The sequence below is a fragment of the Thalia democratica genome, chromosome 6 (assembly GCF_965202585.1).
Source record: "Thalia democratica chromosome 6, ktThaDemo2.hap1.1, whole genome shotgun sequence".
NCBI classification, from domain to species: domain Eukaryota; kingdom Metazoa; phylum Chordata; class Thaliacea; order Salpida; family Salpidae; genus Thalia; species Thalia democratica.
Window position 1 is genome coordinate 5298721 of NC_139170.1, and position 144179 is coordinate 5442899.

The 144179-nt window shown below is 27.7% G+C and overlaps 6 protein-coding genes across 6 annotated transcripts in view; 5 read left to right on the forward strand and 1 right to left on the reverse strand.

The window, feature by feature from the left end:
- Positions 1–795: 795 nt before the first annotated feature.
- On the forward strand, positions 796–2190 carry LOC145838312 (zinc finger HIT domain-containing protein 2-like). Its single transcript, XM_082945882.1, has one exon. The coding sequence runs from the start codon at positions 805–807 to the stop codon at positions 2026–2028; it is 1224 nt and encodes a 407-aa protein (XP_082802008.1). The 5' UTR covers positions 796–804; the 3' UTR covers positions 2029–2190.
- A 668-nt stretch (positions 2191–2858) lies between these two features.
- Positions 2859–21851, forward strand: LOC145838056 (ATP-dependent RNA helicase DDX24-like). The gene is made up of 13 exons (XM_082945585.1): positions 2859–2991; positions 6354–6707; positions 8714–8860; positions 10917–11069; positions 11138–11334; positions 12059–12158; positions 12976–13149; positions 15034–15141; positions 16107–16281; positions 19630–19725; positions 20107–20294; positions 20735–20909; positions 21488–21851. The coding sequence occupies exons 1-13, from the start codon at positions 2872–2874 to the stop codon at positions 21535–21537; spliced, it is 2037 nt and encodes a 678-aa protein (XP_082801711.1). The 5' UTR covers positions 2859–2871; the 3' UTR covers positions 21538–21851.
- Positions 21852–31813: 9962 nt separating this feature from the next.
- LOC145838116 (uncharacterized) lies at positions 31814–40726 on the reverse strand. Its single transcript, XM_082945661.1, has 8 exons — positions 40279–40726; positions 40042–40171; positions 39478–39846; positions 38982–39180; positions 37954–38819; positions 37612–37751; positions 36458–36658; positions 31814–32350 (listed from the first exon to the last, which is right to left on the reverse strand). The coding sequence occupies exons 1-8, from the start codon at positions 40699–40701 to the stop codon at positions 32159–32161; spliced, it is 2520 nt and encodes an 839-aa protein (XP_082801787.1). The 5' UTR covers positions 40702–40726; the 3' UTR covers positions 31814–32158.
- A 23896-nt stretch (positions 40727–64622) lies between these two features.
- On the forward strand, positions 64623–79691 carry LOC145838304 (transforming growth factor beta activator LRRC33-like). Its single transcript, XM_082945874.1, has 10 exons — positions 64623–64706; positions 65128–65277; positions 65921–66066; positions 67328–67530; positions 73314–73506; positions 74530–75246; positions 75820–76054; positions 76870–77103; positions 78430–78636; positions 78951–79691. Exons 1-10 carry the CDS (start codon positions 64659–64661, stop codon positions 79584–79586), a joined length of 2769 nt encoding a protein of 922 aa, XP_082802000.1. The 5' UTR covers positions 64623–64658; the 3' UTR covers positions 79587–79691.
- Positions 79692–88917: 9226 nt separating this feature from the next.
- On the forward strand, positions 88918–111317 carry LOC145837973 (GTP:AMP phosphotransferase AK3, mitochondrial-like). The gene is made up of 6 exons (XM_082945479.1): positions 88918–89000; positions 101352–101447; positions 102379–102501; positions 104773–104945; positions 109481–109599; positions 111060–111317. The coding sequence occupies exons 1-6, from the start codon at positions 88940–88942 to the stop codon at positions 111151–111153; spliced, it is 666 nt and encodes a 221-aa protein (XP_082801605.1). The 5' UTR covers positions 88918–88939; the 3' UTR covers positions 111154–111317.
- Positions 111318–133427: 22110 nt separating this feature from the next.
- Positions 133428–144179, forward strand: part of LOC145837927 (RNA-binding protein 5-like) — an 11104-nt gene continuing 352 nt past the window's right edge. Inside the window, exons 1-22 of the mRNA XM_082945419.1 lie at positions 133428–133495; positions 134131–134242; positions 135083–135246; positions 135682–135799; positions 136017–136080; positions 136364–136449; positions 136930–137004; positions 137140–137173; positions 137489–137646; positions 138158–138322; positions 138704–138751; positions 139012–139042; positions 139253–139326; positions 139688–139813; positions 140264–140413; positions 140578–140707; positions 141073–141215; positions 141486–141595; positions 141864–141941; positions 142304–142462; positions 143636–143765; positions 143926–144179. The exon at positions 143926–144179 is cut by the window's right edge and continues 352 nt beyond it. Of these exons, the coding sequence (XP_082801545.1) occupies positions 133449–133495; positions 134131–134242; positions 135083–135246; positions 135682–135799; positions 136017–136080; positions 136364–136449; positions 136930–137004; positions 137140–137173; positions 137489–137646; positions 138158–138322; positions 138704–138751; positions 139012–139042; positions 139253–139326; positions 139688–139813; positions 140264–140413; positions 140578–140707; positions 141073–141215; positions 141486–141595; positions 141864–141941; positions 142304–142462; positions 143636–143765; positions 143926–144054 (2331 nt within the window). The 5' untranslated portion in view covers positions 133428–133448 and the 3' untranslated portion in view covers positions 144055–144179. The remainder of the gene's footprint in view (positions 133496–134130; positions 134243–135082; positions 135247–135681; positions 135800–136016; positions 136081–136363; positions 136450–136929; positions 137005–137139; positions 137174–137488; positions 137647–138157; positions 138323–138703; positions 138752–139011; positions 139043–139252; positions 139327–139687; positions 139814–140263; positions 140414–140577; positions 140708–141072; positions 141216–141485; positions 141596–141863; positions 141942–142303; positions 142463–143635; positions 143766–143925) is intronic.

The window sequence follows — 144179 nt, forward strand, 5'->3', positions numbered from 1 at the left end:
CTTTTAAATTACTTTACTAAGACTAAATTAATTTCTAAAAGTTTAATTTATAAACTTTTTGAAAATGCATTTGGGTTGTAATGTTGAATTTTTGATTTTAATTTTAAGTTCTGTTTATTAGAACAATTTTAATATTTTAAGCTAAAGTTTTCCTAAAATACATGAATAATGTTGTAAAATACCAGTATTTCACAATTTTTTAGAAGTGTGCATAAAATTTTAGTTCTATAGATTTTGGAAATTATTTTAAATGATTTCAGCTAAAATAAAAATTTTTTTTTGCATGTTTTAAACTAAAAAAGTTTCTTAACTTGCTATGTAAAGTAGCCTATAGTATTCTATAACAAAAAAATAATTAGCTTAAAATATATAAATTATGTACTTTATCTAAACATTACCTCATTTAGTTTATTGACCATTCATATAAAAAAACTCAACAAATTTGCATAGAAATATTTATACATTTATAATATAAAAAGCATGTTATTTTAACTTTTAAATAGACTTCTGAAAGCTAGGATTGAATGTATCAAATTAAAACACTTGTAAGTTTGTAGTATTTTTCATATTTATTTAAACAAAGTAATATAAATATTAAGACAGTTTTATATTATGATTCATTGCTCATTTTTTCTTTAATAAATGTTTTCAACTTGAATTTTGTAACATATAAAACTTAATTGAAATTTAAAACTTTACTCTTAGTATTAGTTACTACAATTTTAAGTTATTTGTATTTTAAAACTAAACACTCAATGTATGCTTTTTCTAATTTTAATTTATTTTTAAGATTTGTAAAGTACAATGATAAAATTTAAGGAAACTTCACATAATGAGGACACTGATGCTTTCCAACCAAGAAAATGTTTCTTCTGTGGGAAATCACCAGCTGCAAACAGGTGTCCCAGGTGCGATGCGGTTTACTGCGGTCTGGCTTGCTACAAAAGCGAGAGACACATGGACTGCTCTGAGAACTTTTACAAGGAAAGTTTTGTGAAGGAGCTCAAGCTTCAAAGCCAAGTTGACCAAGATGAGAAGTCCAAAATTTTGGAAATGATTGAAAGGACATACGAAGACAATCCGCTCTATGAGGGCCTGGGTTCAGACAATGAAAGCATGGATGACGTTGACACTCTTGCTGACAGGTTGAAAGAAATTGATGTGGAGAACCTCCAAGATGAAGACGTTGATTTGGTTCTTAAGCAAATGACCAAGAAGGAAAGAGAAGAGTTTCACAAAATGATAGACACTGGTGAGATATTCAACATATACCACAGCCAGACTGGCACCAGGCAAGAGTGGGAGCCTTATTGGTTCTCGCACAACTGCAGTGTGGTGAGAAATTTTGAAGAGAAGAAATCAAACTCAAAAAGCACAATTGATAAGTCCGTGGCCAACTCATCAAGTAAAGTAGCTTTCAATCTAATAAACGTCATCTTTCCTTACAGCTGCATGCAGACAATTTTCAATGGCTGCGGCCACGTCGATTTGCCTTTGGAGTTCAGTGATTCAATAATTTCATGCTCAGTCTTTCTGGCAAAAAATCAAGTGCTCGAATCTGTGGAGGAAGCCGTCATTGATTCAAGCATCAAGTGCTCACTGTGCTGCAAAGAAAGGAACTTGTCTGCGAGCCAGCGGTATCTCATTGAATGCATCAGGTTCACCAGCCACATCTTGATAGGCCCGAATCCTGATGAGTGTTTTGAGTATGTCAAGAGGGCCTTGAATGAGTTTAAAGCTTCTTGCCAAGCTTCCAGAAAGTTGTTGAAAAATTCTACCGTGTACAGTAGTTCTGAACTGGTTAAAAAGAGAAAACTTTTGTTTGGTATCATCAAAAAAGTTGAGTTTCTTTTAGTCTGGGTTGATCAGAATAAAGAACAGCTTTCTTTGTTGTCTATTGAAGTTGTTGAAATTTTCAAAAAGAAAGTTTCTGAGTATAACACTAATAAGAGAGATAACCAAAATATAGAGAAGTTTAACAAAAAAGCTAATAGTGGTAGTACCCCAAAAATTGTGGAGATTTGCTAAGATTATTTTCTTAGATATAAATGAAAGAAAAATAGCCTTGTAATTACTTAGATTAAAATTTATAATGTTTTTTTTGATATGTAAATTTTATATTATGAACTTTAACTTCCAGACCTAGTTTGTTAGGGTTTTTTTAAAGTATTTAAATTTTTAATAATTGTATAAAGCATTTTTAATTTTAGAAAATTGTCAAAAATAGATAATACATTTTTTTCTAAAACACTTTTTAAAGATTAAAATACTAAAAGCTGATAGTTTAAATGGTACCATGAAGTTATTTATCTTAAGATTGTTATTGATGCATTTTTGCACGAGGTAATAAGAATTGAGTTAAATATTTACATTAATTATAATTTAATTTGTATAAATTTGGCCATTTGTAATTTATATATTATGAAGCATCTACAGAGAAAATGAAAGTTTCTAAAAGTAAAACTTTAAGCTGTTTAATAAACTTTACATATTAGGAATTGTATAGTAGATGTTTTGTACATATAATCAAATAAATTTAAGGTAAGTAATTTATTTGCTTTTTTAATATAAATCTTAATTTTACGAAAAAAAAATGTTGAAGTAAATTTATATGTACATATATTCTTGTCTTACAGTAGTTAAAATTACTTAATTTTTTTTTTACTTTTTGTTTAAGTTTTGTTAAAATTTAATTTTTTTGATGCCAAAACATTTATTCCTTCATATTGCAGTCTTTAAGTTTAATAAATACCTATCTTTTTAAATTCATAGATATAAATTTTAATATCAAATTTAATAAATTTTATGTTATATTTTATTGTTACTACTAACCAAATAAAATTTTAGTTTAAACATTAGAAATAATTTAAAATGCATTGTGCCAAACTGAAAGCAAATAAAGAGTGGGATACGGTTCCGATTGCAATAGGAGAAAATGCTCCCAGAGACTTCAGCTTAATTTCATTTGAAACGTTAGACGACTATTCTTTAGTAAGTTTTCATTTTATATATGACTAAACCTCATCAAAAATAGTTTTTGAGTAACACCTGCAATTTAAGTAAGTAAATTTCTTCCACTATTCATTTTACAAAATTTCAAAATTATTGCCACTCTCTCAAACTATTAAAAAATTCACATTGATTTGAAATCGCCAAAAGATTATGATAACTCTGACTAATCTAGTCAAGGCTAGTTTGAACTTTGAAAAACTTTAGCCCTCATCAGACCAATTTGTAAATTGTAAAGCTCAGACTGATTTTCTTTACGTTATCAATCTTGTCTAATTTTTTTTACTTTTTTCATTTTTATTGTTTTAAAGTAGTATTAGAGTAGTAGGTAGTTTTAAAGCAGTCATTTTTATGGTACTAGTACAGGGTTGCCACTTTACCTGGAAACCTGGAATTCAACAATTAAGGCAAAACTGGAATTTCAACAAATTTCACTTAATTTTAATATGTTCAGTAGTAGAACTTTGATTTAATCAAAAAAATCTATCATGTAAATAAAAAAATTTTGTCATCACCAAAAATTTAAAAAAACATATTTAAAGTAGCTTTACAGTATCTTTTCAATGTTTTCATACTAATTAACACAGTCTCATATCTTAAACTTAACTCTAAACTAAAAGTAGACCAAAAATGTTTACTTTTGAAAACCTAGAAAAAATTTGGAAAAGCTGGAAAAATTAAAAAAAAGCGAGTGGCAACCCTGTAGTAATATAACTCATAGATTTAATTTTACATTTTGGCTAGTAGTACTTAAAAATTAGGTTTCACAAGGTTTATAAAAACTGTTGCCATAAACTCAGCTGTTTTTCAAGATTTACAAATGTAGTAGTACGTAAATAAAATTTCAGTATTAGCCAGGGACGTAGCTAGCTCAAAAAAGTTACGAATCTGCAAAAATTAAAACATCTGAAATAACTCGTGATAACGTCCTAGCGGAACACAGCAATTTAAACTACCTCTAATGTTATTGAATTTAATCTGAAAAATTGCAGTTATGTTAATACATCAAAAATGGAATGTTGAGGTACAAGTGATAACTGTATACAAGGCAATTTAATTTGCTCCACACCCCCTATGGCTCTTTATGTCTTGCCACTTGTGTAAACCAAGAAAACATTCATTAACAGTAGGAATTTTTATAGGTAGTTTTAATTATTGGGTACTTTCAATTGCAGCAAATTTGCAAAAAAAAAGTACCAAACATTTTGATGAAGTCATTAACTTTACTTTGGGTAGTTTTGAAGCTTAAACTTGTAAAAAAACAAAATTGCTTTCTAAGTCTATGACAAATTCACTTTTTTAATTTTCTAAAACATGAAAATAATCATATCTGAAATAAAACAATAGAATAATACTAAACATTTCCCTATGTTAACAAAATTATAGAAATATTTTTTGTTAACATAAAGTTACAATTTTAAATTCAAACACAAATTAAAAAATGATTAAAATTTTTATTTTTATAGTTTATTGATGAATTTAATTCATAAAAAATTTTCAACTAATTGTACATGAGTTATGTACTTCAATAAAAGCTACCTTTTTATAGTTTGAAATAAAGTTAATAGGTTGGCCATCAAACCTAAATGCTTATGGGAATCTTGGAATGTTATATAAAATCCTAGAATGAATTGAAATTCCGATCACTTATTTTGTCTAGAAAATTAAATAAGACTTGAATTTAAAAAAATATATTGAATTTTGAAAATTGAAAGAAGTTTCAAAAAAACTTTAGGAGCCACCTTGGGTACAGGGAGGGTGTAGATCACTTTTGTTACAAGTTGATGTCACTTTATGAAATTAAATCTAAACTACAAGTATCTTTATACAGATTTTTTATACCAAAACAAATTTTTGATATAAAACATTAAAATAGGAGAGTACAGTAGATTTTAATTGTCATCTTTTACTATTTTTTAAATATTAAAAGGAATACTTCCTTAAAATTTGAGCAGGTTACCAAAACACCTGGAATCCAGGAACTTGACAGTTTAAACAAAAACTGGAAAAACCTTGAACTTTTGAAATTAAAAAATTTGAAAAAATTTAGTGTTCAAAAAAAAAATCATCAAAATATCTGTAATTTTTAAACTACTTCTACATGTAAAATCATGAAATTTTTATAAAATATTATAACTTAAAGTCATCAATAATCTATAAAAGAAAAATTTTACAAGTCAATAGCTTAATTTGTGGTTGAATTTAAAACTGTAACTTACACAAAAAAAATCAAGGTTGAAAATTATATTTCCTTAATTTTGTTAACACAGTGAAATGTTTAGTATTGTTTTATTTCAAATACAATTATTTTTATATTTAGAAAAATAAACAAAGCGACAACAAAAGCCTAGACAGCAATTTTTTTTTTACAAAGTTTAACCTTAATAACTACCCAAAGTAAAGTTAATAACATCATCAAAATATTGGGTACTTTTTTTGCAAAATTGAGGCAATTAAAAGTACCCAATACTTAAAACTACCCATAAAAAGTTAAAAAGTCCTACCCTTCATTAAAAATAAGTATAAAAAATCACCATTTAAATCAAAAAAACTTATACTGTTTTGAAAATCAAACATTTAACGTAGTCAATAGTAACAACAAGTTATGCAGATTTTTGTAACATAAAATTGTATGATTTTGATTTTTGAAGCTATAGCTTCCTTTAGAATCAATTTTGCATTATAGCTTTTTGACAAAATAAAGCTTTAACGCCCTAAATGTTACAATTTGGATGTATTTAATTCGTTCAATTTTTTTACGACACTAAAAATGCTAAAGAGCACATATATGTCAAAATTATCTCTCAGGAGTGCAAAATTAAGTACTAAAAGCTAAGACAGCAGAGTCTTTTTTCAAGCTGAAATAAAAGCAAGTTTTTCGCACATAAGTATACGTTTCTGTAGATTTGCAGAAACCTACCTAGCTACGTCCCTGGTATTAGCTGTCATTTAAAATTAAAGTAAGTGTTTAAAAGTTTGTTCTTTGTAATTAAATATTTACCTAAGTTGATGGTTTATTTAAGTTGAAGTAATTTTTAACTATCTTAGTATAATATTTTTTTTGTTTGTCTAAAATATATTGTAGAAAGTTAAATTTACTTTTTTGAGCAAATTATTAATTTCTATTTCTAATCTTTTAATTTATTAAATAGATAACTAAAAAAACAAGTATAGTTTTAAACATGTTGTTACACCTTTTTAATAATTTATTTAAATTTCTATAGATTGTAAAAATGGTTAAAATAAATGTAATGCCATGCCTATAATGTCAAACTTTATTTCTAAAATTTAAACTTTAATTTGTTTGTGAGGAATTCTATTAAAAAATGTTAAAACCATATTAGATACCGCAAGAAGATTTAAAGGGATCAATCAAGCCCACATCAGACACAAAAAAAGAAGAAGCCAGTTCCGACCAAGGCTCTAAAAAACAAAACAACAAAGACGGCAAAAAGAAAAAGCGGGTGAGAAAAAAGAAGAAGGAACAGCAGAAGGGCAAGAAGCAGCAGAAGAGAAAGAACAACGATGACGGTGGTTCGAGTGAGGAGAAGAGGCTGAAAACTGAGGAGGTTGCAAAGATGAGCGACGAGCAATTGGTCGCTGAAATGTGCCAGTGGAGCCAGTTCAACCTGCCCATCGAAGTGCTGAGGGGTTTGAAGGAACAAGGATTTGAAGAACCCATGCCGATTCAAAAGCAGGTACGTTTTATCAACTAAAAGTTTTGATTTATAATTTTATTCACAAAATGATTTCATCTACCCATTTGTGCTATTATTTTAAGTGTAAATTTAGGTTTTGATAGGCTCATGCCAATTCAAAAGCAGGTACGTTTTATCAATTAAAAGTTTTGATTTATAAAGTGATTTCATCTACCTCTTTGTGCTATTATTTTTAGTGTAAATTGAGGTTTTGATAGGCTCATGCCAAATTAAAAGCAGGTACGTTTTATCAATTAAAAGTTTTGTAAAACGATTTATAATTGTATTCACGAAATGATTTCATCTACCTCTTTGTGCTATTATTTTAAGTGTAAATTTAGGTTTTGATAGGCTCATGCCAAATTAAAAGCAGGCACATTTGTTTATCAATTTAATAGTGTGTAAATTTATCTATAAGCCTATGTTATCAATCTAAAATATGTTTACAGACTACTTTTGTGTTCTTTTAGTTAGTGTCAGGTTTTAATAAACCTATGCGAATTAAAAAACATGCATGTTTGAAAAACTTGTTAAATATTTTTTAAACTATTTAAATGTATGTTAACTTATATAAATTTAAATGTTTTGTTCCTTATTTCATTTAACAATATTTGTGTGGCTTATTTTGAAATGCTATTTTTAAAATTTAGTCATTTCATAACCTGGATATAAGTACTTTCAGTCACATAGTATTGCGATTTTTTAATTAGTAATTCTATAGCTTTAAATTTATAAATTATAACTGATCAACAAACTTCAACTGGGTTCTGTAAAAAAATAATAACTGTAATGAAAGAATAGAAGCATATAATAAAGTAAGTGTATGCATGTATTATTTTAATGAAAACTTTTATACACCTACTTTATTTATTCTATGCTTCTATTTTTAAATTACAGTAATTATTTTTTACAGAACCCAGTTGAAGTGTGTTGATTTGTTAACACACAGAAACATATGTTGGTACAATAAAGGAAAATTACTGTACTATTTGTTTTTAATTATATTATTTATGAAGTTATTTCACTAGGATCTTTTGTTAGCAAACGATTAAATTTATATTTTTGAACAGTTAAAATATAACTGCTAGTTTTATAACTTTACTAGTTTAATTCACTTGTTCACACTAGTGAAAATAAAGGGCTAAGTACTACAGTTACTTGATTAAGAATAAAGTGTACAGGTACTGAAGTTACAAATAAATTTTAGAGTTAAATAAAAGAATAAAAAACTTTGAAATTAAACACAGTTAGAAAAAGAAGTTTGGAAAACTATAATAGTTAAAATTTATTTACAGGCTGCTTTTGTGTACTTATAATTAGTGTCAGGTTTTCATAAACCTATGCGAATTAAATAACATGCATGTTTGAAAAACTTGTTAAATATTTTTTAAACTATTTAAATGTATGTTAACTTATATAAATTTATATGTTTTGTTCCTTATTTCATTTAATAATATTTGTGTGGCTTATTTTGAAATGCTAAATTTAAAAGTTAGCCATTTCGTAACCTATAAGTACTTTCTGTCTCGTAGTATTGCGATTTTTTTAATTAGTACTTCTATAATTTTCAATTGCTAAATTATAACTGCTAATTTTTAAAGTTTACTAGTTTGTATTACATGTTCACATTATTGAAAAATACAGGACTAAGTACTACAGTTACTTGATAATGAATAAAGTGTACAGGTACTGAAGTTACAAATAAAGATTAGGGTTAAATAAAAGAATAAAAAACTTTGAAATTAAACACAGTTAGAAAATGAAGTTTTGAAAAACTATGATAGTTTGAAAAAATATTTTGAAACCCTTACTGTAAAAAAATGATTTAAAAAAACTTTCACTAAAATTGATCACCAAAAATATAATGTAAAATGCTTCGTTAACCATGACACCAAGTTCCAATAATTTTTTATAAAGTATGATAAATTCAGAAAACTTAGCTAGTCAAGTTTCAAAATACTTAATATTCCTGTTGCGTATTTTTTATGTTCTACCGCAAACCACAGGTCCTCTCACTGGCAATACACCAGCGCAAGGACATATTGGGAGCTGCGGAGACGGGCAGTGGAAAGACGCTCGCTTTCGGAATCCCGTTAATCTGCCACCTCATTGAAGACAAAGCGAGGAACTTCATTCTCAACCAGCCCAAGCCAGTTAGTTCAAACTTTTGTTTGTATTTTTGAAAAACAAACTTTTATGTTACAGTTAATTTTGATTTCATACTTAATATTTAAATTAACTGTACCTTGAAGTTTTGAAAAATTAAACAGTTTTTTAAATCATTTTTTTTCTGAATGTTTTAAGAGACACAATATTTTGTTTGAGTAGTTTTATTGAACATTTTTACTTTTATTTAATTGGTATTAAAGTAAGATTTTTTATAAGTTAACAACAAAATGCTTTTTGAAATAACTTAATGTTGTGTGGTTATCAACTTAATGAGTTAAATTTTACGTTTACACTTTTTGATAAATTTTGCCCACAGACTAGAAAATCACCTCTAGCTTGAAATCTATAGTGTTCAATATTTAAAGTACTAAAAAGATACATTTTTAACCAGTTTTTTACTTTTACAAAGTAATATAAATCTTATTATTTAGTTTAACGGCATAGGAGGGGTCCACCTTGATTTTTACAAGTTTATCTTATTTTGTAGAGTTTTATCTGAGCTATCAGACATTTTTAACCGCTTGAAAAAATTTGAAGTAATTTTTGAGATATGACCGATCAAAGTCGGTGACCTCAATAGGTTCCTAATGGAAGGCGCAAACTAAAAACGCAAAAAAAGACCATTTCACTGAAAATCTGTCTCCTCCTTCATTTTTTAAGCAATCTTCTTCAAATTTTCACAGAAAGTGTACTATTATATTTACAAAAAATTGAATGCAGGAAATTTTTTAATTTATAAAAGTAAATTTTTATTAAAAAAATACTACCAATTTTTATTGTTTTTTTTGTCTTAAATTTTTATTTTTTAATATTTTTAAAATTGCAACATTCAATGTCTTTTAAATTATAAAAGAAATATTGGGAACGTTTCCTGAAAGGTCTCTAGCTCAAAAAATGAAGGAGAAGATAGATTCTTAGTGATTTTTTAAATTTTCGAGAATATTGACCTTAAAAAATTTGCGGTCCATACGTTTGTATCGGAAATGTTTGATAAAAATTACATTATCTCAAAAGTTAAATAATATTTTTTTATTCTATAAAAATTGGTTTGTAGTTTGTACTTTAAGCTTTCATATAAGATCCAATGTTATTTTTAGTAAATAAAATGTCGGACCCCCTATGCCCTTAAAACTTTTCAAACTAAGTATAAAATTTTAAATCCTTTCTTAATAGTATTGTTCAAGTCTTTTACTAGGGTAAAAAAAATATGAGTTTTAATGCATCCATTTTGTTAGAAATTTTATAGATTTCAATCATTTCTTTGGTAATGTTTCCAAGTTAAGCAATTCAAAGTTTTATTGTTTAAGTTTAAAAGTTTGATTGAAAGTAAAGAAATTTAAAAATTTACTGGTGCTCATGCTGTGACGGTTAAAAGTATGAGCTTAACTTTCATGTTATATATATATAAATCAAAATAATAAGTATGTTAAGTATTAAAGGTAAAATTTATTTCTAAAATGTTGCAGCAGCAAATTTTTATGTTAATTTCGTGTAAAAACCTTTCTGTTTCAGTTGTAACATTTATAGTTATACAATATTTTTTTTAATTAATAGAAAAAGTTGCAAAGTAACAAATTTTTCTGTTAGAAATTTAGTTGAGAGTTTAAAATGCAGCTTGCACAAAATCTGAAAACAAACGTGAGTAAATTTCTCACATGAAAATCTTAATTATTTTTTTCAAGTATGGTACAGTTTACAACAATACAAAAAAAAAAGTTTCAAACTTTAATGAGTTAAATAATTGAGTTTTAAACTTTTATAAAAAAGTTTAACAAAATTATTGTAAAAAATACATTATTGCTTCTACTGTCTTGAATGAACAAATAACACGCTTTTGATTCACTAGTACTTTCGTTTATTGAAACACTATCAAGCGATAAACTTTTTCAAGACAGTAGAAGCAATATTGTATTTTTACAGTAATTTGTTAAACTTGTCTATTATTATTTATTGTCTAAACAAAGAAGTTTTAATTATCTTGGACACTGGAAATAAAAAAAAGGTTTAAAACTTTCATAAATAAAATAAATTTAACAACAGAAGGAAGTGGCAAAGAAGGAGGATTTGAAGCTGGAGGACGCGGGTGAGCTGGCTGAAGATTTCGACGATGCCGAGATGCAGACGGACTACACGGAGCAGCAGTCAGGACTTCCCGCGCTCATACTCACCCCAACCAGGGAACTCGCTATGCAGGTGTGTGGTTGTTGAAATTGAAAAAACCCAAACACGTCGAAAAACAAATCAATTAAAAATGTTTACAGGTGAAGGACCACCTGGTGGCGATAACGAAGCACGTGAGGGGCATGCACGTGGTGGCGGTGTGCGGGGGTCTGGACGCCAACAAGCAGATCAGGTTGCTGAACAGGAGACCCGACGTCGTCATAGCGACGCCGGGAAGGTTGTGGGAGCTGGTCGACAGGTACGAGGTCGATCACGTGAGCAGACTGCAAACGTTGAGGTAATTAAAAAATATTATTATTTTTCAATAATATATAATTATATATATATATATATTAATAATGTTTGTATATTTATGATTAAATGTGACATTTTGTGAATTGGTATATATATATGTTTGTATTTTATAGGTATATGTTTCTATGTGATGTATTTGGTAATTGATATATATTCGTATATAATGTTTTTATTATCATTAAAAATCTTTGTGATATTTATTTATCGGTATTAAACATCAAGGTGTTTGGTAATTATTGGTTTTATTATCTGTTTATATATTATTTTAAAACATCGAGATATTTGATGGACTTTCATCTTTATTTATTTATTAACATCAAGGTACTAGTGATTTTTATTGTTGTTTTATGTAAAAGTACATGTATTTGTTTTTTAACATTAAGGTACTTGGTAACAAAAGAAGCTGATATATATACTTATATGTATAATACACTTATTCTTAATATTGTAGATACTTGGTCTTTGTTGAATCTTATATATATATTTATATGTATAATATACTTATTCTTAATATTGAAGGTACTTTGTCATTGATGAAGCTTATATATTTATATTTATAATACACTTTTAATATTGTAGATACTTGATCATTGATGAAGCTTATATATTTATATGTATAATACACTTTTAATATTGTAGGTACTTGGTAACAAATGAAGCTGATATATATACTTATATGTATAATACACTTGTTCTTAATATTGTAGGTACTTGGTAATAGATGAAGCTGACAGGATGTTGCAGAGGGGACATTTCGAAGATTTGGAAAAGCTGATGAAGATCATTAACGCTGAAGATTGCTATAAAGTTTGTTGTTGATTATTAGATTAAATTCTCATAGTTAAAAATTTTGGGTTAAATATAATGTATAATTATTGTTCTGATAACTGATAAGTTTTAGTACTGTTTTCTGAAAAAAAAGTGTCTACAGTTCTTCAATAAATGTTAAAAAAAAAATTTTGATAAGTACATTATACAGGTTGCCACTTTACCTGGAAAGCTGGAAAAACCTGGAATTTGAGCAATTTTGAAAAAAATCTTGAAAAACCTGGAATTTTGAACAAAAGTCACTAAAGAACCTGGAGTTTTAACAATTTTCACATGTTCAGTCGTAAAATTTCGATTTGACCCAAAAAATCTATCATATAATTAAAAAAAAATTGTCATCATCAAAAATTTTTTTATTGAAAAACATATTTAAAGTAGCTTTACAGTATCTTTGCAATGTTTTTATACTATTTAACACAGTTTATTATATAGTATTTAACTTAAAACTAAAAATAGACCTAAAAATGTGTACTTTTAAAAACCTGGAAGAAATTTGGAAAACCTGAAAAAATTTGGAAAAAACAAATGGCAACCTTGATTATAGTTTAAAGAGTACTTACCAACTTTTTGGAGATTTTCGTTTCAATACTTATCATATAAACTTATTATTTCATAAAATGTAACTCAATCTCTACCATCAACCAAATTTTTCTCAGAAACGCCAGAACCTGTTTTCCAAACAAAAAAAAAAAAATTTTTAAGTAAAATTTAGTCTTAAGAATATTTTTTGCAGACTTTTAATTTAATACTTTGCCTAAATTTGTCGTTATTTCATGTTTACATCAATTGTTCTCAGAAACGTCAGAACCTGCTGTTCTCCGCCACCCTCACCACGAAGAGGCAGGTGAGCGCCAGGGTGAAGAACAAGGCCGGCTACAAGGCGGAAACGGTGGAGGCCAAGCTGGAGGACTTGTCGCGGAAGGTCGTCGGCGCCGACAAGCCCAAGCCCCACAAAGTCGACCTCACCACAGTACGTTATTCTTACTGTTTATACAAAAATATTAAGTTCGGCATGCATGTTAATATATGTTGGAGTTTTACTGTGTGATGTTTAAATTAGCAGTCGTTTTAATAGAAAATAATGAAGTTATGTAAAATATTATACGTAACTTTGGTGGTTCATCAAACAAAGTCGACCTCACCACCGTTTGTTTGAATTTAAACAAAAATATTAGTATGTTGATTTTTAGAAAACAAATAAAGAGATCTCAGCTGCTAGAGGAGAAATAACGAATTTGTTTGTAAATTAAAGGCTTGAAATAATAAATTCATTTAAACCACCGTATGTAGTTATTTAAACAAAAATATTATGTTGTGTATATACAATATGCATAAAGTTAAAAAATAAAATTTGTTAGTTTAATCAGAACAATAATTGTTATATAAGAACCTATGAAAACTTTAATTCAACTGGCTCATAGGTTGGAGTTATATTTTAAATTAAGTTTGAATTTTTTTGTTAGTGTGGCTCTTTGCTGTCTGATGTTGAAATTAGCAGTCGTTTTAAGAAAAATAAATTAAAATTCATATAAAGTCTTATACGTAACTTTGATGGTTCATCCTGTTTTATTCATATATATCAAATTTATTTTATAAACTTTAGTATCTGTTACTTCACATTGTTTATTAAATGTAGGAACATTGCCCTAAAAAACGCTTTTTTCCTAATCACTTTACGTTGGATTTTTGTTAATTTATTTTGTTAAAAAATATTTTCTTCATCCAAAACTTGTAGATTATAACCCAAATGAATTTTTTTAAATGTATCATTTATCGTCAAATACACATAGGTTATTTTTTTAAAGGTTATGGTGTGATAATCAATTGCCTCGTTCAATTTTTTTTGTGCTTCTTTTTTAATTGTTTTTTGCTAAAATAGTCATGTCTCAATTATAAATTAGTTAAGCTGTGTTTAAGATCAGTATGTAAAATTTTTGCTTAGCGATTAAAATTTATATGCTCAACTCAAGCGTGTGCATTGAACTAAGGACTCTTCTGCTGAGAAAAGACATTAGTTTTTAAAAAGTCAAATGTAAAGTTTTCAGTGAGCTAATTTAATAAGATTTTGAATTAGATATGTTTGTAACAGCTAGTGACCTCTTGTACAATAGTATAAGAGTAAAACATTGTTTTGTTGATAATAAACTGTAAAATAAAATATATACTGCTAATATTACAATAAATGGGATTCAATTAATTTACTCTGCGATCCAAAATTACGGAACAGACCAGCTATAGCCTGTTTAGCTTGGATGAGGTAAGCAGATCTTTATGCAATTATTTTGTTTAAGCTTACAAAGAAAAAAGTTGAATAAGCATTTGTAGTACATACAACTTGCACTTTTTAGTGAACATACTGATAGTTAGTCGTTGACTTTAGATTTGCTAATTGAGGAACTTAAATTTTGTTTTAAGTCAAAAGAGTAAAATTGTTTTTGTAAAACAATCATGCTGGGACTTAAGTCAGGGTTGCCACTTTACTTGGAATTTGACAATATAAGCAAAAAAACACCTGAGAAAACCTGGAATTTGAGAAATTTTGAAAAAACCTGGAAAAATCTGGAATTTTATCAATTTTCACATGTTCAGTAGTAAAATTTTGATTTGACTTAAAAATTCTATCATATAAATTAAAAAAAATTGTCATCATAAAAATTTTTTTCATTAAAAAACATATTTAAAGTAGCTTTACTGTACGTTTTCAATGTTTTTATACTATTTAACACAGTTTCTGGAAAAAATTTTGAAAAAACGAATGGCAACCCTGTTAAGTATTACTCAACGGTCTTTACAAAATTTGTCTAATTAATAAATAGTTTTTTAGTATCTTAATTATACGTTTTTCTTATTTCAGGTTAAAATGACGGCAGAAAACTTGCAGGAAGCAATGATAAGGTGCAGCAGAGAGGAAAAAGATTATTATCTTTACTATTTCATTAAATCTCATCCTGGTAGGACTATTGTGAGTTTCATTGATTATTTAAAATAAAAAGATTATTATCTTTACTATTTCATTAAATAACATCCAGGTAGGACAATTGTAAGTTTGACGTTTTATTGGTTGTTTAGAAACTATTTTTTCATATATTTTTGATAACCAATGCAGATTTTGTATTTAAAGAGTAGTTTGTTAATTAAAATACTAGGCATTGTTGGAGCTGATTAAAAGAGTTTAGTATTTGTTGTTTTTTTGGAAAACTTAAAAATCGATCTTTTTTCTTCTATCTGTTTCAGTTGAACACCCTAAAGACATATATTTGAATATTTTAGCAGTAAATAAATTTTTGATAAATGATAGTTAAGCTGAAGATACTTCAAGTGAGATATCTGTAAAAGTTTATTGTCATAATTTCAAACTTAGATGTTTTTCAATGTGATATCTTCTCAGCTTTAAATCTAGACCATTTTTCAATCATAAATTGCATTGTACTAGACTCGGTGTATTTAAATAGGTTAATGTTACAACTTACAAAAAGGTTAAATGGTTGTAAATGATGCATAAAAGGTTTACTTTTCCCTAAAAGCTTATTTTTGTGCAAGTGCCTTTTTTACGGACAATATGATGCAGAGATTTTACTTGTTGTCTTATTTTATATTTCCTACATGAGTTTGCGGCATTATCAGTCTTTTGAGCCATGTACATTTTACTTTAACGTTGTTCTATACCAGGGGTCGGCAAACTGCGGCCCGCGGGCCACATTAACATTTTTATTCAACTAGTTTAATATACTAACATTTTCGAAAACACAAAAATAAAATTTTAGTGTTATATTTAAATGATATTCTATCGCCTAAATTTTTTTTGTTCAAAAAAAGTATCTTTAAATATGATTTCAAAGATCATAAAAAACGTTCCTTTATGACCTGCCGAACCTTGTTCCATACTTATTTCATCTCTCACACGTCAAAATACTTACTTTCTCACAGGTGTTTGTTAACAGCATCGCTAGCGTGTTGAGGTTGGGAGGCTTACTGGACGTACTGGACTGCAGCCCAATGAGAATGCACTCCAAGATGCAGCAGAGACAGCGTTTGAAGAACTTGGACAGGTTCACCGCGAGCGAAAACTCGCTGATGATCGCCAGTGATGTGCTGGCAAGAGGTTGGTGTTCGTTACAATAAGTCTTTTTAAATTATAAATAAAACATTTTAAATAATGCAATTATAATTTATATTTGTCTGTAGTAGCCTGTAAAAATTTGTTCTTAAAACTTTCTAATTGTTTTGATTTCTACTACTACAACTGTTATTATAAAATGTGTTTAATCATTTAATTTCACATTAAATTCTTAAAATAAACATCATCTTATGCTGAGTAATATTTGTTTTTATGTTAGTACAAAATTTGCTACAAGTCTTTTGCTATTGCTGTTAAGAACTTATTACTGTAAGACTGTTCACACTTATATCAGTTTTTTCAAATAGCTCTTCATATTATAAATATAGTATACAATTTATATGAACTTGTTGAACAAAAATAAGAGTTAAATACGTATATAGAAATCTTTATTATAATTAATCAAAGGAATGGACATTAAGAATGTGAAGCATGTAGTACATTATCACGTATATATAGTACAATATATAATAAATTAATACATAATTAAGGAATGGATATAAAGAATGTGAAACATGTGGTTCATTATCACGTATATATAGTGCAATATATAATAAATTAATATATAATTAAGGAATGGATATTAAGAATGTGAAACATGTAGTAAACATTATCACGTATATATAGTACAATATATATTAAATTAAAACATATATAATTAAGGAATAGATATTAAGAATGTGAAACATGTGGTACATTATCACGTATATATAGTGCAATATATAATAAATTAATATATAATTAAGGAATGGATATTAAGAATGTGAAACATGTGGTACATTATCACGTATATATAGTGCAATATATAATAAATTAATACATAATTAAGGAATGGACATTAAGAATGTGAAACATGTAGTACATTATCACGTATATATAATACAATATATTATAAATTAATACATATATTATTAAGGAATGGAAATTAAGAATGTGAAACATGTGGTTCATTATCACGTATATATAGTACAATATATAATAAATTAATACATATATAATTAAGGAATGGACATTAAGAATGTGAAGCATGTTGTACATTATCACGTATATATAGTACAATATATAATAAATTATTACATATATAATTAAGGAATGGACATTAAGAATGTGAAACATGTGGTTCATTATCACGTATATATAGTACAATATATAATAAATTAATACATATATAATTAAGGAATATTAAGAATGTGAAGCATGTGGTTCATTATCACGTATATATAGTACAATATATAATAAATTAATACATATATAATTAAGGAATGGACATTAAGAATGTGAAACATGTGGTTCATTATCACGTATATATAGTACAATATATAATAAATTAATACATATATAATTAAGGAATGGATATTAAGAATGTGAAGCATGTAGTTCATTATCACGTATATATAGTACAATATATAATAAATTAATACATAATTAAGGAATGGATATTAAGAATGTGAAACATGTGGTACATTATCACGTATATATAGTACAATATATAATAAATTAAAACATATATAATTAAGGAATGGATATTAAGAATGTGAAACATGTGGTACATTATCACGTATATATAATACAATATATAATAAATTAATACATATATAATTAAGGAATGGACATTAAGAATGTGAAACATGTAGTAAACATTATCACGTATATATATAGTACAACATATAATAAATTAATACATATATGATTAAGGAATGGACATTAAGAATGTGAAACATGTGGTTCATTATCACGTATATATAGTACAATATATAATAAATTAATACATATATAATTAAGGAATGGGTATAAAGAATGTGAAACATGTATTTCATAATCACGTATATATAGTATAATATATAATAAATTAATATATAATTAAGGAATGGTCATTAAGAATGTGAAGCATGTGGTACATTATCACGTATATATAGTACAATATATAATAATTTAATACATATATAATTAAGGAATGGACATTAAGAATGTGAAACATGTTGTACATTATCACGTATATATAGTACAATATATAATAAATTAATACATATATAATTAAGGAATGGTCATTAAGAATGTGAAACATGTAGTTCATTATCACGTATATATAGTACAATATATAATAAATTAATACATATATAATTAAGGAATGGACATTAAGAATGTGAAACATGTAGTAAACATTATCACGTATATATATAGTACAACATATAATAAATTAATACATATATGATTAAGGAATGGACATTAAGAATGTGAAACATGTGGTTCATTATCACGTATATATAGTACAATATATAATAAATTAATACATATATAATTAAGGAATGGGTATAAAGAATGTGAAACATGTATTTCATAATCACGTATATATAGTATAATATATAATAAATTAATATATAATTAAGGAATGGTCATTAAGAATGTGAAGCATGTGGTACATTATCACGTATATATAGTACAATATATAATAATTTAATACATATATAATTAAGGAATGGACATTAAGAATGTGAAACATGTTGTACATTATCACGTATATATAGTGCAATATATAATAAATTAATATATAATTAAGGAATGGATATTAAGAATGTGAAACATGTGGTACATTATCACGTATATATAGTACAATATATAATAATTTAATACATATATAATTAAGGAATGGTCATTAAGAATGTGAAACATGTAGTTCATTATCACGTATATATAGTACAATATATAATAAATTAATACATATATAATTAAGGAATGGATATTAAGAATGTGAAACATGTAGTACATTATCACGTATATATAGTACAATATATAATAAATTAATATATAATTAAGGAATGGACATTAAGAATGTGAAACATGTAGTAAACATTATCACGTATATAAAGTGCAATATATAATAAATTAATACATATATAATTAAGGAATGGACATTAAGAATGTGAAGCATGTAGTTCATTATCACGTATATATAGTACAATAAAAATTAATACATGTATAATTAAGGAATGGACATTAAGAATGTGAAACACGTGATACATTATGACGTATATATAGTACAATATATAATAAATTAATACATATATTATTAAGGAATGGATATTAAGAATGTGAAACATGTAGTAAAAATTATCACGTATATATAATACAATATATAATAAATTAATATATAATTAAGGAATGGATATTAAGAATGTGAAGCATGTAGTGCGTTATCACGTATATATAGTACAATATATAATAAATTAATACATATACATAATTAAGGAATGGATATTAAGAATGTGAAACATGTGGTACATTATCACGTATATATAGTACAATATATAATAAATTAATACATATATAATTAAGGAATGGACATTAAGAATGTGAAACATGTGGTTCATTATCACGTTCCTCGAAGTGTTGAAGGTTTCATTCACAGAAGTGGAAGATCTGCCAGATCCGGTACGTCATTTTTTTTGTTGTTTTTGTTGTTAAAATATATCAAATCAAAAAATAAAATGTGAAAACTGTACATGCTAAAAAAAAAAGTAATAAAAACTTTTTCTGTCAAAATCCAAAGAAGATCATAACATACAACTATAAATACGTCAGGTGTACAAGTTATATCTGAAAAAAGGACAAAAAGTTCCAGCCATTTAATTTAAATCATGTTTGCAAATTATTATTTATACAATATTTGTATTTAGCAAATATGTTCTATTTCTTCGATTCAATACCCAATATGCGCCAATGATTAAACTTCAAAATAACAAAAATACAACTTTTTTAGTTTCTTTATAATTATTTAAAACACTCCAATAAAAAAACTTTATATGCTACCAGGCGAACAGGGGTTGAGCCTGATGTTTGTCGGTCCGGACGAATCCAAGCTGTACACGAAGATCTGCATGGGGACCAACAAACTGAACGGGCTGGACTACTACCAGATCCAGCAGAATTTGATGCGCGAAGTCAAGATGAGAGTGAAGAAGGCGGTTGAATTGGACAAACTGCTGCACAAAACCAAAAAAGTCAGTTTGTCTCGGAAGCGTCCAGCGCAGGGGTCGGCAAACTGCGGCCCGTGGGCCACATTAAAATTTTTATTCAACTAGTTTAATATACTAATGTTTTTGAAAACACAAAAATAAAATTCTAGTGTTATATTTAAAGGATATTTTATTCTTTAAAATTTTTTTTGTTCAAAAAAAATTGTCTTTAAATATGTTGTTTAAAGCACATAAAAAAACGTTCATTTTTGACCTGCCAACCCCTTTTAACCTTCGTTATACGTTTTTTAACCTTGTCTTGAAAGCGCTTTCATTTTTAAGTGCTTGTAAAAAAACCTTTGTTACACTTTCTTAAAGTAGCCTGAAATTAAGTTGAGTCTAGTTTTGGAAATATACCCTTCTAACTATATATATCATAAAAAATCTTCTCAAATAAAAGGCTTTACAGCGTTTAATCTGCGCAGGTGCGAACGAACAACGATTGGATGGTGAAAAACGCGAAGCTGGCCGGAATCGATTTGGACGACGACCAGCTCATGAGCGCCCCGGGCGGTGGAAGCGACGACAAGCAGTTGAAAATGATGAAGTCGGAGCTGGAAGCCATGCTGAAGAGACCCATATTCCCCAAGGGAACTTCCAGTACGTTTTGCTGTTTTTAAATAGGAATTTTAAGTAGTATTTAAAAAAAAATTTAGTTGTTAAAAAAAATCTCATAGTTAAGATATTTCCCAAGAGAGGACTCTCAATATGTCTTGTAGTTTTAAAGTTAAAATTTTAAATCATATGTTTCGGTCTTACTTGCGCAAACATTTTTTTTATAAAAATATTTGTTTTATGATGGAAATATTTTTCAATAACATCAATAACAATATCAGTGCTTGGTTGTGAATGACTAACGGAGTTTCGTGTGTTAATTAGATTATACGAAAACAATGACAATTGTGTTAACTAGTTGCGTGCTTACTTGAGCTTTTATTGTAACAAAATTTACTTTGAAACTGTCATGACCTAAATATAAAGTAAATTAAAACTTGTATGCCACTCTTATTTCTAAATATTAACAAGTAATATTGAACTTTAACAACAGTTATTTAAATTTGAAATTAAACTATACTCGGAAAGTTAACATGCTGATTTGTATTAAATATTTTCTGTTTAAATGTGATGTTTTTTAGTATATTTTAAAAACTAAACAATTACTCAACACAATTTTTCAGGAAACTACATCACCATGAGTGGAAATCTGCAGCAACCCTTGTTTTTGTGAGAAAACTAACTAATTCGCTTAGGTTGTAATTTTTAGAAAATTTATTTTAGAGTTTTTGCTTTTATCGCGGTGTTTTAAGTCTTCATGAACACTAAAAGTTTATTATATAGTAACATCTAATCTAAACTTTTTAATTAAAAAATAGTAAAAAAATATTGTACCGCATGATCCTAACCTACGGGTTTAGAAAATATGAGTAAAGATTTTCACCTAATAAAAAAAAAACTGTTATACTAAATAATGAAATTTGTAATATTTATCTTTTTTTATTTCACCCTTAACGTGCGCTTGTTTTTTATGTTAAACTTTTAGGACACTTACATAGGCAAAGTAAAACTAGTTATAGTGATGGAATGACACCTTTATTATTTTTATTGTTTTTAACATTCTTAATGAATTGTTAATAGCTTTAAACATGTTTTTGTTACTTAATAAATAAAATAATAACAATGAATAAAATAAGTAAGTTAACTAGCAACGGGTACCTGTCTTGGATCAGAGGTTGGCAAAATGCGGTCCGCAGCTCAAAATGCGGCCCTCAAAGTCTAAATCTGCGGCCCGCGAGCTCCTTTTCAGCAAAAAACATACATTTTAAAAACAATAAAAATTAAAGATTTTGTGATAAAAACTTCCAGTTAGGCTCTTAAATCAATGAATACTCTTTATTAGTGCTCTAATGTTGCTTAATTTATTATATTTTTGATCTTAAATAATGTTTTTCCTGGTTACTAGAATTTTTCATAAATAAATGCGGCCCTCAAAGGTTTTTCTAAATATTTTTCTAGGAAAATTGGGCTGCGAATTACGTAAGGCTACCGACCCCTGGCTTTGATAGTGTTTTTAAAATTAATAAAACCAAGATGAGTTTAAAACAAATATTAAGTAATCACGTATGTAAGTGTTTTTTACTAGATTAACTTGGCGTTACAAAAAAAAATCATCCATATTTTTTTTTACTTAAAAAAGTTTTTAAAGTAAGTGGTGTCACTCAAGCAAACAGGTAAATGCCTAATATAAATGTCTAATCAATTTTATTTAACTTGAAGTTAAGATTTGATAAACAAAAATTTCCTATACTTTTCAACCAATGACCAGTTAGATAGACTAAAAGTCCTATAAGAGAGTGCTTACTTATTCTTTAAAAAAAGTTTTAGACCAACAGCTGAAAACTTCACGTTTGTTCATTTAAAAACTCAAGTTACAAATACACCATAATTAAAAACAGTTTTCATGTTTCAAAGTAGTTAAAGATTTAACATTCATTGGAAGTTAGTTATGTTTTTATAAAGGATTGGTATCAATAGTGAAAAGTTTTAAAAAAATTGAACTATAAGAAGTCAAATCACGGCGATTTAAATTCTTATATAAATACCGCTCTTAAAAAAAATAAGTAGAAAGAAAAAATGCACAAAAGTAAAATGATGCTAAAAACTATTTGAAAAAAAAAACAATTTTGATAATGAAAAAGTCATTATTACCAAAATAACCATATTTTAATAAGTTTTAAAACTTCATTAGCCATGTCACAGGAAATAATTTAAGTTGTAAATGCTCATGTAGGACTATTTAAAAATTATAATTGGTAAAAGTATGTTTTAAAAAACACTGGTTAATGGAAACTAAGAAATTTTAGAGTTTAATTGTCTGAATTTGATTTGTCGTGCACCTTTAAAAGTAGTATGCAAATCTAAAAAGGTATTAGTTTTCAGCTCTGCAGCAGTATATAATAAAATCTTTATTTAACACCAGTATAGGTTTTGCTTAAAGTAAATTATAACAGTTTTAATGATCTCTATGGTCTTATTTACACTCCTATTTTTGCAGAATTTGCTGTATTTTCTAAGTAAGAAAAAAATAATAATCTAACACTTGAAACTATATAAAATACTGTATATGTATAAACGATCCTAACAAATTATTTTTTTAAATCTTCTGAATAGTTAAGAATACTATAGAATTTTGCACCAATATAATGTAAATATTTCTTTTAATATTTGACATAGTTTTTTCTTCAAAGATTTCATAAGGTTAATCTTACGTTTAACCTTGTACTGTTTTGTAATAGCTAATTCGAAGCTTTAATTCGTCATCTGCGAAACATAGAAACTTAAAATTAGTGTCTTCAAAGCATTTATATATATTTAAAAAACAAAGATTTTAAAGATAAACATTTTAGCATACCTACACCTACTTCCAAAATTTTCAACCTACTTCCTTTCATTTAGATCAGGGTTTCCCAAATTTTATTCAAAAGGCCATCTTTAAAGAAATTAGAAAAGCTTTAAACCCCCTATAATAAGATTACTCAAAAAACTACCATTAAAAACACCTGAGACCCTTTTTTTGGTCTTAATCATCAACTCCAGAATATCTAGTGTAAGTTTAAAATTATGACCTTGTGGCCCCTTTGCTGCTAATAAGCCCCTAAATTTCAGTCATAGCCCTAAGGGGGCCATTTGGCCTACTTTGGGGAACCGTAATTTAGGTGTAACTTCAGCTCTAAATAAATGTAATATTTTTACGATGGTTTACTAAATTGTTTAGCAAGTTTTTCTCTCAAATTTCCAAAAACAATTTTTAGATCATTATAAAATGTAGATATAAAACCTGAAAAGCAGATAAAGCCAAGGTACATCATAAGTTATTGCAGATACCCACTTGTATATAAGTCTTAGAATCTTGCATGCTTTTTTATTGAAAAATGATCCATTAAGTTGCGATGTCATCTTTCCTTAAAAAACAGTATTAAAAAAAATTGTAATCATTAAAACAGTTTAATTATATATCAGGGTTGCCACACACTCAGGGAATCTCAGGGAATTTTCAAACTGTAGAAAATCTCAGGGAAACTCAGGGAATTTCGGCATTTTTCTTTTAACTCAGGGAAGTTTTGATTTTTTCTCTAAATTTCAGGGAAGTTTTTGAAAATCTCAGGGAAATTTTTTTCTAGATCTAGAATGAGGTTTATTTAATCCAGTTTCAATATTTGTTCAAAAGTAGTAATTTTTATTATTTAAGTGGTATTTAGAATAGGATGATGTATTAATAGTTGTGAAATTGAATTTTTTTAGCTTTGTTGCCTCAATTTTGGTTCCATATTTAACAAGGTATCAGGAAAACAGCCAAAGCGTTCCTTTCATGTATGATGATATACAGAAGTTAGTATACAAGTTAATGAATATTGTTTTTACTACTTCTTTCATGGAAGCCCATTCAAATGGAAAAAAGCTACTTAACTAAATAATGAGCATTTTCAAAATAAAAGTTTTCACAAAAAAGATGTAGAGTTAGGATGTGCTGCTTCTACTTTAATTCAAGATTTGCTAAATCAAGGTAAAGTTTCTAACATTTTGTTCAAGTCATTTCACAATGAATGTAAACTTTTTATATTTGCTATAATAAAAAAAATTAAAACAAGAATGACTGTTGGTTTGAACTTTTTAAGAAGGGCTGCTGTTTTAAATCGGCATGTCTAATTGGAATGGGTAAAGACCGTTGTGTCAGAAACTTTACAAGGTTGGTCCATCAACTTGTCAGCATGAAAATACTAAAAGCAAAAGAGGGTGATGACAGCATTAATCAATATATTGATTTGTTAAGTTCTTCTAACACTCAAATACTTTTTGAAAATTTTTGAAAATTTTCTTGAAAAAAGTCACAATTTAGACACCTTTTATTTTGACACACTTGATATCCCAAGCAAGTATAAAGATTTAACAAGAGTCCTTGAGGCTGTTTTTTGTGCTTCACAATGGCCAAGCAAGTGTTGAAAGTGGCTTTAGCTTAAATAAGGAAGTAATATCAACTAATATGGGAGAGATGACAATAAGGTCCCGAAGAATGATCAAAGATCATCTATATGCAAACAGTCTAGAACCAAGCACAGTTGAACTAAGTTCTGAATTGTTAAAATTTGTAAAATCTTCTAGGGCCCAATATTTGGCATATCTTGAGCAACAGCGCTTTGCTAAAAATGTTCCAAATAACGGTGATGCTTTGAGCAAGTTAGGAGAACAAAAAAGTAAACTTACAAAGCAACTCAAATGTTTGAATGAAGACTATGATAAATATACTGCAGATGCCAACAAACAGTCTGATTTAGAAGCAATGAAAGAATTATTAGCAAGAGGAATAGCTGCTAAGCCAACGCAAATAAACTTAAAACTAAAACTATTGATTTAGAAATTGCATACTTAAAAAAACAGTATTAAGATTTTTTTATTAGGTAATGTGAAATTGTTTTAAAATCAAAATTATGTTTTCAGTTATTTAAAATAGATTGTGTATGAACATCTAAAAGACATAAAAAAAAATTTAATTTTAGATTATTTTGTATCAGTTGTTAGGTATTAAGTTGTACTTTGATATGAGATATTTCTTAAGCTATTTCTTTAAACTTTCTTTTTGCAGGTTTTTTTACAATAATGTTAAGCTTTTAAGTTTTATTTACTGCATTCAGAACAGTTGCTAGGAAAGACATACAAGTCATAATGAAGTTATTATGTATGCATTTAAGTGAGTTCTTCATGTGAAATTATTATTATAGTATAATTAAATTTTGTCAATTAAAATGTCAAACAAATTAAACTTTATTCTTTTATGTAGAAAGTTAACTAACAAGTTTACACAAAGTTGTGCAAAAATTTAGTTTTTAATTGGTTTAAACCTTTTAAGATTGAGTTTTTGAAAACAGTTTTTTTCATAAATTTAATGCAGAAGCATACACATACAACCTTCCTTTTATTATTAAAGAAGAAAAATGAGAATAAGGTATTAATAATTTGTGTTAGAAGAGAAAATTTTTTTTTAAGATTTGAAAAATACTCAGGGAAACTCAGGGAAATTTAAGGTTACTCAGGGAATTTTTTGGTCACTCAGGGAAGATTTTTTGGCTCAAAGAGTGGCAACCCTGTATATGCTAGTTAATACAGCCCTATACAAACTTTTGAAAATAAAACAAGATCAAAAGCTACTTTAAGCTATAATCAATTATGTTAAATGAGAACGGTTACTGTTTTTTGTATCCGTTAACACCAGCTCAATTAAAAAAATTATTAATTGAACTCAAGTTAGATTATTTCAAATAACTGGCAACATTAAGCAATTTATTTTGTATTTTACTACTTTTCAAGTTCAACTTGATTAAATTCACAACTATAACATTAAGAAGTAGAATTTTGCTTAATGAAAAAAGAAACAAAGTACTGATTTAAAAACATAACTTATGCAATAAAATCTAACTTTTATATCTAAATTTGTTATTTTTTTTAAAGACAGAACTATTACACTGTATTTTTTTAGCAATTTTATATTTAAATATGTAAAATAGTTCACCTAACATTTAATAAGATGAAGCTTAACTTGTAATTTTGTTTTTCTTTTAAACAAAGACGTAGATAAATAAGTTGAAAATAAAACAATTAAATTTTTTAACGCTGCAGAGCTACAACCCTTAAAATCTTTTTGTTTTATCTATTTTAATGTGTTGCCTTTGTAGCAGAAAAAAAGTCTTAATATTAAAAAAAGCGTAAACAAATTACTATAAATTAAACTAAGAGAATCAAAAACACACAAATGTCATTTATTTGACTTTTTTTTTTCTCTGGCAAGTGATATACTAATTACAGATAATAAATGTTTAGAATAATTTTTCTTAGTACAAATCTATTACAATTTTAAAATAAGCCTCCGTGTTTTTTTAGTGGATACAGTTGTTATTAGTCCTAATAGAACTAAAGAAGAGTTGCCATGTTTATAATCGAATGCTTTTATTTAGCCATGACAGAAAATCTGAGAAAGTTTCTGCTGTTTAAAACACATAAAGTAACTAATTAATATGATTAGAAATAATAATGTGCTTTGTTTAGTTGCAGTGTTACTAGTAAGCTAAAAGTATAAGAAAACTTTCCTGGTTCTAACAATATTTCATTAAAAAACAAGTAACTTTCACAAACTAAATTTCTTTGATAAAAAACTTTTGAATTTAAAAGATTGTTCAGTAACGAACCAGATAAATATGATAGTTACAAAACGTTATGTTTAGTAAACATTATTAGCAAAAATAATATTTTGACAATCTTCATCCAAGATACTATGCGTACTGTACATCTAAAGTACAACTGCCAAATAGATTTCAGCTACTGTAAAAAAAAAATAATTTAAAGGCTCCAGCAAGAAATATTTACAAAATAATGATATATCTTATATAAGATAATACTGTAAATTATCAAATTCATACGGAAAATTGATAACGTATTTTTTCGACTCGTTAAAGCGCTAAGGTTGCAACTAAACAGCATTCAACAACTTTTGAAATTTCGTTTGATGTTTAAAACTTTAAAAAACATTTAACTTAAAGTTTTGTGCTGTAAGTTTCCATTAGATGCATAACAATTTAAATAATAAATAACAATTTTTGATTACTATATATTACTCTAGTTTTGGTTATTATTTTCTACATGTATAACTAGAAAACTATGTTTGTTGCTGCTTTTATTTCAATATACAAAATTTGTTATAAATATTTTTATGGAATAATAAATAGACAAAAAAGGTACTTTTTTTACTTTGTATAGTTTCATTTTAAGCTTTTTTAATGGAAATTTTGTATTGCGTAAAAGATATCAGTTATCAGTGAACATTTAAGTTCGCAGAAAATAAGTCTTCGTAACTTATTATAGGTTTTTACAGCACAGGGTTTAAAAAAACTACAGTAAAACATAAAAATGTTAACAAACATATTGATTAATTATTTTAAAAGTAAATATAGAAACAAAAAACAATCAAACAGGTATTTAAAAAAAATCTTACAACTTTAATGAACTTTTAATCAATGATGTTTAGAACACTGTAAACATAATTTTTTTTACAAGCTTTTTTAACCTGCACATCAAAATAAACTAACACAAGCACATGTTGTAATTGTTTAAAGTTTATATTTTTCAACAAATGACTTAGCCTCAAGTATTTGAAGTCTGGAAAAATCTCTTCCAACTTCACTAATAACTTATTTTTATCTTTTTTATAAAAATCATTGAAGTATTCCATTTTCCTTAACAAAATAAATGACATTTTGTTTCCTTAAACAGAGCACTTTTAAAAAAACATAATTAGAAATACTATACTAAATCAAAAATTACTACACAATGATTATCAACTTTTGTAAATCATTATAAAAGATAAATTCTACGTATACACTTTTTCGCCTTAGATTAGATTATTTAAAGCTTTGTTTGAACTTAAACTAATAATTTAAAAGCAAGGCTACTTGATTGTTAAAAACTCTTGTGACTAAAAAAAACTTTTTGCTATCATTGCAAAAGAAAGTAGAAAATCCAAAACATAAAAAGATTAATATTTTATACCCTAGGTAATTTGTAAAAATATATTTTCGTTACAGCAATATTATATGCTGATTATATGCTTTTATAAAACAATTAGTTTGACCTTGAAATTTAGGTCATATGCTAAAAATAAAAGGAGAGTCATGATAAAACTAACAAAAAAACAAGTTGAAAAACAATCAAAAACAAAGTTAGTAGTAGATTAAGCAAATAATTTTTTTATGTCTAAAATAAAACATTATTAACAATGATTAACAAGGAAGTTAAATTAAATTTTTAAGAAAAGTTTTATTTATACTATAAATGGTCATTAGCTATTATAAAGTTGGATTCCACATTGTAATAAAAATCTTCAATAAGTTTGATATTTTAATTTGAAAATCATAGCAAATAAATAAAAAGTAAAGTAATCTAGTGCTCGAAATATTACGAAAAGTAAACTTCCAACTTAGGTTTTTTTTTAATTTTTACTAGAACTTTAATTTTGAATTTTTTGTTGTTATCTTATTGTGTGCTCTATTATAAAAATTTCCATGTTAGTAAAAATACTATATATGATTTTTGACTTGTTTTTTTTTATTATTTGCGCAACGCGCGTTAAATTGTTTTTTTTTTCAATCACTGATGTACTTGTACACAGTACATTTAATAAAAAATGTTTTTTAAAAGTTGAATTAGTACAACCTGTTAAAAACTTGAAATTTTCTTCACAAGTTTGCTACTTAAAATTAAAAATAGTTTTTTTTATATGCGTATAATAGATTAAAAAAAGTTTGTTATTAAAAGAAAAGTTTAGATTACTTAAAAAGAAACATCTGATAAAACAATTTTAAGTACTTTAAAACATTGATAAGAACATCAAAACCAAAACATAACTTTTTGTTTTCTAACATTATCTTCACTGGTCAAATTAAAGACGGTAAAGATTAAAAAAAATTAAACAAACAACTTAAATCTGATTTTTTTTCAACTAGAATTTAAAAGTCTTTGTTTTCTATCACGCTACCTTAGTACTGTGGAACTTTGTCAAACTAGATTCAATTTTTAACAAGTAGTACTGTTTTGTAGCACAAGTGGAACAGTTTTGAACTAGAAAAAAGTACAACTTTAATTAAAAAATATAATGTACAAAGTAGTCTTTTTTTGTGTTAATTTTTTATATTCAAATTTAAATATAATTCTTATTTATTTAAAAAAATATAACTTTTCTATCAGTTGTTGCAAGTTTTAACAGCTAAGCAAGACTGTTTTTTTCAAGGAAAGTCTTAAGGTTATAAAACAGCAAAATACAAATTTTAATAAATATTTTAAGAGAACTTTACGAAATATCTTACGCCTTTAATAAGTGAACGTTTTGTAATTTGGTTTTTATGACTTTTTTCCAAATAAATTTTTTTAAATTCACAAAAAAAGTTATATCGTCTAAAAAATAGCTTATTTACTGTTTTAAAATCAACGTAATTGTGTAGTTTTTTAGATAAGTTAAACAAAGTATGACAGTTTTATAATCTTTTTTTAACTGAGATGTTTTTTAACTTAATTATTGAAGCTACTTCAGCAATAAATTTTTTAAGGTTAGAAAAAAAATTCCAAGCATTTATAAAAGCTATTTTTTAAAGATATAAAGTCATAGTTGTTTTGCTTTAACCAAACAAAACAACATTAATAAAATTGTTTAATAGGTTTGTTTTCGTAAATTAGGCGACTAAAAATTAGTTTTAACTTGTAAAAAAACAATACTTTTGTATTATATACTTTATTATAACAAATACTGAAGTCAACAATTATTTTATAAACAAAAATTAAAGTTTAATGACATTGAAAGTCTGAAATTGACAACGTATTTAATAAACATATTATTTAACTTTATTGAATGCAAAAAGCGTAATAGTAAGTAAACCTCTGCAATAGTTAAAAAAGTAGTAGTTATTTATAGAAGTGCTACTTACAACAATGCAATTACTTTAAGAAAATTAAAATAATTGTTTGTAGGCTTATTTTAAATACAAATAATGCAACTAGCTAATTTTTTATGAATAATTTTACCAAAATACTAATTATAGCTATAAATACATACAATTTAGCTATTGCTTTTTAAGTTAGAGATTTTGTTACTTATATAAAACCAAATATCTTAAGTCATTCTTTAGTTTTTTAGTTTTTTGAACTGGGTTTTAGTCGAATAGCATGTATAGAGTTTTGTGCAAAGCTTTATAAAAAACAAATAACAAAAACGCCCGCCTAACTTGCGTTCACATTATAACTCAATTGCAACCGAGATTGTAACTAGCTGCTTATAACGAGAAAAAAAAAAACTTTAAAACTTTTTCCTGCGTTATTAACTTCAAAAAATTTATTCTTTTTTTTTATTAGTTTCTTGATAAAAATTTTATGGTTAGTTACTTTTGTTTTTGTAAGTTAGAAATTAACTTTAATAATATTAAGTAATTCATAATTTATGAAATTACTTTCATTATAAAGTAAAAAAACGAAAAAAAACATGTATTGATAAATTTATTTAAAAACTTCAATTTATTTAAAGCTATGTTAACAAAAGTAAAAGCAGAAACTCTAACATAATTCAAAACAGCGAAATATCACCCAAGCAGCTACTTATTTATTGCACTCTAAAAATAAAACTTTTATTTTACTTGTAATTATAAGAAGTGTAATTTTGATAGTACTCCGGTGTAAATTTTGAAAGTTTAAACCAAAAAAGTGTAAATAAATAATAAGTTAATACGTAATTTTAACGTGTAAAAACAAGTTGAAAGAAAGTTTAAAGTATTTACAAAACTATATCACGCAATGAAATGAATTAAGAAACAAATAACCAAAAGAAAGGAAATGGAAGTAATCGATGATCAAAGCTACAGAAGCTATTTTTGTTTAACTTTATTTAAATTTTCACTCAAATGTAAAAAAAAGGTGGAAAACAATTTACAGTAAAGTTTTCAATTTGATTCATTTTTTTTTAATCAGAAAGTTTGCAAAGTTAGAAGCATTTTATTTAATTAATATCTATTAAAACGCGTGACTATAGTCGAATATTTCTGAAAATCAAAGTAACGTTTGTAGTTTGATTTTATCATTTTCAAGACTAAAACTTCAAAAAAGTTCAAAAAACTCGCTTGTTAATTAAAATTTCAAAAACATTAATAAGTGTTCAAAAATATAGATTTAATCGTTTGCTAACAAAAGACCCTAGTGAAGTAACTTCACTGGAATATAGTTTGTTTTTATTCAGTTTAATTGTTAAAAATTTCAAATGTGTAATTTCAATCGACGATTTCCTCCAGACGGTCCAGCACATTGGGCGACTTGAATATCTCGGGGATGTCCTGGTCCAGCTTGCAGATGACCTTGTAGATGACCTTCTTCCACGACGGCTCGTTGTCCTTGCCCTGCTGTATGGCGGCGTAGAACTCGCGCAGCGACGTGTGCGTGATGCTCAGGAAGCGGTCCGGTACCTGAAAAATAATTCAGTTTTAATTGACTTGCTTGTTGGTGTTGTTAATTCAAAGAAGTTTATTTTTAATTTTTTTGATTTAATTTTTAATTTCTTTCATTGTAAAACAAGCAATAACGATGACTAAAACTTATTTTGGAGCTTTTTTGTTACCACACATACACGTTATGTTTAATAAAACATGTAAACCATGTTAGAGTGATTACTTTCACACTTTCAGCTTTCAAGATTTGCATTTTGACTATCAAAAATTTCTGCTGCAACTTCCTCTTTTACTAATTAAAAACTTTTCTGCCGCGAACAAAGGCGGCTGATTCTCCCCAAGCGATCGCTCGCGCTGACGGCCGAGCTTGCCCTCACCGCCAGACGCCGCGCGCATTAGCAGCAGGAAACTTTCAACGAGGCGCGGGTCAGCGCGCGAAACGTCCCACAAGTCAGCGCGAAGTTCTTTGCTTTCAGCGCGCGCGGAAGCCGCAGACTTCGCGCTGAAAGTGCTGTTTTTTTCTGTTCATTAACTTTTCATCGCGTCATCAGGTGACAGGCTGAAGCTGCTCGGTTGCCCTGGTGACAAGCAGCCGAGAAAGGGTCGGCGCTTCGGGCCCGCCTGCCAGATACTTGTCACCGTAATGCGCCGAATCGCTGCTTGCCAACCGCCAGCGCGTTTCCATTGTCACCATGGCAACTCGAAGCGCGCGGAAACTTCGAAGGATCGTCTGTCGGCTCGGCTGAGCGTCAATATCGCGCGGTTGCTGAGAAGCCGAGATGCCAATTCTTGAAAAGTGACATTCTAACATCGAGCTGGAAACGCGACGCTGCTCCTTTGCAGCGGTGACAAAGTTGGCACCGGTTCCTTTTGCGCGATCGAACGGAAAACTTGCAGAGAAAAAAGCACCTTTAATGCGACGCCGAACCCGAAAATTGAAAATTGCGCGTTGAAACCGTTGAAGTGTGTTTTTTTATTTTAAACTTGTTAAGCTGCTAATCGGTTGACAGCTGGAAGTGTGGACGTCTTTCGAGAACATTCCTGGACCGCTTCCCGCAGTTTGTCGGCTCGCAGCGATCGAGCCTTTAAGCGGAAGCGTTTTGCCAACGCGATAAAAACGCGATAAAGACGAATCGATAAGCGAAGCGAGGTCCAACTCTACGACATTTAGCATTTCCCAAAAGACGAAGCGAAAGTTTCAAGTTCGATTTCGCTTGGTGCTTTTCGAACTAAACTTTGAGTTTGATTTGTAAACAAAACTTTAAATGTATCAAGCTTTTATTTTGTTCGTTAATACTTTCCGTTTGTTTTAGGATGCGTCATAGCAAATTAAAACTAAAACTTTAATCTAATTTAAAAAGCTTTTCTTTTGTTTGTCAAAAAAACATTCTCACTTGTTTAGTTTTTTTTTTCTAAAAACTCGTACATTTTATTTTGCTTTTTTTGTTAAAAATTCAAAAGCTCACGACCCTCGAAAAACTCTTAAATTTTCGAGCAGAATCGCAACGACGTTCGCGACGACGCTCAAGACATTTAAAAAGTCGCGCGCCGAAAGTCAACTGACCCGAAATGCGAAAAGCTTCTTTCAGCGCTCGCTGCACACGCGGCTTGATAAGATGCGACACTTAATCAATGCATTGTCTCCATTCCAACTTGCCGACACTTTCGCGCTTCTGCTAAACTTCGGCCTATTATTACGTCAAAATAAACGCGCGACTAATGGCTACAAGCGCAGAGTTTAAAGCAAGAGTTGAAATGCGCGTGTCGAGCCAAAAACATGTTGCTAATTGTCTTTGCTTTTGCGTTTTTTTTTTTCCGAGTTTGCATGTAAGATGCTTGGTAGAAAGTTTAAAATTAATTAAACAGTGTTTGTTTTTTTTTTCAAATTATCACGCTAAAAAGCTTACACGTTGCACAGCAGATGTAACCGCTGCACTTGAAACAACAATGAAGCAAAACGCTGAAGCTCAAATCATCTTGATCAAGCGAATGGAAGCGACTAGCCACTCAAACGAGCAGTTATTAAAAATGAATGCAACAATCAACTGCGTTTCAAGTGCGACACCATCGATGTGTTTCAATTGTTTCAACGCGCGCTCCAGTTCGACCCGTTCTTTTGAGGTTTGTCTTTTTGCTGCGCACTCGAAACATTGCCGTCGAGGTTTAAGAAGAGAACAAAGAAATTTCGACTTTGTGATTGAGTGTGATGCTCCGTTTTTAATGGTCAATAAGAACAAGACAATGGCAGAGATGATATCGATTATGATTTTATTCCGATTACTTGTCGCTGGGTCCAAAGGACCAATCGAAGCACCCGTGAGAATGCTTGAAAGCCCTTCTGCAAAATCACGGGTAAATCTGCTACAAAAGTTTGTAGATTAATGTTTGGGCATCGGATGATTTCGTTGTTCGCAGATGAGTGTTTGTAAGGACGATTTTATTGATTTGCGGTGCTTGATTTATGCGAAAATTGATAACTTGGAGTTTTGTGTTGGCCATTGTTTGTGTGACTTTAAGTGTGTAATTTTGTGCTCGATTATCGATCGCCTTTATTTCGTGAAAAGATGAAACTGTTTTGTTTAAAATTAAATTTTTACTTTTGGTTAAATTTGGATGATTTTGTTACGTAAATTAAAATGTCGCCTTGTCAGTAATTAGAAAAAAAATCTTAAGAAATTTGAAAATTTGCGCACCAATTTTAGATTTTAAAACAAGCTAAGAAAATAAGTAACTAACTAAAATGTAAATTTAGTGTAGATTAAGAAAATTATATTTAAAGTTATAATAAAAGAAATTAAAATCAAATATTGAAAAAGAGTTTTACTTACAAGCGAAAATATTTTACAAAAGTTTCTTTAACTCTAATGAACTTTTGTTAAGTGTTATTATAAGTATTATATATTAATATACTAAGCATTTTACAAAAAAAAAATTTTGTTTTGCTAACTTATAACAAATTGTCAAGCTTCTTTACTACTAAACCTTCAAAATTAAAATGAAACACTTTCATTTCAAAAATGTTTATAAGTATAATAAAATATTTTAAGTTTTATGACTTGAATATACTTTTATCATTTGTAAGCTTTAGCGAAAACTTTAATGTTTTTTTAGTGCAGTTTAAGATTTAAATACTTAAGTTTTTACATGGAACATTTTAGCATTAAATGCATGTTTATTTTAATGGTTTTATTTAAGTTTCCTTTATATGTTTAAAACGCGACAATTTTGTGAGTATAAAATTAGAAAAAGGTTTCAAATTTAAACTTAAAGTATGCAATAACTAAACCTAAAAAGAAAGTTTACAAATTGAACCTTTTTTTTTTAATTCATCGAAACAGATGTGACAATGTACTCTGCTAAACACCCGTCTCGTCTGCTAACAGCAGAGTGTTGCAAATTAAATTTCCGAAATTTAAATTAAAAAGGGGGGTGATGGCAATTTCTTAAGAAATTCAAATGAAGCACAGGCGCTTAAGCACTCTCGACCGACAACAGCCCACCTGACCGGCAACACTCGATTTTCACACGACTCGTTACAAGGAACACCTACCCACTGAAACCTTTCAAGTTTACTTTCTTTTCTTCCCCTGCCCACTCGACAAGCCACTATTTACCTTCTCTCAAGAATAAAGCGTATTATTGACAATTAGCAGCGAATGGTCGCGGCCACTCCAGCAGCTTTAAGATTTCGTTTTCTCACTGCGGTTTGAATTGAACGTGTAAAGGAGAAGGAGAAAAGTTACAATTGCACTCAAGGTTTAATTTTGGACTTCTTCACAGACTCTAGCTTGTAATTAAATTATATTGTATATTTGGTTGGAGTGAAAAATTCGTGATGTGTGTTTTTACGAGAAAGCTTTAGAACTTTTAAAGAAAAAAAAATACCTTATGCTGACTAGAATACTTTGAAAAGAAAATGTTTTTAATTTTTTTGTTGGCGTGTGCTTAAATTAGTAGTGTTTAATTTGATTCTATTTAAACTTGCAATTTTTTGTAGCGCAAATATAAATTAAATTACAATACAAATCACAAGCAGTAAATAATAAAATTCCTTAGTAAAAAGAGCTTAAGGAAAACGTTTCGACATAGTTTTTCATTTGTTCACCAACGAAATGCACGACTCACCCTAAACTCGTTGCTCTTGTTGTAGTGGAGGTTTAGCGCGCGAAACAACTCCCCGTTTCTGGTCACCTGCAGTTGCGGCACCTCGCACAGGGAGGCCGTCTCGGCGAGCGCCTGCCTGGCGAACTTCTCCATCTGGATGTAGTAGAACTCCCTGAAGTTGCTGAACCACTTGATCAGCTGGGAGGTCGTCGCTCGTGTAAACTGAATTTTGAAAATAAAAGTAATATTATAAAAACGGAACATAAATCTTAACAAAGTTTACTATTTGATGTTAAATTGAAGCTTATACAGCTTTTAGGTCATGTACATGATTAAAAAAGTTTAAATTGTCAGAAAAAATGCGTGAGTATAATAAAGTTCAGCGCAATGAAACAGTTGTTTTGACGCATTCAAACTCAAGCAATAAACTTGTGTTTGACATGAAATAACAAATTCCGATCATTAAACAAGGACTGTTAAAAAAATTGCAGTAACCAAATACGCTTAAGTATATAAACTACTTTATCTGCCCTTTGTGCAAACAACGGCAAGCAAATAACTTTTAAGCCCGTACCAGCGCGTAGAAAGGCAAAAGCTGCATTTTGTAACGTTTCAAGCATTTGTTATGAGAAGCCGTAAAAGGCGCATCAAAGTGGCATTCAAGTCTCTCATAAAGTTTTCGCAAACAGATAAAGCAACGCAAACACACACACAGCGATGTGCAAACAAACAAAATCAAATGTGTTTGTATGACAGTAAATATCTTATTGCAACCATAACACGCTACTTTGCACGTTATGCAAGCGAGTTCTTTAGAGGAACAAAAATTTTTTGTTGTTTCGCTGAAGAGTTTTCGCTGCGAAATGGCAGCCAGAGGCAAACGTCAAGCGCTGGCAGCGACGACGAAAGCAAAAAGTTGCAAATTGCAAGGGAAAAGAAAGACTTGTGCACCGAGGTTTCGCGTACGGAGCAAACTGAGACTTTGACCTTGGTGACAAATGTTTAATCGGGTGCTTAGCGATAAAGATAAAAAGATAACGAGCATTCTCAAGTGTTGTTGTACATTAACAGCCAGTTGTTTGCATGCAGTATTAAAAAATAACTTATACACAAACAATAATTATATGCAAATTTTAACTTTTAAAAAGGTCATGTTTAAAAATACGAGTACTTACTTTAACATCTGAGAAGTAAGTCTTCAGAGTGTTGGCGCTCGGGTACCTCGTGTAGAAGAACATCAGTTTCGCTTTCTTCAAATGCTGTGGGGTCAGACCTTCCTGGATTGATGCTGCCGAATACGGGCTTATGTCATGCGCTGTGGCGGAAAAATGTTTTATTTTTAGTTTAAAGAAAACTCTATTTTTTAATATCCTTTTAAATCTTGTCCAGGTTAATTTAAATTTTACTTTGCGCTTATGCCACGCGTTGTTGTAAAAAAAAATACTTTAATACAAAACGAAAAGAAACTACTATAACTTATCACAGTTTAAAACAAGCTTTTTAATTTTTAGTTTTACCTTGTGTCCGCTTGTTCCTCGGGTCGCAGGTGCTGATCCTGCCGGACGACGTCCTCTGGCTCATGTCCACGCCCGTCCGCACCTTCCGCGGGTTCAGGAAGGGGTTCTGCGGGAAGCCGGGCACCAGACCCGGGAAGGCTATCTGGCTGCTGAGCATCGAGGTCTGGGGCTGGGCGGAGGTCGACGGCATCGACATGGGGAACAGGAAAGGGGGAACCCCCCGCCTCATGAACGGGGGTAACTGTGTTGGGAGGGAGGGTGTGACCGAGTTGTTGACGTTCGTGTTGCTGCTGACGTCAGTCGTCTTCATCCTGAACTCGTTCAGCGGCTTGAAGTCCTGGCCCTGGCGTTGGGGCCACAGCAGGTTGTTCGCCTCGCCCCTCTGCAGCTGCTGCTGCTGGCGGACCAGCTCGGCCGCGATGCTCGAGTACTGCTGCCACGGGTGCTGCAGGCCCTGCAGGATGGCCTGCTGGGCGAAGTTGCTCGACGAACCCAAGTCGTTTCCGGAATGGGTAATCCCCATGAGCGAGCGCGCCAAGCTGGCGTCCCGCTTGAAGGGGCCCCAGAACTGAGACGCCGCCTGTTTGGCGAAGGAGTTCTCGTCCTCGGCCTTGTCCTGCGCCGAGTCGCCGCTGTCGCTTGCGGAGTTGAGCGAGGTCACGGACTTGGGCGAATGGTGCACTTCGCTTTTCTCCTGCTGGGCCTCGGCGTTTTGAACAGGCTTGCTGCAGCTCTTTTGTTCGGCTTCGAAGTCGTTTTTGGCATGGTGGTTTTTTGTGGCGTCGTCTAAGTAGCTTTTGCTTTGGGCTGCCTTCGATTTCAGTTTGTAGTTTTCTTCTAAGTTGACTTTTAACAGATTGATGGATCTGGAATTAGTTAAAATTGTTAAGATTAAAATTAACAAGAAAATTTTTCTCTTTAAATTATCCATTTATAGCTTTTATTCACATATTTGCACCTTCTTTATAGAATGAAAATCAATACAGAGGTGTACTGCTAAGGTTTTTACTTTAAAATTTTCAACTAACTCAGCTTTCGGCGGTTTAGCAGCTTCGACTTCGTATTTGAAAAAGGGCTGGTGGTTTGAGGTGTTCATGGCAAAACTGCTGTTGTTTTCGCCAAGTTGATTTCGCGCAGCGCTTTTCAACGCGCTGTTTGAATCTTCGCTGCTGACAGCTGCCTTGCACTCTGCTATTTTTCTCTTTGCTTTCTTTGAGCTCGGTGCGTCTAATAATAGAAACTGCTATTAGCAAAAAGCTTTTTCGAAGTGCGAAAAATTCTTAAAAGCATATCACTGGTATTTTTTTTTTACTTTTGGTACGTTTCTACTGCAAAGCTTTTAAAGGTTATGTGAGGTAATGTTTTACCTTTTATCAAAACAAAGCACAGTTTAGAAAAATAACAAAAAGCAAACTTCATTTTCAACAGCTACACAAAAATTATATATTTTTAATATACCAATAAAATTAGGTACTAACTACAGATTGAAATCTTTAAACGCATGAATGCAAAACAAACACCCACCTTGCTTGCAACTGTTCGCCGATTTCTCCCTGACGCGCTGCTTGCCCCTGCCGCCGTCGTTCCTTCTCACCAGCCTCTCCAGCAGCCTCCGCACCGACTGCTCGGCCACCCTCTCGAACGAGGCCATCATCTCCTTCTTCAGCGTCTCCACCAGCGCCCCGATCTCTTCGTCGTCGGACTCCTGTTGCGCGTCGCTGACCGCGTCAGCAGGTTCGTAGCGGGCCTTCTTCGACCTGCTGCACGGCTCGGCGTTGCCGCTCGACCTATCCAGGTGCTTCTTGAGGCAGGTCAGCACCGCCTGCGGGTCCTCCGCTTTGCTCGCGCCGCCCGGCAGCACCAGGTTCATCGCGTCCTGGTTGTGGGAAAAGTCTGAAAAAAATGCGAGTTGAGTGAGAAAGGTTTAAACTGTTTAACTAGAAGTAGCATAATAAAGTGACTAATTAGTTTATTTTGAGCAAAAATCTGAGTAAAAATCTTCATAATAAAACAAAAATCATAAAGTTTGACTATTGTTTAATATTTTAAATAAAAACTTTAAAAAAAAACGTTTAAAACTCTCATTACCTTTTAAAACGTTGAAGGCGAATTTGTCCTCGAACACGTTCTTGCTGTAAGCGTTGAAGGTGGCTGTCTTCCTCAGAGCTTCCAAAGTTTTCTCTTGCAGGCTCGTCGCGTCCGTCTTGAAGGAGTTGTTCTGTGTTGGTCATAATTTAATTTAAAATTAAAAATCTAAAGCTGTTGTTATAAGTAAAAGTGAAACAAATACAATTACAAGGTTTCAGTTTACTTCACGCCACTTACGGTTTCGTACGACGAAAACAAGTTGTTGCCGTTCACGGAAGAGTTGTCGCGGGCCATTATGCTGGTCACGATGTTTTCCACCCTCTCCCTCTTCTTCGTGGACTCCTTGCAGTCGTCTCCTTCCTTGCCGCTTTCCCCCTTCGCACCCGCCTCGAAACTCCTCATCGGGACGGCGCCATTTTCAAGCTTCAGCGCTTGAGCGTCGTTGAACTTATTGCTATCGTGGGTTCGATTGGGCGAGGGAGTGCCGCTGGAGTACTTTAGGAGGTTTTCCTCCGGTTTTCCGTCGTCGTGGGGGCCCGGGGAGTTGTTGGGCGAGGAGTCGTGGTTGTCTTGGTACTGATTGGTTGGTTGGAGGAAGGATGTGGCAGCCTGTTGGCTTTCCATTGAGCACGAGCGATGTCCAGACATTAGCATGGCCATCAAAGTAAATTTGTTTGAAAATTTCAAATCTGTTTTAATTTGCGCAGGTTCTAAGAATTTTCGTTATTTTAGAACTAGTTACTCAGATTTTGAAAATGTGTGCTTATTTGAACGTGACTAGTTCGGAAGAAAAAAGCTTTAAAAACAAAAAAAAAATTAATGATAGAATACCCTTACTGCTATCCATAAGAACATTTATTAAAAAAAAAAACAACTTAAAATTTAGATGATTAAAACAATATGTTTAGAACCAAAAGTATTTGTTGTGTACAAAACAATTGCTTTGATAATTTGTTTTAGTTTTTAATTAACGCTGTGTTTAAATTTTTATTAAGCCCTCTAGTTAATATTTTATTAAATCGTTTCAACTAGCTATATCTCATTCGAAAAACGTTTTTGTCTTTATGCTTTAGTCAACAAAAAATAAAAAAAATAAAGTTTTGAATTTAAATGTTTTATCTTATAATAAGTATTTAATTTAGATATATTTGTCTGTTTGAAGGTATACAGCTATTGCCAGTTCTTAACTTAGTTTTTTTAATTTTAAGATTAGATATTTTTTCAAGATTACTCAAAACTAAAACTCTCATGTTTTTTTTTACAAGTCCGTTGTTTGTACAATGTACATTTTTTGAATTTAATTAAATTACTCAAGGTGGAAATATTTCTTAATATCTAATTATTTCTTAATTCGACAATGTTTAAAACAAACGTTTAAGCCGTTTAAAATGAATAAATAAGTATTAACGTTATCTATCCAAAAGCTTTGTAGCTGTTATGTTTTAAACATTTTAAAACTGAAGTTTTTTTGAAAATTTGTTTAAACTATAAATAAAAATCTTAAAAAGCTAGGAAGTGTTAACGTTTTTAGTTATAACTTTGGAATCTAAGTATGTAATATTAGACTTGTCATAAAATAAAAAATCTCAAAATAAAATCTAGGTTTTTGAATCTCACTAGCAAACAAAAACTCTATCTCAATATAAATCAAAAATTGTTTGAATAAAAACAACTGCATTTTAATTTTCACTTGAAATAAATTATATATTTTTTGAAATACCAGTAAACGACAGTATCAAAAGTAAAATATTAGGCAAATCAAGTTTTTTTGAACCTCAGTGCAAAATCACATTTTGCAAGCATTTTTATTAACGCGATTGATTACTTAATGAATTCGTAATTATCACTGTCGCTTATATATGTACACGAAACTTCCTCTCAAATCTAACAAAAGTTTTTCTTTCGCCACCTTATTATAGCTGCGACAATAAGGGTGGTGAGAGAAAAGTGAGAAAGCGCATTGAGAGGGGAGCGCAGCAGTTTTGAAAAATATCAATTAAATGTTACACTGGTTACTTGAACTGCTTTTTCATTTGAAACATTTTTATTACTCTTCAAAAGGGTGGAAAAATATTTGTGTTTTTTATTTATTAAACATGTGTAACAATTAAGTTAATATTTTCATGTTTGTATGTATATAGCTAAGAATTGTTATTATTGATATTAGGAAGAGATGCATAAACTACTTTCAACAACCTTAGTATGTATAACTTATAGTTTATAAGCATAATTTTCTAATAAATAAGCAGTGGTCAATAAAGATATGATGATGTTTTTTTCGATAAAAAAAGAAAAATTATTGTCTTACATTGATTTATTTTGATTTTTAAGCTTAACTAATCATAAAACCAATGAATAATTGCTTATGTCCTAAATTCAACTGTTGTTTTTTTAATAGGAAAATTTGTAAATTTTATTTACTTCATTAAAAGAAACTTGTTTTTTTAAACAGTTTGATGCAAATAAAAAAAAAGTAACAAGTTTAATTTAACTTACTTAATTATTTTGTTTTTAAATATTTTTGTACTCTGATCACGAGAAACAAATATTCGCGTCAAATTAATGTATTAATCACACATATTTTTATTTAATAGAATTTTTTATAAGTTTAATTTATGTACTTCAGGTAAAAGTAAATTTGTTTATGTGAATTTAGTTAACTTAAAAATTACACTTTAAAGAAAACGCTTTAAAGATATAAAAGACTTTTTATATCAATAATTAATTTTATGTTTGTGAGCTACAATCATAATAACAAAATGTTAAGTTTGTTTTCTTTCAAGTTTAAGCTGTTAAAAGTACTTCTTTAACATTTGTATGTTATAAAATCTTAAAATGAAACTATCAGTTTAAAAATATACATTTAAATTAATTAACACTTTTTATTGTAAACTTAAACTTATGATTGTTAAATATATTTATTCTTTTAAGATACCACAATACTTTTTAAATAAGTTACTAAAACTTATTAATCTTTGAAACGACAAAACTAGGCAACTTTAGAAAACTAAAGCGCATAACTTTAAATTGTTAAGTAGCTTTGAAACGAAAATCAACATCATTTGTACTTAATTACCTAGTAGGATTTTATAACTAGTAGATTAATTTTCTTAGCTAAGGATCTAATATTTAAGTAGCTTTTTTGCAACACTTTAAATTTACAACATACTGTTTTTGCACAACAAAACTGAAATGAAATTATTTATCAAACCAAAATATTTTCATATGCTACTACGATCCTTTTTGATAAGTTGTATTATCTCTTACACTTTTTATGAGACTTTCTAACACCTAATGAATTTTTAGAATACCTAACTTTTTATAAATTTATTGTATCAAACTCTTAGGCAAATAATAGTAACAACAATATATATTAATTAATCATGAAAGTTTGCTTTTAATAACAAGCTAAGTTTTATCGTTGTAAAAACTCAAAACCTTTTGTTGAAAAACCCCAATTATTTTTTTACCGAAATAAATCGTTAATTTTGTGTCTATCATAAAACTGTTTTACAAAATTCTTTACTTGCTTAAAGATCTTCCAATTTTAAGAACTTTTGTTGCTGATCGATTCCTAAAATATTATTAGTTCACTCTTTTTGACGGTTTTAATGTTTTATCTTTTACGCTTTTGATATTTTAAAAAAACTATTTTTGATAAACAAGTAGACTAAAAGTTTTGAAGAATAAGCTTGCGCTTAGAGTTAAGGTATAGTCATAAACTGGGAAAATTTTACAACTGTTTTTATTAAACAAATCATTTGTAAAACTTTACTTTTATAAACAAATTTCCAAGTACTAAGCATCGAAATTTGTTTGGATATTACTATCGATGGACGAAACGAATTTTATACTTTTTAAAACTCTTATTTTACTTAGGTTTTGGACTGAAAGTTTTGCTAAATAAGCTTGTGTTCAGGTTTAAGGTATAACAAAAACTCTTTTTTTTCAACTGGAAACTTTATGTATAGTTTTTGTAAAGCTTTACTTTGTTAATCAACTTATAGCATACAAAACACTGAAGTTGAAGTTTGAGCAATACTTTGTTGATGAAACAAAATGGTCTTGTGTGTTTATAACATTTAACGCACACAGAATATATTTTGTGCAGGTATTCTTAAAATGTCGAGTAGAAGATGCTTCGAAACTAGAACTTACTTACATTTACATGTATATATTTAACATTAATTTACTGATATTTTACCAGTAGTTTGTTTTTTGAAACTTTACTTGTGCTTTAATTCTCATAATGTTAACTAAATTTCTGTAAACTTGTGTAAAAATAAACAAAAGCATAACATAGTTACAATAGATTTATCAAACAACTGGAAACAATAATATAAAAGAAGTAGACTCAAAACCTAAAAGAAAACTTAAGAAACTTTTTTGATCCTTAAGTTTAGCTTATCATTTTATCATTAACATATTTTACTAAGAAAGACTAAGTTAAAAATTTAACAAAAAAAACTAAGTTGTCTAGCTTATATTTAATCTGTAAATTTATCAAGTAAAGGTTGTTAGGTATGTTTTAAAATAAATGAGTTTTAATAAAAACGTACAATTATTATTCTACCGATCTGAAATTTTGTTTTCTATTTGTTTACGAAGGCTGTTGAAATATTTAGTACCATCAGTCTTAGAAAGGCACACAGTTTTCTGAAAACTTCGACTTTCATAAGACAACTTAAGACTGAAAGATTTTGGACTTTTGCTCGAAGCAAACTTTGCAAAGTCGAAAATATTTGCTTTAGAATTACAAAAATGCAGTGTCTAATCACAGCTAAAGGTGCATACGAAAAACTTGCTTAAATATTTGGTTTGTGTGTGTGTTTGTTTGCATGTTATCTGTTATGTTTACCAATGTCACCGTATCAGCTGCTTAGATGCGGCCGAGGCCTCACTGTGCAAACCATTAAAGTCCATTACCCGAGATAACGCTCACTTAAGCATTTCAACTACCTCCGTCTTCAGCTGCTAAGGAATTTGATAGGAATGATTTGAAGGACCCCCCCCCATGTAAATAACTTCAAAATACAGTTTGATGCTCTTGTGTCAAAAACTTCTTTGATAAAAAGATTAAACTTCACCTTAATTAATGTAACTTCTTACTTTGTTATATTAGCTCGTTTGGCGATATAAAGTGTTTTTTTATTATGATTATAAGAAAAAGTTTTACACTTTTTAAAGTTTTAAGTAAATGTTAAATTTTCAATATTTGGTTTAATTTTTTATTTTAAAAGCTACTAGATAAAAACAAGTTATGAATACCAAGCATAAAAAAATTATTTTAAGTTGAAATGTTGTTTGTTTACAAAACATGTAAACAAATATATGCGTTTTATAGAGTAAGATACAGCATAGTATAAAAAAATTCCTATACTAAATTTGTTACTTAACTCTGTTACTATTAGCTCGTTTGACTCTTAAATAAATTATCACAAAGCTTTTTACTTTTTAGAACAAGTGTTATACCTTATTAAAGGTCAATAAACATTAATAACTTTTTAAATATAAATTGTAAACGATAATTTAAAGTTTCAAGAGGTTCTTAAAACAAAAGAAAAGTAGTAATTTAAAAAAAATAGAAACTTTAATAAAATATATACTACAATTGACTTAGTTTAAGTAAGTGAACTTTTACTTTTAGAAAATCAAAACTTTATTTAGTACTTTTCAAAAAAAAAAAAAACAGTTTTATATAGTAATTTGTGGCAAAATATTTTAAAGTTCATACATAGACAGACACCAAATTTTACAAAACTAAACTTAAATAGTTCAACTGGCGTCTTTATTTTAATTGTACTTGTTAATATTTAATTAAACGTTTTAATAAATTAAGATATGTTGATGCTCAGTGATAATATTATTAAATTTTAAGTTTAATGCGGTTTGTTGTTAAAACTTTATTATTTTATTTTTAAATAGCACTTTTTCTTAAAATCTTAAATTTCTTTAAATTTTCTTATCTTGAATGTTTATGACGGTATTTTTTACGTTAAATTTATGTTATCGTTAAAGAAAACTTCACTGCAAGTTATATTTGAATATACACTTTTACAAAACATATGCATTTGGTTTTGGCTGTAGATTTTGTCTTAGTATTGCTTTAGAGCAACTATACTTCAATTTACACAGTTTGTTGAAAAAGTTAGTTGTGTTTCTGTTAATAACAAGTTAGTTATTCTAAATACTTACCTATTAAACCTTATCAGCAACTAACACTTTTATTTGCGTTTTTACAACTTTTATCAACAACGGGTCGCGACTTATCTTTCACAAAAGATAAAAACACGCGATACTTTACATGTGATTGCAAATTCATTGTGTATTTTAACTCTCAACTTGGAGACGAGCACCGAGATGAATATCCATGCACATTTTATTACACGAGCATATTAACGGCAAAGCAAACATGCTCACAAACAAGCAAACAAGCAGCATCGAATTTCGACCGCAACTTTGTGCTACTTAAACTTGACGATTTGAGGCTTTATCGCTTAATTCTCACGCTCCCTGTTTGGCTTTCTTCAAGCAGTAAAACGGCGAGGGCAAACAAGTGAAGCAATAATCAGGTGTTATCGAGGGTTAAGCAAACGGAGCTTGTGTTGGACATTTTTTACTGCTTTTAAAGACTTTATCTCTGTTAAGTTATTGCCTTAGTTTTTTCTGAGAAAATTTCATGTACTCTTTTAATTGCATCAATAAATATTTTACCTGTTTATTTTAGTAGTTATAGTTATGCTTAAATTTATTTACAGTCATTTTCAAAGTTAGTAAAATTATTTGTATGATAAAAAACATATAAAATTAAGATTGTTTTAAATGTTGTGTTTAAGCACTGTATTGTATAAGCTTTTAAGTATTGCAAAATACTTACTTATTGTGGTTAAGTTTACATGTATTTAATATTATAATACATTTTTCTTTTATTTGTTATTGTGTCTTTTAATTTTAAAAACTCAAAATTATATTGATTAAAATTATTATGTTTTATAACTTAACAGCAACTTAAAATTACTAGTTACAAAAACAATCAAAACTGTAAAATTAAAAAAAAAAAAATTTTTTTATATAAACATTAATGTTCAAATTTAATAAAAGAATAAGGCTTTGTTTTGATATTTAAAGTTTAATTAGTTAATTTAGTAAAGTATATAAAATAAAGTAAAGTTATTTAGTATATTAAAAATACAGAGGCTAAGTTTTATATTTTTGCTTAAAAAGTTACATAAAAATTAATTTAAAGTATAAACTAGGTCATCCATGATTTAACATAAAAAAATTTCCATTCACTTTATTAGTTAAGGTTTGTTTCAAACTTTACAGAAATTCCTTCAAAACTAAAACGCAGTAACATTACTTGTCACCTCAACTAACTTTTGTGCACTTAAAAGTTTTAACAGTTTGAAACAAGCGCAAGTCTCATTGAAAAGTTTGCTTAATCGCAGCGGAGATTCAAAATGGAGAGGTGAAGTGGTTGTTTTAAGGAAACGACAACAGATACAAGTAACAACAGTTTGCACGCAAATTATCGCATGTAGACTGTTGGAGTGGCCCTCGAAAATGTGCAAGAACAATTGTAGAGGGTCGCTAAGCAAGCAGCGCACGCGACTTGTTAACATTGGAGTTATTTAGAAACATCGGGTTTAGCCACGTTGTTGTTACTTGCATCTCCATTTGTTTTCTTTGCTGATTTTCTCGAACTGCAAGCCCGCACGCTGTACACACAATTGTTTTAAGCAGTTACACGTATCAATTTTGTTCATAGTTTCATAAAAGTTTTACTTGCTTGTTATGTTGTTAATCAAGTTGAACACGCTTAAGTTTTTTTTTGCGAGAAGCCTTCTGAAAAGCACATTAAACATTCTGAAATTTTAGTTTTGTAAACACATAATGTAAATCTTGTAAGTTCAATGTGGCAAAACACTAAAAGTTTATAAAGTGTAAAAAAAACATAGTTGCTTAAAAGTTTTTAGTACACTTGTTCTAAAATAAGCCCTTAATACAGTAGTAATTTTACTATACAAACCTTATAATCTAATAGTTTAGATTAGTACAAGAACTAAAAATTTTTAGTATTTTCAGTAAACTACTCTTGCTTGTTTAGAAACATATACTACACGCATATTACTAGTTTATTCGGTATATAATTTAGCAAGATTTTTTTAAATCTTGTGAACTTACTTTTAAAAGACAAAGTTTGTGAAGTTTCTAACTCCAAATTTTTTTTTGAATGACTACCACTGAAACTATTAATTTTATAAATCAAGTATCAATTTATATGGAGCTACATTAGAAAGCGCATTCACTTTGAAAAATTTATACTAAAAGTGTTTATTTAAACCAAATTTTTTTTTTATTCACTTTTTTATGAACAGTTTAAGATATAAATAAATAAGAAGCTTTTTAGTTACTTTTAGAATTATTTTAAACTTTTAACAAATTACCAAATTGTTGTAATAAATTATTATGCTATAAAACTTTTATTCATTAATAAAGAATGCTTGTGAATTGCTTTAGTAGAAGAACGTTAAAACTTTACAACGTTACTTAGCAATATCTATAATTTCTTTTATACTTAAATTTATATCGTGAACTTTGTTAAGTTTTTTGTGTTAAAAAAGTTTTGTTAGAAAATAACATGAAAAACTCCTAATATTCTCGCTAGTTTATTATAAAGGTAGATTTTTAAAAGTTTACATCTACAATTTTGATTGGTTGCAACTGTATTTATCGGTGTGAATTTCAAAAACTTGAAATAATTCTTAAACCCGATTTAATTTTCAAATAAACTTTACTGGTTTTTTATAGAAAAATTAACATGCGTACGACAATTGTGAATTTTATTTTTGACATATTTCAATTTGTTTATCGAAACAATTTTTTTTTGCTGCAAAACAATTTTTCGATGTTGAAAATAGAAAGATTAACAAGCACTAGTTATTTAAAAACATCTTATTAATGTAGCTTGTTAAATATTTTTTGACCTTTGTATTTACGTTGTTTTGTTTAAAAAAGTGTTGTTTTATGTCTCCCACTTCTATGAAAAATACTTGTTTTTACTAAAGAATAAAATAATTTTTAATAAAAAAAAAACTAACAACAATATGTTTTTTAGTATTATTATCATTTTATTATTTTATACTTACACAAACAATTTTACTAGATACCGATTTCTGTAAATACTTACAAACTTTGAAGAAAAAAAGAATACAAGTGATTTAGAATAAACAATAAAAGTTTCTAATACAATTAATTTGAAAAAGCAGAAGAATCATTCGTCTTAATATAAGTATGTAAGCTAAAATTTAATTTGCTTATTCCGTTGTAGTTTAGTAAAGAACTAGAAGATATTAAATTTTAGTTATTTACAACTAGCTTAGGTTATACTCGTAAATACACTATAATGAAGACTAAAACAAAGTATATAAGCAATGTTACTATTACAATACATTTTAAGTGAAACCTCTGTACAGTTTTATAGTTATAACGCGAGTTTTTTTCACATTTTTATGATTGTGAGTAATTTTGTTTTTAACTTTTAAACTGAAGCTAATAATAAAACAAAATATAAAATTTTAAACTTGTCAATTATCTCAGTGTATAAAAGTATAGAAAAGTAAAAAGTATTTATGCGTTTATCTAAACGCTTTACAGGAACAGTTTATTATGAGTTTTACAGATTGTTATCTTCAAGTTTAGGTATTTTCTATTTTTAACTCTTTAATAATTCTCCTGATTTAGTTTCAATCAAAAAAATTAATGAGGTGTTTATGCTTCAGTAGTTTTCGATCGCTTTCTTTTTTACAAGCTTCTAAAAATACATATTTACGTTAAAAAAAACTTATATGTGTTATGAATTAATATATTTTCACACTAACAAAAGAAGTTTATTTAATTCTGTACGATTAAAATTTTTTTTTTTCAAAAACTTTTTTACAGTAACTACACTAAAACACTTGTATGGGTAACAAAAGTATTTTTAAAAGAACATATACACTTGAGTCTTTTATTCAAAACTTAATAAGTTTTTAAAGAACACTAGTTTACAAAAATAAATTGTTAGGAGTAAAAATGATTTAAAAACTTTTAAAATAATAGCCATTTACATTTTTTGAAGCATTTATTTGAAAAACTTTACAACTGATAGTTACAATTCAAGCCGTTTTTCAAGAGTTATTTTATATTCATATTATAAAACTTTTCTGGTTTTAAATTTTAAATCAGCATAATCCAGAAATCGAAAAAAGTTTAATAAAATATATAAGTATAATTCTACTTCATAACTTTGTATAATCTAAAATAAATATTAATATAAAAAAATTTAATTACGTCAGTTTACAAATTTTAGTATTTGAAATACAAAAGTTACTTTTATTGAGAAAATAAGGTTCAAAAACCGTACTCTTACACAACTGTATTAATCTCTACTTAAACTTGAATCTTTATAATCAAACAACGATTTAATACGGCAATAAAAAGCAAACTGTTTAATTACTGCTAAGCACAAAAATTATAGCAAGACAAACAAAACAATGTTAATTACTGCCTTTGTTGTTTGCTCAAAATATCGCAAATTGCTTGAGAAAAATCAGGGTTAAAACAATAAAAAGTTTACTGCAAAAAATCATCGAGTGCCGGTGACCTTGATTGTGCAAGTCGTCAAGTTTACTTCAAACCTCACGTGCACTATTAATGATGGCAGTGAATTTACGAGGCGATTTAACGAGTTGTTTGTTGCCTTCGTCGCGGCGGCAGGCACCGTCTCGTAGTTCTATTGTTTGCGATTAATGCAGTAATCTTGAGAGATGCGACTTATCTGCGCGCTAATTTTTTTATTATGGGAAACTCAAACAAGGAAAAGAGTTCACAAATATTTGTGTTGTGTTTGTTTTGTGTGTTTTTTTTTAAGATATTTACTGCGTTGCGGTCGTTTCAAATGTCTTGCTTGGATTAAGTATTAAACTAAAGGTTTATATTGATTAAACAAAAGTTCTATTTTTGATCGTCACGTATAATATTTACAATTATAATAATATAAAAAATATATAATATTTTTAATATTTATATATAAATATTAACATTGTTTACTAATAGAGGTCTTATTAATTTCTAATAAAATATAAACAGTATAACAATTATTAATATCAAAAATTAAACTTGGTTATTTAATGCTTTATAATTTTTTTTTTACGAAAAGAATCAGCTTTATAACAGTCAATAGTTTCACTGAAAAAATAAAAGGTATCACCATAGTTTTTGAAACGTCCTTATTTTGTATACATGATTATTTTAAGCGAGGAAAACCAAAATAGCAAGGCAAATAGTTTCATCGCTGATATATTTAGCGGTTAAAATAATTTGTCAACTTTCAAACAAAACAGCTCAAAAATTGCTTTTAAGTTTTGTTTCGAGTAAAAATATTTATTCATTATGCTTGCAGCTTTACTACTTTGTAAAACATGCAGTTCAGTGTACATCTAATTTTTTTTACACTAAAAATGATGAAATAACACTTCATTACTTTTTGTTTTTTTTTTCATTTATAAATATAAATTTTATAGTTTTAGAATGTATTTGTATATATAAATTAGCCGTTTTTATTTATGAGAAATTATGGTATTATAATAGTTTTGGTAATTCTTTTATTTTGATTTCAAAAGCACTCTGGTAACTTAAACTAGGTTTATATCATATAGATTCACGCAAAAGCTTTTCGTGCTACGTAAACAATACAAAAAACTTTTAAAACCTATTGTTAATATAAGCTTGATAAAGACATTTTTACTTTATTTTAATAACTCTAGACGCAATTTTCATTTTAATTAAATAGTTTGATAATTATAGGATAATGTTCTGAATTTTTGCAGTATAATGCTTTAATAAAAGCTGTTAACTTCTCAGCATTCTATTTCAAAGTATGTAATTTTTTAGTTCAAATGTTCTGGTAAAATACTACTGATACTAATAAAGTAATTCATTATTAAAGTCTTGACAATTCTCAAATGTGTTTGATTTAATCCAAAAATTGCATACTCTCAATATATTTTAAGGTACTGATAGAAAGCAATAAGCCTAAAGTTGACGAGTTAAAAAACGATCATAAAAAAGGGAAATGTTAACTGCGGTAAAATTGGAAACTTTAAAAAAATTATTTTCTCTAAATGCCTTTTTTAAGTTTTTGTCATGTTTTAACACCACTTTAGATTTTCAAATGCCTTCACCGACTAAAACAGTGGTTCTCAACCTTCTTGCTTCCTAAGTGGTCCCCAACCTTTTTCTTGCAGCACCCTAAAACGTTTCACCTTATTCTCGCGTGCCTTGCGGTACACGCAATGATTAATTTAGAATAGTTTGGAAGAAAAAGATGAAGATTTGTATTACAATAGGGCACTATACTAGCAAAAGTTAAATATATGGAATTTAAAAATTATAACAAACTGCAATCAAACAAGTTTTGTTATTTAATTTTTTTCTTTGGTGTAGTTAATTTACAAATACTTATCAAAAAATGTGTAATTTAAAAGTATAAAAATGTTAATTACTAAGATATGAATTTTCTATAAGAACAACGATTCGGTATATGATCTCGTCAGTTTGTTCTTTAGGATCTGAAAAAGAATTATTAGAACTGAGAAAGGCACTAAAAGAGTAAATACATTTTGGGCTTAAACTTGAAACAAAAAGTTTTATACATTTTAATATGAATTAGGTACTAAAGAAATAACTTCAACTATGCTAGCTTAAGCTAAAGTAATATTTTCAATTAAAACTATACACTCACATTAGTCTAAAACTTGTTCAAAAAACTTTGGTTTTTAAAAAATATAATGAATTTAACAAGTTTTAGATTCAGGTAAAGGTAGTAATGTTTTTTTTTTTGTAAAACAACAGTTAAAATCGATATCACAACTACATTAATGTTAAGTTTGAAAGCTTAATTCAAATGCATTTAGACAGGCAATTCATCTCGACCTACTAAATTTATGTAGTCTAAAACAAAACTAAAAGTTCCAAGTTATTTTGCTGCAATATAAAATATAACAATCTCGAATTGTGAAAACCAGAAGTTAAAAATTCATTTTAATAGCAAGTAAACAGCGATTAGAGTTTGTTATGGTAGGAATTAGTAATTTATTATTTCTTTTTAATTTTAAAATTTTTACATGACGTCTTTACGTTGTAAATGAACTGTTGATAATTTATTTATTTATTGTTTAAGTAAACTTTTTACTGTTGTTTGAATAAAAAACTGTTTTATCCATCACTAATTAGTCAGTCATAACGTTAAGAGTTTGACAAAAACATCATTTTACAATACCTTTGCTAAAAGTTAAGAAGATTTGCTTGCGATGATAAACTTCTATTAGGTAAAACTAAAATACATAAATACTTAAATGGTAACATCAAGAGTTACTGTTTGCTTATAAACAATGCAAGATTAAAATAACTTTCCTCAAACTGTTTTAACTGTAAATTAATGGATTACTGGAGATGTTAAACTAAATATTTTTATGTTAACTAATAGTAATCAAGATAACTGAAGAAGAACATGAACATGTTAAACATAATATCTTTATTTCAACAAAAATTTATTTTATACACAAACGAACAAAAAGAAAAAAAGTTCTTAACTTAATCGTAAAGAGCAACTTAGAGAAACACTAAAAATGAAACATCAGCAAATTATGAGGTACTTTCAACTGCCTGGGATTTGAAGTTTCTTCTCTTCCAAAATCAAGGATGCTCCTCACTATTTGGTCCAAACTCTGGATGTACGGTGTGAACTTCAGCACACCTTTCTTGAAGCACAAAACCTTCAATTGACCCGAGTACCGGTACTCCAGCGGGAACTCAACAACGTTTGTGACAGTCTTCTCAAGGAGCAGCACTGTGATGTGAAGGTAGTAGAAAGAAAAATCGTGGACCATATTGAAAAATACATTTTCGGAATAAATATTTTTCTCATCATCCTTGTCATAAACAAACGCCATGACTGCGGGCTTCTCTTTAATCAGACGCAACGCCTCTTTGGCGCAAGAGGCAAAAACGAAATTGCAACTGTCAAATACACCAGAATGTTCGTATTTCAACAAACTGGCTATTCCGTGTAAGCTTTGAAAATATTCTTGATGCACCATTTGACGGTTTTCGAAGGCAGAAATATGCAACCTATTTTTGCTTTCAACGTTTTTGAATTTGTTCTCGTTATCAGTCGAAACGAACACGCATTCGGGGTATGCCTTGGCCAAGTTTCTCACCACTTTTGGGTAGCTGCTGAACAGAAAACTCGAGTCGTATGTGAAAGTTATGAAAGGGTCGTCAGGACCTATTTCTTCGCTGTTTTCAAATTCTTCGCCGGTGTAAAAGTTTTTAATTTTCTCTTTCTTTTCTCTTTCTTCTTCTTCCTTGTCAGCAGCGTAATTGGTCACTTTGATATCGCCTATATTATACTGAAAAGGTTCCTTTTTGAACCTGCCACTTTCAAGACTTATAACCATACAGAGAATATCTAAAAAATCCTGCAGTTTTCTATCAGATGGCTTGTTAACAGTTCTTATGCACTGGTGCTGAAAAAAAAGCTCAAACTGTGGGTTTTTGTAATCGTCATGCTGGACTGAGAACCCCGAAAATTTCATCCCTGGGCTGTTGGCGTCCGCGAGGCAAAACGAAACTTCCGGAAAGTGCCGCGCCAACAACAAAATGGCGGGAAAGAAGGAGCCGAAGTTGCTGTTGTATTTGTGCAAAACGAGCAAGTTGTATTCGTCTTCATACACCGCTTTCATGTACTGTTCGAAATTACCGACTTTGTTGACGACTCTACGGGGTTTGTTTTCCATTGCAAAACTAATTTAACGCTGAATAGAAACAAATAGTGTTTGTTCACATGCATTTGAAGTTTTTTGACAAATAACTTATGGTTTACTAAGACATAACTAAAATTTTAATTTCATGGTAGTTGAGATACTATATTAACTTGATTATTGAGTAAATGGAATCTTATTAGGTAAGAAAAACTAAGTGACTTCTTATGGAAGCTAAAAATAAAACACTTAAAATTTAATTAATTACAAAACAATAACTTTTTTAATGAAATTTTCAACTAGATAACATTGTTTTCTTTGTATCTAATACAAAAGATAGTCATGTTTTTTGATACCGTAATGAAAAAATAAAACCAAAAGAACTTTAAATTTTTTTTGAAAACTAATCATTGTTGTTTGAAATAGTTTATAAGTATAACATCAATTCTATAATCCTGGTTGTATATTAATTAACTCTATTGTAGCTTTCAATAATCTAGTTGCTTTGAATACATGAGAAATAATAAATTTTCTTCATCGTTTACTAACAACAACTGTTTTATTAAATTTTTCATCAACAAAATATGCAAGTTAAGGAAGAATCATGATCAAAAACGTTTATAAGACCTATTTGAAATTTTAGATACTTTTAGACAAAAATTTTGTTCAATCTAAAGTTGTTACGTTTAAGATTTCATTGCTTTAATTATACATATTACCAATACGTTTACCTAAAAGTTTACACTGAAAAAAAACTTGTTACTATTCGATTCTGGACTAGTTACAAAATTTTAAACAATAGTTAAAGTAATTTAATTATAAGCAATACTTGCTATTTTAATCTACCAAGCAAAAGTGTTAATTATTTATAAGCAAACTTTAATTTAAATATTCACACAGCAAAGAAAAGTTGAATTAACTGAGGTAAAACAATTCGATTAAAAACTCATAACGTTTTTTAAATCCTTTAAAGTATGTTTAAAAATGTTAACAAACATTAATAGCTCTGAACAATTTCTTTATATTAGATATTAATATTCATTTATTAATTTTTTTAGTTCATTTACTTTACTAAAGAAATCTTATATTTCAAAGTATAAATTTAAAAAAATGTTAAAAATTAAAGTTAATTTTACTTATTAGTTTAACAGCAAAACAGCTTTTGATTTGTAAAGGATTGTGAAACAAAATGAAACTTTGATTTTTCTAACAGCTTTACATTTGTCTAAATTATATTCGAAAATTGCAAATATTTAATTACCTCAACCTAATTTCGTACTTTTTGCAAAAGCTGTTTACAAAAAAATGTTTTATTTTTTTTTACTAAACATATTAGCTATACAATTGGAGTTATATTTATTATTTACAACTTGAAATATGTATTTTTACAATGCTCTGTTTAGTTTAAGTCTTTACTTATCGAAGTATAGTTAATAAAAAAACTGAACAATTGCATCGTAAAAACTATCAACTCTTATTACTAGCGACCTATACTACAAAACAAATGTTAAAAATAACTGAGAGTGTTGTAGCTTTAATTAAAAATGGCACAAGAATTATAATAAAACAAATAATTAAAATCGATTTTTTAAATGCTTTAGTTAGTAATTTTAAACATAAAAGTCTACATATCTTTTATTGTTCTTTTTAATTACTGTTAATAAGCAAATTTAAAGCAATTATTTCAATGTCAAACTGTTTTTTGTGTTTCAAATAGTATTAACTTTAATTTTGAGATGTAGCTCTTATATGAATTCATTTTAAAATTTTATAAAAGCGTAAGCAGATATGTTACTAATCGTGACTATAAGCTTTATGTGAATATCATAAATTAGTTATAGTTTTAAAAAAGTGGAAATCATACGACCAGTTGGTAATTTCTAACGTTTCAGCAGAAAATTTTAGTTCGCAACTTATTTTTTGCTTGAAAAAATTTTGTTTAAATAAATTAAAGTTGTTCATTTTAAGAACAAATGTTTTAAAATGCGTTCATTACCTTTATTTATGCACTTTAGTGCTCTTTAGTTGCTAAATGACTATTTATTGCAGTTTTGCTTTTGAATTATTTTGTTTACAGATTATAAAACAATTATTTAAAAATACTCTGTCCATAAAGATTTTTTTGACAAGTCCAGGTCGAAAATAATTTTCCTGGTAAATATAGGCCGCCAAATAAAAAATTATCTTTCTATAGATTTAAGAAAATATTAATAAGGTTGTTGTAATAAAAAAACAGTTAACTGTTTTTTAATAATAAGTCGATTTAAACTATATTTATATTTGAGTTAAAGAAATAATCTAGTGCTTAATTTTTGTTTCCTTTTTATTTAACGTGTTTTAAAATAAGTACGATTTTACTAAGGAACACAAACATTATAAAGAACTAAATATCTTTATATTTCAAAGTTATTTCTTTAAAAATAAAAAACTAGAACGTTTTTTGGTATAACAATTTTTCTAATTACTAAATTTAAGATAAATAGAACACTTGAATTTCACAACTTCTACAAAACACGACTAAAGATCATCAAAAAAGATTATATTTTATTTTTTTAAAGTTATATACCAGGATTGTAATTTTCTTGTAACTTTAAATTTAAAAATTTTGAATGCCTAAATAGTACTATTACAGTTTGTACAAATTATTAAAAAGCGTATAAAAAGTAAATCGTTACTTTTGCACTCCATATATCATGTTTTAAACAAATTCAGTCATTTTTTTTTAATGCTGTAAATTTGCTAGTTATTTGCTAATCAATATTACTAAAACATCGAAAACAAACTTTAAACGTAACACATTGAAAAAATATTTTTAAATAAAGGTACAAACAATACATAAACCTAGGAACATGGTCAGTATTTCTAAAAGGTTATAAATAATTTCAATACATCAGCATTACCCAAGCAAAGAAGTTAAATTTAAATTCAAACTTTATAAACGAATCTTTAAAGCAGATAGTTAGAACTAGACGTTTGTAAAAGTATTTATTTACAGTGCATTTAACAATTTGGGCAACAAATATTTAAAATTCAAAATAATTTAATATAAATATGATATAGACATTTAAAACTTATCTTTTAGTTATTTTATCTATGTGTACCGTATAAAATTATTCTTTTAGAATTAAAGCAATCTTTCAACATATTTCACTTTGAGCAAAATAGCTATTTGTTTATATTAAAATGTTTTTAGTTAACTTCATAATTAAAACAGTTTATTGCATCATGACTTCTAAAGCCATTTTATTTATAAAACTAGAATTTACAAAAAAAAAATTAGACCATTTTACTTCAGTAATACGGGCTAATTTGTTTTATGACATCACACTGAAAGGTTCTTCTTCGTTCCGCTCCATCAGCTTCCCTGCCTCCTCTGCTCGACCGTACGAGGCAGCAGTTTCTCCTGTTGCTCGTACCGGACGCGTTCGAAGCAATCATGGGGCCCATGCTGGTCGTAGTCATCCTTCGCATCCGCCTCGACCTGCGGAAGACGACGACTGAAACGAGCACCACGAAGATCAAAACCGCGAATACGACGATCAGCGACGACTTTCCCTGCTTCCTATTGGCTGGCGTCGACACCGGTTGTGACGTCACAGTTCAATTGAGAAACGACGTCCACGACCGAGTTGGTGAAGTTGACGGGCGGGCCCTGGCACACGTAGTAGCGCCACCCCACCACGTTTATGACGTCACTGTCGAGTATCCAATCAACGAAGGGTAAAAGTTGGCAGTCGCAATCGAACTCGTTGCCTTTCAGGTCGATTGATTTCAGCGTGGGGGGAAGACGGGTGAGGAATTGTTGGGGAATCACCGAAATGTTGTTGTAGGCCAGGTTCAGTATTAACTTATTTGTGAAAAAAGAGTAACTTCAAAACTACTTTTTTAGGTTTTTTTTAACTTACTAAGAACAGGCTAAGAAACTTACTTTCATACATTACTAATTCTTTTAACTTCGGCATCGAAACACCAATAAACTTTGTTACTAGGCCACAAATTGCTTTGTCTAAATGTTATAAATGTTTGCATGTGTAAATGCACTTTAGTTGTCAATTATTAAACTAGGTTTTCTATACAAGCCGATGTACTTTAATTTTGTATTTCCTTAAAAGCTGTTTCTGGTAACACTTACAAGTTTGTTATTTATTTAACCTCCAACATAGTTTATGTTTGATACCTTCGAACTTTACTACAAATCTAAAGTTTTTGGCTCTATTTAAATTTTTATAATATTATGCAAACACTGATAACAACTACCTATTTATAATTTTTTATTAGCTTAAAATTTATTTGTTGGAAAAGGTAATTATTTGATTATAATTTATTCATTAAACAAGTGTTTATCAAAGTGTGCACACCACGGAAGTGTGCATAGAAATAAACTTACGAGCAGACTAATTTTGATGAGTAACAAAAATTTTATATGATTTATCTTTTTTATTCATAAACAGTTTTTTGAATTAAGTGTTTGAAATAATTCAACTTAGTTGATACACTTTCTATTAATAAAACTAAATATTAGAACTTAAATCATAGTTTATGTTTTTTGAGAATTGAGTTGCCAAGATCACTTAAATAATAAGTATAAAAAGCCAAGCTTTATGTAACTAAAAATTAGTCATTTCAGTTCTATTTAACCCAGTGCTTTATGTTTATTTATTCAATTACCTTTCAATTATAAAAATAAAATTGTTAGATAAATAACACAAAGTATTTTCAAAAGATGAATATATTAGAACTAAGTTACTTGTTATTTGGAAAAGTTATAATTCTTCAAAAATTAAATGAACCAGTTAGCTTTTATGTAAACGTAAAGTTTTCCGTATTATAACTAAACTAATAAGAACAAAAGGTCTTCAAATCAAAATTTAGTAGTTTTTCACTCCAGTTAATTACAGTTTTAGATTGTTAAAAGAAACCTAATTTAATTATTTTGTTCCACGTGATTACGACCAGCCACATTAGCCAATAAAAACAAACTTAAAAATGGTTTTAGCTATTGTTTCGTTATAAACTTGAAATAAGGAAATGTACCATATTTTTTAGAAGAACCAATAACAATTAAAAACTTTTAGTATCTAGTAAAACACAACACAAGAAACTAACAAAAATAATAGTAATAATAATAAGTAAAATAAAAAAACAATTCAAGTTTTTAGCTTTTAAATATTCTTTATAAAACATTCATAAGTAATTGGCTTTATAAAAAACAAACTAACAGTCAGGTTGTTGTATGACAGCACAAGGTGTTCGAGTTTATCAGACTGTAAAATAGGAAATTATTCAACTTGTTCCATTCAAAAGACAGGTAAGTCACTTGTTGGCAATTTATTAGCAATAAAAAACATATCAAGACATTTTTTATGCTCTGCAATTTAGAAGTACAAAGTTATTGTTGTTATTAAATTTTTGATTGGTTTCAATAAAAAATAACTTAAGCCGTTTGTCTTACTTCATTATTATCAAATACTTTTTGATATTAAAGAAACACATTGAAAAAAATATACCGATTTTATTTTATAAAACTAATTTAATATTTTTAAGTGAGTGTTAAACACTTTTTCTAATCAAAAAAGTAAGAATCTTAAGAAAAACATAATAACTTCACAATAAAAACAATTATGTACTTAAAAAACTACAGAGCATATGAAAAGTCTTGATATTTTTTATTGCAAACAAATTTTATTTGTAATTGTAGAAGCGCATTGAAAACAAGTGTGTATTTTTACAAAGAACAAATAAGTTTAATTTTCTTAACTTTTAGTGGTAAATAATTTTTTTACACCTTTTTTAATAAAAATAAAGATGTGTTTAAGAAACTAAAACTCACAAGGATTGTCCGGAAGTTTTTTTTTTTTTTTGAATGTTAAATAATAATTGTGTGCTCCATAAAGTTTTAAGAAAATGTGTTTGTTGCGAATAAGTGTTTAAAATACGATATTTTGATAATATGCGAAACTTCATCTTCCTGATTGTTTTCATAATTTAAGAAACCAGGATAAATCTTTAACAACACGAAACAAGTTACTTTTACTTATGAAAGTGTGCTTATAGTTTCTGGAAGTCTTTTCTGAATTGACTTCACCACAAATTAATCGTGGGTCAGTCGATCAAGAATGTAATTATTTCGTTTTGTAGCTGATACGTCTTTAGGTCAGCTGAGTTCTAATAGTCGTTTAAACACAAAAATAAATCTAGTAGTTTTAATTAGTGCTTGTCACTAACTGTTTTTAAAACTTTAACATATTTTACTGCAGTGTAAAATTTTAACTGAATTTTGTTAACTGAAATCTTGTTTTACGGTGCAAAATAAACATAAGTCGTTATTCCAAAACATTTTACTTAGACATAAAACATTAGGTAGACTGTTACTTACAGACTGGTATAAAAGGTAGGTAGAATATAATTAAATAGACTTTAAGCTTAACGATAACTTTTTTTAATAATAAACAAAATTTTATATTTAAACGACTTTCATAAGTGAAAATGTATAAAATAGTTATATAAGTTAGTGTTTTATACAAAAGATTTTATATATTTTTTGAGTTTTGTTTTGCTACTAAACTCAGTGTCTTTTATACCAATACTTCAAATTAGTTTTTTTAAATGACTGTCATAAAACTAAGTTTAATGAGTAATTAAACAAATCTTTGTATTTGGAAAAAAAAACTAAAAACAACAAATTATTATCACTTTTTTTCAAAACTGAAAGGAAAATAAATTATAAAGTCAACAAACAATCAACAGCACAACAAAGAAATATAATGTTTGTTAGCTACATACAAAGTATAGTGTAGTACAAAATTATACTAATACCAGTCACAAAATTTATAATGCATGTTTATTTATATGATAAAAAAGAATACGTTAATCAAATTTAATATAATGATAACTCGTTTTACTGCAGACCATATTAAATAAGTCTGCAATGAAAACTACTTAAATTTTATTCGCAGTTCAGTAAGCTGTTTAAACAGGAAAGATAGATTAGTTATTGTTTTGATAACTATTCAAGCATATTATTATAGAAAGTGTGTTCTGAAAAGGATTGCACAATCAAACATGTTTTGTAGAAAAATGTCTGGTCTTGACCGCAACAACGGCTAAGCATCTCTTTAATAAATTACACGTATTAAATTAATTATTTTTTAAATAAATTTAAATTTAAAGTAACTTTAAACCTATTTGCCATTGTTTTATGAACTAATTATTGCTATCGATCAAAACAGAAGTCAGTTCAGTAAATATAAGATAACGTATTAAGTAGTATGTAACACATAGTAGTTTGAAAATTTAGATTAATGTTTAAAATGAAAGTTTTGCAAAGATACATACACAGTTTTCTTTAGGTTATCAAGTTTAAAAAATAAAACTAACTCAATAACTACAATTAGTTTTATGACATTATTTTATTGATTAAAATTTTTATTATTAAAAAAATAAAAACTAGGCATAAAACGTTTGTTATTTGGTTTATGAGTTCTTTTAAAATAAATTATAAAACTTTTCAGGGAAATTAAAACAAAATTAGTATAGTTCAAACTTTGACTATGAGCTCTTTGTAATTATACAACTGTCATAAATTTAAAACATATCAACTTAAAGGTGTTCTCGTTAGCTTTTATTGTTGTTCTTCCTCTTTATTCATAATATTTTGTCGTTTTAAATTTCAACAACTAAACTTTTTATTAAAAATACCACCCGCAGAATATAAAGCAAAGGAAACATTGCAAGATTAAAATGTGCTTAATAGGCATGTAATTGTATTAAGTATGAAGGGACAATTGTAATTGTTGTGCTCACGTTTAGATGACTGGTTATGATAACATAAATATTTCTAATGTTAAATTCAGCATGTTTTTTAAACCGTTAAATTACCGTTGACCGTTTTTTAAAAGGTTTAGTGTCACGACCCTTGGTTTTAAGTATTAAAATATTTAGATATTTGCAAACAAAGTTTTATGTGTTTTTTATGTATTATGTATTTACCTTAAACTGGCGCAAATAAAGCTATTTAGTCTAAGAAACACCTTAATGTAAAATAAAAATAAATTTTAATAAAAGTGTTTTACTTTTTAACTTTTTTTGTAGCTTAAAATTATATGCTCAAATAGTCAAAAAGTTTTAAAAAGTTGTGAAAGTTTAAACTAACTTTCATTGATTTAATTTTCAGTAGGGACACATTCTATTTTTACCGATTAAATTATGTGCTACAAGATAAAAGTATTTCATTAATCAATGCGATGTACAAACAGATGTAAAAAGTATTTAATTAGGAGAGCTTTATTGTTCAGTATCTTTATTTATTTGTAAAAATATTATTGAAGTATGTTTTTTCTGTACCTTAATTAAAATATACTTATAGAATAACTTTTTGTTTCATTCAGTTAGTTTAATCAAGTTCTTTTAACGAACTAAAAGTAAAGTTTTAATCTTTCTCGTTTGCGTTTTTTAGCTAAGTCTTCTCGCGTATTCTTCTACTTTAAAATAAAACCTACTTTCCAACTTGATATTCACAAAATGTTTAAAAGGATTACAGCTTTATAACAAATAACTAGAGTATGAAATACTTTAATTTAATTTTTTTTTTTACTTTATTTCAGTTTTTAATAGAGTAAACTTTGTACAGCAACATTTAGTAAACTAATTTTGTTACTATTTCAGAGTATGAAGAATCCGAATTTTTCAAAACTATTACAAGTTGATAACTTAAAACTACCTTAAAACAGTTTTTTATTGAAACACAAAAGCTAATTTGTAAAAACAGCATGACAAAGTCATAGGTTTTATCAAAAGATCAATAAATAATGTTTTTATAATATTCGTTTATATGTTAAACAACTGAAACATCCAAAGCATATTAGTCTAATAATGTAAATAGAAAATAGTTTTTTATAAGTTGATACTTGTAATCACACATAAAGCGTTTTTATATTTGTTTCGATTTCGAAATAAAACACTACTTGGTTGTTAGAGTTTTGTTCAGTTTATTTATACAAAACAAAACATTTTCCATTTTATACTTGTTTTTCACAACTTTATCATTTTTAAATTGATTTTTTTTCAGGTAGTAAGTAAAGTTTAAAAATTAATAACTTGTTTTATGTAAAAACAGTTTACTTTTTTTAACTGAAAATATTGTTTAAGTGCATAGCAACCGCGCTGAACTTTTTTTTTTGCGAAAATTATAAAGCGAAGCGTTTGGGAAGCATTCAAGTTACAGGAAGTGTATTGACAGCATCAGTTTACAACCAGTTTCAAATTTTTATTTCAAAGTTTTATTTCAAAGTTTCATCTCAAAGTTTTATTTCAAAGTTTTATTTCAAAGTTTTAAGTTTAATGCATAGTAGTAGCATATGGCTTAAAAACCTTTTATTGTAAAATAGATTTTTTTTTTTCATATTTTATGTTAATTTACACGTTCATAAACTAAACACGTGTTGAAAGGTTAACTGTTTTTTTTTCAAGTAACTATTGAAGTATTTTAACCAAACTAGAAACTTAAAGCTGCTGTTTTAATAAAAGAAACATTTTTAAGTTATTTATTTTATTAAAGCAAAACATTCAATCACAAATTGTAAAAAAAAGTTATTGAAAAAAAATCTACAAGTTGCCAAAATATCAGTAAAATATTACAAATAAGTAATCTAATTACAACAATAAAAACTAGACAAATTTATCAAAGTTTTGTTTGTTTAATTTGAATATTAGAGAAGAATTTGTATTTTTTTTTTTTGGCTAGTTGACTACTTAAATAAAGTGTTGTTTATATTTTTCAGCATTTGCTTAAAGAGATAAAAACGACATATAATCATGAAAACAAACTCAAAAATTAGTTTCATTACTGAGAAACTTACCCTGGTAAATACGTAATAAAAAATTACTTTATTTTAACGGTTTCAAAATGGTTTCTTTCTTTTAAACTAATTAGAATTTTTTTTTTTTTTGAAGATTTTTTATAAATTTTAATAAGCTTATGTGATTTTACCTTAAAGTAATTTTACGTTTTTTTCTTAATTTCAGTTATACTATGATAGATACACTATTTAGGGTGAATGAGAATTAAGATTTTGATTTTATTTTTTTATGGCTATCGTTTAAGTGAATGCTTAATGTTTAAAACAATTTTTTGGAAGATCTAAGCTAGGTACTCAAAAAAAAATTATGTTGATCACTTTTCATATTTATATATATGAATATAACTTTTTCTTTTCTAATTTTACTCTAGCTTCCAGCTTATATTTATTAAACATTTTCGTTTAAACTATACTCATTTTTTCAGTTGTTGGTGTTTTCAGTGAGTGCTGTTGCAGCTGGTTTCGACTGCCTACCCGGATGCATTTGCGACATAAATGAGGACCATTTGCTGGCAAACTGCACGGATACGTCAGTTAGCCAGGTTCCCACGACAGACAATCAGTTCATTTACCAGGTAAAATGTTCAAAGTTTGTAAAAATGTACTGTTTGTATAAATTAGATATATAAAACTTCATGCTTATTACAGTATTATTGACAGATATAGATTAAACAAAAGCTTGTGCTTTATAATGCACATTGGTGAACTGCGCGGTATTTGACCTGCCAAACATAAATACTTTGTTTATTTTATAAAAGCGAGTTAAAATTAACTACTTTATGAATTGTTTTTAATTAAAACTTAGAAGTAAAATGATAATTTAATTGTGGGTAGGCAATGGTAATACTTTATATATTATTAAATTTAAAAACGAATTCTTTTTTAGCGTAAATTAATCAAAATAAGATGCAAAACATTTGTTGTTTAATCCTAAACGTTACTTATAAAAAGCTGTTGTACGGCACAAGTACTCATAAAATGTTGTTCAAATGTTACTTCTAGCAAACAAAATGTTTAACACGTACCAAGTTTGTTACTTTTTTAATTTATTAGTTTTGGAAGCTACAATATTTTAATCATAAGCATCTGACTACACTAATGGCCGAACATAAATTTATCAGTACCGATTACGGAAAGTGACTTAACTAACAAATTGAAAGCGTAAAAGGTATTATTACCATTTAAAGTCCAAAACTATATTCTAAAAAAAATTTCTAGGTTAACGAACTTATACTGAGTTACAATGGTATAATAAGGATTCGATCAGACAATTTCAAAAACTACAACAGTTTAGAAAAATTAGTATTGAACGGTAACAAGTTGCAATTTTTCGAAAAAGACTCATTTCTTCCATTTAAAAAAAGGTAAATTATATTAAAAAGTTGTACACAATTTATTAATAAAAATAAAAAAATCAATACTCTAAGCTAATGAATTTTAATATCCTCTGTTTTAAAACTTTTATTTGGTTATGTTTGAAAATAAGATTCTTTATTTAAAAATCTAACTTTACATTTACCTCATCTTTTTTATAACTTTTTAGTGTAAAAGCTTTTGAAACCAAGTTTTTTTTTTAATTTGCATGGTTATTTTGTATTTATAATTTTATTTTATTTTGGTTGTTTATATTCTTAAAGCTTAGCACCTTTTTTACTTAAAAACCTGTAAAAACTAACTTCTGTTCCAAGTTTATAAAAAACAATATATCAACTAAACATTTGCTATTTAAGATGATATATTTTCTAAAAATCTACATAAAGTTTGAAAATAGCTTTTTAACTAGTGTGTCTAATAATAGCTTTATTTTAATTTTTGATATCAATTTATGAAAAAAAAAGAATTTAAAAATTAATTATTACTTCTATTTTTGTATTTAGTTTATTTTTTTAAAAATAGGTAAACCTATGATAACTTTAAAATGTATAAATGTTTTACTTAATTTTTACACTTTATAAAAAGTTATTCATCCTACTTTTAAATCATGTCAAAAGTTTGAAAATATTTTTTGTCTGTTATTTATTTAGTTAAGTGCAAAATTCCAATTAAAAAACAAAATATTTAAATATCAGTGCAGGTTTAATATTAGAGTAATTAATTGATAAAGAAACTATAGAAAGACAAGCTGTAAAAAGTGAAAAAAATTATAAAACAAAACAAACAAAGCTTTTTTATTAAGATTTTTCTTACCTTAAACTTAAAACTTAAGCATAGCTTTTTAGTTTAAGCGTTTAAATACATTAAACATTTTCCCATTTATAACTATTATTTTAGAAAGTTTTTACAAGTTTTTTTATGAAAATTGAAATATATTTCTGTTATGTTCAAAACAGATGAATAAAACGTAAACACACAAAGATTAATGTTTGTTATTTCAACGCCAATTCAAAGCGAGCCTAATCTTACAAAGTTAATGAAGTAAAACAAAACATTTTCGTTCAAAACCAGCTCGTTAACAAAAACGCTTCACCGTGGTAACAAAAAGGTTTTTTAACTAAAACATTCTAAACACTCACGCTCAAACAATTTTCCACCCGAACAAGTTTAATACCGAAACTTAACAATCCGCAATAAATTACCGCCGAAACCGAGCGAATAATTGTAATAAATGTTTTTTTTTAATTTCAGCGGCAAACTGACGTATTTAGACGCATCGAGCAATTTTCTGACGAACACCAGGGGATTGAACGAGTTGGCTGACGTTTGCGGTTCGATCACCCACCTACTGCTGGCCTACAACCGGGTCAACCTGATACCTGATTTTTTCAGGAGGATGGCCAGGTTGCGGGTTTTGGACCTGAGCCACAACGATGTTGTGACGCTGCCACCAAGTACCTGTTTGTTTGATAAGTAATTTAAATATTTTAAATTAACTTTCATATTATTTGTTATATATATATATATATATATATATATACATTTATTTATACATTTATTATATTTTAAAGTTTTCTATGTTGTAGGAAACAAAGACTTTTAATAAGCAACCGAATGCCATTTATAAATCCAAATAGTTATTATAGTTGTTTTTAGCTATCCTTTTAAATGTAAACTAACAACGGATGGCTGTAAGTCTTATATTTTCAGCAGTCTGTTTCTTTCTTGTTTAATTAAACTGTTTTGAAGGTCGTTTGACTAATTTGTTTTGGACAAAATAAATTGTGGGCGTTAATCATAATTACGAGTTATTTTAGGTGCAATCAAAAAATATTATTGAAGTTCTTAATAAAAATTAGCTATTTTTTGTTAAATAAATCTTCAAACTGTATGCCTTACTTCAAGTAACACTAAAGCTATAAGTTACTTTAACAAAGATTTAAAGAAATCTACCATTAAACAGCTTGTTGATTTTCAACTATTAAAGTTTAAGTTTTTTCTGTACTAAGTAATTTAGTATAAAGTTAAGCAGTTTAATCAAAACACTTAACTTTTGTTTTTTCAAAACAAATAAAAGAAACAATGGTGAAAGTTATAATGTTAATTAGCTTTCCACTACAATTTGTTGTATAAAACACTTTTCAATAACTTCGTACTTACTTTTAAGTATATTAAATGAAAAATAAACACAAATAAGTAATATTTACTAGTTATTGTTTTTGATAAGAATAAAATGTACTTGAAATGGAGATATATTCAAAAACTCTTAACTATATATTTTTTGATTTCAACCAATTTAAATTTTCTCTACTCTACGGGTGGGCAACTTTTTAGTCGGTCGGGCTATATTTAAAAAAAAAGTTTCTTTGTGGTTTGAACCTGTAAAAATAATTTATAGGCTGCGTATGTTTAAAAAATTTTCTATAAAACGCAAATTTTTTTTTTCTTAAATTGGAATAAGTTAATTATGTAACAACTAAAAAACACTCTAAAATACAAAAAAAAAGCTAAACGCATATTCTATAACATTTTTTTATTCAAAACACCAACACTAACTTGTTTCAACACGACCTTTTCAAGCTAGAAGTATGCTAGGGCAACTATAACAAATTTCAACATTTTAAGTTTTTAGTCACGATATGTAACATATCTGTTATTTTCTTTTAGTATGCTTTTATAAAACTTTTACATTAGTTATGTCATAGCTAGATTTAAAGATCAAAGTTTGTATTGTGTAAAACATGAAACTTAGTTCGAAAAATAAGCATAAAAGGTTTGAAATCTGTAATTAAATTATAAAATTTGCTTCTCTTTAACGCATTACTTAAAACAACTAAAAAACATAAAATAAACGACATGTAAATTTTTCCGTTCAAAACTACTAATTGAATCAAATGTTAAAACCGATTTTAAGGTTTTTTTTATTACTTTTATACCACTTTTAGTTGCCTACTTAAGCATCCTAAATTTAAATTGAAGAGATTTTGTTTATGTACGTAGAGAGGTAATAATCATAATCTTAATTGTATAGCTAAACTGTAAACAACTTTTGCTAGGAGTACGAAATTAGATTTTTAAATATGACGTACTTAATTTTTTGCAACTTTCATTAACAACTTAGACAAATACGTATACAAACTTAACTATTTAAAAAATAAAAGGTTTATACGATCGTATTTTATATATATAAATTAAATAAATATTTAGCTCCAAATCAAGTTCTCGAGCGCTATCGACCAAAACTTTAAAAAAGCTATAAATATGTATGGGGTCTAAAAGACGCAAATAAAGACTATAATTTAAAGTGTGAAAAACTCTGCAGAACTAAAAGAAAACAAAAAAACATGCCATTTATGTTGCTTAGAAAAGTACGAAATCAAAAAATCGAAAAATATTTATCATTAAATAAAAGAAAAGAAAGGCAGCAACCCTGTCTCCACAATCAAAACATGTATTTTAAAAGAATAAAAACCACTAATCAATAAAAACAAATAGCAATAAAATAAAACTAAAAACAAGAAAAAACAACGCAAAAAATAAGTTAACTTGTACATAAGTTATTTTCAAAATAAGATAATTAAAATTATTAAATTAATTTGAAACGTCATAATGTGTTTTTTGGGTCATTTTAAAAAATTTTGCTGTGTACTTTATTTTGTTCTGAAGATACGGTGTTTAAACGTTGAAACTAAAGAAACGATACGAAAATTAGTTGTTTATTTGTATTATAAAAATATATATATATATCTAAATAGAGCTTATAAAAAGAATTAAAGTTTAAGTTCGTGATACAACCCTTTTGAATCCATTATCGTTTTACTTTTACACTGATAAGTAAATAAACTGTGCACTTTCAACAATTTTTTATTTAAATCCATACTTAAAAGTTTACAAGATACGATTTCTTTATCAAAATAATTTTATTAGTATTCAAATCTCCAAATTTCTTATTGAAAATCAAAGTTCTAAATGTTCCTAAAAGTATTTAAAATAGATTGAGATGTTTTTAATCAAGTTGCTTTATGTCATTAACTAAGAATCTTTTATTATTTACGGATCTGAATGCTGAAGTTACTTTGTTGTGTTTCATCATTAAGCTTTTTTTTATCACGATTAACATATTTGCTTGGTAGCATAAAAGAATAAATACTGCTCAATAATTAAGTAAGAAATATATATTTTTAATTCTAATTTTTATAGTTAGTTTAGATTCAAAAAATTAAAAGTATTTTTTAGTGTAAATATTAAAAAAAAGGTTTCGGAAACATATCTATTAAAAGCAATGAAAAATAAACCATAATTCCATAAGATTGTACTATAGATATGTTTTATACTTACTTTCTGTTAAAAGATATTTGTATATTTTTGCTGTTAAATCTTATTAACGTTTTCGATTATGATTCTTTCTTAACTGAAAAAAAACTTTTAACCAAAGAAGTTAATAGTACAAGGTTGTTGATAAACTGTAAAAAAAAAATTCTGTTGTATTCAAAACCACTGGATTATTAATAGCTTCAATAAAATTAGTTTTATACAAATAATGTTATATTCAGAATTTTACTTATAAGCTATTTCCAGCAACAAAAACACTTTTCACAGTTTTTCTTATTACAATTTCTTACTAGGTTATAAAAAACTTGACTATTTTTTATAAAAAACACATAGAAAACAGTGTTATTGGTATAATATTTCATAAAAGTTAAAGTTTTATAAAAAGAGTTATTTTTAAATGTTTTATTTTTAGCTCCAATAAATAAAGAGTCACATTTAACTCTTTATACCTACTTAGATTACATTTAAAAAATTAGAAAGTTAAAATAATATCTAAGTACCAAGAAACAAAAATTTCAATTATGTCTTAGTAAAGCAAAAGTTATTTATAAAAAGTCAAAATGCGTGTGAACATATACTTTTTGTTTCTATTCAGCCATAATTTAGTTCTGTAATGGATAACAAAACCCGCAGAGTCGTCAACAAAGTCGGTAATTTCGACCAGTACATGAAAGCGGTATATGAAGACGAATACAACTTGCTCGTTTTGCACAAATACAACAGCAACTTTGGCTCCTCCTTTCCCGCCATTTTGTTGTTGGCGCGGCACTTTCCAGAAGTTTCGTTTTGCCTCGCGGACGCCAACAGCCCAGGGATGAAATTTTCGGGGTTCTCAGTCCAGCATGACGATTACAAAAAGCCACAGTTTGAGCTTTTTTTTCAGCACCAGTGCATAAGAACTGTTAACAAACCATCTGATAGAAAACTGCAGGACTTTGTAGATCTTCTCTCTACTGTTATAAGTCATGAAAGTCTCAGGTTCAAAAAGGAACCTTTGCATTATGTTCTAGGTGCAATAGACGTGAGCAATTACGCTGCTGACAAGAAAGAAGAAGAAAGAGAAAAGAAAGAGAAAGTTAAAAACTTTTATACTGGCGATGAATTTGAATTCGTAAAAAGCGACGAATTTCAAACTGACCAAGCCTTCATGATTTTCACATACGACTCGAGTTTTCTGCTCGACAGCAGCTACCCCAAAGTGGTGAGAAACTTAGCTAAGGCATACCCCGAATGTGTGTTCGTTTCCAATGATAAAGAAGATTATTTCAAAGACAAGGCAAACCACAACAGGCTTCATATTAGAGTTATCGAAAAACATCAAGAATTGCATCATGAAAATTTTGTGAGCTTACACGGAATAGCCAGTTTGTTAAAATACGAACATTCTGGTATATTTGACAGTTGCAATTTCGTTTTTGCCTCTTGCGCCAAAGAGGCATTGCATCTGATTAAAGAGAAGCCCGCAGTCATGGCGTTTGTTTATGACAAGGATGATGAAAAAAGTATTTATTCCGAAAACGCATTTTTCAACATTGTCCACGACTTTTCCTTCTACTACCTTCACATCACAGTGCTGCTCCTTGAGAAGGCTGTTACAGACGTTGTTGAGTTTCCACTAAAATATCAGTACGCAGGTCGCTTGAAGGTGTTAGGCTTTCAGCAAGGCCAGCTTCGGCACACTTCGTACATCAAAAGTTTGGACCAAATAGTGAGGAGCATCTTTGATTTTGGAAGAGAAGGAATTTCAAATCCAAGGCAGCTGAAAACACCTTCTAATTTGCTGATGTTTCATTTTTAGGGATGCTTTAGGTAGCTCTATGCGATTAAGTTTATTCAATTTGTTATGAATACCATATGTTTTTGTGAAGTTTTATATTTTTGTTCGTTCGTGTATGAAATAAATTTTCGTTGAATAAAAGATCATTTTTGTCAAATATTTAGTGCTTCCTTTAGTTATCTGATCAGTGTTGGTAGTTTAAAAAAGTAATATTTAGGAGAAGTAGTTCAATTAATACCTATTGTATTTCATGAAAAACGGTTATAATAGTTAAGATAAGTTAAAAGGTATAAGAAATATGGTATACTTTAACACATCTTTAACTTTGATTTTTTTCGGTTTATTGTCTTTATTTATTTTGAATGTTACTAAATTTATACAACAACTATTTTGCATACCCCTATTAACGTTCTTAGTACAATAAAAAACATTTTATGTAGCAGTTTTTTATCGATTAGTTAATTCTTAATTATTTTATACTTATAGTCTTTAGTTTAACTGTTTATGGAAGAAGGTTATGATATCTAGTTTAAAATTATGCAATGTTCATTGACTTAGCTAGTGCGTGCTACATACTTTTTAAAAGTTTTTGTCATAGCTATGCGATTAAGTTTATTTAGTTTGTTAAAAATACCATATGTTTTTGTGAAGTTTTATATTTTTGTTCGTTCGTGTATGGAATAAATTTTCGTTGAATAAAAGATTATTTATTTCAAACACATTGTCAGTTATCAGATCAGTTTTGGTAGTCTTTAAAGTATTATTTAGGAGAAGTAGTACTATTAATGCCTATTGTATACCATGAAAGAATGTTAAAACAGCTGAGAAAAAGCTAAAAAGATATAAGAAATACGATATACTTCTACACATCTTTAACTTATATTTGTTTCGGTTTATGGTCTATTTATTTTGAATGTTACTCGATTTTTGCAATAAAAAACAATTTATTTTTCAGTTTTTATCCATTAGTTAATTCTTAGATATTTTATACATATGTTTATACTGATAGACTTTAGTTAAACTGTTTATGGAAGAAGCAATGGTTATGATATCTAGTTAAAATTGTGCAATGCTAATACGTGCTACATACTACTTAAAAGCTTTTGTCATAAATTTAACATAATTCAGGATCACTACCACCATCCTTACTGTTGGCAAATTTTTCATTCAACTCGATCAAATATTTTGAAAATTCAACATTTTCCAACAACTCGAACCTGCAACACCTCATACTCAGCGACAATCAAGCTTCCAGTGACGTCATATTCCACGTCTCGTCGTTTCTTCCGTTGAAAAATCTCGTTACGCTTGACTTGTCGAGGTAGTTTACTCAAAATTTAACAGGTTAAAATTAAGTTATAATAATAAGATTACAATCGACATGACATATGCCTAGAACGTTTAAAAAATCCTTCATGTCTAAAAAGGCTTAAGGTATCAAGTCTATTTTGTGAAATTAACATTTTTAAAAACACTTATAGCTCTTTATAAATTGATATCGAACTAAATAACTGTGTATATCTTTTTGATGAGTATTTAACAAAAAAGCATGCTTTATTTTTTAATAAGTGAATAAAATACTAATAATTCTCTTCTGTGCTACTAATCGCATGAACTTACTCAGACTGTTACTAAGTAAAATTACTAATTTTGCTAAGTTTAAAATTGTTTTTAAGCATCAACACATACCTTAAACATTTATCAAGTTTAAATTTCATGCTTGTTAAATAAGCCCTCTACTTCATACCATAGTTTAATTATCTTTATTGATCATTTTAAGAATACAAAACAACATTTCAATGTGTCGTTGTACTTAAAACAGTTTTTGTTATGTTACAATTAATACTTTTGTTTTGAGATAATCGTCTATTTTAAGTTAAATAGTATGAATGTATTAAAGTTTTGCGATTTTTTCGGTCGTTCTAACGTACTTATTCTTCAAAAACTATAAAAAATGAAACTTTTATTCAAGATATTTTAAAACTATGCACAAATGTTTTAACAGTTGCAAGAATTAAAAAGGTTGAATAGATTATTGAAACATCTTCTGATTTCCTTTAATTTGTTTTTATCGTCAATGTTTTTTTGAGCTACCGTTCGTTTTTCTCAATTATAACATAAAAGATCAAAATACTGCTCTAAGGCTATGTTGTAGTTTTATAGGGCTAAATATTTTTATAGTTATGTTAAACACATTGTATTTAGTAACTTAAGGTTATTAACAAACATATGAGAATAAAACAAATCTCGAGTTTAAAGTATTTCAAAAAACAAAAAAATATTATTCAAATTCTTGTTTTCGTTTATCACAAATATGTAACTTCAACAAATTATTATTTTTCAGATGCTTTTGTCGTAGAATATCAACAAGCAGCTTTCATACGATGTCCAAGCTGAAAACACTGAAGCTTCAAAGAAGCTACCTAAGAAAGCTACCAAACTTCAAAACCATCAACTTGACTAAAACCCCCTATACTGAAAAATCTTCTAAGTGGTTCAACCCAGAACTGGAGGTATTGGACGTTTCGCACAACCTCCACCTGGAAGTATTATCCAGCGGAGGATCGGACACTTTGTTTCCCCCTAACCTGAAAAAACTAGATTTCACCGGCGACTCAGTGCCGATGGTGAACGGGTTTATGTTTTCCAACTTGCGAAGTTTGCAGTCGCTGAAGCTGGACTTTACGAGGGTCAACCACATCAGCAGAGATTCGTTTGCACGGAACAGTGACCTTGAAGAAGTCTCCATAACGCTGAACACTCTGAAGGAGATTCCGCAGCTACCAGCCAGTGTTAAAAGGCTCAATTTGATGGGCAACCGAATTGAAAATGTGACGAGTTTAACCGGAAACGGCTTGAAAGTTAGTTCAGAGGAAGGAAATGTTACTGTGGGTCTGAATAAAAGTATTAGAAATTTGTCGAACTTGGAAGTGATAAACTTGAGCAAAGGCAGAATATCGTTCATTGAGAGCGGAGTTTTCAAGAACATGAACAAGCTTACAAGTTTGAACATGTCAGATAACCACTTACGAGTCATTTCTGACGATGTGCTAGAAATAAGGTCAGTTGAAATACTTTTTTGGAATTAAACGTTAATTTGTAAATCACTCTAAATGTTTGACCTTAAAATTTCAAGTTTAGTATGTTGTTTTAAATTTCTATTGGAATGATTTACTTAAATTTGAAGTGAAACATAATTTAAAACATCACTATTTCCGACTATTTACTATGTTACATTGACGTAAGTTTGTTTAAAGTACAAGATACATCTGCTCGTATTAAAATTTTGTTTTGATTATTTTGTTTCTATATTTTACATAAACAAAGGTTTAAATTTCTGTATTTTTATTTTGATTTAGATACTAATTTAAACTTTAAAACTTATTAAAGTTCAATACATGTTTTAAAACCTAAATTTACAACGCAAAATTTATACAGAGTTGTTATAAAAAGTAACCTTTATTGAAGTGTTAAAGTTAAAACAATTATAACTACTCTTTATATAGTTTGTTTAAACCTTAAAAAAACGTAAATATTAATTATCATGCTTTATAAAGGATTTCGTGGTTAATACCTGTTAAATTTATTAAATGAAATAAAAATGTTTTCTATCATATTTCTTAAAAAAAAACAGTTCAAATTCAACACTAACAACTTTGGACTTATCATCAAATGAAATAGAAAAAGTTGGAAACTCCCCTTTTCGTTACCACAACAACCTAGTTGAGCTCTACTTGCAAAATAACTACATTGCATCGGTGAACGAAAACATTTTCACTAATCTTCTGAATGTCGAACACGTTGACTTGTCAATGAACAACATTGTTGACATTTCTCCAGGTGCCTTACTGCCTTTGAAGAACATTAAAGTCAGTTTTAACTTCAAAATAAAATATTTTACTTAAAAAATTACAAAATTTTTATATTACGTTCGATACTTAAACTTATTTATATTTAATTATTACAGCTGAATTTTCAAGACAAAGACAATTTTCTGGCCCGCACCGTGTTTTTTTAGTTTAAAAGCAATTTATACAAAACAAGCAAACTTAATTTTTGTTTTTTATAATGTTTACAAATATGCTCCTTACTAAATAGGGAGTAAACGGCAGTGGTAATTTAATAATGTTTTCATCACAGTTTTGATATTAAAGATTTTACTGAGTTATGCTGCCCGCAAGAAAATTTTACTAACAAATTAGCCAAAAACTATTTGTAATAAATACATGGTTTTCAAGGCTGCTGAGCCCGTTGAATTAGCGATACATTACTTGAATAAGCTTTTTAGAACTTCTCAAATCCAAAATCAAGTAATATTATTGCATAAAAGTAAACATAACTAAGTTGTATCATTACGTATAACATTGTTGGATTGCAATGCTGCTCATTATTTTAATAACTTTTAGTTTTAAATCTGATAAAGTTTACTTACACTCGGTTTCCTTCTATGGAGCCTAATAAAAATTTAAGGTTTTGTTTTCGAACTAATTTTCTTTAATCTCAAACATTACTAAAACAAGTGTTAAAAATTTACAAGCTTTTTTTTATTGGCTTAATAAACTTTTATATGTTTGTTACTAATCGTGCAATAATTAATTTTGAAGTTTATAAGTTCGAAACAGCTAAAATAATAAAAAATAACTTCGTTTTCAATAGATAATATCAAACATATCGTTTTATTCAGGTACTCCTGCTAAACAACAACCACCTCGAAATAATATGGAAGGATCAGTTCTCAAACCTGAAGAACCTACACACATTGACTTTGCACAACAACAGAATAATAAGAGTGGATCACCCTCAGAGCATACCAGCACAAGTAACTCACCTGTCTTTTGAATGGAACCAGTTGAGCACATTTCCTATTTTGCAGTCTGATAGACTCGAACACCTTGTTCTGTCATACAACAACCTGACTGTTAGTTTGTTTTTAATAAACTAAGTGACGTAAAAATATTTTTATTGAACATTTAAAATTAATTACTAAAACGCAACGTTATTAAGTTTAAATAGTTTTTAGTTTGTTAAATACTTTTATTAAGTGTGTTAGATTCCTATGTAATATTTTACTTATTTTTTAAAGTTTTTCTTTTTATTACTTTGTCTAAAACTTAAAATATAATTGTTTTAGTTTAGTGCAAGTCTATGATGAGGTTTAAACGAAATTTAATTTATAGTTATCATTATAGGTGTTTTTATTGACCAATATGGCTGGTTATCATCATTTAGGATATAAAAGTTAACTTTATTGCTAAACTTACTTAAAAAACAACAAAAAATCTATATAAAACTTTTTGTTTTGGATAATAACTTATTTTTAGCGCAAAAAAAGCTAAAATATAATTTTAAAACTGGTTGGTTTATAAACTTTTGAGTCTTTTTGTTATTTTAAAATGACAAGTATCAAAATTTTTAAACAAAAAGCTATTTTAAATTTAACTTTAAAATAAATTTAGAACTATCAAAACACTAAAAGATCAATTAGAAAATAGGTTTTGAAGCACTAGTTTTAAAAAAACCAATTAAAAAGGAAATATGTAAGAAACTTTGTTTGTTATACATTAAATTTAAAAATTTAACTTTTTTTATCTTGGAACTTTGTTTTTCACATAGTGTAAATAACAATTAAAGAAAAATATAACAAAACTTCTTTGAAATTAAATTTGAAGAAAAAGTTGACAAAATCAAGAATTTCAAAATTTGTAACTGTCAAACACAAACATTCTTAAAAACCAAAACTATAAGTAGTCTTTAAAACTTGTATCCTTTTTAGTCGAATGCTAAATGTTAAACTAGAACTTTTTATAAATTTAGCCCGAAAAGTCTATAACTTTTATAAGCAACAGAAAAAGTAAAAAGTTTTTTTTTGATGTGTAACTATGTGTACAGTATTAATACTTTACTTTGAGCAAATCTTTGTGCATAAAATTATAAGCTTGAAACACATGTAAAGTAAATTCTGTTTGACACAATGTATACAAACCAGTAATTAAAAAAAAATATTTGAAACTATCTCTATACATAATACTGTTCACAGGTATACACTTTAACAACACTGGCCTATTGACAAATTAGTTATATGTATACTGTTTAAATATTTTGAAAAATCAATTTTTAAACTAATGACAAAATTGTTATGCTTATGTCGTCTACGCAAAATTCTAAACAAAATTACAAGTATTTTCCTAAAATAAAAAGATAATAAAAATAACTACGTTGAAGACTAAACATTATAAAATTTCAGGTGATACCGGAAACAGCTTTTAAAAAAACACAAAATTTAAAGCACATCGACTTGTATAAAAACCCGAACCTAATAATAGACGACTACAGTCAATTCAAATATGTAAAAAATTTAGAACATTTAGACATTGCAATGAGTGGTCTAGTAACGAAGTTTATTGATGTTTCGATGCCGAAGTTGAAAGAATTAGTAATGTATGAAAGTCAAGTAAGAATTGTTTAGTCTTTTTTTGATATAAGACAACAAAAAAAAAGAATTTAAATTCAAAGTAACGTAACACTTTATCAAGATTCTAGAAAGGTTTCTTGTTTACAAAGAAATACATGATTTTTTAATAACCTTGACTTCTAAAACTTGGTTTGTTACCAAGTTTATATAAAAATAAAATAGCATTTCTACTTTTCAAACTGTTTATACTTAATAATTATACTATTAAGTGCACTAAATCATTTATTATAGCAATGTTTTAACTTAAATATTTTAACATTTACAGTTTTTAACATTTAAAGTTTTTCACACAGATCACCACTAAACTCTTATCAAACTCGGACATCCGACACTTCCTCCCCAACCTCCAGGACCTCAATCTGGCCTATAACAACATTTCGGTGATTCCCCAACAATTTCTCACCCGTCTTCCCCCCACGCTGAAATCAATCGACCTGAAAGGCAACGAGTTCGATTGCGACTGCCAACTTTTACCCTTCGTTGATTGGATACTCGACAGTGACGTCATAAACGTGGTGGGGTGGCGCTACTACATGTGCCAGGGGCCGCCCGTCAACTTCACCGACTCGGTCGTGGACGTCGTTTCTCAATTAAAGTGTGACGTCACAACGACGATACCGGTGTCGACGCCGGCCAATAGGAAGCAGGGAAAGTCGTCGCTGATCGTCGTATTCGCGGTTTTGATCTTCGTGGTGCTCGTTTCAGTCGTCGTCTTCCGCAGGTCGAGGCGGATGCGGAGGATGACCACGACCAGCATGGGCCCCATGATCGCTTCGAACGCGTCCGGTACGAGCAACAGGAGAAACTGCTGTTTAGCTTTCAATTGGACGAGGACGAGAGAGGAGCAAGGGAGTTACGAGGAGGCGCAGTGCGAGGAACAGCTGATGGACCGGAACGAAGAAGAAGAACCTTCCAGTGTGATGTCATAATTCTTCCGTGGCAACGAATTGATAAATTGAATTGGTAACAATTGAGTAAAGTGGTTTAAAAAATAACCTTAAAGGTTTAGTGTTGTGTTAAAGACTAGTTTTAAAGTCATTTCAATTTTAAAGCTTAATTAATTTTTTTTTTTTTTTTCCTTTAACTAAATGATTAAAGTTATACTTTAATTGACTTTTTCTAATTTTGCACGCATACACATAGACACAACTGTAAGATAAGTTTTAAATAATTAAATTAAAAGATGAATTATAAACATTTTTTACTTTTAAAAGTTTGTATTTTAGATAGTTGTTGTTACGATGTATTTTTCAAAATGATATGTTTTTATTTTCGTTTAATTCTAACCAACTGCTTTAAGCATACTTTTTAGAAAATTAACTGCAATTCAATCTGATACAACTGAGTATTGCTGCTGTATTGCAGTTATTTTTTAATTTGCTTTACTTACTGACCTCTTTTTAAAGTTGGTGTAAAGTATATTTAATCGTAATGTAAGCTTTAGGCAGCTTAATGATTATTTATTAACGAGATTTAAATTTTTCTTAAATTAATTTTTTGATTTATAAATTACTTGTTTTTAAAAACAAAAATAAGACAAGTTTAATATCGTGTATTATTATAGCATTTAAAAACATACAATATAATTGTTTTTATATTTAAATCGTGTTTTTAAAAATTTTTAGAAGCTTAAAAATTTCATTTATTTTATATGCAAAGTTGTGTACAACAAAACATTTTAGTTTTTCTTTGTTTTTGTTTTTCTTTTTTTCTTTGAAATAAATGATTTTATATTGTCAACTATTTCATAGTTTGTACATAGCAAAAATAGTACAATATAAGATATAGACTGACAAATAAATAGTAATTATAAAAAGTAGATATATACACAAAATATAGCTTGTCATTTTATCTTGCATTATTTTTTAGGTTTCGTTTAATAGTTAGATTTAAGCAAAAATTGAAGCTTATTTTAGATTAAGTTCATATATATTTGGTCTTGTTTAACGCAATTAAAACTTAGAAAGCATTAGTTTTTAAAAAAAATCTAAAAAAGACTCTACAATCAGCTGCTGTAAGGTCAATAGAATTTTAAAAGATTAATTAACGAAGGCCTAATAAAAGTCTAATTGAAACAAAGTTTTACTAAAAGACAAAACAAAACCTTTTTTTTGTAGAATTTTGTTTTACATTTCAATTCTTTATTTTAATTCTTGGTGAAAAACAAAATGTTTTTAGGAAATCTAAATCCACTGAGAAACTAAGTTTTTTTGTTAAAAATTTTAAAATAAGAAGTGCTACTTTTAATATTTTTTTTTCAATTATGTCACAAAATAGGAAAGCCTGAAGTTGTTGTTGTTTTTATTAAGGTACTTGTTTGAATAAGAAACTGTTGTTTAGAGAAGACCGTCTGAGTTTGAATTTATTTAAACAATTTTGTATTAATAAACGTAAACAAATATAAAGCTGTTACGTTGTAGGTCAGCTAATTTTTAGTCGGTAGACAAAGATTACCAAAAAATCTTATTTTGGTCTGACTTATCATAAAAAAAGCTAGCATCGTAATTTCGAAAAACAATAAAAACACTAAACTAAAATAAAAACCGGACACTTTGGAAGGAAATATCAAAATTAACTAACTACAAATTAGTCACAAGCTGATTGATTTTAATTATAAAATGTTATGCCGCATTAACTATCAAATTAAAAGAAAGAAAAAAATAACGCAAGCAATAGTAGCAACCAACAATTAGTGATCTACCGAATTCGAAAATTTTGGATTAGGCCAGATCCGAATCCGAATTTTATTTTCAAATAAGAATTCGGCCCAATCCGGATCTGAATCTCAGTTTTGAAACGATTGCTTTACTTATATACTGACAGTAAATATACAGTTCACTTTTAACAAATTAATTATTCAAATCTACACTTTACAGTTTTCAAGATGTGAATTCTTTATCTAAAATATTTTATTAGTGTTCAAACTTCCAAACTTTTGTGAAAAATCAAAATTATAAATGTTCTTAGAAATATTTAAAATATCTTATAAGAGTTTCAGTCTAATTCTTTTTAGTCGGACTGAAATTCTTTTATTTGTTTACTGTTCTGAATACTGAAGTTATTTTGTTGTAAAATCATCATTTAACTTTTTTAAGAAGGATTAACATATTTCCTGGGTAATATAAAATATTAAATACTGCTCAATAGTCAACTAAAACTTATAGATTTTTAAATTTAATTTTTATAGCTGATTTCGATTGAAAAATTAAAAGTAAGTTTTAGTTTAAACTAAGAAAAGGTTTTAGAACAATTTTTATAAAAGAAATGATAATTTAAGCATAACAACATTAGATTGTTTGAGCTTACTATCTGTAAAAAGGTTTTTTTTCAATTAAGTCTCATTAACGTTTTGATCATGTTTCTTTCTTAACTTATGAAACTTTTTACAAATATACATTTATAATACAAGTTTATTTGGATAAACTATAGAAACAATTTCTGTTTCTGTCATACTTATAACCGCTACAACAAAGTTAGTTTTTATACAAATGAAATTTATATTTAAAGTTTTACTTATAACATAATTCAAGCAACAAAAATATTTCAAAAGTAATTTCAAATTTTTCTTATTACAATTTATCACTATTTTATAAAATAGATAACTATTTATATATAATGTACAAAGAAAACAGTGTTATTGGTATAAAAGTTAATATTTAGCTCCCATAAATAAAAATAAGTTAATTTTTCATACCTAATACGATTGTATTTACTCAATAATCAAATAAATGTAATATCTCAGCTACCATGAAATTAAAATTTCAGTTAGGACTTAGTAAAGCAAAAGTTATTTATAAAAAGTTAAAATGCGTGTGAACATAAACTTTTTGTTTCTATTCAGCGCTAAGTTAGTTCTGTAATGGATAACAAAACCCGCAGAGTCGTCAACAAAGTCGGTAATTTCGACCAGTACATGAAAGCGGTGTATGAAGACGAATACAACTTGCTCGTTTTGCACAAATACAACAGCAACTTCGGCTCATCCTTTCCCGCCATTTTGTCGTTGGCGCGGCACTTTCCAGAAGTTTCGTTTTGCCTCGCGGACGCCAACAGCCCAGGGATGAAATTTCCGGGATTCTCAATCCAGTGTGATGACTTCAAAAAGCCACAGTTTGAGCTTTTTTTTCAGCACCAGAGCATAAGAACTGTTAACAAGCCATCTGATAGAAAACTGCAGGATTTTGTAGATCTTCTCTCTACTGTTATAAGTCATGAAAGTCGCAGATTCAAAAAGGAACCTTTGCAGTATGCTCTAGGTGCAATAGACGTGAGCAATTACGCTGCTGACAAGGAAGAAGAAGAGAGAGAAAAGAAAGAGAAAGTTAAAAACTTTTATACTTGCGAAGAATTTGAAAACAGCGAAGAAATAGGTCCTGACGACCTCTTCTTAACTTTCACATACGACTCGAGTTTTCTGCTCGACAGCAGCTACCCCAAAGTGTTGAGAAACTTGGCCAGGGCATACCCCGGGTGCGCGTTCGTTTCCATGGATGAGGAGGATTATTTCGATGATGTTGGAAGCCGCAATAGGCTGCATATTGTTGCCATGGAAAGCGGTGAAGAATTGCATCATGAATATTATGAAAGTTTACACGGAATAGCCAGTTTCTTAAAATACGAACATTCTGGTATATTTGACAGTTGCAATTTCGTTTTTGCCTCTTGCGCCAGAGAGGCGTTGCGTCTGATTGAAGAGAAACCCGCAGTCATGGCGTTTGTTTATGACAAGGATGATGAGGAAAATATTTATTACGAAAACGCATTTTTCAACATTGTCCACGACTTTTCGTTCTACTACCTTCACATCACAGTTCTGCTCCTTGAGAAGGCTGTCACAAACGTTGTTGAGTTTCCACTGGAGTATCAGTACTCAGGTCGCTTGAAGGTGTTAGGCTTTCAGCAAGGCCAGCTTAAGCACACTGCGTACATCAAAAGTTTGGATCAAATAGTGAGGGGCATGCTTGATTTCGGAAGTGAAGAAATTCCGACTCCCAAGCTGCCGAAAGCACCTTCTAATTTGCTGATGTTTCATTATTAGTGTTGCTTTAAGTTGCTCTTTACGATTAAGTTCATTTAGTTTAATGTGTTTTAAATATCCTAGGTTTTTATGAAGTTTTATGTTTTTGTACATTTGTGTATGAATTAAATTTTCGTTGAATTAAAATACATTTTTATCTAATACACAGTGCTTCGTCTAGTTATCTAGATCATTGTTGGTCGTCTAAAAAAGTATTATTTAGCAGTGGTACAATTAGTACTTATTGTATTCCATGAAAGACCGTCAAAACAGTAAAGAAAAAGTTAAATAATAAATACTGTATACTTCAACACATCTTAAACTACAATTTGTTTCGGTTGTACAGTTTATTGTCTTTATTTATTTTGAACTTTACTCAACTTTATAAAATAACTACTTTGCCCACCCTTACTATACTAACATACTCAATACTATAATAAAAACATTTTTATTTTTTTGTTTGTATCGATAAGGTTTTTGTTAAATATTTTATGTTTTGAGATTTTAGTCTAACTGTTTATGGACGAAGCAATGGTTACGAACTGAAGTTAATATTGTGCAAGGTTCATTGACTTTAGTAGTACGTGTTACAAATTACTTGAAGCTTTCGTCATAAGCAAATTAAATTTCAGTATTTCTAACACCATCTTTACTGCTGGAAAATTTATTCAACTCTATCAAATATTTTGAAAATTCTACATTTTCCAACAACTCGAACCTGCAACACCTCATACTCAGCGACAATCGAGCTTCCAGTGACGTCATATTCCACGTTTTGTCATTTCTCCCGCTGAAAAACCTCGTTACGCTTGACTTGTCGAAGTAGGTCAATGTTTTTGATAGATTGTAAAATGATAACATGTAACTAAACTAAAATTGATATTAGCCAAAAATCAAATTGAGATCTCTGATCATGTTTTTTCGATCAGTTAGTGTGTATTTTTATGATGAATACGTTGATTCTAAAAACTTGCTCAAATTTTAATTAAATTAAATAAACATAAAAAAGTGGTTATAGTTTTGTTTAGTATTTTGTATCAATAAATATTGTAAGAATGCAACAAAGTTTTAAAATAGTTTATAATCACTTTTAGGTGACATTTTTATTTATTGTTTAAAAGCCTTGACAAGCTTTAGATGAAATCTCAAGTCTCCTTACTTTTTTTTGAATAACTTAAGTAGAACAAAACTGTTTTAAGTGTTAAGTTAGTTGCTAAACGTTATATTATAACTTAAAATCGCTTTCTTTAAGTTAAAGATACTAAAACATTTTTAGATGCATTTTTTTATTTTCAACTTAACATTACACAACATATTTAAACTTAATAATATTTCTCTTCAGTAAGTGTTACAAAGTTAGCTGTCCTGGACAAGACGTTAAAATGTATCAGTGGTGTGCAACTTGACAACCGAAAGGTTCTTTTTGCACCAGGTCTTAAGATCAAATGTATTGAGCGTTTTTATTTGTCTTTCAATAAAGTATAATTATAATAAGGTTGTTTTAGGTACACATTTTCCGTTGATTAAAAACTTTTTAATCAATAATTTTCAGTTAAAAATGAAAACTTGTTTTTTCGAAATTTTGTTTAAAAACTAGGTTAATTGAATTTTTTATTTTCTTATTATATTTTTAAATAATTTTCACTGGTGAAATGGCAAAAAAATAAATTAGCTATCAAGGGTAAGTTAGTCATTAAGAATAATTTCGCTATTTAAAGAAAGATAGTATGTAATCAAAAGTAAAAAAGCTATTGAGGGTTACGTGACGATTCAAACTCAGATAAATCAAATTCTTTGAAAAAAAGTTAAAGACATTATATCTTACTAAATAGTGTATTCTTTTTAAAATGATTAAATAACTATTTAGGTCTTATTAATGGGTAGCTGTCTAAATTGCGCGAGCGTACAAAATTGCACGAGGAGAAAAAATTGCACGAAGGTTCACTTTTGCACGTAGACACTTATGCACGAGAGTATATTTTTGCACGAGCAGACAATTTTGCACGCAGACACTTTTGCACGAAGGGTCACTTTTGCACGAGTGACAATTTAGCATGGAGGGTTAATTTTGCACCTTGAGAACTTGAGCAAGAAATCCCTCAAATAGCGTTGCTAAGAATTTAGGTAAAACTTGTATGGGTCATATATTTCAAAAGAAATAATAAACTGGGAAAAATATTACAACATCATAAAACAGAACTATACAAATCTTTTAAGAATAAAAATTAATAAAAAAATTTTTTATTTTGCATAAGAGGTTGTATACTGAAAAACAAAAATCGTGCAAAATTGGAATTTTTCTGAAAACTTTGTTCAGGTTTATGGTATAAAAAATAAAATTCAAAAAAAAGTTTATAGCATCATTAAACTCATTTTAATAAGTATGTTTAAAAAAAAATATAAAAAAATTTATTTTTTTTTGAGAAAAGGTTGTATAAATAAAAAATAGAAAAAAACACAACATCTTTAAATAGACCCACTCAAAAAGTCAAACCCCAATTCAATGGATCATTTTTTGATTAAAGACAAAGGACCGTTTTCTAGAATAAAAAAAAGTTTTTAATTAGCTATTAAGATAAGGAAAATAATTGGGTCTTAAGTTTGGACTTTTTTTAGTATCCTAAAAAACGTTCTCAAGCTAAGTTCACGCTCGTGTCTTCATCTCCATCTGTAAATAATTAGAGTTATTTAGTATTATGTGCTAAAAAAGCACCTCTAAATATAAACAAAAGAGTGCGTGCATTTTTAGAAATTTTGTCGTAAGTACATACATAAAACAAGAACTTAAAATTAAAAAAATATTTTAAAAATTAGTGCGTAATACTTATAACATGTACTCACTGCGTACTTTACGCGGGTGTACGTCGCTCTATCTATAGTCTATATTATTAAGGTTTAGTTTAGATTTAGAGCGTTTAAACTCTATGCTTGTATTATCAAAGTATAAAATTAAAAGTGTAATATAATTTCACTTTGATATTGGTGCGACATTATCCTAGGAAGTTACCTAAAAAAAGTTAATACATATTGCTGTTTTAGATTAACATTATATCATTTAGCAATGTAATTCTAAAGTGATAAACCTTTAGATTTTTAATTATTTAATTAATATTTTATTATGTTGTAACTAACAAATTTAGACCATTTTTGCTGCAAACAAATAAAGCATGTTTTATTTTCTTAAAAATACAACACCCAATAAATAATGAATATCCACATATCATTGAAAGTAATTTTGTTTTTTGCACTACAATTTTGACTTGTAGTTTAAGACATGAAAACCAGGCAATTAAGCTTAATAACATTCTACTTAAATAATAGATACCACTTCCAATTTTTAACAGTAAAATTATTGTTACACAACAAGTTACTCTGCTAATTTTTTCTCCAGCTGCATCAGATTTGATTTCTTAATTCTCATCAATCAATGAGCCAAATTTTTGAACTTTTCCTTTTCTGGTTTTAAAGTTTTTAAGTTAAAGCAAGCCTCCTGTATGTCATTTAATTTTACAAGCCACCTTTTAAGTTAATTAAGATCTCTATCTTGCCTTGAAAATTATGTAAGACACTTATTTCACAATTTGACAGGGTTGCCACTTTACCTGTAAAAAACTGGAATTTTGATCAAGAAACCTGGAAAGCCTGGAATTTTTAATAATTTTAACATTTTCAGTTGTAAAGTTTTGACTTGACACAAATGATCTATCATATAATTAAGATTTTTTGTCATCATCAAAAATTTTTCATTAAATGACATATTTAAAGTAACTTTAAAATATTTTTTCAACATTTTTATACTATTCAACACAGTTTCTTAAATAGAAATTAACTTAAAACTAAAAATAGACCCAAAAATGTGTACTTTTAAAAATCTGGAAGAAATTTAAAAACCTGGAAAAAAATTGAAAAAACGAGTGACAACCCTGATTTGATCTTATTTTATATAGTTTTTACTAAGCTACAAGTTGCTTTTTACAGATTTTAAAAATTCCAAAAAAAAATTGAGATATAGCCAATCAAAGTCTGAGGCAACACATAGTTCCAATTGGGAAGCGCAAACTAAAACAGCAAATAACTAGAAATCACTAAAAAAATCTATATTTTCCTACGTTTTTAGAGATAAATATCCAAATTTTGAAGAAATGTTTCTTGCAATATTTAAAAAATTGTTTTAAAACTAAATTTAGAAAAATTAAAATATAAAAGTTGTATAACAAAAATAACAAAAAAAAAACTTTTTTTTTTTAATTCTTTCCAACAGAATTTTCTTAATATATCAAGGAACACTTCCTGAAAATTTGAGGTAGGTATCTCAAAAAATGTAGAAGAAGATAGATTTTTAGTGAAATAGTCTATGAAGTTTCAGTTTGCTCCTCTCATAAGGAATCTATTGTTGCCTCCAACTTTGACTGGCTATATCTCAAATTATTTTTTTGAAATCACTTGTAGCTTAGTAAAATCTATATAATATTAGATCAAATTGTTAAAAAAGTCTTTTTACCCCCCCCCTATGCCCTTAACAGGGTTTCCCAAAGTGGGCCAAGACAGATATTCAGGAGGCCATGAGGTCATAATTTGAAACTTTCACTAGATACTCTGGTGTTGTTGATAAAACTCAAAAAAGAAAAGATCTTAGGTATTTTTTATGGTAATTATTTTTGAGTAATAATGTTGAAGGGGGCCACAGCTTTTTCAATTTGTTTAAAGAGGGCCATTTGAGAAAAAGTTTGGGAAACACTGCTTGAAATCTTTGTTGGATTGTAGTGTGAACTGTTTTCCATTTACAATTTTTGGTGTTCAGTTGTAAATATAGTCTTTTTTGTTTTCTATTGATAGTATATTTCTTGTGAATGCAACAACACAAAGTTTTCTTGTTTGTCAAACAAACAAGTTACTCTGTAACATTTATCTTTAAAAGTTTTTCATTAAAGATATTTTTTTTACTTATACCAAAATCACAGCTCTATAATTCAAATCTGATTATTTAATCTTATGAAAGTTACTGAATCTTTTAAAAGTTTATTTAACTTCAATTCTCCTTTAATAGTTTTTCATTTCATAACCTTCACTTTGTGAAACTTGGATTTCATATATATGTCTTTAACAAAAAAGTATGAAAGAATCTAAACAGATGTATATATCTATTACCAACTTAAATAACTTTAATTGTTTTTTAATATGTATTAGTATTAAATTAGAATACTTAAACTACATTTCTAGTATGTGTTATTAATGATGAATTTAGTTTTCAGCAATTTTTAAAATATGAGAATAGCATCCCTGAATTTAGCTTTTCGCGCAATCATAATGGGACCCCCAGGATCTGGTAAGTTAAACTGCTATACTTGATAAATAAAATTAAGAAAAATGTTTTTTTTTATGTGAATTAAAGCTTTTAAAGAAAGTTTTATTGAAATATGAAGTTTAAGCTTATATAAGTAAACAAAAAATTATTTTACTTAGCTTATACCATTTACATCTTGTGAACTTTAATTCATTAATAATGATGGACTTTGCTAACTTAGCTTTCTTAAAAGATTGAAAAAAAATGTTGAATCAAATAAAAATTTCAGTATTGATTCAATTGATTAGTGCTGGTAACTTTTTATTTTATTATATCTTAAAGATGGTTTTTAATGATGCCAACGAGATTTCATATCTTACAAAATATTATTAAACTCAACAATTGATGCATATTGTGTGAAAAAAAGCTTTTGCTGGTTTAGTTTGTATAAAACTACTTTTTCAATAGTATAAATATTGTAGTTATGCTTCTCTGACAAGTGTTTAATATTAAAAGTTAAAAAAAAGTCCACTCTAAATCTTAACATTTGCAATGTACATTGTTATTTGTTAAACAATTAGCATCTAAAAATCAAAAATCATAGTTTTTGGGAATGAAATTAATCTTAATTTTGTAAGCAGCAATATGCTACAACCAGAAGTAAACCATAAATTTGCAAATTAAACATCAGTCAACTTTTCACTGCAAACCTGAAATCCTTAAATTTTCTTAAAAATCAAATATCTAAAACACTTTATAATAAAGCAGAACAAAGTTTAGTATAATAGCTGTTTAACAAAACAGCAGTTCTTACAAAATAAATGGCAACAAAAATTGTCATGATAAAAAACATTTAAGGGCCACACCAATCATGAAAAACGCTACCAGTTTACTAAATCCTAAATTTATTAGCAACTATACTATTTACAATCTCCTACAATATTTCACTGATTGTTTTATTTTTCACAACCTTTAAAAATTAAGTCTTGTAGAATTTTTTAATTTTCTTTTGTAGTTACTAAAAATTTAGTACAGAGTGGTAAATCACTTTTTTCATAATTTGATCTTATTTTGTAGAGTTTTAATTAAGCTACAAGATTCTTTTTACTGATTTAAAAATTTCAAAATAGTTTTTGAGCTATAGCAGGTCAAGGTCAGAAGCAACAATAGGTTCCTTATGGGAGGCGCAAAGTAAAATACTTTACTAAAAATCTATTTTCTCCTGGGTATTTTGAGATAAATACCTTATTTAATAAATGTTTATAAAAATCTCTAGGAAGATTTTTTTTTAAATATAAAAAAGTTAACAAAAAAATAATTCCAACATAATTTTTCAAATATTGCAAGGAATATACTCTGAAAGTTTGTGGTAGTTATCTCAAAAAAAACGTAGGAGAAGATAGATTTTTAATGATTTCTAATTATTTGCTGTTCTAGTTTGGGCCTCTTATAAGTGGCCTATTGTAGTCTCTGACTTCAACCGATATCTCAAAAATAATTTTGAGTTTTAAAAACAGTAACACAACCTATGCCCTTAAATAACTCTATTCAATATATTTTTTTTAGATATGGTCTCAGTAACACACTTAAAAACGCAAAAAGCAGTACCAGCCTTAACAAGATAAGGTAGATATGCAGCATCAATTTTTAAGCAATTACTAAATATACATTTGGTTTATATATTGAAACTTAGTTGTATCGATTAAGATTATATTGGCAGAAGCATTTTTATTATTTGTTCAACAGACGATTAAGTCTAGCTGTGTTTTCAATAAAACTTTGTTAAAGTACTTTGAAGAACTTAACTCCTTGATTTTTTAACTGGGCTAACCCAAAGTATCTTATGTTATCTTAGTTCCATTCATGCATACGTTTTTAGCAGTTTTACTTTCAGGAAATATTTTAGTGGTATTTTTTTTAAACTGGAATTTATTGACCAATTTCCTTTAACACATTCTTGAGTCAAATATATTTCACATTTCTTAAGTCAAAGATATTGTTTACTTGAAAAAAAAACTAAAACAATCATAAAAACAAAAACACACAAGTTTTATTTAGTAAAAATGATTTTGTATCAAAAATTTGTATGTTAAAATTTTGTATGTTAAAATTTTGTTGTTTGAAAGTTTGTTAAAAAATAAACTTAAAAATCTTGTTGAAGAATTCCTTTTCTAAGTCTTCCTACTCAATTAAAAAGTTAATTGGTTTGACCTTGAAGGCGTATTTTTTCTAAAAGCTCTAGCACATTAGGATTATGCATTAGTTTAGAAACTAAAAATTATTACAATCAAATTATAAATTTGTTAAAATGCTAACTTATCCAGTAATTTATTAATGACAATTGGCTTGATTAAACTTCATTTATGATTTCTAAAAAACCATCAAATTGTAGTAACAGCTTTTAAAATAATTTAGATATAGGTAGACCTTTAAATGTTTATAAATACCATTCTTTTGCATATATTTAAGTGCTTTAGGAACTAACAAACTCCCTTGTCAAAAATACTAAGCACTCACAAAATTACTAAAAACAATATAAATTGTGTGAAATTAAATTAAATATAAAAAAAAGAACAATTAAAACAAAATTGATAGTTTGAATATGTTGATAGTTACTCTTAATGCTTTATCAGGACCAAGCTGATTATTCAATTTGTTAAAGTTTTTTAATTAGTAAATCTTCTGTAGATAATAGATCAATATAAGAACTGCATGTTTTAATGATTTCTAAACAATTATAAATATTGTTATTATTTTAAGTATGCACTATTCTCAATATGTTAAAATACTGCTCTATTAGTTGAGAATTACGTGCTCCTTGATTCTTTGAACAAAAATTGTCTTTCAGTCTCACCAATACATTGGTTGTTCAAATCACCTGGACACGTAAACTTCTAGACTAAGCAACTTTGATTCATACAATCTATTGAGGAGAAATATTTCCCTGCCTTTTGTGTTTTATCTGCAGTATGTGTTTTTACTCCTATCTCTTCAAACATAGATTTGATGTTCTTGGATATCTTTCTAACATATGGTATTGTAATGTATTAAAGTTTATTGCAAACAAAATACAAAATAGAAGTACTTTTTGGACACGCTCTTCAGTATTTTTTGGTGTCAAAACAAGCTGAAATAATGATTTACTGATAAAAACTAATAAAACTAAGTATTTAAGAAAACAAATTAAATTTAACACAATAGTAATAATTAACAAATTAAGGCAATCGTTTAATCAGAAGTAATATAAATGTAACACAACTTTACTAATCAACTAATTAATAAGTTCAACGAATTAAACAAAATGGTCGAATAAACAAATTTCTTTTGTTTACAGAGATCTGGCTTAAAGCTTAAAATGTATATAGCTTTTAAAGTTTTTAGGTGAAATTCATTACGAGCAACTGATATTATTTTGAAGTTATCCACTTTATAGTTTTCGACACACTTAGGATTAGTAATCAGGTGTTGGCCAATTGCTGAACTGCTATTTAGTTTTTTCAAATCATCAAATTTCTTTTCCTCATTACATGACTTTATCTTGTTTAAAAGGTTTTTTGGTATGTGTTGGTTAATTCTTGCAATCAAATTGTTACTCGTTCTACCCACGTATGTTATTTTACATAAACATACAAATTTATAAATTTGGGTGGGTAATTTATCTTTGTTTTTAATCTGAAACAGTTTATTGGTTGAGTATACTATTCGTAAATTAACAGATCTATAGCCATTTTCTACTATTTTCTTCAAATTATTATACAAAACTGTATTCTGATTGTATGGCAACTGGTATACTGGACACTTTTTTGGACCAAATTTTATTGACTCAAACCTTGTCTTTGTTTTTTGTATGGTGTTCTTTATTATGTCTAGAGCAGGGGTTGGCAGGCAGTTGGTGGTCGCGGGCCAAATTTCAAATTTACAAAGTCCTTGCGGGCCGCAGTTTTAGTTTTAGTGACATTTGAATAATCTTTTGGTTCCAGTTTTAGTCACACGAGAGAAAAGTTTTACTTTTATTCACCTTATCATTTTAAATGACTTTTAGTTATACATAGAATGCTTAGTTAAAAATACATTTATTAGAATAAAATTTACATTGACTAATATACTTAAGTGTTAATAACTATGTACTTTCATAAGCATTAATAAGTTAAACTTAATACTTTTGTAACTTTACTAACAACCTAACTCTTTATAAAAAACAAATTTGAAAGACAATTTATGGGTTACTTTTATATATTTGTTATACTATTAACCCCTTTTTTCATATTTCTAAGGATATTTACTTCAAAAAAATGTTTTTGCGTGTTAAATAGTTTACATTCATTAAAAAATTTAGTAATTAGTTAACTTAATAAAATTAATACCTGTTTGTATTCCAGAAAGCTAGAACAAATTCTTTAAGATAATTAATTCTCGAATACTTAAATAAAATATCTTATTAGTAACTAGTCTTTTATATAGTTGCCACTTAAAAAGCAAAAATGTCTGAGTTGTATCAAACCAGCCTAAGTTTATTAAAAGTTGAAAAAACTAATAAATCGTTGTTAATTAAGCTTAAATACCTAGTAAAAATATCATCATCATCAAAAAGTACACATAGTGTAAGAAAACAAGAAAAAACTACAATTAGTAAACTACACTACAATCATAAAAACTATTCTGGAAATTAAAAGATTTCTTTAAAGTGTTTGAAATAAAAGTTTCACACAAACCTAAGTTTTTAAGCTTTTAAAATAGCCTGTTTGTGTAGCAACCCAGTTAAAACAAAGTTCACAGCATAAAGAAATAACGAAAGTTATTAACAGTAAATAAATTACATGCCAAAAAAACTTACAAGTCAGCTGGAATGGACAATTAAGTTTCTTAAACAATTTTAACAAAAGTATTAAACTTTATTGAGTCATTAGCAAAATAGAAAAACTTGTTTTTTATTAAGCATTATAGCAATTCTTTATCTGCAATAAGAATATTGCATTTAAAAATATTAATTGCAAAATATTAGACGAGCTACAAAAATAAAAAAAAGTTAGTTAGGAGTTATTGCGAGAAACGATAAAAAAACAAATCACTAAAATCAGTTCCAACAAAGCACAAAATTATTTTTAGTTACCTTTGTATTGGTGCATTGCAGCTTTACTTTACTCAGAATTATCAGAAAAAAACTGTTAAGGAAAGTTATAAAGTAGCAAAACTTATTATTTAAAATGAGATACCGTTTATAATTGAAAACTTTTTTAAAGAATTTATGTTGGTAGCAATGAAAAACTTTTGTTTATTTCTTCAATGACAACAAAAGGTTGTATTTAGAAAATGCATTAAGGTTATAAAGTCGCATAAATCAAATTAAGACTTTAATCAATATGTTAACAAGAGAACACTGATAGAAAAACTATTGCTCATCTGAGAATTTTTATTAGAGATGTTTTTACTAACTTTTACATTTTAGTAGAATTTCTTGGTTTAGTTTCAACATGAAGCACAACAATCGGTGAAATTTTACAAGTAAAGCTGCAATGCACCAATACAAAGGTTTTAGAAGTACAATTCCTTCTTTTTATTTTAGTATAAAGTTTAATTAAAGTTTATAATGTGTCTTAAAAAATATATCAATATTAAAAAACATTGTTAAGCTACTTTAGTATATTTTTTAATAAAGAAATGTTTATTTGCTAAATTTTTTGTGTCAAATCGAAATTTCATTACTTTACATTGAAAAATTGTTTGAAATTCCAAGTTTATTCAAAAAATCTCAAATTCAAGTTTTTTTCCAGAACTTTTAAGCATTAATTTTCAAGTTCAAAGCTTTTCCGGGACTCAAGTTTTTTTAGCAACACTGATTGTTCACACTTAAATGTACATAATAATATAAATAATATATTGAATTATATCAGCTGGGAGACTTAAAATTTAACATATATTTTAACTCAAACTAACACTGTGAGTTGAGCAAAACATACATCATAAGTTTAATTTGCCACTTTTTCTAGCAAAAAGCCAGCCTAAGTCAACAAAAACATTTCTGATATTTTTGTATACAAAAAACAGTTCTAGCCAAAAACTTATAAAATGACTTAGTTGGCTTGAGATTTGAAGTCTACAAATAGCGATAGTCTAAGTGTGTGTCAATGTTTAGTTGTTTATTAGCTTGAATTTGAACTATTTTGATTAACAGTGTACAACCTTGATAAATTTACCATCCCTAAGTCTAGTTTATATTAATTAGGTAGCTCCAAAAATCAGCAAATGTGTGTATTGATATGCAAGGCATAAAAGTTAACTTAGTTTTACAAAAACAATGTTTGAAAAATGAAAATGTATACCTAACAAAAACTATTTTAATTTATATCATATATACTGTTTTAAATGTGTCTGTACAAATTTAGATGATACATGTAGAAACAACAATGTTAGATAATTATGCATAAACTAAACTTAGACTAACTAAAGCATTAGATAAAAAGTGGTTTAAAATATGAGGATCTTTTTAAGTTGGTGTGCATATAAATTAATTTAAGTACAAAGAAAACTTCTAAAAAATTAAAATGTGTCAAAAGAAAAATTAAAAAAAACTTATTTCTTATTACTATGTTATTTTAAATGTTTTTACACTAAAATATAACATTTACAAATTAAAAAATCTATAAAAAAAACTTAGGTATAAAAAACAGTGAAAAGGAATATCAAAGCTATAAAGAAATGACACTTTAGTTAATTACTGTGAATTACTTTTGTACAAAATGGAAAACACTTGCATTTAGTTTATTTAATAAATATATATTATATAACTAACTTATTAAGTTCAAGCACTCTTTAAACTCTTTTTTCAGATAATCACTTGCTGTTGTAAAAAAGAAGTTATTATGAAACTCAGAAAAATATCCTGTTAAAATGCTAATTTGTCTTTTTCACATTTTTAAACTAAAGCGGTAATTTCTTCTAATTATTTTTAAATATTATACAGACTTAAAACCAAACTAATCAAATTAAATCGAGTTACCGAAAAAAATTTAGCTTGAAACATATTTTTGCTCAGCGGGCCACATTTACATGCTTGCGGGCCGTAAAATTTTCTTTTGCGGGCCGCATTCCATTTAAAAAAATAACGTGCTTGCGGGCCGCAGATTTACCCTTCGCGGGCTGCAATTGGCCCGCGGGCCGCAGTTTGCCGAACCCTGGTCTAGAGGGTAACCTAAAGTCGCAAAGATTCTTTCCACATTTGATAATTCTGTTTCTAAATATTTTTCAGAACAAATTTTCATTGCTCTATATGTAAGGCAACTGATTAGATTTAGTTTTTGTCTCATTGGACTGTATGAGTTATAAGGGACATAGTCCCCACTGAAGGTACTTTTTCTAAAAATGTTCGTATAGAACATTTGATTCTCCCTATTGACCATAACATCTAAGAATGTTAAATTGTTTTCAGTTGCTGTTTCCATAGTAAATTCGAGGTTTGCATGCATGCTATTCAGTTTTAATAGAAATTCATCTCTGTCTTTATCGTCCTTAAAGATGGCAAACGTGTCATATACATAACGTTTGTAATAAATGGGAGAGATATCTTTTATGAGTTGTTGTTAATGGAAACCAACAAAAATGTTTGAGAGAATAGGACCATGTGGCAACCCCATTGATATACCGTCAATTTGCTTATACATATGGTTATTAAAGCTAAATTCTACTCCACAAAATGCTAATATTAATAATTCTTTGAAGACTTCTGGATTTAGGTATTTTGGAGCTAATCTGTATTTAAATAGTTCATTCACAACTAAATTAATGCACTCCTTAATCGGTAAGCTGGTAAAAAGAGACTTGATATTGAAGGAACACATACTAATGTTTTCCTGACTGATTTTTAACTGTCTAATATCATCAGCAAAACTGAATGAGTCTTTAGTACAATAGATTGAGTATACTGATTCTAATGGTTTCAACATTTCCACACACCATTTAGCAATCTTATGTTGCGGTGAATTAATCATTGAAAGGACTGGTCTCAGAGGTACTTTTGCTTTGTGTGTTTTTGGTAACCCATACAGTCTGGGTCTGCATGACCCGGATGGGCGTATAGCGTCATAAACGCTTGCAATGATTTTATTATTATTTTTCAAAGATAGTAATCTTTGTTGAGTTGCACTTTCTATTTTTTGGGTATTATCACAATTATTCGCTGGACCCAATTTTACAAATTTATGGGTGTCCAATAGGATATCATTCATTTTTGCCAGGTAATTGTACTAAATTTACTTTTTATAAATAATTACTGTACAACAGATTCTCTAGTTTGACATTCAAATGAAAACTTCTTTTTACTTAAGATTGCTGACTATGTGAAACACAACTTTCAAGATGTGTAAATACGAGTAAACTAAGTATGCATCCCATTTAAATTGTGAACCATTTCCTTCTTACGTGCGTTTCTTTTCTCTTAATAAGATAGTTTGACTCCCGTTTCTTCTTATAATTCTTTTTAGGCTGTTGCTCTGAAATGATTTTTATATTTTGTATTTTGTTTGCAATAAACTTTAATGTATAAAAATTGTGATTTTTATAATGGAAAAACCATTATTTCAATATTGTAATGTAATGTTTATTTTCATCAGTATTTTAAGTTATTTGTGACTCAAAGTTATATAATCAATAAACTTGGTCAAAAAAGAGTTTTATCAAAAGTTCTTAAACTTTTTGCCACTTGTTATGTTGTAGATCTTCTGAGACAAGATACTTGTTTCTGTAAAACAGGTTTTTAGCTAAATTTTATCACAACTGGGTACACACGAGTTAAAGTTAATAAGCATGCTTGTGCTTGATTTTCTGTAGGTAGATGAGAAGATCTTGTTGTCGTTTATTGCTTCTTGTGTATCAGAATATCGTATTTTTGACAATTTTGAATAAAAAGTTTCATATCTTTGTGTATTTTGTTGAGTTATTCATCAAACTCATGTATTGTTCTTTGTTTTCAAAAATTTAAAGTATGTCATCTACATATCTGCAATACCTTTTAGGTATTGTACTTTTGTTAAGTAACTCTCTCTAATTGACTGAACAACTAGTTTGCCAGCAGAGGCTTAATCTATTTATTTAGTTTTTTAGTTAATTTGTAAGGGTATAATACTTTTAAAATAAGTATGTCAATAGTTGTTTTTTTATTATACATTACTTACTGTCATGCAAATATAGTAGGTACTGCAGTGTTTCATAATTTTTGGACGGTGGCAACCTACAGCAATATGTCATCAACTATTGACAAATATCTGAAACTATTGTTGATGCTGTTGTTTTTCCACCAACGTTAAAAACTATGTATAATTTTAGATCGGCATAAATGTATTGTACATATATACTGTCAAACATGTTTCCAAGTTTGAAACTGTAGATTTATCACTGAAAGAAAGGTGTGAAGATATTTTGGAAGTGCCTTTTTAATATTTGATTAAGCAGTATATTGAGAACACAAATTAATTTCACTGTTTTTTTATATGAACAGTACACTTGCCAGAAGGTGTTTTTACAGGTTTTTTTGTTCTATTGGGTAAACGTTTTAAATGAAAAAATCCTTGATAGTTGGTAACATAAATTGATGTGTCATCACTTTTGCCATCTGTTTGGTGTCTTCAATGGGTTACTTTGATTTTATTTTAAAGTTCTTATAAGGGTGGAACTCTACCAAGAAGATCATCATTTAAGTATATCTTTTTACACAAAGCTTACAATAATTGTACTAAATTTACTTTTTATAAATAATTACTGTACAACAGATTCTCTAGTTTGACATTCAAATGAAAACTTCTTTTTACTTAAGATTGCTGACTATGTGAAACACAACTTTCAAGATGTGTAAATACGAGTAAACTTAGTATGCATCCCATTTAAATTGTGAACCATTTTCTTCTTACGTGCGTTTCTTTTCTCTTAATAAGATAGTTTGACTCCCGTTTCTTCTTATAATTCTTTTTAGGCTGTTGCTCTGTAATGATTTTTATTAACATTGTCTTGCTTGCCCACTGGAAAGTTCAGTTTTTCCCCTTTAATGTACTTAAAGTAATTATTTTTGGTAAACCACCTAGTGATAATATTTTTTTGAAGTCAATGATCCAGTTGTTTTTCAGAAGGAATTTTTTAAACCATTGGTTTAATTTATTATCATGTAAAATTTAAGAAAGCACTAACTCTTTGTTGTAATAAAACAAAAATACTTTTACTTGGTCTCTTTACTTCTCCTCTCTTGTGTCAGTGGCACAAAAAAATAATCAACTACATATTTTCTTATGTCTAAATAAACAATTGACTTTGTGTTTTCAAAATTGAAAGAAATAGAGGTTTGAAGATCTATTTACAAGCTTGTAGCTATTTTAAAAACATCAATCTACTACACTGCTGAGTTACTAAGTAAAAAGATTCAAGCAGTTCGTTAATTTAGTTGAAAGGTGTTATCCTTTAGCTGTATATTAAAGTTAGAATCAAATTTATTGTTAGCAACGTAGTTCTGAACATTTATTTTTAATTTTTCTAGTCTTTTCAGCACAAGGTAGGTTGACTTCCACCTTGTTTCAACATTGTGCACAAGTTGCTGGGCTATTTTCATTGTTATTAGTGATCTACCAGTACCACTGATTAGGATTTGGTCTGATCCAGATCTTTTTTTATATCTACCTGGTAGATCACTAGTAAATTTTATAAACACCTAAAAATATTTGGTACTTAGCATTTTTGACAAATCTTGTACTCAGTGCCTCTTCTTTTAATTTCCATAGAAGTTGCTTCTCTCCATTCAGGTCGCACTGCAGGGATAGAAAATTTGTCCAGCTTGTTTAGAAAAGCAAAACCATTATGCAGCTGTCGTCCATATATAATTTTTGTTGGGGTAAACTTATAAACTTTACAGTTGCTTTCAGGGGTGTTCCTCAACTGAAGCATTGCACTTAAAAATCTATCTAGGCTACCTGATTCAGTAACATTGAACATTGAGAGCCTTTTTGCTTGATTTACAGCAACTTTTGCTCTTCCATTTGACCTTGTATAGCATGCTGAAGCATCCCAGGTTTTAAGAAACTCAATTGTTGAAATAGACAAAAATTGTGGTACAGCATCACTTGATATCTTCTCAGGTACTCCAAATCTATAAAACAAGTCTTGTAGGCACTTAATCAAGCCACAAAAACCTGCTTGAGATGTTTTGCTGGGTGTTGAAAATATTTCTGTCTAACCTGACAATCTGTCGCCTACTACTAGAAAATTGTTTCCTGCAAACTGGAAAAAGTCTGCAAATATCTTTTTTAAAGGACTTGTAAGAGGAACAGATAACTCTTGTGGTAGCGATGGTTGAGAAGGAAAGTTTTGATTGCAGCCTTGGCACTTTTCTCGAATTGATTCAATGTCCTCTGTAATCCCAGGCCAGAAGACAATATGTTGGGCACAAGTATACAATGATGTTACACCTTTGTTACAACTTATTGAGAACATTAGGTTGTAAACTTAAAGGCACCAATACTCTGTACTTGTAAAGTATAACTCCATCACTAGCGTACAAAGCACCATCGTATCTAAAATATGCTGACAATTCTACACCTTTCATTTTTAAAACATTTTTCTCCAGCGTTGTTATATTTTATTCTCCTGTACAGTTTTGGAAAGCACTTGACACTCTTTATTATAACAAGTACAACAGAAAACTATCATATGCTTAATCTTTTTCTTCTTGTCAACTTACTTTTCTGTTTAGTCAGTACTAAGTAGCAGATGAAAAGTTTATCAATCTCATAGTTTAAGTTTAATATAAGTAAAGATAAGCATTAGTACAAAAAATAATAAGTACATGAATGAGACAAATATTGATTACAATTTATTAGGATTAGATTAACAAGGGTACTGTTGTTTACATAGCCTTGGTATAAATGTTTTTATAAACAAAGCTATTAAACTTTTAATTGATATACATTAGGTGCTTAACTTAAAATTAAAAAAACTACTATCATTTAAGTACTTTGAACATTCAAAATTGGTCAAAAATGTTCCGTAAATGCAGAATACCTATTAGATGGTTTATTCAAACCTTTGTCCATCCATTCTAACGGCTTTTGATCTATCTTTACATTACATTTATAAATATTTTAACTTTCTCTAGGTAGGCAGTGAAATCTTTATAAATTCCATTCAAAGTTTTTTTGATAAAATAGCTTATGTTTTCTATTTACTATTTTAAACTTAATTTTTAAGAAGTGAAAAGATCCTCTCTGGTCATTACAGTTTTTCTCATAGGGTGCTTAAGAATATAAAATCTAAGTTTTGCTACAAACAGAAAAAAAATGTTGCATTTACAAACACTCATACATAGTTTTATAATCTTCATTTTCTGTGCATGTACTTTAATTTTATTTCACACAACTTTAGGTAAGGGAACTGTTTCAAAACGCATCATTGAAAGGTACGGGCTTTCCCACTACTCCAGTGGAGACATCCTGCGAGAAGAGATAAGCAACAATACCTGTGAGTGGCTTGTTAATGTATATACTTGTGCATAAAATTATATTTAAATAATATGACAACTTGTGTTTGCCCTATTCAGTTTTTAAATGTTATAGTAAATCCTTAAATTACAGTTATAAGTTAAAGTTGCTAAAACAAAGTATTGCTTTTTTATATTACTTAATACAAATAAAGCACGTTTTTAAAAGTCAATTTTAAGAAAATAAAGTGTTTTATACAAAAGACATTGCTTAAATTTATTTCAGGAAAAATAGTATATATATACTTATGAAATATTTTGAGAATTTATTAAAAAACAAACCTAAAATGTGAATAGGATACTTTTTATGTTATTTATCTAAATAATTTTTAGTATTACAAAAATAAAACTCTTGGAATTTTCGATCCTTACTGATTAATTTTTTAAGTGTATGAATTTGCTTTTACGGTTTAATGTACAATTTTTATATAAACAAGATTTTAGTTTTTGTTTCAAAAACAAAACTTTGATTGATGTATACAAATGAACTATAAAATAAAGTTCAAGCTTTCTTATAACTGACTATTATATACAAAAAAAACTTGCCTATGTGTAAATCAGTTCACTTATTTTTTTTTTCATTTGATTAATGTTTTTCCTTTATTTAATTTTAGATTTTTACTTAAATGTACTGTGCACTTGTTATTAATAGTTGTACTTGCTCTTTATAGTTATGATATTCATTGAAATGCATCCAAAGTTTAACAGTTTTGTGTGTTTGTTAACAGTTTTCGATTATTTTGTGATAAAAAAGTAACCGAGTAAGTAATTATACACAAGAGTCAAATAAAAACACTACTTCTACAACTTTTAATCTATGTTCATTCAAATAAAAACTTGCTTTATTTTTTTACAACTTCATTTTTATTCTCACTTTTTCTAACACGAACAATTTTGTACTGATACGTGTAGCCGCAGGAAAGGCAGCGAAAAGTTATTTAAGTTCCGGCCAGCTGGTCCCGGACAATGTCATGGTCGACCTGATAACCTCGAAGCTGTCCAATTTGCCCGAAACAACAAGCTGGCTGCTGGACGGTACTAATAAAGCATGTTGCAATGTAGCGCCTAATTGTTTTGTTTAGGGGATTTTTTTTGAAGTGTTATTGCAATGGTGGGGTAGCTGTCTGCGACCTGGAGTTAAATGAAAATATTTAGACTTTATTTGTTGTTGTTTTTTGAGTTATTGTAGCTAGTTTTATTAATTGTTTATTTGTTATAACATCATTGAAATCTCAGAAGTTAATTTGATTTGCACAAATGTATTTACATTTTTTAGTTAAGAAGCTATTAAAACTTTCTTTAACGTCTTTTTTTACTTACAATTATTTATTTATGTATTTTTTGCCCCAAAATGTCAAATTTCTTAAGTTTTGTTAATACTCTGCTTAATTTATATTATGTTAATTACATTCAATTTCAAGTACCGTTAGCATATTTTAGCAATTAATTAGTTACAAGAGTATCCGAGACAACCTTCGTCCTAATTAGGACTCATCAGTCAGGCATAGTCGCGACATACCGCTGTTGTGATCTAACCAAGCGGGCTTAAGTACGAAGTACTGAAGCGACCGTTGTTGTTGATCTTGCGGTGAAGCTCATTAATTATTATTGGTGGCGCGAATCATCTCAACTGTTGATGATGGCTGTAATAACTACTGGTTAAAACTGATCAAACGAGCACAGACTATAATCTCACAATAAGCTGAAAATATCTGAGACGTTGGGCTGTGAGTGATTTAGCTGAGTCAATTTTTTCAACTTTGCTCTAAAAAGGTCGCTTCAGTACTTCGTACTTAAGCTCGCTTGGTTAACTGCTCCGGTCGTAGGTTGTCTTGGATGCTGTTGTTATTAAGGCCATAGGGGGGGTCCACTTTGTTTTTTTACAACTTGATCTTATTTTGTAGAATTTAATCTGAGCTATCAGACACTTTTAACCGCTTAAAAAAACTCAAAGTAACTTTTGAGATATAAGCAATCAAAGAAAGGGCGTTCAATAGGTTCCTTATGAAAGGCGAAAACTAAAAATGCGAAAAAAGACTATTTCACTAAAAATCTATCTCCTCCTTCATTTTTGAGTAATCTTTCTCAAATTTTTACAGAATGTGTATCATTAAACTTTAAAGAGATCTATTGTAGGAATTTTTTTAATTTTGAGTAAAAAAAAAATATTGTCAAAAAACTACCCTTTTTTTTAGTTTTTTGTGGATAAAATTTTACTTTTCAAAATTTCAAAAATTCCAACATTCAGATTCTTCAAAATATTAAAAAGAACATTTCCTGAAATTTTGAAGTCTCTAGGTCAAAAAATGAAGGAGGAGATAGGTTTTTAGTGAATTTTTAAATTTCCGAGAAAATTGACCCCGAAAAATTTGTGGTCTTTACATTTGTATCGGAAACTTTTTACAAAAAATAAAATATCTCAAAAGTTAAATTATATTTTTGAATTCTATAAAAACAGGCTTGTAGTTTGTATTTAAAGTTTTCATATAAAAGCCAAAGTTATTTTTTGTAAAAAAAAAAGCCGGACCCCCCCCCCTATGGCCTTAATCTTGCGGTAAACTTCAATAATTATTATAGCAATTAACTTGGTAATCTATTAAACTTGAAAAACTTGGTAAATTAAAGTTTTTGTTTTTTGATGAATATAATTTATAAAAAAAATTCAGTGAGTAAAAACATCTAATTATTTTTCAATTTAAATTTTTCTCTTTTAAGATAATATTGTAGTTAGTTAATACAAATAATTGAATATGTAAAACACTGTATTAGCTAAACTAAAATTAAAAATAAAATTGTAATTACAATATTTAAAAATCAAAAAGCTGTGTTCTATCATACATGTAGTATCTATAAAGTAATTTCGTTTGATATTAATTACTATCTTAGTTTTTTATTAATTTTCTCAACAATTAAATGTTATTTAAATTAGTTACTTGTCTTTTTAATCTATTTGTACATTTATTTTTACTTAATGTGAAGTTGTAGTGTTAGATATATAAATTTAAATACCATACTATAGAAATAAACAAATTAATTTATTTTAGGGTTTGCTAATAACTAGTGTTTTTTTATAGTTTTGTTTTTTTTTGTAGAACTAAATTTTTTTTGTATACAATTTGTCATAAAGGTAAAGTTTACTTATATTTATCACTTTTAGCGTGGGTAATGTAAAACTTCAACATAGGTGATGATAAAAAAAATATTTATAAAAGTTTATGATTTTAAACCACAATGGTTAAAGCTAAAGACTACTAAAAATTCAGCAATAATTGTTGCAAGTTTATGATGAAATTAATTTTTTTTCAGGATTTCCGAGGACGGTGGTGCAGGCGGAGATGCTGGTGAAGCAGCAGGAAATCGACGAAGTGCTCAACTTGGACGTCCCCTTCGAAACTATTCAGTCCAGGTTGGCAGGCAGGTGGACCCATTTGCCTAGCGGGAGGGTCTACAACAACGATTTCAACCCGCCTAAAGTAAAGGTCGGTTTTGAAGAATTAATGATATGTCGAATTGTAAATGGTATATAAAACTACACAAACGTATTAAAATATTTTTTAATGAATTAACATCAGTAATGATACCTGCCACTTATTGATTAACTCTTATTTATCCGAAAGTAAACTAACAAAAAGCTGTTATTTTTTTAAATACTTTTTATTTAGCAAAACACTTACAATGCAAGCAATGAAAACTAAAAATGTGGGAATTTCTAAAGCCTAAATAATTGAGCAAGTGTTATTATAACTAGAAAAGTACACCTGTTTAAGTTTGGTCACTGTCATTAAAGTGAACCCACAGCCGGCTGTTACAAATTGAATTATAATTGTAAATTACTCAAATCACAAGTTAAAATCAGGATTTCCCAAACTTTTTTCATAAGAAGTAAAAAAGCCATGTCCCCCTCCGACAAGAGTTATCAACATCTTCCTTTAAATACACCTCAGACCTTCTTTTTTTTTTTTGCTCTTATCCATAAAATCCAGAATTTCTAGTGTAAGTTTCAGCTTATGACCTCGTGGCCCCCGGTAGCCCCTACTCACGGACCACTCTTTGCTGGTTATGGTCCCCTAAATCTTCGTAATGGCCCTTGAGGGGTCATACGGCTCACTTTGTGAAACCCTGTCCAGGTCATTAATTAAAATCATACTATAATTAGAAACATTATCTGAATCTTTTGATTGAAACACTTTAAATATCATCAATCCTGAACTTTTAAATGTTTTACAACGACTAGTCAAATAGCGTACTGCTTATTACACAGTTTAGTAAAAGAAGCTCAATTATATAAGTATAACCAAAACTCTTTTATAAATCTAATTTCGGTATATTGAGCTTGAAGTACAGTGCTTCCTCGCTAATCCGGTCCTCGCTAATCCGGTTCCTCGCTGATCCGGCCGGTTTGAGTCGAGAAGTCGACTTATTTACTTAAGCGTTTTTAGCGTTTAATTTCATTTTACTTCGAAAAAGTATTCAATTTACGTTTTATAAGTATGCAAGCAATATATTGTTACGTCAAAATAAAGTATCATTTGTATAATCTTAAGTTTTTTTCATACTTTTCCCGCACAGTTGTAACAAACTTGTTTATTATTCATTTGCAATTTTTCTGTCTTTGCTAAGCAAGTTACACTTTAATATACTACAATCAACATATCTGATTAAAAAATGGATAAGACAGCAAAAAAACGAAAACGCGTTCAACTAACAATTGAAAACAAGTTAAAAGTTTGCGAAATGGCAAACAATAATGTGCCTAAAGCTGTTGTAATGAGCCAGTTTAACATTGGTAAGTCAACTTTAAATGACATTTTGAGAGGCGAAGAAAAGTTCAAAAATTTTAAAGCCGAAAAGGAGGAGCTGGGACTAATTGGAGCTGCTACTACGGCAAAAAATGTAGAGGGAGGTGTCTTTGACAAGCTAGACAGTGCCCTTTACATTTGGTTTCGTCAGGAACGTGAAAAGGGTTGTCCAATAACTGGCCCAATACTATTGGAAAAAGCCTCCGAATTCCATCGTTTAATTTACGGTGAACACTCAAGGCCCTTTTCAGCAAGTACGGGGTTTCAATGGAGGTTTTGCAGGAGATTTGGCTTGCGTAATCTTAAAATACGTGGCGAAAAATTAAGTGCAGATAGTTCAGCTGCTAATAAATTCATAAATGAGTTTTCTGTCATAACTGAGGGCTATTCTGAACACCAAATTTTTAACTGCGATGAAACTGGGTTATACTTCAGAATGTTGCCTGGTCATACATTAACTTCAGTTAACGACCGGCCAGATGGAACGAAGAAAGCAAAGGACAGGGTAACAATAAACGCATGTGCTAATGCAAGTGGCACAATAAAGCTACCTTTATTGTTAATTGGAAAGGCTAAAAACCCGCGTTGTTTCCGTAACCTCAACAAGGAAGCGCTGCCAGTTGTTTATCGTAGTCAAAAAAATGCTTGGGTCGATCGTGACATTTTTCGCGATTGGTTTTTTAACTGTTTTGTTCCCGAAACAAAACAAAGACTAAGTGAACTTGGGCAAGAAAAGAAGGCAATTTTGTTCCTTGACAATTGTTCTGCTCATCCTAGTGAGGACGAACTTGTATCAGCTGATGGAAAAATCACTGCAAAGTTTCTGCCTCCAAACGTTACCCTACTCGTACAACCAATGGATCAAGGTGTACTCGAGTCCATAAAAAGAGTTTATAGAAAGTCGATTCTTAAAGATCTTATATCGCAATCAACTTTCACAATTGAAGATTTTTTAAAAAGAATCGACATGACAAAAGTTGTCGACACCGTTTCATCTGCTTGGGGTATGGTAAAGCCTTCTTCCATTAGAAACTCATGGAAGAAATTAATGCCATTACAGCAAAGCTCTTTCATGCAAAACATAGACCCTTCAGAAAAAACTCAAGACAACGAGTTTGTACAGCAATTTGCGAGATTAAATATCACATTTACAGAAGATGATATTCAAAGATGGATGAGTTGCGATGGTCCTGGATATGAGCATATGGACGAGCAAGAAATTGTTGAACTGGTTACTGGGGATAACGAAAAAGAGGCTGTTGAAGTTGTTGAAGATGAAATTGGTGTTTCCCATCCTTCTAAGTGTCCATTTTCTCATGCTGAAGCCATGCAGAAAATGGACGATTACTTAGCTTACTATCGTTGCCAACCAGAAGCCACACCTGAAGATGTGTCAAAACTCATCCAATTTCGTGAGTGTTCTGCTAAGAAACGAGAAAGCACTGTAAAACAATCTTCCATTCTTTCTTTTTTCAAAAAAAAATCTTAATTTAGTTAAGTGTTAACAGTGTAGTTTTTTTCTATTAATTTTGAACTTATAAAATTTTGTTTTGTTTAGTTTTGTCTGTTTTAATTCTTTTTTCTTTGAATAAAGTAAAATAAATTAAATTAACAGAAATTTTATAGTACGTTTTGTTATATACATTCATGATATAACTAAGGTAGATAATTTGTAAAAAAAGCGATATTTTGTTCTTATCCGGCCAAAGGCAAATCCGGCCGTATTTTCGAAAAAATCTTGCCCAACTTGGCCGGATTAGCGAGGAAGCACTGTAATATGATTAAGACAGCGGATTGCAAAATCAATACGTTAAGACAATACACAGTAAAATAAAAACAAAAAAAAATTTAATAATAGGAACGTAAAGCTATCAATTGTTTTAAAGTTCTTTAAAATCTCTAGTACATGCATGAACTAATAAGCCAAACACCTCACATAGCTTGAGCAGACAGGTCTTTATAAGCGTAGTAATGAGTAAAGTTTGTTTTTTTTTTTGCTAAACACTTACGTTTGTAAGCTATATTTAAATGTTCTTTCACCTTCAAATTAATAAATGATGAATGGCTTTTAGTATAAATATAAATAAAGTCTAAAAATGATTTTTATACTGACTTCAGGTTTGAAAAGTTTAAGGCCATAGGGGGGGGTAGGCCATGTTTTTTACAAGTTGATCTTATTTTATAGAGTTTTTACTAAGCTTCAAGTTGCTTTTTACCGTTTTTAAAAATTCGAATTAGTTTTTGAGATATGACCGGCCAAAGTCGGGCCGCATAACAGGTTCCTTATGGGGAAGGAAAAACTAAAACGGCGAAAAAAGACTAATGCATTCAAAATCTATCTCCTCCTTCATTTTTTAAGCAATCTTCTTCAAACTTTCACAGTCTATTCTTTATACAATAACAAAAAAACGTTATTTGTGACTTCAAAAAATTTTAAGTAAAAATATCTTTTTTTTGAAAAAAAAAATTTTTTTTTGATAAAAAATCACTTTTTTTTTTTAATTTTTGTCATAAAATTTTTATTTTTTAAAATTATTAAAATTCACAAATAACGTTTTTTTCTCATAATGTAAGGAACATTTCCTGAAAATTTGAAGAAGATTGCTTGAAAAATGAAGGAGAAGATAGATTTTAAAGCCCGTTTTTAAAAACTCGAGAAAAACGGCTTTAAAATTTTGGTAAGTTTGATTTTTTTATATAAATATTTTTATATAACCGGTCATAAAAAAAAAGTTACTTAATTTTTTTAAAATCTAAAAAAAGCATCTGAAAGATTATGAAATTTACTATAATATAAGTCTATATGTTATTTTTGGTCAAAAAATGGCTTCTACCCCCCCTATGGCCTTAACTGAACTATTTTTACAACTTGAAAATTGTTCGCATGTAAATGGTAGTTAATTAATAGAATCGAAAAATAATGTTCCATTTAACTTAATAAAAGAATTTTATATTACACTATTTAAACATGAAAGTTTGAATCCGAAACTAAACTAAAAGTCATATGACAAAATCATTTTGGTGATAAACATGCCAAAAAATTCCAATTTAAAAACTAATGAACATTGGTTGAAGTAAACATCAAACTAAAAACTTCCAAAAAAATAGAGTTAGTCCATAGTCCCTGAAGCAAAAAATTATATATTTAAAGATACGCATGTGATTTACTATAAAATACTAGATAATAATACTTTATTGAAAATGATATTTCACAGGGTTTGGACGATGAGACTGGAGAGGAGCTGATTCAACGCGAAGATGACAAACCTGAAACCATCAAGCAGCGACTTGAAAGTTACCAGCAGATGACCTACCCGTTACTAGAGTTCTTTCAGTGAGTTCTTTGCATGGCATAAAATTTCTTCAAAAGTATTTAAAACATCAAGTAATTTCAAAACGTAATTATTTTCTTGGCCTTATTCTTCTCAGTGAATTAGTTTTATGTAAATGGAAATAAATAAATTACAGTTGTTTCAATCACATGACAATAAAAAAGCATTAATGATTCTCAAAGTAATAAGTAGTTGTTTCTTATTTTATTATAGATTTTTAAGTGCAATATACTTGGTTCTTTTTACTTGAATGAATTTTCTTATTATGAACAAACATAATTCATTGAAAGTTTAATTAATCTTCGTATTTTTTTGCCAAGAAGTTCTAAACTAAACATTGTATATTTTTTAAGCTAGTTTTTGACTTTCACATTTACTGGCTTTTCACACCATAGAAAATAAATACTATTTCTAATCATCTTATTTATTTATGTAAATTTATGTGAAGCTTCTTTTTTATGAATAGTGACCAGAATTAACATTTTTCACTTGAAGCTTGTAGTAACACCTCTTTAATTGTAAGTAACTTAACTTTTTTCTACTATAAACCCTGTCTGTAAAGTTTTGATTTTGCTCCTGAAACCTCCTGAATATTATTTAATAGTTATTGACACGCTGACTTATTTAAAATTGTCAAGAAATAGAAGATAAAATGATTAAAATAGGCGTGTTACGAAACCTTAAATGGAAGTTTTGATAAAAATAAACTGTAACTTAAATTGTTTTTATACCTGGAATTATTTATATAAGTTGTTGTTAAGATTAGTTTAAGGCTTTTTACAAACTTTATTATTACTTTAGATTTTAAATTTAGTCCTGAGGTACTCAGAAACATGATACCTTCAAGTTTAAATTGTAAACCAAAAAATCATTATATGAAAAAAAATTAAGTTGTACTTAAATAAATTAGCCGACGAAAAAAACTTTTAAATTACATATATATTTTTTAGAAAAAGACAAGGTCACGCCATTAAAAAAAGTTTTTCTAATTAACTAAGTTTTCCGTGCACAGTACAATAGTATTTATGCACACTACTGTGTAAATTGTAAATACCATTGATCTATGGCAGGGGTTGGCAAACTGCGGTCCGCGGCCCAAAATGCGGTCCTCAAAGTCAAAATCTGCGGACCGCGAGCTCCTTTTCAGTCAAAAATTTTTAAAACACTGAAAATTAAAGATTTCGTAATAAAGACTTACAGTTAGGCTCTTAATTCAATAAATACTCTTAACTAGTGCTCTACAATTGCTTAATTTATTTTTTGATCTAAAATCATGTTTTTTTAAAAGATACTAGAACTTTATCTAAATAAATGTGGCCCTCGAAGATTATTTTCTAAATAGTGCGGCCCGCGATCAATTTTTCTTAGGAAAATTGGCGAACTACAGAAGGCTGCCGACCCCTGATCTATAGTATACTTCATTAAACTATTCAAAGTGAAAACTTTAATAAAATATAAACAGAAAGAAAAATATTTGCACTTCTTATCGAGGAACCAAAACAGACGAGATATGGCCGCTCATAACTGCGTATTTGGATAAAAAAATTGATCATTAGATATTTTTAATTATTTTCAGAATGGTGATTTTTATTGTGTATAGAATCGTGTAAATTTTTTGATTTGTCAAGTATTTTATGTTTGCTATGCAAAATCTTAGCTAAATGTTATTTTGTAATTTATTTGTATGTTAGCATTTTAATAAAACATAATACCAGTTAAAGTTTGTGTTTTATCTGGTTTGTGAATAAGTATTTTGAAAGTTGCAACTAACTTTTTCACACTAAGTTGCACTTAGTTGTTTTTAAATTCAATTTTGAACAGTACTAATGATAAAAACAATTCTTAAAGAAAATTTATACTCTATTAACAATTTTCTGTTACCTTTTTAAGATTATAGACATAAAACTAAGTATGAAATTCAAACTTTAATGTAGTAAAAAATTGTTAGTCTCTAAATATGATAAACACTGTAATAAATGAGATTAATACAAAAATGATTGGATAGATTATCAATGCACTTCATTCAAATGTCAATCCACACATAAGTTAATTTTTCAATTATTTTTTACAAACTGTTAATTTTTAGCAATATGTTCTTTACTGTTTATGATTCATTGACAATTCAAATTGTATAATAACTTTGAGGAGAGTATGTCATGAAAGTAACTTTTCAATGAGTTTATTAAATTGATCCAGTAATTCAATTAAGGCTATAGGAAGTCTAACATTCCTCTACAAAAATAAACATTGACTCTTAATTGAAAACTTGAAGGAAGTAATATAAGGTACTTTGTAAACAACAGAAAGTTTTCTGTAAAGATATAATTTTGAGAACATTACTAAAAATCTATCTCTTCTATTTATAAAACAATTTACTTTAAATTTTCAAAATATGTTCTTTTCACTATAAAAAAACTGTCAGAAAACAAACTTTGGAAAAAAAATTGAACGAAAGTGATAAATTTGCTTCTTACAATTTATTCGTAAATTAAAAATTCTTCTATTAAAAAAATATTAAAATGTTCTCAAAAACTGTTAAAGGAGATAGATTTCTACTTTAATGATTTTTCTTAGTTTTCCCCTTAAACTATAAATTTGTGAACTCTGTTCGTCTATACCTCATAAGCTAATTTAATTTTGGAAAACGATTAAAAACAACTAATAGCTTAGTTTTTAAATAAAAGGAGCGTAATTTTTTTTTGTTGAGTCTTTAGAGACTATGATAGTAAACAGTTATTAAAAGGTTATAATAGAAATTTAAAAATTATCCATAACCGTTCAGGAAAGTTTTTATTACCATACTTCGACATGATTTATAAAACAAAGGTTACTTCTAAATCAGTGACAACCCTTGTAAGAAAAGCTCATTAAATTAAGTTTTAATCAATTAGGTCTTGCAACAAACTCTAACTTTGTTTAATGCTAGTTAACATAAACAACTTAAATCGTTTTTTGTTAAATATTTATTTTGTGATTAATATCAATTAACTTATCTATTATTTGAGCTATAGTTAATAGTTTTTTAAGCTTTATTCAAATGCATTCAGAATATTTGTAGTACAGCTAGCAAAATACTTTTTGAGTTGTTTATATAACGGGATGATTTTTCAACTTAAATTTGATACTTAATGAAAAAATACTTAAACTTTAAACAACTTTTGTATACAAAATGATGAAATTTAAGTTAAATAAGAAATAACTACTAATTAAAACAAAAAATTTATGAATTATTCAAAGCTTTTGTGTTGTAAAATTCGTTTAAAGTAACATTGCAGTTTCCTTTTAGTTATTTTACATCACTTAAAGCTGTTTTTTGCATTAAATTTAATTTTCCAATATTAAAGAACAAAAAACCTTTTACTTCAGAAAACCTCTGGGTTCAAAACAGTGTCAATACTGAAATTAGTAATAACGAGATGTAAAAACACAGCTAAGTAGTTTTAATCCAAACGCTTAAGTAGATATAATATATATAAGTAAAATTCCTGAAAACTTTTTTTAAGAACACTTTTAGGCCGATTATAAAATGTTTAATACAGTTAAAACTTTAGATCAATTTTCGTAATATATTGTTGAAAATAGGGTTTTTTTATTAAAACTGCTTTTAAAGTAACTAAGTTTTCAAGTTTAATTGATGTTTATTGAAACTGAAATAATTAGAACATTTTAGTAGACCTTCATAACCTAAAATTAGTTTGGTAGAATTATTATACTTTTACTCTGTTGAGTAAATTTTGCTTAATTAATAATCTCTGACAACATAATAGGTTTTTTTTTCTGTAATTTGAGGCTAATATTTAAAATATATCTTATATCTACATTTGTTCAAAGAAAAACCGTATCAAATTAATAAATATTCTATAACAGTTTTTAAACACCTGAAACATTTTAATACAAAATAGTAACTATTAAAAAAACGTACAAATATTTTTTTTGTATAAATTTGTTTTATATTGTGCTTTCTGTTAGCAAACAAGAATTTATCTTTTTTATCTAATGTAGTTTATTGTGCATTTTTATTATTTATTTTTTATCGAAACTCACTCGACTTGGATTGTGTAAGATATAAAAACTTTACTGATTAGATTTTAATATTATATTAAAGTAAAAAAATTATCAAAATTTTAAGTTTGGAAGCATTTGTTTCGTTTCAACTAACTGATTTTAAATTGATTTGTTTGAAAGGAGTTTTGTAATAAGTAAGGTACAAAATCTTTGACTCAAAAAACTATTCATTGTAGTAAAGCTTCAGGCAGATGTACTACCACCTATAGTGAATATTGCAATATTTGTAGTATAAAAATGAGAGTTGATTCTAGTATCTGATATTATTCCGTTTTTCACTCTTTTTTTATAAGAAACTACTTTACTTAAGTTATTTTTAGAACAAATCTATTGGTATACTATAATTTTTTTTACAGCTGTAAAATAATAACAGTTTCGTGCTTTACTCGCTTAAAATAGATACACTACAAGAAAATATATACAAGAAAATATATATTATTAGAAAAGATAATTTACCGAATTTCTTGTGTTTAACAAAGTAACTTAAAATTATTATTTACTTATGATTATTTTCTTTATTTTACAGTTTTTCGATCAAATTACCTCAATTCTACTAACCTTAAAGTTGTTGGACAGAATTTCGTAAATACTAAAATACTAGATAAACATTCTACAGACAAACAATAAAAATAAGCCTTTACTCTTAACAAAAGTGGGCAAAGTACGATCCACAAATATGTACTTACAATTCCCCCCGCAATCAACTCCCACCCGTTTTTCTTTATTTATTCTTCATCACTGTTACCACTGGCAGGTAAGCAGTTTTCGGATTTTATTGCAAGCGGGAACTGAGCCATTCCTTTCTACTTTATATATGTTAATATCATATGTATATTAATATTTGATATAGGTCCAAATATCAACTTAAATTTTAGACCATATAAATTCGCTTACTTACATATGGGTCATACGTAAGTGAATTGAGAACTTACATCTCCTGCGGAACTTAGTGATTAAAACATATGGGTCACACATTAACATGTTTTACTTAATAATTTAGTATGCCAACCCTTATTAAATTAAAAAAAATTTATTCAACGACTAGGTTAAATAGATATCAAAAAAAAAAAAACATTTATTTTATCATAAATTTATACTCTTTTTTTTGACTTATATGGCAGAATTAAACTTTAAGTTGGTTAATTTTTTAAAAAAATTTAACAGAAACGAACTAAGCTTTTGTCTACAACAAAATTCAATTTTTTAATAAGTTTGGTTAATAAAATAACACGTGAATTTACTTAATCAACTTTAAATATATACGGTCTAGCTTCATCAGTCATTTTGGGTTCCTATTTACCAAATAAACCAGTGCTTCTGAAATGGGGTTCCGCGAAGCCTTTCGAAATTTAAAAAAGAACATTTATTTTATCAAACATTTTATGTAAAATTAAAATAAGGGGTTCCGCGGAAAAGTTGAACTTTGGAAAAGGGTTCCGCCACTAGAAAAAGGTTCAGAAGCACTGAAATAAACGACACCAATAAATATCTCATGTGATAGTAAAACATCCTCTATATTATTTTAACTTATAACAATTCATTTTTCGATTTTATTTCATATTGCAAGCAAAAAATCAATCAAAACCAGGTAATAAAAACGCGAACAGAGTAAAAACAAAACAAATGGAAATGTGATCAACAAATATATTCAATGCAGGATGTCTTGGTAGATGTGGCCGACGATGTCTTTGGCCTGTCCGAATTCGTTCTCCAGTTCGCACACTTTACTCAACACTTCGTTCAGTTTGGCCAGCTGTTAAAATGTTTTTTAAAATAATTTTTTAATTTTAGTAAAAAGATTATTAAATCACTGCAGCTTGTAATTCATAACTAAATCATTTGTGTTCTAGATTCATTAGTTTTTATTTTATTATCAAATTTATACTGATTTAGATTTATCAAATAATTTAAACTAGTGAGAATTGAAATTTTTTAATTAAATGTTATTTTAACATTTTGAAAATATGCTCGAGAATAACTTAAAACTTGAATACTGAACATTTTTCAATAATAAAAAATGTTCAGTCTTAAAACATTTAGATTTTTAACTGATTCTTAAAACGTGCAAAACAAAAAAGGTAACTTTTTTAATTCTTGTGCTAAAGAGTTGAATACTTGATAAAAAAATGCTTATGACTTCTAACTTAGAAATATTAGTTTCTTTAAAGACTTAAGAGCAGAACTGCTAAAATAAATAATCAGTTTTTTTGCATTTTTAAACTATTGATATATACAAAAAAAAAAGACTAGTTAAGTTTTTTCGATAAAAAAAACTTTTTTTATGAGTAAATTAGTTTGAGTATTATTTCACGAATATAATTTGAGGATTTTAAAATATTTATTAACGATAATATTACAAGCATTGTTCTTATGAAAAACTATTTTGTTAATCTCAAGTTATAAAAGTTAAGAACTTAAGTGAAAAATAGCTAGTTAAGGCCATAGGGGGGGGTAGGCCATGTTTTTTACAAGTTGATCTTATTTTATAGAGTTTTTACTAAGCTTCAAGTTGCTTTTTACCGTTTTTAAAAATACGAATTAGTTTTTGAGATATGACCGGCCAAAGTCGGGCCGCATAACAGGTTCCTTATGGGGAAGGAAAAACTAAAACGGCAAAAAAAGACTAATGCATTCAAAATCTATCTCCTCCTTCATTTTTTAAGCAATCTTCTTCAAACTTTCACAGTCTATTCTTTATACAATAACAAAAAAACGTTATTTGTGACTTTAAAAAATTTCAAGTAAAAATACCTTTTTTTCGAAAAAAAAAAATTTTTTTTGATAAAAAATCACTTTTTTTTTTTAATTTTTGTCATAAAATTTTTATTTTTTAAAACTATTAAAATTCACAAATAACGTTTTTTTCTCATAATGTAAGAAACATTTCCTGAAAATTTGAAGAAGATTGCTTGAAAAATGAAGGAGAAGATAGATTTTAAAGCCCGTTTTTAAAAACTCGAGAAAAACGGCTTTAAAGTTACCCTTTATATACCCTTTATAAAGACAACCCTTTATATAACCGGTCATAAAAAAAAAGTTACTTAATATTTTTAAAATCTAAAAAAAGCATCTGAAAGATTATAAAATTTACTATAATATAAGTCTATATGTTATTTTTGGTCAAAAAATGGCTTCTACCCCCCCTATGGCCTTAATGTATATTAAATACAATAAAATAATAAACTTTTCTTTTAAATAATTATGCATAAAAATATTTATTAAGCGTTTTATAGTAAAAAACTTCAATCAATATTTGAATTCATTTAATTATATCATTTTAATCCGGCTAACCAAGGGAATAAAAAAAATAATTGTAGTTATAAGTCAATTTTATAAACATAAACTTGAAACTCAAGCAAACAGTACTTAACTTTATTTTCTATTAAAAAAGTCTATTAATTTTATACTTATATATACTTTAGTATAAGCTATTGATACAAGTATTACATTTAATGTTAATTACATAAAGTTTATAGTATTTTAAATAACATTTAAAACCTTTGTTTTCAAAGCTAGATTTGTTTCCTCATGCAAGTTAGATATTTTATCTTCAACTTGTTGGCATATGGAATCTACCTGATAATAAAATTGATTATTATAGATACAGTAAAAACAGTTAAATTTGAAATATTTAAACGATAAAAAAGACTGACTTTTTTAATTTGAAATATCTTAACTATATTCTTAGTTTTTGCAAAATATAAATAACTTGACTACAACTTTTAAAACGCATTCAAAACAATTCTTCATAAATAAAGAGTTAGATAATACACTTTTTGAGTGGTCTTACAAATGATGCTCTTCTAAATTTAGCGACTTCGAAAACTATGTTAAGTTATAATAGGGTGGACTACACGCGGGCCCGATCAGGTCTTGAAATCCCTGATCATGGACGTACTTTGAGCTAAAAAATACTTGTGCAAATCAAGTAATGTTTTCAATTTACTTTTTATTTGATTTTAATTACATGGTAGCGCTTAGGGGATAGTTATTTTATTAAAATTCACTTTTGAGAACTTTAGTTTTATAGTTTTTTTTTAACTATGCGGCCAGCAAAAAAAAATTTCAGATGAATCTGGCGCTCATGACTAAAAAAGTTGTCCACCACTAAGTTTGTATATACTAGAGTGGAATCTTTAGGTTATAAAAAACACATGTTTTACAAACGTTAGATTAATAAACACTTTATTTAAAGTCTGTTTCCTAAGCTAATTATAAAATATATTTTGCAAATAAGACTTTTAAAAAATCCTAGAAAAATTATATTTAAATAAGTTTGGCAACACATTTATATTGCAAAATTTTATAAAGTAATCATATCTCAAAAGTTAATGAAACTTTGTTTAATTTTAAATAAATTTTTTATTAAGAGTAACTTTAAGCTCATACTTAAAAAGTTTTCTTGAGAGAAAGTTTTAATTAGGGTTAAAAATGCCTTGACTGCTGTATGGCCTTAATCATTTATAGTCAAATTTTTCAGTAATAAATATCTAGATTTGTATATCTTTTACAGAAATGGTTGTTGCTTATTATCATTTTAATTTAGGAGGCTCAACTTTAAAGCTCGTGATTGAATTATTGTAGTTGAAAATTTTTACTTTAAAATATTTCTTTGCATTTTTGTACCAAACACTTTTAGTTGTCAACAGGTTGTGTGTACATATGTAATTTATTATAAATGTAAATAATTTAATAATTTGAAAAGCCTTCTTATCTATTTTTTTAAGATGTTTTAAACATGTTCGTAATATACTAATTTAATTTCTACATGATTATTTTTTCATAAACTATCAAAATTTTTTACCTAATGGGTTAAAAATTTAATATATATTTTAAACTGGTACATTTTTTTGATTTTTCATTACATATAAACCAATAGAAGCATTGACTAATATCATGAGCTAATATAGCTCAATACAACTTTTTTTTATCCTTAAAAGCACATGCAGCTAGAATCAAGCTGGACTAAAACAAGTAAAAAAACATTAAGTTTAAAGGTTTAGTATTGAAAAATTGTTCAAACCGCCAAGCAAAATTTACTTTTACTTCGGGTAATCCAAATATGTTACTTTGCAACGAGCAAGTACAGGACTGTTAGCAAGTGAACTGTTTTAAAGATTATTTATCACAACAATTTATCAAGTCGTGTATATAAGAGTTTAAAACTACAAAAACAGCAACAACCAAAAATTAAAGGCAAATCAGCTTTACACAAGTAAATTAATGAGTTTCAGTATGATCTTTGTTTACTTCAAGACTTTGAAAAACATTACGTTATGTAGAACTACTATGAATCGTGCATAGTTCTTTTTATTTTTTATTTATAATTTTTAAAATATTAAAGACTAGTATAATCAAAAATATACTTGAAATTCAGCAAACTTGAATAGGCCAAGATTTTATATACAATGCATAAACTTTGACTGCTAATCTTAAGAAAGTGTTTTTTACATTAAAACTTTACAATGAAATTCAAACTTGTATATAGTGTTTATTAACAATAATATAGAATACACATATACCAACTTCCTTATTGCCAACATCTATTTTCTTCAGAGCTTTTATTGTGACTAAATTTTATTGCATTCAAAATAGCTTTTTTGTGTGATTAGATGCAATAGCATACAAACTTAATTACAATAAAAGCTATGAAAAAGATTATGTTGTTGTTATTGTATCTTCATGTTTAAAAATGATATCTGTGATAAGTAAGATAAACATACATATATGTATGATAAAACAAACGGTAGTTTACAGTTTTTTGCTTGATTTTTCACTTAGTGTACAAAATATAAATATTTTACCAATTTAAAACAAAAAAAATATTATCTACATATATATATATATATATATATATATAATTAAGTTATTTAACTTAATAAATTAAATTTTTCACACTGAGCCCACCTTGAGGGCTTTATTAATAAAAAGGTTTATTTAAAGATGCAAAACTCAAAGGACTCGAGTTTTGTGACTATTCACTCATCAGCTTCAAAACAAGTTTAAAATAAAGCACAAAACAAAATCACTAATGAAAGTAAAAAACTTTTGCATAAATAGATTATGACGTAATTTTGAAACTATCAAAAATCATGCAAAACGGCTTGTGCATGATTTTTGATAGTTTCAAAATTACGTCATAATCTATTTATGCAAAAATTTTTTACTTTCATTAGTGATTTTGTTTTGTGCTTTATTTTAAACTTGTTTTGAAGCTGATGAGTGAATAGTCACGAAACTCGAGTCCTTTGAGTTTTGCATCTTTAAATAAACCTTTATATATATATATCAACATCCTACCATTCCGTGCATTTTTGTCCTGAACTCTTCTAGCATGCTCTTGTCGGTGTCTCTCTTCTTCTCCAGGTTGTCCATCAACTGTTGCACGTGCTTCATGACATTATCCCTCGTGTCCTCTTCTTCTCCATCTTCGTCTGAATTTATACAAAGTTTATTGAACTATACAAATCAACAGTATAAACTTTTTTGATGTGCTTAAAAGTGCATATTTTTTACTATAATTTTGAACAAAAATCATTTAGGCAATAGATCATTTTCCCCATCTTCGCCTGAAGTTAAATTTACAAATTTTAAATGTTAACAACTATATAAATAACTAATAAAAATTTTTATTATTAATTAATTAAATAATAATAAATAAAAGTGGAAGTAAAACTATATATTTACGTCACGTATATAACCCATCATAAAGTAGATTAGATAATAAAGTATATTTCCTTTAAAGCTGAAATAAAGTTGTAAAAATCACTAATATAACAGCTCATAACAGGGTTGCCAGTTTTTTAAAGTAAAAAGCCTGGCTTATAGACCAAAAACAAGCCTGAGTTGCATCAAGCTAGCCTAAGTGGGCTTGAGTTTAATACAAAGTAGAGAATGAAAAACTGTTTTAGCCAAAAACTGAAAAAATGATACTCAAAACCAATCTTACACGACAAAAAAAAAACTAAAATGGACCCCCATTATACTAAAAAATATTAAAAGTAATAAAAGAAAACAATAAAAATTAAATTATGGTCGTATATGGGTGTACAACATTTTTTTATTTAACATTGGCTTCTATTTGAAAGGTTAGAGTAGTATGTACATTCAGATACTTTTTATACAGCAAAAATAATTCAATAACTTTCTAGATATATCTAGTTAGGTAAAAATTGATACAACCGTATCGAACTAAAAAAACACTAACAATCAAACTCCTTTATTTTTCAAGCAACTTAATTCAAGTTTTAAGAAATGTTCTTTTCAATGTAACAAAAACTTATAAGAAGCAGATTGAGATTTTTGAAAACAAAGTGATAATGTTAAGAGCAAAACAAAAAAAAATATGGGTTAACAAGGCCATAGGCAATACAACAGTCTTTCTTTAACATAGTCTTATGTTAAAAAAGTACTAGTTAAAAGTCATTTCTTACAGAAAATTAAAACAAGTGACCTTTTAAATTAGTTTGTTTTGTAAAAAAATGTAAATAAAAACCAAAATTTTTTTATAGCTTTCACAAAAACACTTACTATAAATCTACATACTATTTGTTTTTAGAAGCAAACACAAAAAAAATTCAAAAAACTTTTTTTATGAAGTTTAAAATATATAACAAGACAGAAATGTTGAAAAACTACTAAGAAAAACTATTTAAAAAACATTAAAAAGGGTAGTATCCAAATAAAAATCTTTTTCTACCTTAAACAAAACTTTATGGAGCTGTTAAAAAACAATAAACTTACTAGTTGTAAAATTTTGAAAAAATACAAAAGAAGATGGATTTTTTGTGTTTTTTTTTTGTTTGTAAGATTATACTTCCATAAGAAACTTATTGAACTGACCAACTTTGACCTACATATATGACTTATATCTTAGAAGTTAATCTAAAATTAGATAAGTGGTCAATAGTGTGAGATAAGTAAAAATTGTAAATGTGTATACAAGTCTTTTTTTGTTCCTTGCTCACCTAAGATTTAACTTGTCTTGCATGGTATTAGAGAAAGATCTTGCTATAATACCATGCAAGACAAGTTTATCTTAGTTGGGAAAGCTACAAACTAGCTAAAAATAAAAAACTAATTTAAAATTTCAAATTAATAATTAATAAGAATTAATAATTTCAAAACTTATTGAGTTGAAATGAAACTTTATACCAGAAATCTTGTAAATAATTGAATACTGTACCTTACTTAAATCTAAAGGTGTAAAGGTGGGCTAACACACCTAAAATATAAAGAACAACACCATAGAGTTCAATAGGTTCACTATAGAAGGCACAAACTAATGATACATAAATCTTACTTATATGAAAAATATATTTTATCATTATTTTACAAGAAATTTAACTTAAAATTTTCTTAAAATCGTACAATACATACAATAAATTACAATGTTAAATATTTTCGAATCATTTTTATGCATTTTTGAGAATTTTAAAATATGTACTTAAACAAGAGTGCATAGATTGGCAAGAGGTGACTGTAATAAAAATAAATATTTTTACCAGTTTTTGAAAACAAAATTTAGAAGAAGATAAGAAATTAAAATCACACTAAAATTTAAAAAATAGGAATAATATAATATAAAGTATAAAGTAAATAAAACCAAAACTTTAAGTTTACTTGCTAATATAAAATTATGTAGTAATACCATTATCATTAAATTTAAAAATAACAAAATTTATGAAGCAAAACTATTAAACTATGTTAAAATGAAGAAATAAAGTATATTTAATATTTATACAATAATACAGATGCATTTTACTGCCTCAAAAAATAAAAGCATTGGTAGAATATTCACATTCTAACATAAATAATGGCCTGCTAGCAGCCAAAGCCACCCATGTGATCACACAAAAAGCTGAAAATTTAAATTTTACAACAAACAAACGAAAATTGTTATCAAAACCTATCTTGTATAGTTTACAATAAACCTCACAGACTTTTTCATTACAACCTTAACCAGTTTTTAAAACAACTAAGTGCTTTGGGGTAAGAACATTTATTTTACAAAGTTTAACATTGGCCTTAAATAAAAGGTTTAAGTATAACCTGTAATTCAGTTTTTATTGAAAAGTAAAACTTTAATTGGCTTTTAAGGTATAGACATCTTAGTAAAAAGTTTCCAATACAAGCATGTGAAATGGACTTTTTTTTTCATTGTCAAATTTAATTAACTACTTATATTTTATTTTCTCCTTAGTTTTTTCGGTAAAAACCTCAAACTTTTAAGAAACATAGTTCTCATATATTTAAAAAGACATAAAAGGTTTTAATTTTCAAATGTTTAAAAATAACAAATTAATTTTAAAAGAAAAAAAATGGTTGTAATTTGTTTTATTAACTTTTTTTTTAATTAAAAGGTATTTGTGCACTAAAAATGTTTAAATACTAGTAATGGACATACTTTGAATTTTTTTAAAGATTTCTTAAAAAATCAAGGAGAAGATATGTTTTTAATGAAATAGCTTTTTTGTTTTTTAAATTTTGAACCTTCTACATGGTACCTAATGAGCTCACCAACTTTGAACATTTTTATTAGGAACCTATCAAGGTCACCGACTTTGATTGGTTATATCTTAAAAATCACTTTAAATTTTGTGAAGCTGTTAGAATTCAGATAAAAAAAGATGTGATATCTCAGATAAAACTTTAGAAAATAAGTAAAAAGCAAGGTAAACCCAAACATGTTCTTAACTATTATTAATGAAATATTATATCAATTATAATAAAATTGTCATTTTAATTTTATTGTACAATAGATATTAATTTTGCTTCTCAAGGTGTAAGAGTAGTAATACTACTATATTTCCTAAAAACTAGAGCTACCAAGCTTTAAAAACCATAAGTAGATATATGTTAGTTATAACATTCAAAAATAAACACTTTTTTTTGCCTTAGATGTTAGTTTAAGAAACTTTTCTAAACCACCTTGTTTCAAAAAATAAACATAAAACTTTTATCAATTGCACAACTTAAAACTTTTTGCAAAACAACTTACTATTGCTTTCAGGATTATCAGTCACATCTTTTTTGAAGATTTTTTTAAGGGGAGAACTTGGGATTTTTTCTTCCAATGAAGGTGATTTTCTTACTTTCTTTGAACAAGATGCAGCATCACCCTAGAAATATTAATAGTACGTATTTTTTAATATTTAGTAAAGAAAAGCACTTTTAATTGTTATGTTTTAATGTTTAATAGCAAGTAAAAATTAGTTACTCAATAATTATTGTCAAATATGTGTTTTGAACCACAATCCTGACCACTTCATTTTTACAGATTGAAAATTTTTACAATAGTTCAGATTTTAAAAGAAAAAATATCAAACAATGTTGCAAAAACAAAAGTTAGCTTTCTTTTAATTTTTTAACAAATTCAGTAAACAAACTCTATTAAAACTTGACAGATAGTGTACTTATAATTATCATTTTATGCAAATAAAACTTTTTAAAATAAAACTTTTTATCTGGCTAAGTATAAAAACATTATCATTGAAACCAGCATGAACAATGTACAGATATTTTTACTGAAATTTTAGTGCATAGTTTTTTTAATTATATTTGATTACTACTTATTTACTAAATTGTAGTATGATTTTAGGTTCAAGCCTAATAAGAATTTAATTATATATTTTTTTTGTATACTAATTATATTTTTAAATTTTAAATAACAGAGTTTTTCTTGTGCAAAGCATTGTTAAACAAATATTCATATTTATAACAACATTTTTTAATTATATTGAAAATAAAAAATGTCATACTGTAGCATTATCTCCTTCAACTTGTAAACTTTTAGTACTATCCATTGCTAGCTTCTTTCTGTTTTTATTCATTTGTTGTTATTTTAACTCTAAGATTCAATTTCCTTGCAATGTTGCTTAAACTAAAATTTAATAGTTACTTAATTTTCAGATCAGGGAGAGTCAAACAAAACTATGGCAATTTAGTTTCAGTAAAGAACTTATACTACGCTTAACTAAATAGATAAAACTTAAAAAAACTAAGCTGAACTTTTCTGGACACTACTAAGAATATTACTATGAATACTCTTCGTGGTAGTGAATAAATAACTTTTTTTTTCGTTAATAAAACTTTAATTATTATTATGTACTTTTAGTTTATAAGCATACAATAAAAAATCTCAACTTATAAATAATCTTTATATCAGTTTAAAGAGTTAATGTCACTTTAAAAATACTTTTAATAAAAAATTTATAAAATAGAACTTTCGTATTTAATTTTACTTTCGCTCATTAAATTTTTAATAGATCTCCTTACATTTAAAATTTTTATTCCATGAAATTTACTGAAAGGAATAGTTTAACTTTTTATTACTATGAACTGTTAATTTATAATAACTTTATACATTAAAAAAAAAAGTTGTTGTACAATCAATTTTTATTACACTGGGACTTGTTTAATATATAATTTGCAGTAATAAGCCCCTCACATACTTCCTTTTTTATTTTTTTATTTAACTTTAAATTTTTATTCCCACAAGCTTGCTTAATTAGGGACAAAAATGTTTGTTTCTAGATAAATATATTAAAAGTTAAATATCTTACGTAAGTTATACTTATTTTTAACTACAAACTATAACTAACATTAACAGTTCCATTAAATACAAAAAGTGTATTCAAACTTTTATTGAGGAACATTTTTTTCGGTTGTTTCAACCGAATATAAAAACTATAAAAGTGATAGGGAAAAAAGTGATAAGGTAGATACTTACCTCAAATATCAAATACATTTTTACTCTCACATGCTTTAAACAAATAAAATACTTACAAATTACAAGTATACTAGAGGCACTCAATGCTGTTTTTACTTTTATTGATACTTTTAGTAAAACTTTAATTAGACTTTTAATTTAAACATTACTGCTTAAATTTAGATACTGTCAACATTTTATACAACTATTAAATATATTAATCAAACTTACTAAACTAAAAACAAATTTATAAGTTAATGTAAAGTAGATATTAAGTTTTAAATTTAAACAAGTATTTTAAGGATTAAAGTACTGCTCATTAATTATTTTTTCAAATGCATGAAAAATATTTTGCTGATCGCAGTAAAACGTTTTTTATATATCTTATACGATTAAACTGACTTTTTTAAGTCTACAGTTTATTTTTTTTAAGAATTTTAAATTTAATATTTGCATAATATAGTAATGATAGATGCTTTAAAAAATTTTTACTGCATGTGTATACAAATGATTAACTTTAACTTTTTTCAACAATTGAACTGTTCTTTTATGATTATTACTTTTAAACATATGTGTTTTGCATTTCGTTTTAGATTTTTAGTTTAATTTATATAATAACTTTATAAATGTTAGCAAAATTTTAGATGATAAATATCAAGGAATAACAAATTAAAATTTTTTCGTTATTTTTCCTTAAAAACTACTAAAAAAGTTAATATAAACATTTTGCGAAAGCTTTTTTTTATGATTATAGTGACTTTAATTAAATAGGAACTGAACTACATATTTTAAAGTAAAAAGTTTATAAGTAAAAGTCCCTCTAACTATTTGTATTTAGTCATATGTATCATGTTAAGATACATGATTTATTTTGTATTTAATTAAAAAAAGGTTTTACGTGAAACCAAATAGCTAACTAAATCATTTTCCTTAAAGTTATTTTTGTTCTAACAAAGTATATTTTTTCGGTTGTTGCAATCGAATGAAAATTTATAAAACAAATAGACTTATCTATCTGAAATGATAATAATCTAAAACATCAATTGCATTTATATTTACTTATGTTTCATCATTTACAATATAAAAAAGAAACCTAAAACTAGAGGCATATAACACTTTTGATCTTTTTTCTTACTTTTGGTGGTACTTTTGGTATAACTGCTTTTAAAAATAGAACTATATAGAACTGAAGTTTAAACGGCCTAAAAACTTAATTCAGTTTATTTAAACCAGAAAAAACAAGTAAATATATAGTCTCTATATAAAAATTATTCGGATTCTTTGTAAAATATTAATGAACAACTTTCAAAAGATTTTATGAACTTTGTTATTTTTTTTTATTAGACTATTTTATCTAAATGCTATAGTACTGTTTTATGCATGAAAAATATTTTGCTGATGGCACTAAAACGTTTTTCATATATCTTATATAATTGAAAAAATGGTATGATCAAACAAACTTAGTATAAAGTTTTATCAGCTTTACATTTACATAATTACTTGAATTAATTTAATTTACATCATAGTATTATTGAAAAATAAATTTTCTCAAGGCACTTGCAAGCTTGTAACTTTTTTTCCGTAAATCCTTAATATGTACTCAAGCAACTTCAAATCGCTTCATCTTTACCTGAAAATATTGATTTCGATAATCAAAATGCTACTGCTTTTTATATTGTACTGCTTAGTTTAAGTTTAAGTTTTTTCCACAATATAAATGGTAATAATTTACAATACAGTTTTAAGTAGGTAGCTAATTTAGTTAGAAAAAAAACAATTATAAAAAATCGATTTACTTTAAATTAAAGTATTGTTGGAATGTCTACAAAAATTAGTTTAACTTATTAATTAAAAGTGTTATGGTTATAATTGTATTTAGAAATCATGATTATAAAAGTACCTTTTTTTATAGTTCATTTTATTAAGTATCTGTGTTTATTTTATAGATATTTTCAGACAGTAGCATAAAAAGTTACCCATATGTATATTTTTTACAAAACTTAAAACTTTAACAAAGTGAAGAAAACAAATTGTTAAATTTATTTATCAAGTTTATTGTTAAACGTCTACATTTTAGTCTATATGTAGCAGTAAAACTATGAGATTTTAAAAACATAAAAGTATTAAACAGCGTTAGAGTAGAGTAAGAGTTGTCGTAACGCGTTTGACATCTTTAATTTATTACAACTAATCTTTAGTTACTTAACTTCAATTATTTAGAGAAAATAACAAAAATATGATAAAATGTCAAATGTACATTTTATTTTTATACATTAAGTTGAGACTTAAGGGCTTACAAACTTGGAATGAGTATTGAAAATTAGTCATAAAATGGTAAATTAATTGTACAGAACAGTTTTGTTTTAGTTAAAAGACTTGTAATAAGCTGGAATATACTGGATACATGTTTTAAAATATAAATATTAGTTTGAGTCGTAATAAGTACATCACTGTTACAGTGTTACCAAACGAAAGCATTCACAAAGGTTTTATGTTTAATACTTTTACCGGATCCAAATTCTAAACACCGAACTACAATTTATTGAACAACAAAGAAACTGTTTAAAATTTGGTCTGGGGAACTGGTGCTTCAAAATATTTTCAATTGTCGAGTCGTACACCACGGATATAGTTGAATATTATGTCCAGGATACTGCTGAACTTGGCAATAGTTTAGCAAATCTGGATCAAATTGAAAAAAAAGGAACTCTACCTGGCCCGGACTGAATTAGCGTCTGTTTTTGAAGTAGTAGAAGCAGCTAGATTAAATGGAACTTCAATTGTAATTATTTTCTTTGAAGCAAGAGCTAAATAAAAATACCACAACGAATTATAAAAGTTTTAACTGGCAAGCAAAGTTGCTAAAATTTCAAAAATAATTAATCTAGAGATTTAAATACTTAATAAACGTTTGTTTGTTTTACTTCAAAAGGTCGTGCTCGAATAAGTGTGTGAAGATTTTTACAAGTCTTACAACTCTGCTGGCAAGTTTACCTTCTTTTCTAAGACGAGACCTTTTCTGTTTCTTAATTAAGTTTTTAAATTTAAGATTATATTTTACTTTATCCTAACTAACTATTTCTTTTAAACTGTAATATTTGTTAGAATATTACTTATTTAAAAGTTTATAGAACTGAAATACACAAAATAAACTTTTGCTTGGGACAGCTGTTTCTGCGTTTAATACGCGTCTTCAGCCTAGTTTTATTCAATGAATAACAAACTTGTACTAAATTAAAATACTAAATGAAAACATTAAGGATGTAATGTATATTCAAAAAGTAGTATATATATATATAAACTCTTTTTTCACCAATCACTTTTCTATATATACATATATATACATATATATATATACATATACTACTTTTTGAATATACATTACGATTACATCTTTAATGTTTTCATTTAGTCACCAATCTAAAAACAAACTTAAAAAAATAGTTGAAAACGAACATTTTGAAAACTAAAGTATCTTTATTTATATAATAAAAATTAGTCTTATTTTCTAAAAGAAATTAGTTTTTACAATTAAACCACATAATTAATAAGGTTTATTTTGACACGTTTTTAACCCAGCTATCTTGTTATGATGTTGTCTTCAACTTAGAAAAAATTGAAGGTTGAATACAAAACATGATAAAGCTTTTTATATACTTGAAGTAAACAGTCACAATACTTAAAAACTTACAATATTTTAATAGTAGAATATCATTATTCTCACTTTTCTTCTAAATGGATTAAAGTTTATTGAATTTCGAGGAAGTTAGTAACATCACCTGTAAGTGTCATCCCAAGCCTGTGTATTCCAAATTTCAAAATAATCTTATTAAGCAAATTATTTATTGAAAAATTTTGTGCTTACATGAATGTTAAACTTACAACTATTGTTATTATAACTTTATAGTTTCCAGTAGTCAAAAACAAGCTAAAGTTTATCATTTTAAAAAAGAAATACATATTAAATAAAAAATTACTAGATAAAAAACAAACTGTTTTCAATTAAATTTATTATTGCTTAGAAAGTTTTCTGTGTAGAGCTTTTTAGTGCACATTATGTGTGTCCCTCTAAGCACTTTAAGAAACACTGTCTTAAACAATTTAATGGTGCAAAACTATTACTCAATATAAGTTAATACCTAAATTTAAGTTAAAAAGTTTATAAGTTTAACTTGTAATTGTAATTTTGAAAGTTTTAAACATGTGCATGCTTTTAAAAGCTTTCACATTTGATTTTAGTTGAAAAATTAAAATACAAATCTTCAAACTTTATTAAGTTTTTATATAAAATAAGTTATAACAAAAAACCATAAAAGTTAAACTGATTTAATTATATTAAAGCAGATTTCAGCAAATAGTTTTGCTGCATATTTTATTAAAATATTGTACTTTTAAAAACTATTAATGTCATAAAACTATTAATGCTATTAACCACAAATTAAAAAAAGTTAAATTATAATTCAAGAGAAAAAATTTCTTTCTGACCAGAAATTTATGTTGTTAATTTTAAATGATGTTTGTGAGAGTATTATTTAACGTACACTCAAGCTATTTTGAGGTTTTTGAAATTTCAGGCCAAGTTTTCTTTTGTAAAATGTAGGCTAGTTTAGTTATTTTACCTAAGTTTCCGGCTAGTTTTTATAACTTTTAAATTGTATTTTTTATTAAAATAAAGGTTAACTTTTTTTTTCATAATATTATATATTTTTGTATGAAAGTTTTAAATATTTAACAGGGTAGCCACTAATTTTTTGGAAATTTCTTATAGATAACCTGATTTTTCTTCCTGGTTTGTTAAGTATAAGTCTCCTTGTCCCATTTAGATATAAAATTAAAATGTAACATAAAATATGAATTAATAAGTTTTGTAATGCCACTTTAAAAGTGTAACTAAAACCCCTAAAAATATTTAATTTATTTGGTGTAAATATATTCATTTGTAATCTAATGCAATTAATTATATAATAAAATTGTTTACACTTTATGATTATTGTTTAAAATTCAACAGTTTTCCAGATTTTCTTTTCAAAGAAATCAAATACCATTTTTGTCAAGTGTTCAAATCCCAGTTTTACAGGTAAAGTGGCTAGGCCACCCTAATTTAAAATTGAATAATCAGTTTTTGACTTCTACTACTTTTTCAAAAGTTGTACAATAAACTACAGTTAATTTATTGACTAGTTTTTAGTCTCACAGGCTTGCATTTTTGCTTTAAAAAGTGGCAACCCTGATATAATGAGAACTTGATGGTTAAAAACTTAAAAGATAACATATATCTAAATTAAAATACGTAGCTGAAAAATATTTGTGAATTTGCTTCAGCACAACTGTTGTTTCATATTATTTTAAATAAAATGTAAGTACCTAACTATAACTTAAAATTTATGTTAACTAAAAGGTATAGTTATAGCTTAGTTAAACTAGGTATAAGTACACAGTGAAATAGTGTTTAATGTAATAATTTATCACAAGTCTAATATTTAGCTTATCTTAATTTATATTCAATATTATGAAATATACATTTATAATATACATTGTATAATTATTAAATAAGTATACATTATGTATAAATTTACACAGTGTGTAAAAATAAAATATTGCTAACAGTTAAATGATTTATAGTTATTTTGTATAGTTACAGTGTTGCCACTTTACCTGGAAAAACCTGGAATTTTGACAATTTTCACATGTTCAGTATTAAAATTTTGATCTGACTTAAAAATTCTATCCTATAAATAAAAAAATTTGTCATCATCAAAATTTTTTTGTTATATATAAAACATATTTAAAGTAGCTTTCCAGTATCTTTTCAATGTTTTTATACTATTAAACACAGTTTCTTACCTTAAAACTTAACTTTAAACTTAAAATAGACCCAAAAGTGTGTACTTTTGAAAACCTGGAAGAAATTTGGAAGACCTGGAAAAATTTTTGAAAAAAGAGTGGCAACCCTGTAATTGATAACTCATGCATTAGACTTCATATTAAATATGTTTTTTATAATATAGAAACACTAATTGGTAATAGCTCTTTTTTAAGAATACATTAAGTACAGAAGCAACGCTAGTGCAAGCTTTGATTAATTCTGATTCTTAAAGCCATAAAAGCGTTGGTTGAGCAAGTTTTTTTATTACAAAAGTCAACTTTATTTTTAATGTGGAGCTAAAAACGATGCTTTTGGGCAGTTTTTATAGAATAAAAGATATTTAGTAAACTTTTGAGATATTATATCAAGTTGTAAAAATATTCTGATGCAGATGTTTATACTGCAGTTTTATAATTTCAAAAATATTGTCATTAAAATTGTTGCGGTTCATACGTTTAAATCAAAAGCTTAAACATTTTTTTATATAGCAAAAGTTAATTTAATTAATCATATTCTATATAAATTTATGTGTGGTTTATATTTTAAGCTATAGTCAGAGCAAAATAGTTAAAAGAGTTAAATAAAAAAAAACATATTTTCATCTCCCTCTGCCCTTAAAGGCCATAGGGGAGGTCCGACATTTTTTAATAACATTGGATCTTATATGAAAGCTTGAAGTACTAACTACAAGCCAGTTTTTATAGAATTAATAAATCTTATTCAACTTTTGAGATATTTTTATTAAAAAAAAAAGTTTCCAATACAAACATATTGACCGTAAATTTTTTGGGGTCAATTTTCTTGGAAATTAAAAAAATAACTAATTTTTTATAGTTTTAAAAGGCTTTTAATGTTGGAATTTTTAAAATATTAAAAAAAATTGATCAAAAAATCAAAAAAACTAGGTTGTTTTTTTAATAAAAAATTTAATTTTAGAATTAAAAATTACTGCATTCAATCTTTTTAAAATTAAATAATACACTTTTGGTAAAAATTTGAAGAAGGTTGCTCTAAAAATGAAAGTGGAGATAGAATATAAGTGAAATGGTCTTTTTTTTTGCGTTTTTAGTTTGTGCCTTCCATTTGGAACTTATTGAAGGCACATACTTCGATCGCTCATATATCAAAATTTATTTTGAATTTTTTCAAGCGGTTTAAAATGTCTGATAGCTGAGATAAATTTCTATAAAATCAGATCAACTTGTAAAAATCAAGGTGGACCCCCCTATGCCCTAAAATACTCAAATGTAACATATTCAATTATATAGTATCAAATATACTTGTAAGATATACTTTTTGTGTTTATTATTTCTGTACTGAATATACCTGCGTTTTTTGTCTATATTTAATATGGTTCAGTTGGATTTAAATATAGTATAATATAAATTATTTTTAGATAAGTTTTTAAACTGAAATAGAAACATTAGCAATAGTAAAATTTTTGCTAAAAAAAAACTCTAACTGAAAGTGCAAACTCAACCTGTACAAACTTACTGTACAATAGTTTTTTTGATAACCATTTTATTGGAAAATAAATTCAGAATGAAAAAATATTTTATATTTAGTTCAGCAAAGCTTCTGTTTGTTTGAATAAACTGATTTTACAGCTTTAAATTACTGTTTACCTATAGAAGTTTTGTGCCTTATAGTAAATAATTATTTCAGTGTTTGCAAATTTAAATTTATAGTTATTTGTCTTAACTAAAAAAGATTGCTCAATTTACTGAAATGTAAAGAGCTTATTTAAAGAAAGATGTGCAAATCAAATATTTTATTCACAACCTGGTTTCAGTGACAAAAATTTGAGACCTCTTCAAGTAAAATAAATTTATTAGCAACATTGTTATGTGAAGTTAACTATTTTATTTTACTTGAAGAGGTCACAATTTTTGTTACCAAAACCCAGTTGTGAATAAAATATTTAATTTGCACATCTTTATTCAAATTTAAATTTAAAAAATAATAAGTCGAAACCCTGTAACTTTCATTGTAATTAATTCAAAAAATACTAAAGTAATAGTAGGCTTGTTTATTTATTTTAGCTGAGTTTTTGAATTATTTACAAATATTTTTAAATATTTAAGTTTAAAGTCTATAAAACTAAGATAAAATATTAACAATTAGTAAACGTAAAATTAACTTTTGTTAAAGCTAGAGAATTAATTTAAATTTAACTTTACTTAAAGATTATTAAAAATATATACTGTAATATGGATTATAACAGCAATAATTATGATGGTTATAATGACAATAATACGTGAGTTTTAATTTTTTAAAGATTTTTTTTAGTCTAAATTGCGTCTCTTGTCCTTTTTAAATAACTGTCTAAATAAGTCTTTCTTTATCAAAGTTAAAGTATTTAGCTTAAATGTATTTACTTGCTCTCAAATTTAGTATTTGCATCTTTGTCAAGTTAGTAAATTTTCATGCATTTATTTCAATATTTATAATGAATAATTTGTTAAAAAATCTTGAAATAAGACTATGCATACAGATCAAGTATTTGACTTTAAATATTTTTATAAGATGTTAACACTTTGTAATTAATTTAATTTATTTTTATAAATAAAAATATTTAACATTTTTTGCTTGAACATTTTTCTAAAGGTTCAACTTACAAAAGCTTTAAAACCATATTTCAAACAAATTATCAGCCCCAACTTGTCTGGATGCTATATGATGTATACTTCAAAGCATAGTTTCTATTTTGACCTTAATAAAAATATTTGTCAGAGCTGTTATAAAAGTAGCCTCCTTAATTCTAACAGTTCTAAATTTTATACTTTTCTGCAATTGATCAATGCAAGAGGCATGCCAGCTTAAGTAAAAGAAAATTTATATTTTGGTGAGAAACATCACTGTTGAGCTGATTACCAGTTTTAATTTTTCAAGGAACTACATGGTGATGCCTGATCATGATGAGAGGTCTGATTTCAGAGCCGAGCAAGAGTGGAACCAGCACGTGAGAGGTCCCAACAACTATCCCATGAGCGCAACTTACGATGTGAGTCTTGATAAAAGTTATACATATTTATGCTTGAAAACTTTTATTTAGCAATTTTAATTTTTTTTTCAGGATGATGTTAGATTGTGTTAATTTAATTTAATTTTATGATATTAATAAATTTTAATAAGTTATTTGTTTTAGCTTCTTTGTTTTGTACATGTATGCAAAGTGTGATGTGAGTATTGAAAATGTTTATGGTTCCGTGCCTATATATTTTTATTATATGTACTATAGTGAGGTTGTGTAGCTGTTTATTATATTGACGATTTAGGAATTTGTTATGTATTTTATTTCTATTGAATTAGTATTGTTGTGCTGGGCTACTCTGTTTTGTGCATGAGTGCAAAATGTGGCTTGATTATTGAAAAATGTATTAAAATTCATCCTTTTTTTGCACTTTTAGTAAATGCTATTTAATATATGTTGCTATTTGTATAAACGTCAAGTTGAGGAATGTGTTGTCATTTTTCTTAAATCATTTGTGCTGGAGTACTTTGTGTTGTACTTAAGATAAGTGTGTATCTGCAGTGAGTACAACTTGAAAAAAGCAAACAAGTCCAATTCAGAAAAAATTATTAAAAGAATGTTTGTTTACTTTTCTTAAGCTGTGTTGATCATAACAAATAAATTATTTTTGTATGGTATGGGAGTTGTATACAATTAATTTTTGTTTCTTTTTTAATGTTTTGTTGTTTGCTTAATAATTAAGTTCTTAAAAGTTACCATTTTTGGTACAGAATTCAATTATCATCTTCGGTTTTCATTAAAGTTTTGCCAAAAATAATTCTCTAAGTTTGTTCATAGTTTGCCTAATATAATCAATTATTTTTTCCACAGTACCCGAGAGAAGACCAGGACAGACGCAAAAGGTTCGCTAGAAGTCCACCGCCCAGACAGGACAGACGCCACAACAGGACCAGAAGCAGGTCACCTCAGCATGGGAGAAACAGGTTCGACAACAGGCCAAGTAGGAGGGAAATGTCCCCGCGCAACTATGACAGGTTTTTGATTGTATAATAATATTGGTGGTGAGTTTATTTGTTGACAAAAAGTAGTTGAATTTAAGAGTTTGAATTTTTACATATAAATAAAAGTGTTTAAATGATGTAGTCAAACTTTTTTGTTTTTGTTTCAAAAACAGATCATCTAGGTCTAGGAGAAATAAAATGTAAGGTGTATTAAGTTGTTATGATAAGTTTTTAAACTGTAATATTTGAAAAATAAAGATGTTATCTAAATTTTTAGGTTAGTTATTAACAGGGTACTCTTTAACTAGTCAAAAATATTTTGTTAGCAACTTTGACGTAAACAAATAAAATAGTTTTTTGTATAAAAACTGTGAAAAACTTTGTTCCTTTCAAACATGGATTCCATACAGTGCAATGATGTGCACCGTATATACTTTTTTTAAATCATTATTTCCAATTTCACTTTAGGGACTTTCGAAGATCGCCGAGGAGAAGAAGCCCGCGCAGGCAGTCTCCTGATTGGACGAGAAGAGCTTGCTCCACCCTGCTCATCAGGAGAGTTCCCACTTTCATTCAGGAAGCCGATGTGAGTTTTGTAATAAAAAATTGCATTAAAAAGTATTCTTAAAAGTTTTATTTTTGTAATTTGAGTTATAAAAATATTCAAGCTTTCAATAAGTTGTTGTTTTATGAGTAAGTAATTAGTTAAACCTTGAAAAATATGATGCTGGGAACTATTTTGAGTTGTGCAGTTGTAAAAAAACAAAAACAAAATTTAAAATAGTTTATTCAAATTTTTACAGATCCGAGACGAGTTCATTCACACCAGAGCCAACTTCACCGACATAAAGATGGAGTACGAAAAAGGTAAGCTTTTTTGGTACACACACACCTTAGCAATATATTTTTTGTTTTGTGCACATCTTTATTTCAATAAGTTTCATACCTGCCACAAAGAGCATCGTCAGGGTGAGTTTTTATTTATTTAATCTAAAACAACCCCTTCCTGAGAGAGGCTGCCAGAAGAAAAAAACACACAAAGATGCAAGCTATGCAAGTTTAGAATGGCAAAAAATAATCAAAAAAATTACAAAAAATTAGACATGAAATATTATGTAAATAAAAAATGCTGACATGTTTTGAATGTCAGGGTACGACACAGTCGACCAGCGCCAAGTCTGCTACGTGGAATTCGAAGGCACCAGAGACGCCATCGAATGGATGTCCAACAACAAGGTTGTTTGTCACACACATGAGAAAAATTACAAGAAAAACCTGCATAAGTTTCTATTGCGTTTTGGCGTTAAAAGTTTTCAATTTCTCATTACACAACGTAGTCGTTTTTTGTTTAGTTTGGTGAGATTTTTCTTAAAAGTTATTGAAACAAAAAAAATTTGTAATAGTGCATAATATATTTGTTCTTTTTAGTTCTTCAAAGATTAGTATTTATTTTGCTTAAGAAAGATTACAGATAATCAAAAGTTGCACTACGAAAATTATGAGATAAATCAAATAAAAGTTGTAAAGGAATTTTTACTACCTCTAGGCATGCTTTTAGACAGCATTGGCAAAATAAAAATCTCGCATCATTTTATAAGCAACGTTTAAACATTGAAAAAAATGGCGCCACAATTTATCCTGCGGTCTTCAGAAAATTTGAATTTGGGAAAAGGTATTGAAATTCGAGTTTTGTAATTTTTAATAAATATTTTGCAGGGGATGATCAGAGTGAGACGCGAACGTTTGAACGTGTTTTACGACAACCCTGTGCCAAAAGACATCGATAGAAGGGTAATTTGATCTTTTTTTGTTTTCAATTACTGAAGTGTTTCAAGTATCATTATTTAATTGCAATATATATTTAAGTGAAATAGTTATTTATTATTGCTGTTCTAAATAAAGTTTACATAGATTAATTTTTTACAGGGATACAGAAAGCAACTCAGTCCTGAGTCCAGCAGTTAGTTCCAAATTAAGCTTAATGTTGATTTATTTATTGCAAAATTAAATTCACAATTTTTTTACTTCATACGTAAGCATCTAGTTATTAAAAAACTGCTTATAAAGAAAACATTAGTCCGCCATACCATTTATATATCTTTGATTTGTCCTTATTTTTCATTATTTGTATTAAAAGTTTACACATTAAAATAAAGAATTATAGCAAAATAAACGTTTCATACAAAAAAATAAATTATATAGTAAACTGTATTAATATATATATATATTAGAACACGCATAATTTTGTATTAAAAACCAACAAATTCTCACACAGCGATGATAGTGAAAAACTTGGACCGCAGCACTACGATACCGGACATCCGCCGGGCTTTCGAGTACATAACCAAGTTTCCCATCGTGGACATCAGGTTGGTCAAAGATAAGTTCGGCGTGTCGAAAGGGTTCTGCTTCGTTCAGTGGAAAACCATTGAGGTTTTTAGTTTGTTTTATTATTTGTAAAGTTGTGTTGGTTTTGCTTGAAACGTATTTTTCTCTCCTTAGTTTTTAAAGTATAAAGCACTGTACAATAAGGGTAAAACTAATATATTATCCAACTTCAAGCATACACTTTTTACATATAGCACTTTCAATAGGGTTGATCATGCCAATTCGATTATCAGACCACAAGTTTCGGTAGACTGAGACCGGTTTCGTCGTTATAAGGACTCATCAGTCAGGCACAACCGAAAAAATTGTAGTTTTTGTTACGGTTGTGACAGACTGATGAGTCCTTATAACGACGAAACCGGTCTCAGTCTACCGAAACTTGTGGTCTGATAATCGAATTGGCATGATCAACCCTTTTGTTAAATTTGAGCTTGTCTCACGGCAAACGAAAGTCCGGACTTCTGTTCTGCAGACTTTCGCCAATGTTTTTTGTTGATAACACTTTCAATGGTTACTGAGATTTCTTTTATTTTTCAAATCAACATTCTCCCCACAGGAGTGCAAGCAAGTGATAGAATACTTGCTGAGTGCCACTCCCAGCTTCCAAATTCAGGGAAAAAACGTGGAAATGGACTACAGCTCGCCGCAAGGGGCGACAAGGAGCAACTCGTCCGCCGCCCAATCAGCAGCCGGCATCGCAGCTGCACAAGCCGCAATTCAGGTACAATCTTTTAATAGTTGTTAATACTAAGTATGGTTGTTTTAAATGTACTTCAATCCTGAGTATGATTATTTTGATTATAGTTTTATACAATATTAATTAATCAAAATTTTCTTTGTAAAACTCAGTTTCACCCTTTAAGGGGATCTTCTGTTGCAATTTAAATCTGAAAATAAAAGTAAAACAAAACAAGTAAATTAGAAATTTATTTGTTTTGAAAGAACAAGATTTTTAGAAAGTTTCGAGCCTTAAACATAAAAACTGTATGTACTAGAATTACTAGATAAATTGAAAACTTTAACTTAGGTATTGAACATAAAACTACTAGATTTAAAAAAGTTGTTTTAAATAGAGTTTTATGATATTTTATTTGTTTTTCAGGCGGCACAGTGGTCGCAGAAGACAAACGAATCCGCAGCAGGAGGACAGGTACGATTAATTTTTTTTTGGCATAGTTATATTTATTTTTTTATAATTTGTTAAGTTTGTTTAGTTTTTTCTTACACGTGTTTAAGTTTAAAAGTATGTTTATTTACAAATATAAAAATCTTTTCATTCAAAACTTTCTTATTTTGATCTTCTTTTTTCATCGAGCATGATAACTGTTTATTGATTTTGTTAGTTTTTATTTATTTTTTAGTAGTACTTGGTTATTGTTTTGAAGAAAATATTTCAATTTTTTATTTCAGAAACCAAGAGGATCTGCAAATAAGCCTCCCAGTAAGTTGAAATTTAATTATGTATTTTTTAAAGTACTTTCTTCTATCAGAATTTATTAAAATAAAAATAATTTTTCAAAGTATGTACTAAACAAATTTTCAAATTTTTAATATTTTATCTAAATTCAAAAACTTGCACAAGATGTAATTCAACAAAATTAATTTAATTTTTTTATTATTTCCTTGTGTGTATCATTGACATTTTTTATAGTTTCAAGCAGTCAATTACAGCAGGCTTCTAACAATTATGCGTATTCAAACAACACAAACCAACAATCTAGTTCTGTAAGTTGTTTCAATAAGTTTATAATGTTTTTATTAATTATTTTATTAATAGTTTTAATAAATATTGAAATAGAAATATTGGTATGGTTTTTTAGTTTATTTAGAGGCTTTTCTTCAAGGTAGTTACTGTCAATATTATAAGTTAATACTTTTAAGTTATGTTTTACAATAATTTTTATATAAACGTATTTTACTGCTTCAGTTTCATGAAATTAAATAACTACAACTTAAAGACTCCTTAAAATTTATCATGAATTTACTCAGTTTTCAAATTGGTTTTAACAACGTTATAAAAATTATTAATACTATTATTATATAATTATACTATTATATTAATAATTACGGCTGATTAAAATTATAGCAAGCCACAACTAGTTACGGCCCAGGGACTTACCCCATACCGGACACTAGCAAGTTTCAGTACGACGCTACATCCGGGTATTATTACGACTCGACGACCAAGCTGTACTATGACGCCAACTCACAAGTTTGATATTTATTATTATGTATTTTAATTACTAATATGTACATAAGTTTGTTAAAAACGCTTATAATAGTGAACTATTTTAAAGATTAGCTTTACTCAACTCTTTTACTTTGTTTTAGAATTTTTACTTTGTTGTGACACCTCGATTTTGTTTGTATTACTTTAAACTTTAAAAAGTGTGACCAATTTTTAAATTTGTTCTTAACACCTTAGATAATTTTACATACAATGTTTTAATGATCAACTTTATCAATTTCAATTAGCTTCACAAGTTTGTGTTTTGTACTTTAATATAAAAATATATATGTATTACTTTACTTTTCAGCAATTGTAATTTACAGTATTTATATTTCATTTGACTACCAACAGTAGTAAATTATTTATTAATGACTAAACTCTGTGTGATGTCCGACATTTTCATCAACTTTATTCTAAAACATTTAATTTCAGTACTTCTACAACAACGTGACCTGCCAGTGGATGTACTGGGATCTCGCCACCAGAAACTACATCGCTTGCAGCCAGAACAACAACCAAGCTTCGAACAACGATAAGAAGGAAAACGAAGCGAACAAAGTCAAAACCAAAGACGCCAAAAAGGTGTGAATCTTACTATAAGAAATTTTTATTTATTTTTTTATAAAAATTCTTTACTTGGAGCTAAATTTTACTTGGAATGTATTAATTTTTAAATTATTATTTTTATGACTATATCAATTAAAGTACACTAACCGTTTAATTATGTTTATATTAATTAATTGTAGTTGGCAAAAGACATGGAAAGATGGGCAAAGGCGCAGAACAAAGAGAAGGAAAAATTGAGAAGGATAAACGAGGAAATTCCTCCTCAACAAACTGAAACTCCGCAGCAGACAGTGAAGGAATCAGGCACTGGTTTGTTTGTATTTAGTTTTTTGAATCGAGTTTTGGTAAAAAAAGTTTCTTTGGTGTAGATTTGTTATGTGCAACTGACTCTAGCTGTTTTGAAACATTAATTTTGAAGTTTTCCCATAAAAGTGTGTATTTTCTATGAAAACATTTTTTAAAGCGTATTTCTCAAACGGACATGAAAATTGTTGACTATACAAAAAAATTAAAGTTGTTAATTTTTAACAACTTAATCGATTGGATTTTTTTATCAAAAATGCACAACATGTTTAAAGCCATTCTCAAAGACCCAAGTGAACATATTTTTAGATAACTGTACTCCATAATAATTTACAAGTTGATAATAACAGTTAACTAATTATTTTACGCAGCTGACACAGTATTCTCCATGCTATCAAACGAGAAACCGAACGAAAGCGAGAGGCTTCAGGCGGTGAGGGCAGCGTACATTCAACCTTCGCAAATTCAACAACAACAACAATACACGACCACCAACGATTCCGCGCTGGCAGCCGTAAGTTTCCATAAAAATATTTTACATTTTTGAAAGTTGTTTGGTAATATGGATACTGTTGGCAACTAGGCAGTTGGTTTTTTATTATAGTTTAAAAACTTCTTGATAGCAACACGTTTTATTTAAGGCTTCAGATTTGAGATTTATTTTCAAATTGAATGTCTTGGTAAATGTTTCAATTATGAAACTACTCAACTTTACTTTAATTTATCAGCTTCTTTTAGTTTCTAGTGCTTGAATAGTTGTTTTGATTTAAAAAAATATTATTAGTTCCAAGACGAGCAACCCGCAGCGGTGCAACCAACGCACCAGATTCAGGAGGAGAAAAGCGAGGAGGAAGACCTGATAAATTGGGAGAAACTCACTTGCATGCTGTGCAGGTTGAATATTGAGAATGAAATAAGTTTTTAAAAATAATTTAGTTTTAGAAAATTTTTAGTGTAAAAAAAATTCAAGTTTTCAATCTTGTCAATTTTAAAAATAAGTTAGAATACGTCTTCTTTGAAACTAAAATTTATTGCATTTTGATTTTTTTTCAAATATATGAATGTTACCAAAGTTTATTAATTTTTTTTATAGCTAAACAATGTATTAGAATGGCAAACATTAAAATGTCTAAAAAATTTCTTTCAATTATTAACATAATAGGCGAGCTTTTCCTTCCAAAACTGTTCTTGAGAAGCACATAGCAAAATCCGCACTTCACAAAGAAAATTTAGAGCAAAGGTGAGGAAAACCATTTAATAAAAAAAAAATTGATTTCAAATATTTACATGATTGCAACTTTGATAGGAAAATTAAAGAAAAGTTTATTTTTAAGTAGTCAACTGAATTTTCCTATATAGAAAGAGATAACTGTGTACTTTATATTGAAAAATATTTTTTATTAATAAATAAAATCTTCAATAAACTATAGATAAAATATTCAATTGAAAATGATATTTTCATTTGTAAGTTTTTAAGTCTTTAAAATTTACGAAATACTTTTCATCAAACTGTTTTAAAAAGCAAAACTAAAACTTGTAGCAAAACAAATTTTTCAAAGCAGTACCTAAAGTGATAATTTAAATTTTATTCAAACTTCTCAGACGAGCGAGCATGAACCCCGCAGACGAGGAGGAAGATTCGTTCCAGCAAGCCATCCAGTATCGGGACAGGGCCGCGGAGAGGAGGAACAAGTTCGGTATCGAGAAACCCAAGATGAGGAGGCAGATGATGAAGAGACCCAACTCGTCAGCAGCGCCCGTGTTAGTCGAGTTTATAAAAAGTAAAATAAATGTTTTAGTTATAGATTAAGAGGAAAAATATAGATTTCCCCGTGTTAGTTTACAAGAATAAAGAATTATGTGATGAGTTTCTAAACAAAGAGTTTATTGTTAACAATTATTATATTTAGTAGCATGTATTGTTAAAATTTTTTATTGGTTGAAGTTTTTAGTAAAGAGCTTTTATTCCACTTAACTTTTGTATAAAAGTATAAGTGTTTAAGTAAGCTTGTATTTTTTTGTTTGAAGAGACAAAATTCACCAGCAATGCCAGTTTTAGTAGTTTATTGAGTGTTTCTTTATTTTTATTGTTGTTATTATTTCAAATAAAAATTAAAATATTTCAGTTAATTTATATAAAACTACACTTTTGTATAAAGTGTGCTTAGTTTTATATATTTCAATATTACAAATAAAGTAGGATATTTTAAAACCCAACAACCAGCAGAGCCTGTGTTAGTTTTTTTAAGTATTTTATGTTAATTTACCAGAATAAAGTGTTAAATAAATAGTTATTGTTCTACTTAGCTAGTAATCTAACTTTTGTGAAAGAGTGAATATACTTCAACAAGCTTTAAGGTTTGTTTTTAAGTGTTACGTTTTTAATATTGTCACAAATGTGTTAAATTGTAAAAAGTACAAGCTAGATATCATTATTTAGTGTATCTAATCATTATCTTAATATGAATATCACATAATTACATAATATTCACTATCAAATTAATAAACTTAATAGTTGATATTTATAAAACAGAAGGTTCTACTTAATTTCAAGTATTCAAGACTAAACCCATTTTATTCGTACAACATACTAGGTCACTCGATCAATCAATAAGAATAAATTTTACTACAACTTAAAGTGTTTATGTGCCCAGTACATTATTTTTTAAGCACACTTATGTGCACCAATATAGTGTTTTACAAACTACCCAAACACACAGTTAGAACTTGATAAATTGGTGTACGTCCAGCCATGTGATATAAGTATTTTAAACTGAATTTAAAAAAACATCATATAAAACAAGAATTATTTACTTATATGCTTGGTTGTACGTAGACCATTCATCAGAACTTGATATATATCTAATAATATATCTAGAAAAACCGAGTTTTACAATAAAAATTCATGCTTAATAAATATAAACAATTATACAGTCCGTACGAGCAACCGACGAAGAACGGTTTGGATCAGAGCAACATCGGCAACAAAATGCTGCAAAAGATGGGGTGGAAGCAGGGTAGCGGATTGGGTAAAACCGGATCCGGTATCGTTGATCCAATTAAAGTTTGTTTTATGTATTAATTGATGTTATATTAGTTTTATGTGAACAAAGCGTTTACTTTGAAAAGCGGTTTTTTGGACAAGCTGTTTATGTCACAAAAAATATTTACTTTATAACATATTTATTTTTAGATTGTTTAATAAATAAAACCTACACACTTAGGTGCAGCAACGGGCGAAGGGCGCGGGGTTGGGGATGCGAGGCTCGAAATTCAAGAATCATCTGAACAGCGATGACGACTACAGAAGGGCAGGGATGAAAATCACGCAGGAAAGATTCAATCAGGCGTGAATATAAATGTGTTATATATTTAAACGTGATGTTTTTATTAGATAATTGTTGACTTGATAGTTGAAAATATTTTTTGTAAGAGTGTTCTATGCTTTTGAACACAATATTTTTTTTTGTGTTTTTTT

Excerpts from the sequence above, each read along its gene's own strand:
- LOC145838312 (XM_082945882.1), top strand. The coding sequence starts at position 805 with ATGATAAAATTTAAGGAAACTTCACATAATGAGGACACTGATGCTTTC.
- LOC145838056 (XM_082945585.1), top strand. The coding sequence starts at position 2,872 with ATGCATTGTGCCAAACTGAAAGCAAATAAAGAGTGGGATACGGTTCCG. Across the intron at positions 8,861-10,916 it reads TTCTCAACCAGCCCAAGCCA|AAGGAAGTGGCAAAGAAGGA; the intron begins GTTAGTTCAAAC and ends ATTTAACAACAG. Across the intron at positions 16,282-19,629 it reads CAGTGATGTGCTGGCAAGAG|GAATGGACATTAAGAATGTG; the intron begins GTTGGTGTTCGT and ends TATATAATTAAG.
- LOC145838116 (XM_082945661.1), bottom strand. The coding sequence starts at position 40,701 with ATGGCCATGCTAATGTCTGGACATCGCTCGTGCTCAATGGAAAGCCAA. Across the intron at positions 36,659-37,611 it reads CTTACTTCTCAGATGTTAAA|TTTACACGAGCGACGACCTC; the intron begins GTAAGTACTCGT and ends TTCAAAATTCAG. Across the intron at positions 32,351-36,457 it reads ACAAGAGCAACGAGTTTAGG|GTACCGGACCGCTTCCTGAG; the intron begins GTGAGTCGTGCA and ends ATTATTTTTCAG.
- LOC145838304 (XM_082945874.1), top strand. The coding sequence starts at position 64,659 with ATGAAAACAAACTCAAAAATTAGTTTCATTACTGAGAAACTTACCCTG. Across the intron at positions 65,278-65,920 it reads ACAATCAGTTCATTTACCAG|GTTAACGAACTTATACTGAG; the intron begins GTAAAATGTTCA and ends AAAAATTTCTAG. Across the intron at positions 75,247-75,819 it reads GACGATGTGCTAGAAATAAG|TTCAAATTCAACACTAACAA; the intron begins GTCAGTTGAAAT and ends AAAAAAAAACAG.
- LOC145837973 (XM_082945479.1), top strand. The coding sequence starts at position 88,940 with ATGAGAATAGCATCCCTGAATTTAGCTTTTCGCGCAATCATAATGGGA. Across the intron at positions 89,001-101,351 it reads AATGGGACCCCCAGGATCTG|GTAAGGGAACTGTTTCAAAA; the intron begins GTAAGTTAAACT and ends ACACAACTTTAG. Across the intron at positions 109,600-111,059 it reads CCGTTACTAGAGTTCTTTCA|AAAGAAAAATATTTGCACTT; the intron begins GTGAGTTCTTTG and ends AAATATAAACAG.